The sequence below is a fragment of the Poromitra crassiceps genome, assembly GCF_964638095.1.
Source record: "Poromitra crassiceps genome assembly, chromosome: 12".
NCBI lineage: Eukaryota > Metazoa > Chordata > Actinopteri > Beryciformes > Melamphaidae > Poromitra > Poromitra crassiceps.
In genome coordinates, this window is record NC_139632.1 from 44072148 (window position 1) to 44199758 (window position 127611).

Sequence of the window (127611 nt, forward strand, 5' to 3'; positions counted from 1 at the left end):
AAAATGGGTGTAGTGTTCCTTTAAAAAAAATCTGGTACCACCACCAATCATGTATCTTTCCAAGTTCCCTCATTTTTAAACCCTAGAGTAGATTTGGCATGATAACACTTCTATCAACCATCAAGGACTTCAGTTGCCTCCTAAAACTTTACCATCATTTATTGTCATTTTGTGTGATATGCATCATGGCATTTTCTGGGAGCAGCCAGGGACCATTATTTTCAGATGGTGGCTATCTCCTGGGCCAAAATCCATATATAACTAGAGACGAGATTTGCAAGTTTCTGTATTTGTGTTGTAGGTGAAATCTGCTGGCACGTGAAAATGAACTGTGAGGAGATCCTGTAAGGCTTCTGCAGGTGATGGATTATTAGGCTGACCTGTGGCAGTCACCAGTCGGTCCCTCCGCTCACCTTTGCCCTCTGTTGCAGGACGCCACCTTTGGTCCCAGGAGAAATGCTGAGGACAGCCGAGGGGAAACGAGGTGAAGGAAAGCTCTGTTGAAATAGGTCACATGATAAAAGAAAGCTTCAAGTAACCAGGCTCAAACTGCCATTGCATTGTTCTGATAAATAAGTGGTGTGAGTAAGACAGCGGTAAAACCGGTCAGATTAAGTGTTTCTTGAAGATCTATAGTAATCCTATGATACATTTCAGAAGGATACTCTGCAAATATCACAGCAAAACCATTAGTTCCTGTAGGAATGTGTCGGCAGTTTCTCTCTCTCTGCATGATGGGCTGAGTGTTGGTTCGATTCCCGATGGAGGAGAGATGATGTTCCTCAAGCCGGTCTCCCATCTCTTTAACGTGGCTGGAAACACACTGGCTGACAGAGCGCCTCCTACAGACAGTCAGCCCACCCCTCAGTTACTTTTGAATGGTAACAGCCAGAGGAAAGAGTGAAAACCACTGAGAAAACCAGTCTTAAGAGGTGGCGCAGAGGGTTAGCTTGCTGCCCAGCAGTATTGAGGCCTCAATCTCTTTTGAGGTCGTGGTGGGTTCGAGTCTCAGTCAGTTTTGAATGGACAGCCAGAGGAAAGAGAAGAAAGTACCCACAGATTAGCTACTTAATTATTTCTAAATTCACTAAAAGCTCAAATATATCTTTTTGACCTATAGCCAGCCACTTCAAAAGTCATACAGAGAGAAATACAGCATCAGTGGCAGTGCCTTTGTGGTTCACTGTGTATGTCAACTGCCTTCAGAGGGAGAGGTTGTGAGTTTTCACCTGGGATGTGCACAGACTGAACTTTTGGTGGTGCGATGGACCCTTTGACCACATAGAGACAGGGGACATGTGTGTGGCAGGTTTCTCCCCCCCCCCCCCCCCCGACCCCAGCTGAGATATGAGCTGAGGGTTATGAGACAGAAAGCCACATATTACTTTTACTGATTGAGTTGTCTTCTTAAAGGAACACTCCGCCCATTTTCAACCAGCTTTGTATCATTAGAACATCAGTAGTATATCAGAAAACTGTAAACGGTTTTGAAGTCTGTCATTTAATTTGACAGTTATTGAGCGTTAAATTGTGGACCAGTGACATCACTGGTCCACACTAACTCAAATTAATAACTCATTAACTCAAATCAACTCTCAATCACTGTCAAACTAGATGAATGATGAATAGTTTGACAGTTATTGAGAGTTGATTTGAGTTAATGAGTTATTAATTTGAGTTAGTGTGGACCAGTGATGTCACTGGTCCACACTTTAACACTCAATAACTGTCAAATTAAATGACAGACTTCAAAACAGTTTCCAGTTTTCTGATATACTACTGATGTTCTAATGATACAAAGCTGGTTGAAAATGGGCAGAGTGTTCCTTTAAAAGAGCATCACGGGTGGTGCCTGAGGCAGGGATTGAACAATGTACAGAATAATTACATAGTTATTATATAGCAGTAATACAGTAATAATACCATGCAGCCTGTCTTTAGTCTCATATCCACTTCATGACAGGTTGCTCAGATGATGTTATGCAATACATATATAGCACTCATAGCAGCCACTGCATGTGTGAAACAGACCCAAGGTGTGTAGTGACTCCAGCTGTCCCTGCCATCGAGTCCCTGCCAGCTCCAAGAGAGTGGGGGGGAAGAACGAGGTCTCACTCTGCTGCCAGTTCTCTGTACCACAAATGTCATCCAGAAAATGGTCTCAGTGTTTTGGCGTTAAATGAACAGTTGTGATGGTGCGTTCCTTTTTCGCAAAATAACTGGGATGTGGAGGCTACGTCACATCCGTTTTGTTAGCGTTCCATTTGCAGAAAACTGGAGCTGGGAAGTTCACTGTTGCGAGACAGCTCTCGGTCAGATCCAGTCACTACCCAGGCTAGCCATTGTTAGCAATAACAGTTTATAACAAGGCATTTTGCGCATACAAACACTGCAACATGTCCACACAGATCGATTTTAGGCAGTGCTGTGTGTAGCTGATTTAATGAAACACAAACAAGACAGAAGTGCTAGTAAATAGCATTTACTACGATTATAACTGTTATTGCGCGGAGCAGCCATCTTGGATTTTTGAGGTCGGGGCTGCTGAGGCTCCTACGAGTTTGGAATGGGAAATACCAGCTCTGTTGACGTCACCGTCCCAGCTCATGACCTTTGAACCGTAAGATTACTGTAAGATTACCAGTTCCCAGTTATAAATTAAGGAATGCACGATGAGATTATGGCAGTTGATTAGAATACGTAAACGTAAACGTAAACCTGACAAGCATGTGTGTCTTTGTCACACAGCGAGTGACCACATACACACAAATGCTGAAGGTGAAATTCAGCGCGGACAAAGTGGAGGTTTTTCACCGGTCCGTTTATAGCACGGGATATAGCACAGCATGTCAGTATGCGCACGAGATCTGCATCCTAGGCCCCTCCCCCAACTCCCTGGTCAGCACAGAGACAGCTGGCATATAGACGGTTTTCACCAGCTGCAACCCCACAGCACTTCCTTTTTCTCAGCTTCTTCTTCTGTGTTTTATGGCGGTTGGCATCCTTAAATGTTGCATTACCGCCACCTGAATTGTATCAGCTTCACAGTGCTAACTATTGACAGTGTCCACTTTCTCAGCTATTCAGGGGAAAACACTGACATAGCCTACTTCTATTTCTATTTTTTATTTTTGCTATGTAAACGTTTAAATGTAAAGATAGGCCTATGCGTGCAATAACGTACTGATAGTCAGCTTACTCTGTAACATGTAGCTTTTATTTGCCTCTCAGGCTAGCTCCGGGACGCAATCTTTTTTTTCCCATGATGGCGAAGGCTAGGCGAAGGCATGACCCGCCCCTCTCTGCCTCTAATTGGCTGACTGCACTCGGCTGCTCTCGCCTGCTTCCCAGGCGAGCCAGAAGTCATCTCAAACGAGCCTAATTATAGCCTATACTTTCATTCAATGTCATGATGCTGCAGGGGGAAGATCTCACACTTGTACTGATGTCCAGCATGACTGGTGACGAGGGAAACATGAGTTTGTTTACTGCGTCGCGCCATGCACCGGGTCCACCTGGTGCGCGGGGTTCTGGAGGGGGGTCTCAGCCGGGGGTGTGGGACCCGGGCAGTGTGAGGGGCAGGGCGGGTGGTGGCAGCCTGGTGATGGGAGTGGCTGCCCTGGGTGTCTGCCCAGCAGAGGGACACTTAGCCTGGGTGGTGGCAGTCTGGAGGTTGGGGTGGTTGGGGTGGCTGGCCTGGCGGCGCTCTCCTCCTCTCCCCCTCCTCTCCTCTCCTCTCTCCTTCTCCTCTCCCCCTCTCCCCTCCTCTCTTCTTCTCCTCTCCCATCCTCTCCTCTTCTCCCCTCCTCCTCCCCTCTCCTCCTCTCCCCTCTCCCCTCCTCTTCTTCTCTCCTCCTCCCCTCCCCTCTCCTCCTCCCTCTCCTCTCCCCTCCCCTCCTCTCCCTCTCCTCTCCCCTCCCCTCCTCTTCTCTTCTCTCCCCTCCTCTCCTCTCTCCCCCTCCCCTCCCCTCCTCTCCTCCTCTCCTCTCCAGCAGCCTCTCTGGTCGCCTTTTATACACGGTCCCAAACAGCACAGGACAACGCGATTGGCTGGCTCAGATTTGAACAGAGCCAGCCAATCGCATTATCCTGTGATGACATAATGTCCTGTGCCCCATGACCGGATGGACCATATATGGACTTCCTCCCCCCAACTTCCTCCTCCCGATTGGCTCGTGCTATCATAGCTGCTGACTGCACTATCTGTCAGATCCGCGTGATTTCTATTCGCACATAGGTTACGCAACAACCACACCCTGTGCCCGCCTACGCAGCAGTCAAGCGCCGGGATTGGCCAGGCACCCATGCTCACGTGAGACTGACAAGGTGAAGGCCACAACAGACTCGTCCGCCTCGTATAAAGCTTAATAACAACTGATTCACTTGGACTTGTCTATTCATAGTATTCCCATGATGTCACATGCATTTCCGACCAATATGGCACTTTACACTACACACAGCTCATTGGCTGTGTGTAATTAGATTGTAATCACCTGTTAATTGATTACAATCAGACCAAGATGTCTGTGTGGTGATGTCACAGAATACTATCAATAAACCACTGGTCTACTTGTTGCTGTGAGTTTTGTATTGTTGTGCTAACATTCTGGTATGATAAACATGGACCTGGAACCATTCTGCCTATGTTTGAATCTGGTTTTCTATTTTGACACTTATGAGCACTCAGTGCAGACTCAGAGTAGTTAACTGTTTTTCTTTAATGATTAATACATGTCAGTTCGTGAATATATTAGTTAATCATTAGATAGTTGCTGATTAGTCGGTCAATTCCTGAATAGAGTGGTTAATGATTAGTAAATGTGAAAATAATAATATTAATAATTGAAAACAAAATATTTAAAAAAATATATATACCCCCCCCCCCCCCCCCCCCCACCAACCATATCAATTGGGTTAGGGTATGGTGGTGGTTAAGAAAACCCTAATCTTAACCACATCTATTTGACTTGCTGAATGTTCTGTGTGTTTGAGCTGGGCTGTAGTCCAGTGGTGAAAGACCATGCCTTCCAACCCAAAGGTTTGTGGTTTGAATCCCGGTACGGACACTAAATTCTTTTCAAGTCTTTCATTGGGAAAGCCATAACAAAACTGCCTAGAGATCCATTGTAAGTTACCTAGGCTGATGGTCTAGGGGTTAAGGCGGTGATCCTTAACAACCCCGGTGCAGGTTCGATTCCTGCAGGGGATTTGAAGTCGTCTCCCCACCCCTCCCTCCCCCCCCTCCCCTCCCTCCCCCCCCTCATCCCCCTCATCCACCATCTCCCGGCCTCCTTCCCCCACCCTCTCCCCCCTCATCCCATCCCCATCCCATCCCCTCTCCCCCCCCCTCCCTCCCTCTCCCCTCCCCCACCCCCCCTCCCTCCTCTGCCATCTCCCGGTCTCCTTCCTTCACCGTGTTCTCACTCATCCACTCTCACCATCTCTGCAGGGACTGTGCCTGCTCCCCTCTCTCCTCTGCGGGTCAGTCCCTGCAGAGATGGTAGTAGAGTGGGTGAGTGCGAACAGGGTGAGAGGAAGGAGGCCGGGAGATACATACATAGATGGCAGAGGAGGGAATTTTGTTGGAGGACGGGAAGGGAGACAGGAGGGAGTTAGAAGGCAGGAGGGGGGATGGGTGGACAGGTTCGAGGGGAGGTCAGACAGTTCAGACAGTGGTTGTCCTCTCTCGAGGGGAGGTCAGACAGTGGGGGGGGTGGGTCAGACAGTGGTTGTCCTCTCTCGAGGGGAGGTCAGACAGTGGTTGTCCTCTCTCCTGCCTTGTCCTCTTGTCCTCTCTACAGGAGGGGGATGGGTGGACAGGTTCGAGGGGAGGTCAGACAGTTCAGACAGTGGTTGTCCTCTCTCGAGGGGAGGTCAGACAGTGGGGGGGGGTGGGTCAGACAGTGGTTGTCCTCTCTCGAGGGGAGGTCATCTCTCGAGGGGAGGTCAGACAGTGGTTGTCCTCTCTCCTGCCTTGTCCTCTTGTCCTCTACAGGAGGGGGATGGGTGGACAGGTTCGAGGGGAGGTCAGACAGTTCAGACAGTGGTTGTCCTCTCTCGAGGGGAGGTCAGACAGTGGTTGTCCTCTCTCGAGGGGAGGTCATCTCTCGAGGGGAGGTCAGACAGTGGTTGTCCTCTCTCCTGCCTTGTCCTCTTGTCCTCTACAGGAGGGGGATGGGTGGACAGGTTCGAGGGGAGGTCAGACAGTTCAGACAGTGGTTGTCCTCTCTCGAGGGGAGGTCATCTCTCGAGGGGAGGTCAGACAGTGGTTGTCCTCTTGTCCTCTCTCTGCCCTGTCCTCTCTCTCCTCCATGTCCTCTCTCTCCTGCCTTAAAGTCCTCTCTGTCCTCTCTCTCTGTCCTCTCTCCTGCCTTGTCCTCTCTCTCCTGCCTCTCTCTCCCTGTCCTCTCTCTCTCCTGCCTTGTCCTCTCTCTCACCCCCCACAATGGATCTCTAGGCAGTTTTGTTATGGCTTTCCCCAACAAACAACTCGAAAAGGTTTTATTGTCCTTAATAAACAGATCACTATTCAAAACTTGATAAGACAAAACTGAACTAAACCAAACACATACAGTAGGCTAAGCCCCTGCAAATGGGTCCAGTTACAGTATGTAGGCAGCATACCTGGTGCCTTCTGAGCAGGGACATGAATCCCCCCCATTGAAGGATGCAGCCCCTCCTATGCAGAGACAAACATAATTAGTTTTCAATTAACCACACAATTCAACAAGAGTCCCCTTCAACACAACTATTATTACATTGACTTTCCCATACGTCATCATTTATAATGACTCCATTTATAATGACTCCAAGTACTGTAATCAATTAAACCCCCCTACTGAATCACACTTGGCATGTTCCACTGCTCCCCATCTACAAGTGAGGTTGGACCATGGGTTGGACCCATCTGCCTCCGTTTCGCCTCCTCAGTCCAGACCAGGAAACTGAGAAGAGGTGAGAAAACACACGGGGGTACAAACATTTTGCACAATGTTTCCCAATAAAGTCATTAGCTAATAAAATGTCTCTGTGTTGTTATTTAACTGTTTGAAGGGATTTTACAATGTGAGAGATTGCAGGATTACGTGGACACCGCACACGGAGTGTTAACTATCGCCCAGGCAGGAAGGCTTCCCCGCAGACAACAAAGTAAGAAATCGGCAATTAAAGTTTTTTTGGTACTGCCGAGCAAAAGGTAGGCAGGAAATCTACTGCTGCACTACCCGGGTGCCCAATTTCATGTCAACCGTGTGTACCGGTGTCAAAGTCACCAGACATGCCAATGAGAGCCAGTGGAGTGATGGAGACGTGGAGGGGGGAGGGAAGGCGGGGCCTGTTGGTCACAGAAATCCACCTGTAACCCGGGGCGCCTAGCTTGTGCTTCTCTTAAGTAAAGAGTTTGAGTGGAGTCCCACCTCGTTCTTTTTGTTCTCCCCGACAAACAACGCGGCCATGTGGGCCGGCAGAACGTTCTCCAGCAGCAGGTGGTTCAGGTTCTCCCTGGTCTCGATCTCGTCCTGATCCGTGTGGTTCTTGTTCTTCAGCATTCGGAAGCACGACTCGTTCTAGCAGAGACAGACGGGTGGTGAGGATGAGGGAGGTGTTTTTTCTTCTTCTAAAAAAAAATATATATATATATATATATATATATAAAAGTATATATGAAGAGTTCATTAGCAAAAACAGGTATCTCCGTTTGGATTTTTTATCATTTTATTTTATATATAGATGTATTGATACTGTAATTAATTTATTTTTGGGAAATGTTTATTATCAATCATAACTAAAACATATTCATCTGATAATTTCCACATAAATCAACTCAATGTTTTCTATGTGCACTCCAGGGAGTATCAAACAGATGTTTGTTCATTTTAAGAATGGCGTTTACCTGTTTTTGCAAATGAACTCTTCATATATATATTATATATATACTTTTTTTAATATATATTTATATATATATATATATATATATATATATTTAGATATAGAGGTTGGAGAGGTTTGCACTCAATTTGAGAAATTATTTTGAGAAAACTCAAGGCAAAATGACAAACTCCAGCATAGCATAAGACGCAAGAAACTACTTGTTACATAGTCAAAGCCACATCACTGGCAGAAAAGCAGCTCTTACTCTAGGTAAAAAAGAGGAGGGCCATGAAGGAGGGATGTAAGAAAGGTTAGGAACCAAAGGTCACACATCTGCCATCCAGGTACTTGCGAGGCACCGTTAACTCTATAGGGATGCTATCAGTCTGTCTTTATGCCTGTGAGCAATACAAAGTTATTCATGTGTGTGTGTGTCTCTGAGAAATAAGGGATAAAAACGGGGAGGGAAATGGGGTGAGGAGCATTCTCCTTACCTGTTGTGAGATGATGAGCATAGTGACCAGGAACAGGGTGATATATGCAGCTCATCACCTGGGGGTGTTTAACCAGGCCAAGCTCATTCAGGACAGATGCATCGTTAATGCTGTAGCACAAAGGGGAATTCATGGTTGGACCTCAGTTTCATTTGAAATGTTTCACCTATTCATACATGGTCATTTTAGGGATGCAGGAATAATTAGGGCTAATAATTGTAACATTGTTTGTTCGTTTGTCTCTGTGTCTTTGACCCTGGTTGTCTAATGATGTTGGTATCAAGGTATTTAAGATGATCATCATACCATGGTGGTCACTGTAAGTGGTTCTGATAAGATCTCACCACCTCTGAAATACTTCATGAGACTGAACTAGAGGATGCATGAAATCTAAGTGACTAGAGTGAGTGACTAGTGTTCAATTATGACTCATATCCTGTAATGCACGAGCACCCCCTCCCCCCTCACAGTACAATAAGACCATGTGACAGGATACAGGGTTGACATCCAGAGTTCAGTCCCACCTGTTGCAGTTCCAGTCGTGTGGATAGAGGATGCGTCCATAGGCCATGAAGAGCTCCATCTTGCAGCCGAGGATGATGACGCAATGAGAGACAGGATGCAGCAGTAGACAGAGTACTGTGGGAGAGAGATGGGGGATGGGAGTTAGACCTGTGATAGTTAAAATATAGTTACAAGTTAGGAATAAATTGATGAAATAGTTGTAATGTATTTTCATTTTGTAAAATGCTTATAAAAATAGTTGTACTGGTTCAAACCAAATGGTACAGATATATTTAGAAACAGGAGAGATGGCATAACATCTCACTGGGACCAAAACGTAAAACAAATGCAGGTTTAAAGACAATATTTTTTCAATGTTTTTTTGTTGTTGGTCCAAGTGAAATGTTCTATGATCTCTCCCGATTATAGCGTTAGCTGAACCGTTTGGTTCGACGAACTATTTTATAAGCATTTTACGAAATGTCTATGGGAAAATAAATGGCGGATGAAATTCTCTGGTACAGTGCTGAAGCAGGAAGTAGGCGGTCACTTTGCCTCTCTATTGTTGCCCCTCTAGTGCAGGTTGATCATTGTGGCATCCTTTCGTTCCTAACACATTACCAAGTCCATGTTAGGAAAGATATCCAGCATGATTTTTCCCCCCATTGAGATCTGATGTGTTTTCAAAGTGTTCCTTTAATTTTTTTGAGCAGTGTACGAGCAAGATTTTCAATTGTTATTAAACAGTCTAAATGTAATAACGATGCCTCACATCTTACCTTTAATAGTAGATGAGACCTGTCTTGATGATTGCAGTCTGTGTGCGGGCTGGGCAGATCAGGAAGAGAAATGAAACGGTGAGAAAACACACGGGGGTACGAACGTTTTGCACAGGGTTAGGGTTACACAATGTTTCCCAATAAAGTCATTAGCTAATAAAATGTCTCTGTGTTGTTATTTAACTGTTTGAAGGGATTTTACAACGTGAGAGATTGCAGGAGGATTATGTGGACACAGCACACAGAGTGTTAACTATGGCCCAGGCAGGAAGGCTTCCCTGCACGGCTGAGACGCTGCAGTGACATGGGCGACAGACTACAGTGAAGACACACATCTCCAACCCAAACAGTGCTCCACTTAACCACCACCTCTTGTGTAGCCCCCAAGGTGTAATGTATTTACAATATTTACAAACAAATACTAATTTCATCCAGGTAATGTTACTGTTTGGCATATTACTATTATAGGGCATGGGCTTCACCATGACAGTTCCACTTTAAGTTAAACATATTTCAAGTCATTATTGCTCGTCAATACACATTTCACCAGAGATTACTAAAAAAGAATAAAGATAATTGCCTCTTTGAGGTTGGTTCAATGTTCTTCTTCGGAAAGAGTCCTGAATTCTCCGTCCTGTGTATGGAATGGAAAAGGTAACAGTCAATCTGAGGACTGATTTACAGAGGTGAATACCAAACATGACAGGACTTACTCGCAGAGCTGGAAGCAGATCGTACAGGGGTGGAGCCAGTAGATCCATGTCCTAGAAAGATGCTCATTTGCGTTTCCATCACCTGCACAGTGCACAGACATGGCCAGACAAATGTCAATGGAAAGTATTTGACAAGTTATTAAATGTTCAAATCCTATTTAATTTAAGAGTTGTGACCAGCAGCTCAGCAGGTCATTCTGTCGGTTGGCCCCTCCCCAACAATTTCACCACACTTAGGTTAAATGAGGCAAGGTAGTCGTGTCATGTGTGCGTGTGTGTTTCTGTTCATGTCAATTGACGGAAAAAGGGGGCAATGGGGGCCATATTTAATAATTGCAGGGTGGCAGAGTAGAGTGGATCCTGCATCTGCCACCATGAATGTTACAAAAGTGTGTGTGTGAGAGAGAAAGTTTGAATTCATGTACATACACATACAGATCCTTTCAAAAAAATTGAATATCATGGAAATACCATGGGCTTCAGCGGATTGTCAAGCAGACGATTAAAAAATTTGGCGGAGATTCAGAGGGAGTGGACTGAGGCTGGAGTCAGTCATAACTGAGAAGTAACTGCTGATTTTCTTCACACTATTCTAATTTCTTGAAATACTGTTCTGGGGGTTTTCTGGAGCTGTAGGCCAAAATGATGAAAAATGACACAAATAAAGGCTAGAGATATTTCACTTTGTGTGTAATGAATCTATAATCTATGAAAGTTTCACTTTTTGAAAGGAATTATGGAAAAAACTACCTTTTCCATGATATGCTAATTTTTTGGAAAGGATCTGTACATTGTAGCAGCTACTTCACATTTGTGCTTGTTACTTGAATATGTGGGATTAAATGCAACACTGGCACTAATTGTTCCAATCACGTCTCGTTCCACATATCTGATGTGAAATCATTGCAAGTTCAACGCCATAACTTCATGTCCAATCAGAACTGTTCAATGTAGCCGAATGCCATGGTAATTTTGTTGGAATTACTGCACCCACTAATTTAGGGGTGCCAAATGAACACAGTACTATAATCAAATTCAAATGAAGTACTGACCACAGACTGTAGAAAGAGATAGTCTGGGCACCTTCCACCCCGCTTTTTGTCATGGGGGCGTAAACCCCGGACCCAGAATTAACACCGGATGGCAATGCGCCTAACAACGTCTTTGTTGCCGTTAGCTTGACGCGGTGATGTTACCTAAACTAGAGTCTGATCAAAACAAAGCTAGCGTTACATAAAACAAAACGTTTATGCAATATGGCATCTCCGCCACCACCGCCTGACACACCGGTCAAAACGGTGAAAGAGGATTCTGATACTTGGGTCAAATTGTCAAGTTAACGTGAAAGTTGACGAGCTAGAAACGCTGCCATCCGGTCTAGGGCGGGCTCTAGGCGGGAACCAGTAGGGTGACAAAATCAATTGTGGGCGGGAGCCAGGCTCTTTCTCGCCGAGAAGAGCCTGGTGACGCGAGGTTAAGAAAGAGATGTAATGCAGGATAGCCAAGCGAATGTGTTTGGATGGAAGTTTGACGCTAGGCCAATCAGAGGCAGAGAGGGGCGGGTTATGTGACGCTAGGCCAATCAGAGGCAGAGAGGGGCGGGTTATGCCTTCGCATAGCCTTCCCCATCATCCGAAAAAAAATATCGCCTCCGGGACAACAACGCTTCCTACCCAGCGTGTGCACGTCTTTCCGACAGGGGTGGTTGTTATGGCAACTATCAACAACAACAACAACAACTACTACTAACTACTACAAAACATAAAGACCGAAATAGGCTACCTTGTTAATGTGTCTGTCGGAGACACGGCCTAACGTTAACATTTAATATGAGCCGAATATAAGAAATTTGATTTTTGTGGTTTTCTTTAAATACATTGCTAAATAGGTGCACTCTATGACCAGGGATGTGACCTAAAATAGTAAAAAAAACTAAATATACAAAAAAAACATTTCAGCTCGACTTTACACAGACAGGCATTTGCAGACAGAAATGTGGGCCAGTTGTTTAGGCTACTGCCGAGTGATTCCTCTTCTCACCAGACAATCTCGGGCACCGCCAGTCCCTCTCCTTGGAATGTCTGTAGTATATTTGACCGTGGTGAACCTTGCGCATAGTCAGCACTTTCCCACCCGATATAAACTGCCGCTGCCCCGCGCTCCCTCTCTTCTCTGTGCAGAAAGCAGTCCACTCAGTCCGCCAACAGACACCAAACATCTCCCCAAAACAACATGACCACCGCCGCACAGCCCATCTTCAACAAGGGAGAGGACTGCAAGCCCGGCTGGCATGACGCCAGCGCCGGCTACAACGAGGCGGACACCCACCTGGAGATCCTGGGCAAGCCCGTGATGGAGCGCTGGGAGACCCCGTACATGCACTCCCTGGCGACCGTAGCGGCCTCAAAAGGTAACAGGCCTGACATGCACCTACCCGCCAGGCATCCATTATCGGACACGACCCTCTCTGTAACGTGGTGGTCCGATAATGGACACAAGTTGATACTACAGTGGCCAAAGATAGCGGTTTTGTTTTCGGATGGAAAGGCGACAGTGCAGCAGATGCTGCATTATCTTTTTGTAATAGTTCTTACGCGTTTTTAATGACTGATTGTGCCTGTGCTTTACCCTACTTATCATTAGTGATACAATTTTCTCAGTAAAGATCTAATCATGCTACCCCCAATGCTATCTGATTGTGTGTTGTGCCAAGAAATGCATGGAGTGAATTGTGGTTTAAAATTCAGAAACTCAGAAATATATTACATACAAATATGTCTGATCATATGACTACAATAATACAACAAAAGTCTTACTGGGAAAGTTACCAGACCGTATAATAATAATAATAATAATAATAATAATAATAACAGAAACAACAATTATATATATTAGGATTTCATTTCTAAAAATATTATAGATTTGTTGAAGCTGCATTTGTTGAAGCTGCAAATGCAATGTAGTTTGCATTTATTTATGGATTTTTGAGAATTTGCTTTGTTGTGAACTGATAGTTTGACACGTTTTTTTAGATCTGAAAATATGTTTCTAAACAAGAATAATAATTATAATAATAATGATGATGATGATAATAATAATAATAATAATACCTTTGTTAGTTAGCTCTCCTGAAAACCTGTGAACTTTTTAAAGTAAAACTACTGTATTTGTTTGCAGATAAAATATGTTTTTTTTCTTTTTTGTTTCATGATTTATTAAAGTTATAATACATAAGATTTCAGTTTTGTTCTCTTGGTGACACTTATGGCGATGTGATGAGTGGTAATTGCAGGTGAGATCCAAACACTGTTGGATTAGTCAGTTTGTTCTGCCACAGACCTGTAATGCTAGAGACCGCAAAAAAGTAGCTTGTTATTCTACTTCACACAAGAGGTGTTAGTAGCCTACAGTTGTGCTCCGCCCACCCTGTGTCACCACAGACACCATAAATGCTTCAAAGGGCCATAGGCTCAATCACCATTGTGTTAACTCTATCAGATAGAAAGTGACTTAACAGATATTTATTTAGATGAAAATATTTGGAATTAAGCTTGTTGTTTGTTTATTGAACCAAAATTCACTCTGTAGAAAGTAATTCAAACCAAAGCATTTGGTCACTCTTTTCCAGCGTGTGTGTGCGTGTGTGTGTGTGTGTGTGTGTGCGTGCGTGCGCGTGTGTGTGTGTGTGTGTGTGTGTGTGTGTGTGAGCAGCACGAGAGCAGCATGGTGTTCAGCACGTGTTACTACAGCAGCTGTTAGCTGCTGTAGTAAACACATGGATACATTTTTATTCATTCACACACACTTCACAGACGTGAGAAACTGCAAAATGAATGAATGAGTGAGAGATTGGATGAATGAATACATAATAAAAATGCACATAGGCTATACTTGAGAGTATGTTAAAGGTCTTTTTTGAAAATATACAACAACAGGACATCAAATGTGTCTGTGCATGTAGTAGACATTCATTATTATATATTTCTACCCATGGTGTTGCTGCTGGCACTCACAGTAGCCTATATGTTGAGTGATTGTCACCTGCATGTAGAAATGCCATTTTTACATTAAATATTGAACTTCACATGACTCATTATCTCTCCACACATTCTGAAGTACAGTGTTGTTAATATTTGCCTGAATGTAAGAATGAGGCAGTTTAAATGCGAGTACAAGCGTGCGTTGTTGCTGCTGGTGTGACAGATGATTGTAGGCCTGCAGGTCGTTATAGGGGCAACTACAACTGGCCTTTACCCCTCCTCAGCTATTTATACGCTTCTCTGAAAGGCTGTGAAACATATAGATATACATAGAAGCTTGAGGCTTCTATCTAACCTCCAGTTACAACCAACTGCGCATACCCTTCTACATTCCAGACATCTTATTACAGCAGAGAGAGAAACCCCAAAGCACTCTCAAACAATAATAAAAAAAAACATATATTTCTATAATATCCCTATACAGTGAAAAAGTGCTCAAAGGTAAATTGATAGTGACCTCATTGGAATGTATGCATGTTTTTACATCTATGATATCACTATAGTATCCATGGGGACTTAAAGTGTGACAGTTTATCTAGAGTACCGCGGGAATGAGTCGGAAGCAGCAAATCGCCGCCATGTTGGTTCCTAAGGGGAAAAGTGAATGGGATTTTAGAATGGGGATTTTGGTTAAATGCATGAAACAATGTCTGTGGTTAACAAAAGTTTATGGGAGTGGAAATTTGTGTTCAGCAGGATAATCTTCACAAACGTGGACCACTTATATTACTTTTGAAGCATAGATGTGTTTTTTTTACACAATTTTCAGAAAACGTAAAAAAAGTCATAACCACAGACTTTATTTCATGCATTTAACTGAAATCCCCATTCTAAAATCCCATTCACTTTTCCCCATACGAACCAACATGGCGGCGATTTCTGGATAAGCCTACAAAAATACGTCATCCCTGCTGCGGTACTCTACTATATCAAACTCAATAGTTCCCCCCCCCCCTCCTATATGATCTAATATAACATGTCTACGGTGCTCAAAACTGAGTTTATAATCACTTTATTACTTGATGGTATTTTTGTTTTAATCTCCTATGGTATGAGTATACTAGTCATTTTATGTTACTATAATTGTCCCATTACCTGACAAATTAATGACAGCTAGTCTTCCTGAGGTCCTCACAAAAGCAATACAATACAATACAATACAAATAATCAATAATAAGATAAGATAATACTGAAGACTCTCTTACACAGACAGACAGACAGACACACACACACACACACACACACACACACACACACACACACACACACACACACACACACACACACACACACACACACGCACACATGCAATCTCTGATTGAGTGAGTGATTAGAAGGCGTCCTCAGGTTGATATGTTCTTGGTTCTGGCAGGTGGGCGTGTGCTGGAGATCGGGTTTGGCATGGCCATCGCCGCCACCAAGGTGGAGTCTTTCCCCATCCAGGAGCACTGGATCATCGAGTGCAACGACGGCGTGTTCGCCCGGCTCCAGGACTGGGCCAAGGCTCAGCCGCACAAGGTGACCAAGGACACAGGGCCACTGAAAAGTCACATGCTCAAGTCTTGATCTGCTTTCTCACTTCATTGGATTCGAATGGGTCAACATTAAACATCTGCATTAAAGACCCCATGAAACAACATCTTTACTTCCTTGAGCTGATTTCTGAGCTGTATTTCCTGTTGAAACAGGATGTTGGGGGCAGGACATAACACAGTAGTGATGCGCAGGTCACGGTTTTTTAATATCCGCCGTTCCGCCCCCTACCCGACCCGTTATGACCCGACCCGACCCAAGTGCGTTAATCAAGCGCCCGAGCCGCAAACCGCCAACTTAATGCATTATAGTGTCGCGCAATATTGTCAGGACTGAGTCAGCACTCTCCAAGGTGCTGAAATGCCTTCCTTCTGATTCTGATTAAAGACATGAAATCTTTCTTTCTCTCTCTCTCTCTCTCTCACACACACACACACACACACACACACACACACACACACACACACACACACACACACACACACGCTGAACTTTAACAAAATAGTAGCCTACAGTACATGTGCAGGCTTATAACTTTCTTCTTTAGCTGCTGCTTTGTCACTTTCTGACCCGCCCGCCCGAACCCGCAATATTTTCTAGTGAACTGACCCACGCATCACTGTATCACAGTGATTGTGATCCTGTTTATGAAAAGTCCACTTTGTGGCCCAGCGCCGCGTGTGAAGGAAGCTGATGAGAGTATCTGATGTGTTTCTCTGCAGGTCGTACCTCTGAAGGGTCTGTGGGAGGAGGTGGTTCCCACTCTGCCCGACAACCACTTTGATGGTAAGAACTCAGTTTGACCTTTACATATAGCCCCCCCCATCAGGCCCAATCACTGTATTATTTTAAATACCAAAACGTACCATCCCTCTGAGTTTCTTTCAAATCGGACTGGCGGTGTGTGAGATGTAAACGGCCTGACTGTCTGCTGCCTGTCTGTCTTCTGACTGTCTGTCTCTCCTCCCTCCCAGGTATCCTGTACGACACTTACCCTCTGTCAGAGGACACATGGCACACACACCAGTTTGACTTCATCAAGGTAGGAAGCTCAGATACCGCTAACACTGCCCGCCTGCTGTAAGCTGTATTCAGATACACAGGCTAACACTGCCCGCCTGCTGTAAGCTGTATTCAGATACACAGTCTAACACTGCCCGCCTGCTGTAAGCTGTATTCAGATACACAGGCTAACACTGCCCGCCTACTGTAAGCTGTATTCAGATACACAGGCTAACACTGCCCGCCTGCTGTAAGCTGTATTCAGATACACAGGCCTATAACACTGCCCGCCTACTGTAAGCTGTATTCAGATACACAGGCTAACACTGCCCGCCTGCTGCAAGCTGTATTCAGATACACAGGCTAACACTGCCCGCCTGCTGCAAGCTGTATTCAGATACACAGGCTAACACTGCCCGCCTACTGTAAGCTGTATTCAGATACACAGGCTAACACTGCCCGCCTGCTGCAAGCTGTATTCAGATACACAGGCTAACACTGCCCGCCTGCTGTAAGCTGTATTCAGATACACAGGCTAACACTGCCCGCCTGCTGTAAGCTGTATTCAGATACACAGGCTAACACTGCCCGCCTGCTGCAAGCTGTATTCAGATACACAGGCTAACACTGCCCACCTGCTGTAAGCTGTATTCAGATACACAGGCTAACACTGCCCACCTGCTGTAAGCTGTATTCAGATACACAGGCTAACACTGCCCGCCTGCTGTAAGCTGTATTCAGATACACAGGCTAACACTGCCCACCTGCTGTAAGCTGTATTCAGATACACAGGCTAACACTGCCCGCCTGCTGTAAGCTGTATTCAGATACACAGGCTAACACTGCCCGCCTGCTGTAAGCTGTATTCAGATACACAGGCTAACACTGCCCACCTGCTGTAAGCTGTATTCAGATACACAGGCTAACACTGCCCGCCTGCTGTAAGCTGTATTCAGATACACAGGCTAACACTGCCCGCCTGCTGTAAGCTGTATTCAGATACACAGGCTAACACTGCCCGCCTGCTGTAAGCTGTATTCAGATACACAGGCCAACACTGCCCGCCTGCTGTAAGCTGTATTCAGATACACAGGCTAACACTGCCCGCCTGCTGTAAGCTGTATTCAGATACACAGTCCTAGACGTGTTCAAATACTTGCTCAGCGACACTAGTTCAGCAGGACACACTCTGCTGTGTGTGGCAAGCAGAGTCAGAAATGAATTGGCGGCTTGGGGCAAAGAAAAAGCTCTTCAAAGTTCACCAAATCACCCGGAAATTAGAAATGATGTTGAGAAAAATGCCCACTGAAAAATGGGAGTCAACCTGTTCACGTGTTGTGATGAGTCGTCAGATCCCACCTCAGGTCGTGTGAGCCGACGACCGCGGCGATTCTTTCCAGTGCATTCTGGGAGTGGGAGGGAAATCAAGTGTTTGAATCAAGTACACAGCCTGAAGCAGTAGAAGAAAGTACTGACCAACACGAAGCGCTGACTCAGTACAAAATAACATCAAGATGGTACGAAGAAAGAAAAGGAAAAGAAAAAATTAATAACAGTGGAGGGACTCTGGCCTGCTGCCATTTTCCGTCAGCAGGAAACTAATATGTAATGCAAATGAAGTATTTCATAGATTTAAAAAATTTCCCATGAAAATGATCAAAAAGCCTATAAAATCAGATCAAGGAAGGGGGAGGGCAAAACAATGACCCCTGAATTATTTTTCTTCTCACACTGGATGATGAAGACTGAAATTTGACCAAAACTAGCATGAATTTGCGACCACATAAAGCCTGATTATGAGTGGTCCACTGAGTCTCCAGTGTTCAGGCTACAGTCAGTTAGTTTGAGCGGTCCACTGAGTCTCCAGTGTTCAGGCTACAGTCAGTCAGTTTGAGCGGTCCACTGAGTCTCCAGTGTTCAGGCTACAGTCAGTCAGTTTGAGCGGTCCACTGAGTCTCCAGTGTTCAGGCTACAGTCAGTTAGTTTGAGCGGTCCACTGAGTCTCCAGTGTTCAGGCTACAGTCAGTTAGTTTGAGAGGTCCACTGAGTCTCCAGTGTTCAGGCTACAGTCAGTTAGTTTGAGCGGTCCACTGAGTCTCCAGTGTTCAGGCTACAGTCAGTCAGTTTGAGTGGTCCACTGAGTCTCCAGTGTTCAGGCTACAGTCAGTTAGTTTGAGCGGTCCACTGAGTCTCCAGTGTTCAGGCTACAGTCAGTCAGTTTGAGTGGTCCACTGAGTCTCCAGTGTTCAGGCTGCAGTCAGTTAGTTTGAGCGGTCCACTGAGTCTCCAGTGTTCAGGCTACAGTCAGTTAGTTTGAGTGGTCCACTGAGTCTCCAGTGTTCAGGCTGCAGTCAGTTAGTTTGAGCGGTCCACTGAGTCTCCAGTGTTCAGGCTACAGTCAGTCAGTTTGAGTGGTCCACTGAGTCTCCAGTGTTCAGGCTACAGTCAGTCAGTTTGAGTGGTCCACTGAGTCTCCCGTGTTCAGGCTACAGTCAGTTAGTTTGAGAGGTCCACTGAGTCTCCAGTGTTCAGGCTACAGTCAGTTAGTTTGAGCGGTCCACTGAGTCTCCAGTGTTCAGGCTACAGTCAGTTAGTTTGAGCGGTCCACTGAGTCTCCAGTGTTCAGGCTACAGTCAGTTAGTTTGAGTGGTCCACTGAGTCTCCAGTGTTCAGGCTACAGTCAGTTTGAGCGGTCCACTGAGTCTCCAGTGTTCAGGCTACAGTCAGTTAGTTTGAGAGGTCCACTGAGTCTCCAGTGTTCAGGCTACAGTCAGTTTGAGCGGTCCACTGAGTCTCCAGTGTTCAGGCTACAGTCAGTTAGTTTGAGAGGTCCACTGAGTCTCCAGTGTTCAGGCTACAGTCAGTTAGTTTGAGCGGTCCACTGAGTCTCCAGTGTTCAGGCTACAGTCAGTTAGTTTTTTCACCAAGTCAAACACAGTCAGGGATTTGTCTTGGTTTGGACTCGAGTTAGACTGATATCTGAGACTGATACTATATCAGCCAGTCATGTTGTCCAGCTCTGAGATGTGTGTAGTTGCTACACCGACACACACTGACCCACACAGTACAGTGACAACACCTGAAAAATGTTTGACTGATATGTCTGTGTGTGTCTGTGTGTATATGTGTGTGTGTGTGTGTGTGTGTGTGTGTGTGTATATGTGTGTGTGTGTGTGTGTGTATATGTGTGTGTGTGTGTGTGTGTGTGTGTGTGTTGCGGTGTGCGTCTGTAGGGTCACGCTCACAGAATGCTGAAGTCCGGCGGTGTCCTGACCTACTGTAACCTGACCTCCTGGGGTGAGCTGCTGAAGACCAAGTACGACAACATCGACACCATGTTCCAGGTTTGTTCTTTAACTCTCAGTCCACACACAAACATTACTCAACTATTACATTTAAATTCAGTCATGTCTCCCTCAGTGCCTCTACCATTGAACAGGTGTGGTGGGTCTCTCTGCCTGAAAGAGCTGCTGACACAAAGACTTTCATCAGTCTGCTTTCAGTGGAGAGGTTGAGTGTCCCATGATGAGAAGAAAACTCTAGTGGTCACTGAATACTTAGTATTTCTTGGCGCGAAAAGTGGCAAATTCAAAATATTGAATACTGGCTGAAAGAAATCTGATATTGGTGACTTCACTGTACAAATAATGGCCTTCACAACCCCAGAACTGTTGAACCCTACTTTTAAGTATCTAGCGATCAACAGACAACAGTTCCCCCCAAATTGGTTAACGGAAGAAAAAAGTGCTGGTTGCGCTCAGATGGCCAGTTGTGAAAACGCATGTGCAAGAATCAAATTATTATAAACAAAAATTCTCGCTAAGAAAAAAAAACGAATTTATTTCATAAACTAATTTAAGTAGTAAATAGAATCCTACAGCCTGACGAAGACCAGAGGTTGAAACGCGTTGCGTCTCTTGTGCCCTTGTCCTGTGAAGATGTATTGTGTATTAACTATTGAGTATACCTGTACATTACTTCTTTATTAATTAAATTCTTTATAAGCATCAAGAAGCTCCCTTTTTCTATTTACTATTTATATTGGCCTGCTGAGCTATCTTGTCGCCACTTTTTGACTTTTTCATAAACTAATTTAAAACATGAAGAATATTTTTTATTTTTTTATTTGAGACGTTTTGTCTTTAAGTTTCGTTCTGAGTGAAATGTTCGATGGCCTCTTGTGATTACAAATATAGCTGAATCGCTCTCTTTTATAAGCATTTTACAAAATGTAGATGGAAAAAGAATGCTGGTGCATATCCCTAAACCGGAAGTGGGTCTGACTTTGGCTCTCTATATGGACACTCAGCCTTATTGTATATTTTTTGGGGTCCTAGCCAGTGTGTAGATGTAAGTTTTACAGAGTGAATGCCACCTGAGTAACCAGCTGTGATGAAGCCAAGGTTAATGATTTGGGGGGGGGGGGTGCAACTACAGCCAACCCTCCCCCCCCACACACACACACACACACACAAACGCCTAAGAACTGAAGGCTAATAGATTGTTCCATTGCAACATCAGTGCACAGCGAATCCCCCATTTTGGCCTGAAGGAGACTCCCATAATGATGCCAGTAAAACGTCCCGCCTACAAAGTGCTGTAAAGTGCCTCTACCGAAATGGCCTGTGTTCTTCCCGGTCATGGTGTGTCCATCTGTCTTGTTTCTGTGATGTTTCCCTCTCTTGCATTCTATACTCTTTGCTGATGCGTCCCCTCCGTTAATGCTCCTCAGGAGACCCAGATGCCCAACCTGCTGCAAGCCGGCTTCAAGAAGGAGAAGATCAGTACGTCCACCATGGATATCGTCCCACCCGCAGAGTGCAAGTACTACTCCTTCACCAAGATGATCACTCCCACCATCGTCAAAGAGTGAAGCTGTTGCTGCCCACACGTCTACCTCCTCTTGTCTTTTTTTTACTCTTGAGTGCCTTCACCCTGCTGACTGCTCAATATCCCTAACATGTCAATAAATCCACATCTGTCTCGATTTGAAGATTTTGGTGTTCAGTATCATTTTTGTCTAAACTAAATATCAATCTTTAGATTAATATTCTTCACAAACAAATAACACAATATGTGACGTTAAAGTCTTAAGAGTCTAAAATCACAGAAAATTTGTGTATATCAGACTAGTACAACAGAATTATTTTAACTTGTTTGGTGCAATTTCCAAACGTATCAACATGTGGAAATGACAAAAATGGTTATCCATACATACATGTCCTAGTCTCGCTTGTCCAGACTATCTCCACACTTCATTTAGCAGCTGTATACATTTCCAGACCAGAGTAGGATCTGTGTTAAAGCCAGTGGTGGAAAAGGCACTGACAGTGTAAAAGTCTAGCAGTATCAGCAGTACAATGGAGTGAATAATGAATAGTAAAGTGTTAAATTATTGCTGTTAGAAGTATGTTAATGTTGTCGGTCTAACACAACTGACATACTGTTGGGGATTTTAAACTCAACAATGCAACATATTTTATGAGCTTATCTTAGCCTGTGTAAAACCTTTTTCTGCAAAGGAACTAGGGTAACCCTTTACTTGAGGTTGCATATGACAACTGACATGACTGTCATAACTGACATGACTGTCATAACCATTATGATGTCATGGATGTCATGATCACGAAGGAGGCTTTATGAATGTTTATGGCTGTTGTCATTCGGTAAATTATGTCAGAGGTCTTTTCACAGCGGCCATTTGTGTCGAAAAGGCAGGGTAAACGGATGCAAGCAAAACATTTATGAGGGTTTCCAACCTCCATGATTTAGAAGTTGGAAACCCTCATTAATGTTGACAAGTGCATCATGTCATGTTACGACAGTGTCTTTTCAGTCATCATTATGCAACGTCAACTAAAGTTGTTATCGGAACGGCAAACACCAGCCAGCAGATAAATGTTAGGGGAAGAAAAGTAGCAAGTCTCACAAAGGGCCTAGTAACCTACTTCAAAACTTAAGTACAGTACTTCAGTAAAGGAACTTGAGAGGCGTCCTAAAAATACATCCAGGTGCTGAGCAGAAGAACCCCCGGAACTACAGATCGAGTTAGAGCTCCGACATACTTTCCAATGTATTAGGCTACTTTCATCATGCTGTGAAGTGGGAACGCAGAGAAATGTCTTGCAGAGTCACTCTGCAGAATATTCCATCTCCTTTAATCATTGATGAAGCTGGAGTTTTGAAAGAGGAAAGACGTTCCGCTGAGAAGAAACAAAGTGCAGCATGTGTTTTCATACAGGGGGGGAGATAAGAGAGCGGGTTATCACCACACGTGGGGATAAGTTACCATCTGGCGAGGATGCATTAATCATTAGGTGGACGCATGATGCAACATCAGGGAAAGAGCAACTTAAAGGAGACACCATCACACTGTTTCTCTCTCCTCCCCCCCCAATATTTTATTTTCAGTTTTTATAGAACAGTAAAGGAACCTAGACAAACAGGCTCAGACACAGGATAAGACCCCATCACACTGTTAAGTAGCATCAGCAGTCTGTGATGTTCAATAAACTACAGGAGTTATTTACCGATGACCTTTCCTCGTCTAATTCTACTGCAGTTACTGATTTCCCTACGTTTCACAGAATGCCTTTGCCCCGGCGTTGAGGAAGGAATGGAAAAACAACATTCCTATACGCACACTTAAAGTAGTTCACCCAAAAATGACAATTCTTCTGTCATCATCTACTCGGCCTCATGCAAAATGAAACACAGGATCACATTTGTTAGTCCATATAACACACAGGGAGGTAACGGCCTTCTCCAAAATGCTTTTCCTCCTTCCGTAGGAGGAACCCTGACAGTATTGAAGGTCTTTTTGGAACTCTGAATAACTGATTCCTACGGACTTTAGTTGTTTTGGGGAGTTGTGCTGGCAACCTCCATGAGTTATATGGACAAACATCACCTCACCTGTGTTTCAACTGGGGACTAGATGACAGAATTTTCATTTTTGGGCAAACTGTTCCTTTAAAGTGTAAATATGGGTCAGAGGTTACATAAGTGAGCATAACAAATGTTGCTTAGCCTTAGTGTAAAAGGTGCTTTTCCATTTCTCCACCAACAATCCTCTTACCTCCAACCCCAGCCTGTCTCTCAGCTGCAGTGCATGCTGGTCTCTCTCCTGCTCCTGTGGACGACGAGATCGGTCTCTCTCCTGCTCCGGTGGATGAGGAAACTGGTCTCTCTCCTCTTCTACGATGGATTTCTCCCTGTATGATTGTTGGAATGTTTCCACACCTTCTAAATCTAAAACATCAAATTCAAGGAATTTCTAGGCCCAATTCCATCAAATCCAAGGACCCAACGCTAGGGCTGTCCTCGACTCAGAATTCTGCCAGTCCAATCGAATTCGACTGTCCAATACGAATATTCTATAAAAAAAAGTAGTATAGAATATCTTCAGTAATTATTTCGACCACATTAACAGTCAATGCAACAGTGATGGGGACATATTTTGAGCATTTGAAAATCAGTGAGACTGTTATGATCATGTAAGATTTTAATTGCCGTCGTCGAGCTATTGGATAATGGATTTGTCTGAATAATGAGACAGGCAGGACACATGCATCTCTTTTTAAAATTAAGCTCTTATAGCCACATTTTTTATTTCACCTTTTAAACATTAAAACATGGAGCCTACATGAATAAACCAATGAAACAGTGTAAAATAAGACATTGCCGCTGCTTTGAAATTACATAATGGCTAGGCGAGTTCTTTAGCCTATTTCTCAAAAACTGATAGGCCTACTGTAAATAAATCTAAACAAGAATAAATTAACAAATGAAATTAACATTGGAATTTAAATGGGAAAAAAAATGCTCAACTTGAGGAATCTCTGTCGTGTCGACTCACGGGTCTCTCGACTGATGATTCGACTATTGGACTTTTAGAGGACAGACAGCCCTACCCAACACAGCATAGTTTTAACTTTTAGTTTAGATTGAGTTAACTCTAATAGCGTAATGACTCCGTGGTAAGATGCCTCTCTTCTTGTGGTGAGAGAGGAGGGCATCTGCTCGGACTAGGATAGATGCCTCTCTTCTTGTATAGTCCTCCAATATACAGTCCAGCAGCACTTAGTGAGAAGCAGACCATAAAGAAGCACTTTGACTCTGCTGATACACAGCTTACAGTTGTCCATCTATACACCAATATGAGGCTGATTATACTCTATGGATTTGCCTGTTGCCTCTGCTCATATCTGACATGCATGAAGGCATGTGTCTGTGTGGCGTCAGTCAGAGGCTGCAGGTTCAGATGTCATTTGTGTGGTTAATAATTCACAGGCGCCACCTAGTGGTCCAGATCTGACAACTGGAATTCAATAGAGTGAGGCTGAAATTATTTTTCACTTGAGTGACAGACTCAAAGTTTACCAAACAATAATTAAAAATGAATGAAAATGTCTATGGCACTGAATTAAGAATCTTTTCTTTTTTTATGATCGAAAAAATTTATGAGTTTGACTTATATTCTTTTATCAAATCAGACACATTGTGTATCCTGTTACAGAAGAACTATAATCCTTAAAGTCGAGGTGAACCGGAACGGAATGCATGAGCATGAGCGTCGGAGACTGAAAACAAATTCAGAGGCTGACCATATACGTGTCGATGATTTGACAATTCTGTCGACTGGCTTTGGCATTGTTCAATCATGGCATGTTCCACCCCCAAATCGAGTGGGATTCAGCGTGTTGTCGTGCTATGCGAGTGGGATCCGCGAAGTACCAGGCAGCCACCTGCTTCGTGCGGAGCAAGCGGACAATCCGATGCATGGGTGCTGCCCGCCCGCCTGGAATCTCCGACGGGCGACCCCTGAAAACCACGCTCTCAAGCGCGTGCCATTTACGCTATTTCTGTAAATACGATATTCCTGGAATGCGCGTTTTAACAAGCCAGTTACATTTCTTTGCATTCTTAGAGATTATAGTTTTTGTTTTTTGTTCATGTTTCATACAATTGGCCAAGTTAGTAGTTAGTTTATGGGATAGGAATTCTGCCAGATGACAGGCACTAGGCGCCATTTTCTACTTCATTTGGAAGAGAAAATTATCCTGAAATGACGATTTGCTTGACAGCTGCGTGTCGTGATAGGATTGGTTGAAATGGGGTAGAATTTTGATAGTACTGGGTGACGTCAGCAAACTGTAAATTACTGTTATCAATGAAATCTTGAAAAATGAACTTTTGATGTGAAAAAGTGTGAAAAACTAAAGAAATTAGATTTTTGTGATTTTTTTTGCATACATTATTAAATAGGTGCACTGCATACCCAGGTATTTGAACTAAAAGAAAAGAGAAGTAATTTTTGGGTTCAGCTCGACTTTAACTAAACCAAACAGAAAAAAATGTACCAGCGTTATGGCAAGTTGAAAATAAGCAGCATTGCGCTTTGTGTAAATGAGCATAGTGACTTTATTAAAGTTAGTTCTTGCTGCTCTACATGGAGGAGACGTCGTGCTCTGGAAAATCCAACCCGGAGATACATTTACAGACCACACACACACACACACACACACATGCGCACAAACACACGGACACACACACTGCACTTTCACTTCCTGTACCAGATCCTCATCTTCTTCTCGCGCTTAATTTTCTTCTGCAGCTGGAGCGTGCCGTACAGCAGGGCCTCCGCTGTGGGGGGGCAACCTGGAGAACCAAGAACATATATAATACAACTCTTTAAAGGTCCCATTCCGTGCAAAAGCTGTTTTTACTTGTAAATGCATATATACTGCTGTCATCCCTCCCTGTAATGAGTGGTCATCACAACCTCAGAACTGCCAGAGTTGGATTTGTCCCTATCCAGCTTCCCCCTGCAGTCTCCTTCAAGCCACGCCCCTTACACTCTGTTCCCCCAGACGGGTTAATGTGATGTCACTCGGGTCCTTAAACATACTGCGCGCTGTCTCTCTCACACAAGCTACCTGCACCATTTTGTCTATAGCCACAAAATTAACACTTCTAGCTGGAGCGACGCCAACTGTACGTGATCCAGCAACTGCGGAGGTGCATTCGGTAAGTGTAGGCATTTTGAGATGTCCTCTTTAGCGTAGCAACCGTTAAGTTAGCGATAGCTCGTTGCTAACGTTAGTTGTGGACACAACCTAGCGTGCTGGTCCACGGACGCTAATCTGATTGGCCGCTGGGAGCCTGGGGCGGGCTCTCCCTCAGTGGCCAATGGGAACTGTTAGTACTGAATATATTATAGAAACAGACCATTCTTGGGAAGCGACGAGATGAGGAAGTGACAACTCCGTCAGAACGAACGGGGTTGCTATATTTTCGACAAATTAATCCAGAATCATGTTTTATGGACCAGAGACACACGTTTTTAAGAGGTTACAGCTGCACGAATTGGGACCTTTAACATTTCTATCATGTTATTCGCTGGTAGTGCTTGGCCATTATGTCCTGAGATTCACATCACTATATACTGTCACACTCACACACACTGTACCTCGCTAACCATAAATGAAGTGATAATTTCTTCGGGAAAGCCCGTCCTCAGTAGGGATGCACAATATATCGGCAATCATATCGGTATCGGCCGATGTTGGGTCATTTTTTAACATATCGGTCATATCGGTATCGGTCAGATGTTGCAATGTTAATATCGGTTATCATTATCAGCCAAATTCTTCACATTGATATGAAATAATGCGGTAAATCTATGATTTATGGGCTTTTCCAAAGGCTTTGCAAATAAAGAAATGCATAACTTTTTCAAATTCAGTGTTAACATGTGTTTTTCAGTATGTAAAAAATGTGGTTTTATAGAGATCATATCGACATCGGTAAATATCGGTTATCGGCCATAACAGCAATGTTAATATCGGTTATCGGCATCGGCCAAAATTTTCATATCGGTGCATCCCTAGTCTTCAGACAAGGAAGGGCTTTGCCCGAAACGTCACACTTTGTGGTGATACCAATGAATGGTGGGAGCAGCAGTATCTAGGGTGCAAACTCTATTTTGTTGTTTACTTTTGGTAATCTACACATTCCTAATCAGTAGAGGTTTTGATCCATAGTGCCTGACTCACCCAGTCAGTGCTTACTTGGAACCAGGCAGTCACGCACCAATATCCCCAGTCTACAACAGACTTGTGGTTCTAGGTGAATGAGGCGTAGCTCACCTGGAACGTAGATGTCGACCGGTATGATGCGGTCGCAGCCTCGGACCACAGCGTAGGAGTAGTGGTAGTATCCTCCGCCATTGGCACAGCTACAGGAACACAATTAGGAACAAACTGGTTGGTTGTCATATGTATGTAACAGCATGGACTGAGTGTACTGTGAGTAGTAGCCAAGTATAAAGGTACTATAATACGTTAGGACGTTTAGTGGCCTGTCGCACAGAATTACTGTACCATAAATATCTGTGGGGGCTGAGAGGGTTGTTGATCTACAGTATATCCATGACTCAGCCATTACTTCACTTGCTGTTGAGATTTCTGGGTTTAAAACCAATTTTCTGGGCCGATACCCTATTTTTGGAACAAAAACTCTCACTGGAGGTTCAACGGGGCATAAACCATTTCCTGTGGGCGTGTCTTATGGGTATGGCCAGTTTTGACCATAGACTGTATAAAGATATGGACGTAGAGACCGTGATGTCACCCAGTGGTTTGTGGATTTTTGGGGCCCAGAAGTGACCATATTTGGATGAGAGTGTGGAGCTGATGCCTAGCAGACAGCTTGCCCCTATTCACCTTATTCTTTGCCCATACAAGGACGCTTCTGCATGACGTCATTTCGTAATCGTCTTTCCGGTTTTAAACACGGAAGTAGAGTACGCCTACCGCAGTCATTTAGACTTGCCAAAAAGCTGTTTTCAAGCTAAAAAACCCCAAACTGTTTTAAAGTTTTAATATTTGTCGGGTGAGAACGTAACATATATGTGACCAGTTTATCAGAATAACGCCTATTGGAAATCCTTAACGAGCAGCGAGGACCGGGAGCGCTGACTGTGCTGACACCGGTCGGACTAGCTATCTGTCAAACCCTACTACTGGCAGTGAGAAAACACTGTCGACGTTCTTTTGCAACTAACGTTAAATGCCGACCGGGTACAGCCATCGGCTCCTCGCAGCAGTAACGTTATGAACATGTAACTGAAGTTGGCCGCAGTGTAGCTTAATTCTGAATGTTGCCAAACTTCATTCATACTGACGTTTTATTTTGAAAATGGCCACCAACTAGCGCTGAACCGGAAGAACAAATACGTTGCTTCGAACGTGGAAGAGATAAAAAGTGGGCGTGGTGAATAAGGTGAATAGGCTTGCCACCTGTCACTCAAAGCGTCCACAGCCTTAATTACGCATAACTTTAAGCCTGTCATGAATGGGTAAATGAGCTATAGAGACCAAAACCTTTTTTTTCTTTTTTACCATGCTGTAAACAACATGTTTATTTCTGCTGTCAATCTGGACATTTTAACATGGGGGTCTATGGGGAATGACTCGCTTTTGGAGGCAGCCTCAATTGGCCATTCGAGGAACTGCAGCTTTTGGCACTTCAGCGTTGGCTTAATTTTTCTAACCTCGTGTCACCAGGCTCTCTCTCAAAGGAGAAGACCCTGGTATCTGTTACTGGTTGCTCGATCTTGCGGTCTAAGACCCACCCCACATCTGGCGGACCTCCTGCATGTTTGAGTTACAGTGTTAGCATTTCCCCATAGCAAGATGGTTTTATATACATTACATTACATTACGTCATTTGGCAGACGCTTTTATCCAAAGCGACTTACAATATATGGTGTGTAAGTTCATTTTATTTTTGTGTATTAGCTACATAGTGTAGCTAGATAACACCCATCATCACATTTATTTACTTTGACACCCTGTTTTCAGAGCAGAATTGTTTTTTGGAGCACATACCATTTCTGTAACCGCCAGATCTGCAACCACTGTTTCTGCTTTTTTAGCGGATGACCAGATGCTAAGCTTTTGGCCGCACACTATCATTTTTCATCTACGGAGGTTGCTGCTTGGTTTTGAGTGACAGGTATTTGTCCCACTAAAAAGTCACATGTCCCACATGACAAGTGAAGAGGCAGGGAAGTAAGTCCACACTTCATCGATTGTATCAGAGGAAAAAAATCAGGAATGAGAGGTGGTGAGTGATCAACCCATAGAAAGAGTTCACTCACCTGCCCATGGAGATGACGTATCTGGGCTCGGGCATCTGGTCGTACACCTGGTGGAAACGAGGAGAGGTTCAGTCCCGTAATGTAACGTCTGACTAAAGAACTAATCTGCTCTCAGCTGGAGGAAGCCTTCGAAGCACTCTGCCAATCCACACACAGGTTTATAATAATCCATAAGTAAACTAGCTTTTACAATTTTTTTACCTTTAACCAGGGAAAGTTACAGTGCAGGATTAGGACCACATATGATTTAACTCAGAACTCTAATCTTTTTTTCCACATATGGTCCTAATCTTCTTCCATAGAAAGTTGATTTGAAAGAAAGTTGCAAGTGGATTTTCAGCTCCACTGTGCTGCTGCCACAGTTCCAACATCAAATATCCAAACATAAACATCTTCACACACACAGATCTTTAGGAGCAAGTTGACTAATCTCAATTCCCCCAATTTATTTTGGACATGCCAAAAAACATGCCAATGTTTGGGCCTGGTGGCCTTCATCAGAGAACCACAGCAGGCCACTCGCTGCTGGAAACGCTGGCATGTTTGTTAACATGGCTAAAATAAATGGGTGAAATTGAGATGAGTCAACTTCGTCCTTAACTCATTGAGTGCCAGCCACTTTTGGAGAACGGACGCTCCCAGTGCCAGAGTTTTCAGAGCGTTTTCAGTGATTTCTCGAGGCCCACAGAATATTGTGTGATATTACTATGTAAACACCGAACACGCACAAAGAACGAGCTGGCTCTATTGTATCATCAGCAAAAAAAAGTTTATTGATACCATTTTCCGTTCTTTAGTTATGAGCCGGAGAAGATAGGTCGTTTTGAGCAAATACAGGCGTTTCAAATTATTAGCTGAGATATTCCGCCTTTTGTGAAATGCAGCATTTCAAGCACATTCACTGAGTCTGAAGATAATATTTTCTGATGTAGTGACGTGGTGTAGTTGTGTGATGCCCTGCGTGCCCCACCCCCCTCTCCCCCCCTCCCCCCCTCAGCTGCAAACTCCTCCCCACACTAACACACAGCCTCACGCACCCACTCTATTTTCGGAGTGCTCCGTTTTTGTGTGCCGGGCGGCTCCCAGCGCGACAGGGAAGAGCCAAACCGGACTGCTGAATGGTTTGGCGTCGGGTGCTGCTTTTCTGGCGGCTAATCGTGTGGAGAAACTATACAGACAGACAGACAGAGACAGAGGGGCTCAGTTGTGGGCGGATTGACTCCTGTTCGCAGCCAACGTCAGCTCCAGACAGAGCAATCTATATGGCTCTGGCTGCAGCATGCATCGGTTTCTCTTTGATCACGGCTTTTTCCTCCTGTTTCTCCGGACCTGTCTCTAATCTGGAGAGCACTGTCGCCACCTAATGAGTCCGTAAAATTGGTTATACACCTTCAATAGCTCCCATATTTGTACAGGAGATGCCTGAGGCTTTCATCCACGTCCCACCGTCAAAAAACGCATTTGACGTCGATCGACGTCCTTGGCACTCTACGTCACTATTTACTTTGACGTCGATCGACGTCCTTGGCACTCAATGAGTTAAGATCTGTGTGTGCTAGCTGTTTACAACGTATTTGATGTTGCAACTATATGACTTTGATTTAGTGCCACAAATTAGATCCAGTCATCGATCTGGTTACTGTGGTTTCCTCCTGTCGGCCACTGAGTAGCTGTACTGAGCAGCTGGAGGTTTGGTGCCCTGCTCAAACTGCAAACTGACGGCAGGTGCTGAGGAACGAGAGAGCATTACTCACTTGCCACACCCACATCTTCCCACTTCGTTTTGGATCATTCAAATTCAAACTCCTCCTCTTACCTTCCGCAGAGCTGGAGCCATCTTATTGGTCAGTGTTCCTGCCACGATCATGACGTCGGACTGTCGGGGGCTGGCTCTGAACACAACGCCGAAACGGTCCATGTCGTAACGAGGCGCCGCCATGTGCATCATCTCCACCGCACAACATGCCAGGCCGAACGTCATGGGCCACAGAGAGCTCTAACGACAACAAAGAACAGTCGAGTCCAACTTTTCAAACAGGGAACGTGTTGCTGCATAACATTTGTCAATATTCACGACAAGACCATGGAGTGTCATGGAGAGCGTCGTTTGCTTCTGGGTATCTACGTATGCTGGGACGCATCAGTGGGAGGAGTTTATTTGAATATTAAATGAGATAGGCAGGAAGTGGTTGTGGGGGAATATTCTCCGCCTCCATTGCCCGTCTGAGAAAAGACTTTGAGGTGAACTAAAGGAGGAAACACTGCGGTGTCGAGCCGTGCGCGGAGCTGCTTTCTTAATCCCACTCCCACTGGATTCTTCACCACAGATGCAGCCGGTCTGTGAGGGAATGCCCACTAAATGTTACTAAGGCTGCCTGGCACGCGAGACTAGATGGTGAGGTAAAAGCCCCCATAGTGTATATCTCAATGGGCTGACTCACAAAAGGAAGGTGCTGCGGCTCTACACTACAGGATTTGCCATTCAAAAGCAGGTACATAGACGTCTGGTTCAGATGTTACGTTCACTGCGGGCCGGGGGTTGAATCCATGATCCTGTCTGCCTGGGCTGGGCTAGCAGCTAAATGCTAACTCTGCTGCTTTGGAAGACCGGGAGGATTTACCCCACACTGATCCATTGAACACGCGTCTATGACGAGACACTGACTGTATCTATTACCACCCACTCCCACAATGTGTGTTATTGACCGCTCAATCCCGTCCGCAGGCCGCAGCAACGTTAAAACCACCCATTCCCACGAGATTTGCGTTGGGTCCCGGCGGACCCCGCAAATAGTCAATAGAAATGTTAATACCCGAAGCTTGAATGCGACACTGAGCTGCCATTTTTCCTCTTCCTGCTCTTATTGTGACTGTTGGACTCCACCTACAGTGGAATACGCACTGGCTAAAAATCATTCATGTGCGAGAAGATGAATCACTCGGTAGTAAAACCCAGAATGAAAGAGAATGAAATCCTGGGAGCCGCAGTTTATTTTTGGAGCGCCCGCTCTAGAGATGCAGCGGTATGAGTTTTTGACGGTATGATAACCTTGGACAAAAATACCACGGTTTCACGGTATCACGGTATCGCGGACCTTTATGTGTTATTGTGAAATCTGGCAACAAAAAAATTGCCTACATTTTTTTGTTTGTTATTGAACTATTTATTTCATCTAATTAACGTATGTAAAACTAAAACACACATGCTTATCTTTTGTCAAATCGGATTGGACACCGGACATAAATGTTTCAATGTTAATGTGTACACACACACACACACACACACACACACACACACACACACACACACACACACACACACACTTTTATTTGTATCCAAAAGTACTGTAGGGCAAATATTAGAGATCCAGATATTTTGGAAGAAAGTAGCAGTGCAGACACTGGATGCATGTGCTGTAAGCACAGGAGAAATAGTGTAGCGCATTGCTGGCTTATAATGGATCCAAGCAGACATAATGTAAACACACACACACTTCTGCCTCTCTGTGCGTCACACACACAAACACACACACACACACACACACACACACACACACACACACACACACCTCTGCCTCTTATTTAATGACTGTTGTTACTTCTCTTCAGTGCAATACGCCGGCATAAGACGTTCGCCCAGTCAAGTAACGTTATCGTTAGTTAGAGCAAAGACAGCTGAGTGCTAATTAGCCATGTTATGTTATCGATAACGTTAGCCTATGACAGTGTTTATTTTACGTTCATCCTCCTGCCGGTGGAAATGGTTTATGTCCGATACGATGTATGATGACGCAAGACGTTTAACGTACCTTGAATTTGGCAAATAAGGAAGGACGGGTGTTGTTCCTGCAGATGTGCTGATTCATGTTTGAGGTATTTCCCCCTCTAATCCTCCCTGGCCGTCCCTGCTTTTACCGAAATATTTCCACACACCGCGGAGTTTGTCTTTTTCGACGGGGCCGTGGCCCACCGCCCGCGGGAACGTTCTGGGGATTCTCCTTCAGCAGCCATTATCACGTTGAATTACAATAGGCTACGCACGGGAGTAAACGATTGACTTGATGACTTCTTGACGATCACAGCTACACTGATTGCTGAGACTGGGCAGCTGGGGGGAGGGGCCGCGTAACTGCACTCTGTCTGGGCACTTTCTCTCTCAGGGGGAAACAGGTGATACCGTGGGGAAGGTATGACGGCAAAACTTAGTGGTTTTGATACCGTGACTTTTTGAAGCCGAGGTATACCTTCAAACCGGAAACCGCTGCATCCCTAGCCCGCTCCTGCCCCGCAGCAAAGTGAAAACTGCCTGCTCCCGCAAGATTTGCGGTGGGGCCACTCCTAATGCAGTCCTCTACTGCAGAGTTCAGGTGCAGCATTCAGAACGTGATGGCTGTGAACGCAGCCTGCTCTCTGCAGTACTCACCCTGCGGGCCCAGTTGACCAGGTCGTCCAGCTTGGTGATCACATACTCCCCCTTGCTGCTGGCTGCTGCGGCTGCAGGTTTGGCAGCAGCCACCGCTGTGCTCTTCTCTCTGACTGGAACCATACTGGACAGAGGGACGGATGGCAGGAAGACAGTTTAAAGGCTCCTGTCATGGATTCTGATCATTCCTACATGGCGGTCTGGTTTAGTAAACTCACCTGGAGGCGACATTCTCCCCTTTAGCACTGCTATGCAAACTCTTCTGTTGAATGGCAAAGATTGAGATGGGCCTGTGTGGAGGAGAGCAAGTCATAGTGAGGAACACACGCTGATGGTATGTAAAGCCCTTTGACTTTGAAGACTACTAGACACTAGACAACAGGAGTCACGTAAGATGGCGGTGACAAAGCAGACCCCAATATAAGTTAAATAAAGTATGATTTGCAGAATTTGCCAATGTAGAGAATCACTTGGAATTTCGTATCATTTTTAAAAAATCATCTCAAGTTGAGAAGAGAGAGGGGGAGAAGAGGAGGGGAGGGGGGGAGAAGAGGAGGAGAGGGGAGAAGAGGAGAGGAGGGGAGAGGGGGAGAGGAGGGGGGGAGGAGACGGATAGTGCAGCAACAGTCAGCAGCTATGATAGCACAGCCAGTCGGGGGGAGGAAGTCCATATATGGTCCATCCAGTCATTGGGCACAGGACATTACGTCATCACAGGATAACAGCCAATCGGCTGGCTCAGATCTGTTCAAATCTGAGCCAGCCAATCGCGTTGTCCTGGCTGTTTGGGACGTGTACAAAGGGCAACCGCTGACCGGGGTGGGTGGGGGGAACCAGAGGAGAGGGGGAGAGAAGAGGAGGAGAGGGGAGAGGAGGAGGGGAGGGGGGGAGAGAAGAGGAGAGGAGGAGGATGGGAGAGGAGGGGAGAGGAGAAGAGAGAGGGGGAGAAGAGGAGGGGAGGGGGGGAGAAGAGGAGGGGAGAGGAGAAGAGAGAGGGGGAGAAGAGGAGGGGAGGGGGGGGAGAGAAGAGGAGAGGAGAGGGGGAGGATGGGAGAGGAGGGGAGAGGAGAAGAGAGAGGGGGAGAAGAGGAGGGGAGGGGAGGGGGGGAGAAGAGGAGGGGAGGGGGAGAAGAGGAGGAGAGGGGGGGAGAAGAGAGGAGGAGAGAAGAGGAAAGGAGGGGAGAGGGGGAGGAGATGGATAGTGCAGTAACAGTCAGCAGCTATGATAGCACAGCCAGTCGGGGGGAGGAAGTCCATATATGGTCCATCCGGTCATGGGGCACAGGACATTACGTCATCACAGGATAACAGCCAATCGGCTGGCTCAGATCTGTTCAAATCTGAGCCAGCCAATCGCGTTGTCCTGGCTGTTTGGGACGTGTATAAAAGGCAACCGCTGACCGGGGTGGGTGGGGGGAACCAGAGGAGTGGAGAGGGGAGAGGAGGAGGGGAGGGGGGGAGAGAAGAGGAGAGGAGAGGGGGAGGATGGGAGAGGAGGGGGAGAGGAGGGGGGAGGGCAGGAGGAGACGGATAGTGCAGTAACAGTCAGCAGCTATGATAGCACAGCCAGTCGGGGGGAGGAAGTCCATATATGGTCCATCCGGTCATGGGGCACAGGACATTACGTCATCACAGGATAACAGCCAATCGGCTGGCTCAGATCTGTTCAAATCTGAGCCAGCCAATCGCGTTGTCCTGGCTGTTTGGGACGTGTATAAAAGGCAACCGCTGACCGGGGTGGGTGGGGGGAACCAGAGGAGTGGAGAGGGGAGAGGAGGAGGGGAGGGGGGAGAGGAGGAGGGGAGAGGGGGAGAGAAGAGGAGTGGAGAGGGGAGAGGAGGAGGGGAGGGGGAGAGAAGAGGAGAGGAGAGGGGGAGGATGGGAGAGGAGGGGGGGAGAAGAGGAGGGGAGGGGGGGAGAAGAGAGGAGGGGAGAAGAGGAGAGGAGGGGAGAGGGGGAGAGGAGGGGGGGAGGAGACGGATAGTGCAGCAACAGTCAGCAGCTATGATAGCACAGCCAGTCGGGGGGAGGAAGTCCATATATGGTCCATCCGGTCATGGGGCACAGGACATTACGTCATCACAGGATAACAGCCAATCGGCTGGCTCAGATCTGTTCAAATCTGAGCCAGCCAATCGCGTTGTCCTGGCTGTTTGGGACGTGTATAAAAGGCAACCGCTGACTGGGGTGGGTGGGGGGAACCAGAGGAGAGGGGGAGAGAAGTGGAGTGGAGAGGGGAGAGGAGGAGGGGAGGGGGGAGAGAAGAGGAGAGGAGAGGGGGAGGATGGGAGAGGAGGGGGGAGGGGGGGAGGAGACTGATAGTGCAGTAAAAGTCAGCAGCTATGATAGCACAGCCAGTCGGGGGGAGGAAGTCCATATATGGTCCATCCGGTCATGGGGCACAGGACATTACGTCATCACAGGATAACAGCCAATCGGCTGGCTCAGATCTGTTCAAATCTGAGCCAGCCAATCGCGTTGTCCTGGCTGTTTGGGACGTGTATAAAAGGCAACCGCTGACCGGGGTGGGTGGGGGGAGCCAGAGGAGAGGGGGAGAGAAGAGGAGGAGAGGGGAGAGGAGGGGAGGAGACGGATAGTGCAGCAACAGTCAGCAGCTATGATAGCACAGCCAGTCGGGGGGAGGAAGTCCATATATGGTCCATCCGGTCATGGGGCACCGGACATTACGTCATCACAGGATAACAGCCAATCGGCTGGCTCAGATCTGTTCAAATCTGAGCCAGCCAATCACGTTGTCCTGGCTGTTTGGGACGTGTATAAAAGGCAACCGCTGACCGGGGTGGGTGGGGGGAACCAGAGGAGAGGGGGAGAGAAGAGGAGGAGAGGGGAGAGGAGGAGGGGAGGGGGGAGAAGAGGAGAGGAGGGGAGGAGAGGGGGGGAGGAGACGGATAGTGCAGCAACAGTCAGCAGCTATGATAGCACAGCCAGTCGGGGGGAGGAAGTCCATATATGGTCCATCCGGTCATGGGGCACAGGACATTACGTCATCACAGGATAACAGCCAATCGGCTGGCTCAGATCTGTTCAAATCTGAGCCAGCCAATCGCATTGTCCTGGCTGTTTGGGACGTGTATAAAAGGCAACCGCTGACCGGGGTGGGTGGGGGGAACCAGAGGAGTGGAGAGGGGAGAGGAGGAGGGGAGGGGGGGGGGAGAAGAGGAGAGGAGAGGGGGAGGATGGGAGAGGAGGGGGGGAGGAGACGGATAGTGCAGTAACAGTCAGCAGCTATGATAGCACAGCCAGTCGGGGGGAGGAAGTCCATATATGGTCCGACCGGGGTGGGTGGGGGGAACCAGAGGAGAGGGGGAGAGAAGTGGAGTGGAGAGGGGAGAGGAGGAGGGGAGGGGGAAGAGGAGAGGAGAGGAGGAGCGGAGAGGGGGAGGATGGGAGAGGAGGGGGGGAGAAGAGGAGGGGAGGGGGGGAGAAGAGAGGAGGGGAGAAGAGGAGAGGGGGAGAGGAGGGGGGAGGAGACGGATAGTGCAGTAACAGTCAGCAGCTATGATAGCACAGCCAGTCGGGGGGAGGAAGTCCATATATGGTCCATCCGGTCATGGGGCACAGGACATTACGTCATCACAGGATAACAGCCAATCGGCTGGCTCAGATCTGTTCAAATCTGAGCCAGCCAATCGCGTTGTACTGGCTGTTTGGGACGTGTATAAAAGGCAACCGCTGACCGGGGCGGGTGGGGGAAACCAGAGGAGAGGGGGAGAGAAGGGGAGGAGGAGAGGGGAGAGGAGGAGGGGAGGGGGGGAGAGAAGAGGAGAGGGGGAGGATGGGAGAGGAGAAGAGAGAGGGGGAGAAGAGGAGGGGAGGGGGGAGAAGAGGAGGAGAGAAGAGGAGGAGGAGAGGGGAGAGGAGGAGAAGAGGAGAGGAGAGGGGGAGGATGGGAGAGAGAAAAATCATCTCAAGTTAAATAAGCACATTACTAACAAAAACTCACTATTTTCTGTCACTGAATCAATAATAATAGTATTATTATTATTATTATTAATAATAATAAGTTCTCAAATTCCAATCAGTAGGGTTGCAAAACTTCGGAAATATTCAAACTTCATAGTTGGAAATTTTCCATGGGAATTAATGGGAATATATGGAAATCAATGGCAATTAACTGGACATTTTGGGGTAATTAATACTAACTGTATTTAGGGCTGGTATTGGCAAGGACCTCACGATACGATACGCATTGCGATAGATGGGTCACAATAGAATTGTATCACGAATCACGATACATTGTGATATCGCAATATATTGGAATACTCGACATAATTTACTGAAATGAAGGGGGCGCAATAGGGCTGAGTGAAACTTCGCCGTTCGTATGCACAGTTGCATTGACTGATATGTTCGAGAAATATTATTGATGTGCGATTGAATCGCTTAGTGCTGTTAGGGTTAGGGCCATCAGATAGTTGGGTAACTTGGGTAGACTGAAGTTTTATGCTGTATGTATGGGCAGTGGTGCTGTTTTGCAGCTTTAGGCAAGCCAGCAGCTGCAGGACAGAGTTGGATTAAATTCAAAATAAGGAACAGGATTAGGTGGTTCTTACCTGGTTGAAAAACAGCCAAACCTGGCCAGGCAAGGGGCTGTAAGAGAAAAGCATGAAATAAGCTGAAACCATTTATAACCATAGACTAGAGGAGACAAAAAAACAAGGTGCGTAATTGCCCCACTATCACATTATTGTTAATTTACATCACTGATTTCGAGTGATGTTGACGTTTATACAGGAACACTGAACCAGCTTGCAGGTGCCAGTGTGTTTTAGAGATGGAAATGGAAAATAAAATTAAAGAAACACTCCGCCCATTTTCAACCAGCTTTGTATCATTAGAACATCAGTAGTATATCAGAAAACTGTAAACGGTTTTGAAGTCTGTCATTTAATTTGACAGTTATTGAGTGTTAAAGTGGTGACATCACTGGTCCACACTAACTCAAATTAATAACTCATTAACTCAAATCAACTCTCAATAACTGTCAAACTATTCATCATTCATCTAGGTTGACAGTTATGGGCAGAGTGTTCCTTTAATTGAATGGAAATAAAATTATGAAAATTTTGGGGGTAATTATTGCCCCTTCTATTACAGTGTAATAATTACACTAATGAAGAGCCATCCATTGGCCTAGCCAAAATTATTTTGGAAATCTGTATCCGGCACAGATGTGACAGAAGAGTCTGTAACCTTATTTCTGCACTTTGAAGTCACAGGTACGTCGCATGGGGCAACCTTATTATATCGGAAGCCTAGTTGCTCCAAAAAGTGAGTGGATATTATTTTAAGTTTGACGAGAATCGGCTAGTTGTCTGGGACCAGAGTCCAGACGCATGCATGCCATACTGGCATCCTTTGGTGATTCCGCTGGGGGAATAATTTTAGGTTCTGGGCTAGTGCATGTTAAAACGTTTCCACCGATTGTACCCTTTTGGGTCTTTTTTCGAAATGTTGTTTGCAATTAACGCTAGAGCAATGCGTCACATCTGCCATCTTTCTGACTATCTTTGCTGTAGTCACGCTTTCGGGGGCTGTGCATTGGGCTGTGGCTAAAATGCATCGTAAAATGTCTGTAGAAGACGAAATGATGGCATTGTTACAGCTGACAGCTACTACTAGCCACATTAACGTTACAGCTGCATTCCAGCTAACCTTGTTAGCGGCTATATGCTAAGTTGCTAACACAGACAGTGCAAGGTCAGTGTGCGCAGACAGTAAATGTTTCGAATCACATCACCGAGACAGACAAAAGGCTGAGGAATGCACCGTTATGTGTTGTATTTGTTTTATATGATTAGTAAAATAATTCACGACGCTCTATTGCTGTAGTAAAAGCATTACATTTTGGTCAAAACATTACTCACCAAACAACGCCGCCATCTTTTATCGTTACGTCGTGAAAACTAGTTAACTTCCGGTGCCTGTCTGAGCTCGGCAGTTAGGGGGCGCTGCCGGTTTATGGAAAAGTCGCGTGGAAAGGCACGCGATGGGACCACTGACGTGACGAGACTAAAAAAGGGAGAGAGAGAGAAAGAGGGAGCGTTGGCTGAAACTGGACAACATACTGTAATTTACGTACGACAATGTAGCTAATTTCCTTTATGTACAATTAGATGCAGACGCCCCCTCACAAAAAAAGTGCGTGCGGTGAGCAGTGATTTGACTTCCGGTTTAGTGTTTTGCCTTCAGAATAAAAGCATGATAAAGTTCGATTTTTACAATAAAAATTTAAGTAGAAATTTAGCTATGACACCCAACATAATGAACATAAGAACACTAAGATGAAGCTCTAGTTTAATGTTTGAATCAAAATAGACCAGCAGAACAAATATAAAGGAGACTGTGTACAGAAAACTCCTGCTGACCACTTCACACTGGTCAATAGCTGACTCACCTGATTTGCCTCTCGGAAGACATCAATAGGAGAGATTATCAAGTATGGGTGCCCCATTAATATCCACAATGGATGATGTGGTTATGTGAAAAGTAGCCACTTCTGCTCATGGGCTTGTGAAATGTCTGCCCATATCAATGACTGGTCGGACTCTGCGGCCGTAGGCTGTAAAATGTGTTTTTTCAAATGTCAACAAGAGTTCATTTTACACCTGTTTGGGTTAGCCACTAGTTAGGCATGATAGAAGGACTACTGATGTACATGACTGCAGTGAATTTTCCCCAACGCACCAACATTTGGATTTTTGACCAATATTTCAAAATGGTCTCATTTTACTGGCCAGACTCTGTGCGGCCGTAGGCTGTAAAATGTGTTTTTTAAAATGCCAACAAGAGTGAATTTTACACCTGTTTGGGTTAGCCACTATTTAGGCATGATAGAAGGACTACTGATGTACATGACTGCAGTGAATTTTCCCCAACGCACCAACATTTGAATTTTCGACCAATATTTAAAAATGGGCTTATTTTACTGGTCGGACTCTGTGCGGCCGTAGGCTGTAAAATGTGTTTTTTTTTAAATGTCAACAAGAGTGAATTTTACATATATTTGATTTAGAGTGTAGTTTGCATGGGTATTTATTGAATTTGTGTGACATAACTTCAATTTGTGTATTTTATCGATTTTTAATGACAGCTTTTGTTCTGAAAAATCCTGACCGGAAGTCAGAAATTCCTGCTCAGGGAAATTCCTCGGCACGCTGGCACAAAAACGACGGTATCACATCCGGGTCAAAAGTCGTAAGTCTTGTGTCTTCTCGTCTTGTTTTATCAGTTATCCATGGTTGATTTGTCCGGGTCGACGCGGCATTTTTCCACCAAAGGGAAGAGGTTTAAAGTCCCCGGGCAGAACCTGTAAGATATAACGTTAATAAATGTGTTTCTGTTTTAATTTGATGCTGGTTTGGTTTTAGTTTGGGTAGCTAGCTAACGTTAGTCATCAGTTCCTGTTTTAACTTGGGCGGCTAACCTGCTAGCTCGCTTCTCCGAGACACACAGACGCAAACACTTTGATGATTATAGAACGGGGTAACGTTATGTCAAAGTTCATGGACAGGGAGCAGCTGGCTCTTAAGCTGTCTGTAACGTTAAATCAGCTGTTGTGGCAAAAATAACACGCGATCAATAGAGAAAAAGCTCGCTGTCTCCAACAGGAAATGTGATTGATAGATTCAAGTCAAACATCAGTAAACCAAGTTACGCTGCTGAGACAACCAGTTCATCAAGCTTTCTCGACAGACTCGGGTTCAGAGAAAAGACATAAAAAGAAGACCGTCTGCAGGTCATAGATATTAAGATGAATGCAGCAGCACATTTCACTGAGTGAGCCGTTGTAGTTGTCGGTTTGCTCTTCATGGGACATTATTGGAGATCACTGATTATGTTTAGTTAGTATAGTACAGTATAGTAGTAATACATAGCATTTTAATCCCATGTATTGTTCTAGTGTTATGCATTTTTTATGGCATCAAGTACTGGAGTCGCAACCTAATTTTGTTGTACTGACTGGTATAATGACAATAAAGGTATTCAATTCAAGTAGTATAGTAGGGATGTGGACAATATCTCACGATACCATTCATCATTCAATACATTCGACCACGACACACGTAATGAACCAAAGTTCAGTACAAGTCTGACTGCAGAATTATGTTTATTACTGAGACAAATCTTGCAAGCATAGCATTGACTGCTAGAATGTAAACAATTTAAAAATCTCAATACAAAGTGACAATGAATATATTTTGGATGGAGAGCTTGTGCTATGTTGGCCAAGCATCTCATTTGTGATTTTACTACAGCAGAATGAAATATAGCAAATATCACTAGTTATTCATCTTGATATTATTTATTGTCATATTTTCATACTGCAATATACTGAATTTTGATATAAGACATAAGACACTTTTTGGTCATTGTGCTAGGATAGATACAGTATATCGTCCCATCCCAAGTCCCAGCCTGTAAGTGCTTTCTTCATGTTGACCCCAACAGATTTTCCACCATGTAGATGGTTGAAGGAAGTCATGAAAGGGCTAGTTGAATGTACTCGAAAACTCTCATCAATTTTGAATGGCGTTCATGTGAAATTAGGAAAGTAGGAAATGTGTTTTTCGGATGTATCTGTGACCTCATTTAGGCCGCAGCCATCCCAGCACACCCCCTTCACAGCCTGTAAAATGTGGACCGACGGCGTGACATTCGGCATACTCGTGACGGTGGCGTTGAACCATCCAGTGCGTAGAGTCGAGTCGCACGCTGTCAGGCTCCAGATCAGGAACGCTCGGCTCAGTTGCCTGGCTGGGAGAGCAACGGCGACTCGATGAAGCAGACCGGCGGTCCTGAAGACGCCCGTCACCGCGGTAGCAGCCGCGCCGCCGTTTCTCTGGTTTGATAGCGAGGGAGTTTGCTAGGACACAATTTGATTTAACTGAGTTTTGTTGCGTTTCATGTAGGGCCGGGCGCGATAATTCGGTATTATTGTTTATCGTTTTTCAGCGGAATCATATAGTTATGATCTGGTGATTTGGGGAAATCATGGCACAATTTGGCTGTCTAAACTGATAATCAAATTTGATAGAAAAACCATGACAAAATGAGGTATGACAAGATTTTAAGGAATATTATTTGAAGATTTCAGCTTTGACATCACACCCAACATTTCCATGGGATGAACATTAGATTATGTAACATGATTTTACATAATGTGAGCCATATATATCTATGGAAAAATCCTTATGATTATCGTGATATTGATTTCAGCCATATCACCCAGCCCCTGTTTCATGTGAGCTTACTCCACGCTGAATTTGGTTGTAAGATCAGGTTACGGTCATGTCTGACTCGTACTTCCAGTGTAAAATATCTGGAATTTCTGCCATGTTGGGTCCAACTTTTCACCTGTCAAATTTTTGTTTTTCTTCACTTATTCGGTTCTCATCATGTCAGCATCCAATATATTCTACAGGTTGCCAAGTCTGGTTCAGGGTCATTGAGCAGTTAATGCACAGAGTCAAGAGACTGAAGCTTGAAGACAAAACAGAAGACCGGCAGAAAAGGTACGGAGGAAGAGACACATTTTTCATTGCTATCAGCCTGGATAGGATTTTTTCCCGTTCTGCAGGCCTACGTTTGTAAGAGATGGGACTAATCTTGAGAAAATATTGGGTAATTGCTGTTCAGAGCCTTCAGCATGAGAACTTCACAAAATTTCTTCTTAGGTACCTTCTTAAGATAAATCTTAAAGCTCATCTTATAAATCACTAATCAAGCCCCACTGTATAATGTCTCAGAAGTTTTTACATTAGAGCTTGTGTTTCTACTACCTACTATTATCATTTGTTAGCAACGCTAACACTACCTACTATGGGGACACCTCGGCATTCCGAAATGTCGGCACTCCGAAATACCGGCATTCCGACAAAATTGTCGGAATGGAGATCTGTCTCGCCATTGTGAAATAACCCCTAACCCTAACCCGGGGGACCGGCTGGAGCTAACCTCTCCCAGCCCCGATGCCTAAACCTAACCTCCTGCAGACCCTAACCCTAAACCTAACCTCTCCCACCCCCCACGCCTAAACCTAACCTCCCCCAGAACCTAACCTCCCCCACCCCTGTAGGCTAAATAACTCAAGATGCTATGTCGGAAAGGCGGACCTAATATCTTTGGAGATAAAAAGGGCCGCCTCTCCGAAAGCATAGAAGTCAATGATCGGAATGCCGACACTTCGGAATGGCGAGATGACCCCACCTACTATTGTCATTTGTTAGCAGTGCTAGCACTACCTACTAATATAATTTGTTAGCAGCGCTACCACAAGTCAATGGGGTATGAAACCATAAATAAACCATCTTAAAATCACTGACTTGCAAGCCATTCCATATACAGTACTTCCATAGTTTTAGTCATATAAATGATGTAATAACTTGCTAGCAGGAGGCTGGTGCTGATGTAAATTTTTTAGACTGCGATAATGCAGTAGGTGATGATAAATAGGACAGGCCTCTAAAACCACTGAACCTTCCCTTTAAGAGCACTTTAGTCAATCTGGCCCTGATCTTGAGAATATTACACTGGGTGTTTTGTTTTCACTGCTTTTGCTAGCCAACTAGATTTTTAGAATGTCTTCCATAGTCGCTTCCCTGCCAAACTGAACATTGGAAAAGACAAATTCACCATCTTCAGTGTAAGATGCTGCAGCATTTGGCCAGCAGCTGGTGTTAGTCTCTCCCTCTGATGGTGTCGTATGTTGTAACTTCCTGGTGTTAGTCTCTTCCTCTCTGATGATGGTGTCGTATGTTGTTCCTGGTGTTAGTCTCTCCCTCTGATGGTACTGTGTGTTGTTCCTGGTGTTAGTCTCTCCCTCTCTGATGGTACTGTGTGTTGTTCCTGGTGTTAGTCTCCCTCTCTGATGGTACTGTGTGTTGTTCCTGGTGTTAGTCTCTCCCTCTGATGGTACTGTGTGTTGTTCCTGGTGTTAGTCTCTCTCCCTCTGATGGTACTGTGTGTTGTTCCTGGTGTTAGTCTCTCCCTCTGATGGTACTGTGTGTTGTTCCTGGTGTTAGTCTCTCCCTCTGATGGTACTGTGTGTTGTTCCTGGTGTTAGTCTCTCCCTCTGATGGTACTGTGTGTTGTTCCTGGTGTTAGTCTCTCCCTCTCTGATGGTACTGTGTGTTGTTCCTGGTGTTAGTCTCTCCCTCTGATGGTACTGTGTGTTGTTCCTGGTGTTAGTCTCTCTCCCTCTGATGGTACTGTGTGTTGTTCCTGGTGTTAGTCTCTCCCTCTGATGGTACTGTGTGTTGTTCCTGGTGTTGGTCTCTCCCTCTGATGGTACTGTGTGTTGTTCCTGGTGTTAGTCTCTCCCTCTGGTGGTACTGTGTGTTGTTCCTGGTGTTAGTCTCTCCCTCTGATGGTACTGTGTGTTGTTCCTGGTGTTAGTCTCTCCCTCTGATGGTACTGTGTGTTGTTCCTGGTGTTAGTCTCTCCCTCTGATGGTACTGTGTGTTGTTCCTGGTGTTAGTCTCTCCCTCTGATGGTACTGTGTGTTGTTCCTGGTGTTAGTCTCTCTCTCTGATGGTACTGTGTGTTGTTCCTGGTGTTGGTCTCTCCCTCTGATGGTACTGTGTGTTGTTCCTGGTGTTAGTCTCTCCCTCTGATGGTACTGTGTGTTGTTCCTGGTGTTAGTCTCTCCCTCTGATGGTACTGTGTGTTGTTCCTGGTGTTAGTCTCTCCCTCTCTGATGGTGTCGTATGTTGTTCCTGGTGTTAGTCTCTCCCTCTCTGATGGTACTGTGTGTTGTTCCTGGTGTTAGTCTCTCCCTCTGATGGTACTGTGTGTTGTTCCTGGTGTTAGTCTCTCCCTCTGATGGTACTGTGTGTTGTTCCTGGTGTTAGTCTCTCCCTCTGATGGTACTGTGTGTTGTTCCTGGTGTTAGTCTCTCCCTCTCTGATGGTACTGTGTGTTGTTCCTGGTGTTAGTCTCTCCCTCTGATGGTGCTGTGTGTTGTTCCTGGTGTTAGTCTCTCCCTCTGATGGTACTGTGTGTTGTTCCTGGTGTTAGTCTCTCCCTCTCTGATGGTGTCGTATGTTGTTCCTGGTGTTAGTCTCTCCCTCTCTGATGGTACTGTGTGTTGTTCCTGGTGTTAGTCTCTCCCTCTCTGATGGTGTCGTATGTTGTTCCTGGTGTTAGTCTCTCCCTCTCTGATGGTACTGTGTGTTGTTCCTGGTGTTAGTCTCTCCCTCTCTGATGGTACTGTGTGTTGTTCCTGGTGTTAGTCTCCCTCTCTGATGGTACTGTGTGTTGTTCCTGGTGTTGGTCTCTCCCTCTGATGGTACTGTGTGTTGTTCCTGGTGTTAGTCTCTCCCTCTGATGGTACTGTGTGTTGTTCCTGGTGTTGGTCTCTCCCTCTGATGGTACTGTGTGTTGTTCCTGGTGTTAGTCTCTCCCTCTGATGGTACTGTGTGTTGTTCCTGGTGTTAGTCTCTCCCTCTGATGGTACTGTGTGTTGTTCCTGGTGTTAGTCTCTCCCTCTGATGGTACTGTGTGTTGTTCCTGGTGTTAGTCTCTCCCTCTGATGGTACTGTGTGTTGTTCCTGGTGTTGGTCTCTCCCTCTCTGATGGTACTGTGTGTTGTTCCTGGTGTTGGTCTCTCTCTCTCTGATGGTACTGTGTGTTGTTCCTGGTGTTGGTCTCTCCCTCTGATGGTACTGTGTGTTGTTCCTGGTGTTGGTCTCTCCCTCTCTGATGGTACTGTGTGTTGTTCCTGGTGTTGGTCTCTCCCTCTCTGATGGTACTGTGTGTTGTTCCTGGTGTTAGTCTCTCCCCCTCTGATGGTACTGTGTGTTGTTCCTGGTGTTAGTCTCTCCCTCTGATGGTACTGTGTGTTGTTCCTGGTGTTGGTCTCTCCCTCTGATGGTACTGTGTGTTGTTCCTGGTGTTGGTCTCTCCCTCTGATGGCACTGTGTGTTGTTCCTGGTGTTGGTCTCTCCCTCTCTGATGGTACTGTGTGTTGTTCCTGGTGTTGGTCTCTCCCTCTCTGATGGTACTGTGTGTTGTTCCTGGTGTTAGTCTCCCCCTCTGATGGTACTGTGTGTTGTTCCTGGTGTTAGTCTCTCCCTCTGATGGTACTGTGTGTTGTTCCTGGTGTTAGTCTCCCTCTCTGATGGTACTGTGTGTTGTTCCTGGTGTTAGTCTCTCCCTCTGATGGTACTGTGTGTTGTTCCTGGTGTTAGTCTCTCCCTCTGATGGTACTGTGTGTTGTTCCTGGTGTTAGTCTCTCCCTCTGATGGTACTGTGTGTTCCTCCTGGTGTTAGTCTCTCCCTCTGATGGTACTGTGTGTTGTTCCTGGTGTTGGTCTCTCCCTCTCTGATCTGATGGTGGCGTATGTTTCTCCGTCGACAGTTACTCTGTGGCGACGGCAGTTGGCATGGCGGCGGCGGTGGAAGAGCTGTCTGACAGCACGGAGGTGGTGGAGATGGAGGACGCGACCAGCCAGTTCTTGGTGGAGAAGCACACCTGGGACGGCCTGCGGAGGATCATCCACAGCAGCCGCAAGAACACGGGCGTGGTCATCAGCAAGGCACCGCATGACTTCCACTTTGTCCCGAAACTAGACGAGGCCAGTACGCACACTCACCGCCTCTACTACCTCGGTGAGCTGGAGAAGCGAACGCTGGCCTGGGGGGGGGGGGGGGGGGGGCACGTCACACTGGCTGAATTTCTGAGCCGATAACACATTTACAAAATTGCCTGGATGAGTGTGAGAATAGACCCTTCTCACGGGGGCCATTTTGTGTCGAAAAGGCAGGGTAAACAGAGGTGCATGCAAAACACTAATGAGGGTTTCAAACTTCCATGATTGGAATTTGGAAACCCTCATTAGTGTTTTGCTCGCACCTGTGTTTATTCTGCCTTTTCGACACAAAATGGCCCCCGTGAAAAGGGTCTATTGTTCAGCCCTAGGCTGATATGGCAGCTATGCATCATTTTGAACATGGATTAAAAGGTCTGGAAGTCTGGAAAACACACGTCGGACACAAACACTCATTCAAAACCTCACTGGAAAGTTTGTCGAAGTTGCGTGTGACATTTTTCTGTCGGGTTATTACTTGCATGGTGACACGAATCAATTTTATTTCCTCTTGTTTAATTAACATCTCAGTGACAGAGGGAACATTGCATTGTTAAGAAACTAAGAACCAGTTCTTAAAAATACTTGACCAAAGCACTGTCTGTCTCCCAACTGACTGCTAGTAGTTTTATCATGTGCCACTCCACACAGGTTGTAGTATTATAGCTATCTATAGTATAGCTATAACTTAAGCTGCTAAACTAAGGTGAGCATATATAGAAACCAGGCATGGGTCTTAGGTTAATTTAGACCTTCAACACCTCCAGAAGGATCAGTAGAGGCTTTCACAAATCTGCTGTCAATGTTGGAGGAAGATTGGAGAATTGTCTGTTAGTTAATAAAGTGTAAATATGTACCAAACAACTAGAAACAGAGAGCAGCTGTTGTAACTTGTTGTGGTGTGGCTGTAGATCTATTCAGTAGCGTTCTCAGGGAAAGTGAATAGTCTGTTATGGCCTTTAGTATCAGCTGATGTCACACTCTATGGAGTACAGGTCGTGACCTCACCTGGCCCCAAGCATCAGCCAATAGCAGATGGCCATTTTAGTACCCTACTGTACATTTGATAGGTGTCGGGTTTGGGCGGGGTTTAGTTGAGTTACTTTTGAAGTGTGGTTGAAAATAAGCGGACTTTTCCATTAAGGAGTCTGTCTCTGCTCTCTGTCCCCGGCAGGAATGCCTTACAACAGCAGGGAAAACTCTTTACTCTACTCCGACATTCCCAAGAAGATCCGCAAAGACGCTCTGCTGGTTCTGTCATGGAAACCCATGCTAGATCATTTTCAGGTGAGGAGACCAGTCTGTCCTTTTCCTCCGCTCTCCGACAGCCAGACAGAAATATTAAGACGTTTCGCTCCATTTATATCGGGGGGGAAAAAGTTGCACTTGGTCTTAGAAAACACTGATAGAACAAGATTATAACATATTGTAGTACGGTACTTTTTATTGGTAGCCAGGAGTGAGAAGATTTTAACACTTTTGCCGACTGGGTGCTCTAGATTTTACCGATGTTGAAAGTTGAACTTTATGTCATTTCTTTGCCTCCAAGTGGATTGGACATTGACTCTTCATTTTCCCTTCTGGGAACACAGTCACTCAGACAGGATATCTATCTCTCAGCAGAGCACATGTCAAAGTATAGTGTGTGGTGACTTGTTAGAGCACACATGGGTCAACACAAAGTATAGTGTGTGGTGACTTGTTAGAGCACACATGGGTCAACACAAAGTCACTAAGGCTGCTGTGTGTGGTGACTTGTTAGAGCACACATGGGTCAACACAAAGTATAGTGTGTGGTGACTTGTTAGAGCACACATGGGTCAACACAAAGTAAAGTATAGTGTGTGGTGACTTGTTAGGGCACACATGGGTCAACACAAAGTCACTAAGGCTGCTGTGTGTGGTGACTTGTTAGAGCACACATGGGTCAACACAAAGTCACTAAGGCTGCTGTGTGTGGTGACTTGTTAGAGCACACATGGGTCAACACAAAGTCACTAAGGCTGCTGTGTGTGGTGACTTGTTAGAGCACACATGTGTTAAAGTATAGTGTGTGGTGACTTGTTAGAGCACACATGTGTTAAAGTAAAGTATAGTGTGTGGTGACTTGTTAGAGCACACATGTGTTAAAGTATAGTGTGTGGTGACTTGGTAGAGCACACATGGGTCAACACAAAGTCACTAAGGCTGCTGTGATACTCAGATTATTCACATTCAAACTCTATTGTCTATCGCAAGCATGACAGAAAACAATTCTTTCATATGGCTCATAAAAAAGACATACCACATAAAAACAAATGAACAGACAGATAAGTGTTTACATACTGTACATACGATTAGAGGTAAAATTGCAATGTGGCAATCCACGAAGAGAAGACTTGAGACTTGACTTGTACTTTGATGACTTTAAAATGTTTCTAAAGTCTTGACTTGAGATCTTGTGTTTGTCTAAATTACTTAGATTGAAAGTGATGAGATTTGTTCCAGCAGACGACTGAGTTTAAATTCTGTTTCACGAATTTGTCTGGAATGAGTGAATTTATTGAAGTTGAAACTGATTCTAGAAATCAAACTCGTGATGCTCTTACCAAGTTTTTATCGTATTCAAAACAATATTGCATTGAAAAGGCCTAGATATTTGTCTTCAAGATATGACATTGATACTGTAGAGTTGATTTGTTCTGACTTGACTTGCTGTCCTACATTTAGACTTGAGACTTGACATTAATGACATGGACTTGACTCGTTAAGTTGACTTGGTCACACCTTTGCTAATCAGAAAGTGTGGCTGCAACAGAAGAGAGCGCGCTAACTGAGACATTCACCTTAACAGTTTACTGATGCAACATTACAGGATTTCCGGCTATTGGAGTGCGAACATTTTTTTCACACGGTTACTTCTTGTTGCCATTTGGAGGCGCAAGTGTGCAAAGTTGCCTCGTCTGTTTTGCAGGACTGGGTGGAAGCCCAGTTGTTTATATGACGATTGTGTCTTTAACTTAGCATCGTAATGTTTTGTTCACCGTTTGTTTGCCTTCCATGCCCCCCGAGCAAACTCTCAAACTTCCCTCGGCCTCGGTCGGGCAGCTTTGTCACGCTGTGTGTGTCTCCCCTGTCGCCCCCTGACCCTAGGCCGGCCCGCCGCACGGCGCCTTCTCCCGAGAGGAGGAGCTGCTGCGTGAGAGGAAGCGGCTGGGCGTCACGGGCATCACCGCCTACGACCACCACCGCCCCAGTGGACTCTTCCTCTTCCAGGCCAACAGCAGCCTGTTCTACTGCCGCGACGAAGGAAACAACAAGAGCTTCATCGTGAGTTAACAGGGGAAATAAGGACGGTTTTTCACGACTGCATAAAACAAAATGATAGGGATGCACTGTGATATTGGCTTTCAAATGAAATATCTGCCCAAAACAAATATTTCTGTTGATATGACTATATGGCTGATCAAATGATGCTTTAATTATTCCGAAATGCTCGATGCTTGACTAAATACTTAACTAAATACTTAGTTTTGTTTGAAAGAAAATGTTGCATAAATGAAAAAAATCTGACATGTTTTACATGTTGAAGTAGTTTTTATTTTATTTTATTCTTCTGTCGGCTACATTTTGAAAAGCATTGTATTTATGTCTGCATCTGCCAGTGGGCCGTCACAATAAGAGTAGAGTAGAGTAGAGTTGGCATAATAACGTGTTCATTCCACTACAGGAGAGACTTGATGTTCTCTGAACTTAGGTGGGGCGAAATGTGCGCATAATATATTGTATCTGCATCAGCAAGCGGCCAAAAGAGTTGGAAAATATCAGATATCGGCCCAAAATCCAATATTGTGCATCTCGGCCACTACCATTACTTGGCTGGGTTCTGAGTTTTCTTGCTTTCAAAACTCATTTTTTGGCCCGCACTCTATTTTGGAACAAAAACTCCTCATATGAATTTCAAGACAGACAATGCTGCGTTCTAAAGCCAAAAAAGCAAATGACAGAGCAGTTGTATTATTCCAGTATCGTGCATGGTGATGCATCACCTCTTCATCATGTTGATGACCTCATCATGGTGATGACCTCATCATGGTGATGCATCACCTCTTCATCATGTTGATGACCTCATCATGGTGATGACCTCATCATGGTGATGACCTCATCATGGTGATGCATCACCTCTTCACTAGACATTTCTGTTGGATTTCTGCTCTAATTAGCCAGATTATCCTCTCTGTTGTGAAAATGTGACTTTATCGATGATGTCATTCCCAGGCCATCAAGGGAACGGCAGGTGTTGTGTTATCTCTGCTATTTTGACTTTATTGTGATTATGTATTCTTTTTTCTTGCGCACCGTTGTTTGCCTTGCCGCAAGCCAATTTTCCTAGGTGACAATGGGCTACATGCACAACTTTTTTACTTCCTGAAATTAGTACAGCTTCTTTATTTCCTGTCCTACACTATTGGATGAACTGATTAATGTCAGGTGTGCTGCAGTCACAACAATGGTCAGGCACACCTGATTAATCAGTTCATCCAATAGTGTAGGACAGGAAATAAAGAAGCTGTACTAATTTCAGGAAGTAAAAAAGTTGTGCATGTAGCCTATAGAGTCTTGGTTTCTTTCTTTGCAGACTTCTCCCGTGAAGCCAGTAGAGATTAAGAGCCAGAGTTCAGGCACACGCATGGACGCCAAGATCTGCCCCGGGGACCCTGACTTCATCGCCTTCATCAGCAACAACGACATCTGGGTGACGAGCGTTGAGACGGGCGAGGAGAGGAGGCTCACATACTGCCACAAAGGTCAACCATGTGTCCCACAAGGCACAGCAGCTGCATTCTCATAGAGATAGATGGGACAATAACCAGTATTAGTTTAAATCTCAGTTATAAAACAAAGGTTATGACAACGCCCCTAATTTGTATTACTGTGAACTCCAACTCTCAGTGAGACTGAGCTGTTGTCTTCTCTGCTGTTGTCACACCACAGTATTTGTCTCTTTGTATTTCAGGCCTGGATAACCTGAAGGACGACCCCAGATCTGCAGGTGTGGCCACCTTTGTCATCCAGGAAGAGTTTGATCGCTTCACAGGGTACTGGTGGTCTCCTGCTGCTGCTGAAGGTGAAGGAGGAGGGAGTAATACGCCTTTTTATTTTATTTTTATAAAGTCATGGAAATTCATTGGTCAAAATGTGTATGAACCCTGCATCAAAATCCCATTGTGTAAATATCCCTACAATATTGCAATATCAATACCAAGGTATTTGGTCAAAAATATTTTATTTTTTTCCCCGATGTCGCCCACCCCTAATTACTAAATACTAAGAAGAAGAACGATCGAAGTTGCAAAAACGCTTAAATTGCTCAATGTAATCTTATTAGAAGTAAGAAGAAGAAGAAGAAAAATGATTAAAAAAAAATTGGTAGCATAGTTTTCTAAAACAAAATTGACAAAGACTGGTTCTGCTGGTCTCTGTCTCAGACCCGGAGGGCGGCAAGACCCTGCAGATTCTGTACGAGGAAGTGGACGAGTCGGAGGTCGAGTTGATCCACGTCCCGTCTCCAGCTCTGGAGGAACGCAAGACCGACGTCTACAGATACCCACGCACAGGTACACACACACAGACACACGCACACACACACACACACACACGCACACACACACACACACACACACACACACACAAGAACACTTGTTCTGACACTGCCAAGGTTAGAGGGTTCTCGCTGGAGATGCTTTAGATAAATGTGTTCACTAATTAAATGTCAGATATTCTATAAATGTGACTTTATTATTGTGTAGTTTGCTTCACTGGCGGTTGCCCTGCTGCTTCTTAGTTTGCTCATCTGGAGTCCTGTTGGCATTGATGTATGTTTGGTTTTGGCTCATCGCTGCATTTCATTCTAGGCAGCAAGAATCCTGAAATTACTCTCAAACTATCAGAAATCAGAACGGACCCTCTGGGCAAAGTGAGTACACATTCAGTGCTATGAAACCTGTCCCGATATATTGTTGATCTGTTAATCCAGCTACAGTGAACAGGAAGTGTGATATATTGTTATGTTAATCCAGCTACAGTGAAAAGGAAGTGTGATATATTGTTATGTTAATCCAGCTACAGTGAAAAGGAAGTGTGATATATTGTTATGTTAATCCAGCTACAGTGAAAAGGAAGTGTGATATATTGTTATGTTAATCCAGCTACAGTGAACAGGAAGTGTGATATATTGTTATGTTAATCCAGCTACAGTGAAAAGGAAGTGTGATATATTGTTATGTTAATCCAGCTACAGTGAAAAGGAAGTGTGATATATTGTTATGTTAATCCAGCTACAGTGAACAGAAGTGTGATATATTGTTATGTTAATCCAGCTACAGTGAACAGGAAGTGTGATATATTGTTATGTTAATCCAGCTACAGTGAAAAGGAAGTGTGATATATTGTTATGTTAATCCAGCTACAGTGAAAAGGAAGTGTGATATATTATGTTAATCCAGCTACAGTGAAAAGGAAGTGTGATATATTGTTATGTTAATCCAGCTACAGTGAACAGGAAGTGTGATATATTGTTGATCTGTTAATCCAGCTACAGTGAAAAGGAAGTGTGATATATTGTTATGTTAATCCAGCTACAGTGAACAGAAGTGTGATATATTGTTATGTTAATCCAGCTACAGTGAACAGGAAGTGTGATATATTGTTATGTTAATCCAGCTACAGTGAACAGGAAGTGTGATATATTGTTATGTTAATCCAGCTACAGTGAAAAGGAAGTGTGATATATTGTTATGTTAATCCAGCTACAGTGAACAGGAAGTGTGATATATTGTTATGTTAATCCAGCTACAGTGAAAAGGAAGTGTGATATATTGTTGATCTGTTAATCCAGCTACAGTGAAAAGGAAGTGTGATATATTGTTATGTTAATCCAGCTACAGTGAACAGAAGTGTGATATATTGTTATGTTAATCCAGCTACAGTGAACAGGAAGTGTGATATATTGTTATGTTAATCCAGCTACAGTGAACAGGAAGTGTGATATATTGTTATGTTAATCCAGCTACAGTGAAAAGGAAGTGTGATATATTGTTATGTTAATCCAGCTACAGTGAACAGAAGTGTGATATATTGTTATGTTAATCCAGCTACAGTGAACAGGAAGTGTGATATATTGTTATGTTAATCCAGCTACAGTGAAAAGGAAGTGTGATATATTGTTATGTTAATCCAGCTACAGTGAAAAGGAAGTGTGATATATTGTTATGTTAATCCAGCTACAGTGAACAGGAAGTGTGATATATTGTTATGTTAATCCAGCTACAGTGAACAGAAGTGTGATATATTGTTATGTTAATCCAGCTACAGTGAACAGAAGTGTGATATATTGTTATGTTAATCCAGCTACAGTGAACAGGAAGTGTGATATATTGTTATGTTAATCCAGCTACAGTGAAAAGGAAGTGTGATATATTGTTATGTTAATCCAGCTACAGTGAACAGAAGTGTGATATATTGTTATGTTAATCCAGCTACAGTGAAAAGGAAGTGTGATATATTGTTGATCTGTTAATCCAGCTACAGTGAAAAGGAAGTGTGATATATTGTTATGTTAATCCAGCTACAGTGAACAGAAGTGTGATATATTGTTATGTTAATCCAGCTACAGTGAACAGGAAGTGTGATATATTGTTATGTTAATCCAGCTACAGTGAAAAGGAAGTGTGATATATTGTTATGTTAATCCAGCTACAGTGAAAAGGAAGTGTGATATATTGTTATGTTAATCCAGCTACAGTGAACAGGAAGTGTGATATATTGTTATGTTAATCCAGCTACAGTGAAAAGGAAGTGTGATATATTGTTGATCTGTTAATCCAGCTACAGTGAAAAGGAAGTGTGATATATTGTTATGTTAATCCAGCTACAGTGAACAGAAGTGTGATATATTGTTATGTTAATCCAGCTACAGTGAACAGGAAGTGTGATATATTGTTATGTTAATCCAGCTACAGTGAACAGGAAGTGTGATATATTGTTATGTTAATCCAGCTACAGTGAAAAGGAAGTGTGATATATTGTTATGTTAATCCAGCTACAGTGAACAGAAGTGTGATATATTGTTATGTTAATCCAGCTACAGTGAACAGGAAGTGTGATATATTGTTATGTTAATCCAGCTACAGTGAAAAGGAAGTGTGATATATTGTTATGTTAATCCAGCTACAGTGAAAAGGAAGTGTGATATATTGTTATGTTAATCCAGCTACAGTGAACAGGAAGTGTGATATATTGTTGATCTGTTAATCCAGCTACAGTGAAAAGGAAGTGTGATATATTGTTATGTTAATCCAGCTACAGTGAACAGAAGTGTGATATATTGTTATGTTAATCCAGCTACAGTGAACAGGAAGTGTGATATATTGTTATGTTAATCCAGCTACAGTGAACAGGAAGTGTGATATATTGTTATGTTAATCCAGCTACAGTGAAAAGGAAGTGTGATATATTGTTATGTTAATCCAGCTACAGTGAACAGGAAGTGTGATATATTGTTGATCTGTTAATCCAGCTACAGTGAAAAGGAAGTGTGATATATTGTTATGTTAATCCAGCTACAGTGAAAAGGAAGTGTGATATATTGTTATGTTAATCCAGCTACAGTGAACAGAAGTGTGATATATTGTTATGTTAATCCAGCTACAGTGAACAGGAAGTGTGATATATTGTTATGTTAATCCAGCTACAGTGAACAGGAAGTGTGATATATTGTTATGTTAATCCAGCTACAGTGAAAAGGAAGTGTGATATATTGTTATGTTAATCCAGCTACAGTGAACAGGAAGTGTGATATATTGTTATGTTAATCCAGCTACAGTGAAAAGGAAGTGTGATATATTGTTATGTTAATCCAGCTACAGTGAACAGGAAGTGTGATATATTGTTATGTTAATCCAGCTACAGTGAACAGGAAGTGTGATATATTGTTATGTTAATCCAGCTACAGTGAAAAGGAAGTGTGATATATTGTTATGTTAATCCAGCTACAGTGAACAGGAAGTGTGATATATTGTTATGTTAATCCAGCTACAGTGAACAGAAGTGTGATATATTGTTATGTTAATCCAGCTACAGTGAACAGGAAGTGTGATATATTGTTATGTTAATCCAGCTACAGTGAACAGGAAGTGTGATATATTGTTATGTTAATCCAGCTACAGTGAACAGGAAGTGTGATATATTGTTGATCTGTTAATCCAGCTACAGTGAACAGGAAGTGTGATATATTGTTGATCTGTTAATCCAGCTACAGTGAACAGGAAGTGTGATATATTGTTATGTTAATCCAGCTACAGTGAACAGGAAGTGTGATATATTGTTATGTTAATCCAGCTACAGTGAACAGGAAGTGTGATATATTGTTATGTTAATCCAGCTACAGTGAACAGGAAGTGTGATATATTGTTATGTTAATCCAGCTACAGTGAAAAGGAAGTGTGATATATTGTTGATCTGTTAATCCAGCTACAGTGAAAAGGAAGTGTGATATATTGTTATGTTAATCCAGCTACAGTGAACAGAAGTGTGATATATTGTTATGTTAATCCAGCTACAGTGAACAGGAAGTGTGATATATTGTTATGTTAATCCAGCTACAGTGAAAAGGAAGTGTGATATATTGTTATGTTAATCCAGCTACAGTGAACAGGAAGTGTGATATATTGTTATGTTAATCCAGCTACAGTGAACAGAAGTGTGATATATTGTTGATCTGTTAATCCAGCTACAGTGAACAGGAAGTGTGATATATTGTTATGTTAATCCAGCTACAGTGAACAGGAAGTGTGATATATTGTTATGTTAATCCAGCTACAGTGAACAGGAAGTGTGATATATTGTTATGTTAATCCAGCTACAGTGAACAGGAAGTGTGATATATTGTTATGTTAATCCAGCTACAGTGAACAGGAAGTGTGATATATTGTTGATCTGTTAATCCAGCTACAGTGAACAGGAAGTGTGATATATTGTTATGTTAATCCAGCTACAGTGAACAGGAAGTGTGATATATTGTTATGTTAATCCAGCTACAGTGAACAGGAAGTGTGATATATTGTTATGTTAATCCAGCTACAGTGAACAGGAAGTGTGATATATTGTTATGTTAATCCAGCTACAGTGAACAGGAAGTGTGATATATTGTTATGTTAATCCAGCTACAGTGAACAGGAAGTGTGATATATTGTTATGTTAATCCAGCTACAGTGAACAGGAAGTGTGATATATTGTTATGTTAATCCAGCTACAGTGAACAGGAAGTGTGATATATTGTTATGTTAATCCAGCTACAGTGAACAGAAGTGTGATATATTGTTATGTTAATCCAGCTACAGTGAACAGGAAGTGTGATATATTGTTATGTTAATCCAGCTACAGTGAACAGGAAGTGTGATATATTGTTATGTTAATCCAGCTACAGTGAACAGGAAGTGTGATATATTGTTATGTTAATCCAGCTACAGTGAACAGGAAGTGTGATATATTGTTATGTTAATCCAGCTACAGTGAACAGGAAGTGTGATATATTGTTATGTTAATCCAGCTACAGTGAACAGGAAGTGTGATATATTGTTATGTTAATCCAGCTACAGTGAACAGGAAGTGTGATATATTGTTATGTTAATCCAGCTACAGTGAACAGGAAGTGTGCTATATTGTTATGTTAATCCAGCTACAGTGAACAGGAAGTGTGATATATTGTTATGTTAATCCAGCTAAAGTGAAAAGGAAGTGTGATATATTGTTATGTTAATCCAGCTACAGTGAACAGGAAGTGTGATATATTGTTATGTTAATCCAGCTAAAGTGAAAAGGAAGTGTGATATATTGTTATGTTAATCCAGCTACAGTGAACAGGAAGTGTGATATATTGTTATGTTAATCCAGCTACAGTGAAAAGGAAGTGTGATATATTGTTATGTTAATCCAGCTACAGTGAAAAGGAAGTGTGATATATTGTTATGTTAATCCAGCTACAGTGAACAGAAGTGTGATATATTGTTATGTTAATCCAGCTACAGTGAAAAGGAAGTGTGATATATTGTTATGTTAATCCAGCTACAGTGAAAAGGAAGTGTGATATATTGTTATGTTAATCCAGCTAAAGTGAAAAGGAAGTGTGATATATTGTTATGTTAATCCAGCTACAGTGAACAGGAAGTGTGATATATTGTTATGTTAATCCAGCTAAAGTGAAAAGGAAGTGTGATATATTGTTATGTTAATCCAGCTACAGTGAACAGGAAGTGTGATATATTGTTATGTTAATCCAGCTAAAGTGAAAAGGAAGTGTGATATATTGTTATGTTAATCCAGCTACAGTGAAAAGGAAGTGTGATATATTGTTATGTTAATCCAGCTACAGTGAAAAGGAAGTGTGATACATGTATACTGTTGATCTGTTGATCCAGCTACAGTGAATAGGAACTATCGTATATTGTTGATCTGTTAATCCAGCTACAGTGAATAGGAACTATCGTATATTATTGAGCTGTTAATCCAGCTAAAGTGAACAGGAAGTGTGATCTGAACTCAGGGCAGCCTGCTCTTTCTCCCTCAGATTGTCAGCACTCAGGAAAAGGAGCTGGTGATTCCCTTCCGCAGCCTGTTCCCCGGCGTGGAGTACATCTCCAGAGCCGGGTGGACTAAAGACGGACGATAGTGAGTTTCTTCTCCAGGAGACAATAACAAAAATAAAACCCCAGACAGACGACCTATGTGTTTTTTTCAAATGCACGACATAGCGCTCATAGCGTGTAATCTGAAAGTGCTGTTGAACTCTGGTAGTACCTTGGGTTTGTCGCTTCCTAGCCACGATATAACTTTAAAATCAGCAATTCTCTGTTATCATAGCAATAGTCGAATTAAGACCATTTCAATCGCATTATTAAAGTGCATTGTAGACCATGTATACACCTGAATAGCACTATATGATGTCCTATCAGAATTGTCACAGCATTTTGTGACGCGTAGGGTGACGACACATTCTCTAGCTTCCAGCGAGTGTGGTGCAACTTGTTGACAGAAGAAAAGATGACCAGTATAAAGAAGTCCCAACATCTTGTCCCTAACACAGCAGCAACATGACAGAAGGAGCTTCAGGTTCAACTCAGGAGGGAACGTCCCACGCAGGACGTAGGGACGTCATGTAGGCGTCTCTTCTGTCAATCAGACTCTGCTCTGTATCATGTAAACGGGAATATGAATGGAATATTCTCTATTAAGGAACTCATGTAAACACCTTATTTGAAATATTGTCATATTTAGAATAAGGTAGTTGGATTATTGCAGTAGTCCGTGAAGTTTTGTTTGGCCTCTAACTGTGTGTGTACTGTGTGTGTGTGTGTGTGTCTCTCTCTCAGTGCATGGGCGGCCATGTTGGACCGGCGGCAGCAGCGTCTCCAGCTGATCCTGCTGCCTCCGGCTCTGTTCGTCCCTGTGCAGCAGGACCCGGCCAGCCGGCTGCAGAGCCTGGAGGCCCTGGGAGACGTCCAGCCCTTCATCATCTACCAGGAGACCAGCGACATCTGGATCAATGTGAGGCAAACACCACACACACACTGCAGCTCAAAGACTCACACTTCACTCTTCTTTCTCTCCCATGTGACTCACATCTCGCTCCCAGTGCCACACAACCCTATTTTTTTTTTTTATTTTTTTTTTTTTTTATTAGGACTTAAAAGAGCCACAACTACCCATAAAGGAGGCGCATGTGTCACTGAATCAGTGTCAACAACAGCAAACAGCTGCATGGAGTCGCAGTTTCTCCGATTATGATTCGGATGAAGTATGGCTGAAAAAATCTAATTGAGATTATTAGACAGAATATTGCAATTATCATTACAAGTTGTTTTGTCGTACATGTTTTGGCTGGACGGCATGGCGGCCAGCGCTAGAAGTGCAAATGTCGCTGAGTGATTGAGTGAGTGTCTGTGATGACGTTACACCATTGGTCGGCCGGGGCACACCCATACACGGTGTGAATTTGTGCATGCGTGGTCTCCTGACCAGACAAGACTGCTCAGTCCGCTAACCAGCCTCAGACGGTGCCTGTCCTGTAGCCTACAGCTAGCTGGCTTGCTAGCTGGCTTGCTAACAAGGTATGCCAAGAGTCACATAAACAAATGGGATTAGACAATGGTTTTGTACACGGGGGAGACAAAGCTACATTCAACAACAGCAGACAAGTTCTGGCTAGCGTTAGCAGCACTGCAGCTAGCACTAGCTGCTAACTCTTAGCTACAGATTGTTAGCTGACAGGAGTCTCGAGACAACCAGACACACACACACTTTTAACAAACGTTACACCGCACTATGAAACACAGCGTTTAGGACATGTGACAGCAAAATGACATGGGGACTGAGTAGCTTTTACTGCTGCTGGCTGTAGCAGCTTTGGCTCTGTGCTGTCTGGCTGGAGAATTTCCATCGTGCCTTCGTGGTTAGGTGCATCAAGCTAGCTACAGTTAGCAAGGACGAGACAGGAAGTCTGGCAGAGGAGGCACTAGTGCAGCGGCCAGGACACATACCCCTAATCCGGCTTCCCACCCGCAGACATGGCTTGTATGGATGCCAGACCAACACGGGGGTTCGAACCTGCGACCCTCGTGTTGGTAAGCACGGAATCTACCACTGCACCACCCAGTTATAAATATTCACGAAATATCTGTGCTTTAGCTTTAGGCTGATCAGACGGATGGATTTTAGTGACACAGAGCATCTCCATGTCCTGCAGGTCCACGACATCTTCCATCCCTTCATCCAAACCAGTGATGAGGAGATCACCTTCATCACGGTGAATGAGTCCAAAACATGCTTCTGCCACCTGTATAAGATCACAGCTGTGCTACAGCAGGGACACTATGACTGGAGCAGCTACACGCACTCTGAAGGTAACACACACACACACACACACACACACACACACATCAAAATGTCCAAAAATTTGATGAATTTAGTATAAAGAATAAATAAAAACCACCTTGTGGTGCTATCTCCAATAGATGGATAGAGAGAACAGAACTTATCACCGACGAACAAAGTATCACAAAAATCTAGAAGCAGGCTTTTGACCAGAAGGTTGCTGGTTCCTGGACCAACTGATACTGTGAAATCTAGACATGGAAAGTTAATAAGAAATGCTGTTTGGGCAGTCATGTGTGGAACTGTGTTACAGCAGACTTGGTGATTCAGGGAAACATTTATATATGTAAAAAAAAGAAAAGCCTTTCTTTCATTCATCTGTTTATGTGACTTCATCCCTCCTTTCTCACCAGATGATTTCAAGTGTCCAATCAAGGAGGAGCTAACGCTAACCAGCGGGGAGTGGGAGGTGCTGGCCAATCACGGAGCGAAGGTAAAAAAAACCTGCCCACACATCAGTTAAAATGGAACTGTCGATTTGCCATGTCACCATATAACCAGGACTGGGCCTTTTTAGGCTTTTTTAAATTACTAGTAGTAATCTCGCATGCTATGCACGCTCGATTCCTAGGCGGTTGTGAGCCCGCACTGCAGCTCGCCCACTGTACGTCCCATATGCAGCATCACTGATGACATAATCACATCATTAGGTAATTAGGGCAATCACCTAATTAAAAAATCTGTCTCCGTCAGGTCACCCGCACGGGTGCTCTTTACACCCCCTGAAAGTTTCAGCCCGATCGCACGTAAAACGGCATAGCTGTGGCCGGCCAAAATTCTTGAAACGGAGAACAGACAGAGATTGCCCACATTGCCAAATAGATAGATAGATAGATACTAATAAACCAATGGTTACCATGTGCTTTAGAGAAATTTTAAAAAGCACCATACAAAATGATAGACAGTAAATAAATCAGAGATGAACTCAAATCAGACAGGATTGAAATGGGCACACGTAGAAATGGAAGGGAAATGAGATGGATAAAAAAAAAAGCCAGCAATCTTAAAACATGAAGATTTTTTTTTTGTAACGACACAAAGTCACATCATCTGTTCTGTGCTGTTTGTACCGTGCAGCGCTCGTCCTCTCCTCAGATCTGGGTGGACGAGGCGGCGAGCCTGGTTTACTTCCAGGGCACCAGAGACTCTCCTCTGGAGCACCACCTGTACACCGTCAGCTACGACAGCCCGGGGGAAATCATCCGACTCACCAAGCCCGGCTTCTCCCACAGCTGCTCCGTCAGCCAGGTACGCGTTGCACACACACACACACACACACACACACACACGCACACGCACACGCCTATGTTCATTCCCTAACCCGAACTGCACATTCACACTAGGGTTGGAACCCGGTACCACTACGGCACCAGTTCCTTTACGACCGGTACCTACCGGACCAAATTGCATTGCAGATTTCGGTGAATAATTTCGGAAATATTTGGCAGACAAATGAAGCCCTGGCAAATGACAAATAACTACAACAGTAAACCCATCATGTGTTCCACTTTATATATATATTTCACCGTCATTTTGTACATGAAGGGTTGAATATTTAAAAGAAATCTCATTTTGAAGCTAAACTAATGTGATCTGGGGGGTTGTGTATTGAATGTAGTTGAGTGTGTGCAGCCGGTACAGCCCAGCAGTATATAGGTCAGGGAGAGAGCCTGTCTGTGTTCAAGCCTGGGGGAAACATTATGGATGCAGGCTGCTCATACTCCCTCTACACTCTACACCTGCATAACTGCTTCTGTTGCATTATGAAAATCCATGCAGCCCTCCTGTAACGTCTCAAGTGGAACCCAAAGTAGTTTCACACTGGAACTTTCCTCAACTTTTCTAACTGTGAGAAAGCAGCTGCTGAGCTACTTTTATTTTGTATGATTAAAACAAAAAAACTCGTTTGTCGGCATAGAAAATTTGGCTACAGCAGATATGTCCACCGATCATGTATTAGCTTTATATTTGGCTATATGATATAGTGGTATATTTCTTTCCTGTCGCAACAATATCGATGCTAAAGATAGCAGTCATCTAGCTAAAATTAGTCGTTGAAATGAGTGTTGGACAGATATATTAGTCTGCCAGTACTATAGAGGGATTTTTGTATGTAATTTATATCTTTCAGTAGAAACAAGGATGGATAGTGAGGCTCTGTTTGACCCCACCCTCTCTCTCTCTCTCCTCTCTCTCTCTACTCAGACCTTTGACATGTTTGTCAGCCATTACAGCAGCGTGAGCCATCCGCCCTGCGTTCACCTGTACAGGCTGAACAGCTCCGACAGCGACGACCTGCCCAAAGAGTTTGAGTTCTGTGCCAGCATGATGGAGTCCTCCGGTAAGAAATCACTACTGAATGAAGACTACCACAGTTCACTTAGGACATGAAATGATGTCTAAGTTGCAACGGTTAGGCAAGCATGATATTGACACAAGAAAAAATAATAATGTTGTAATTCTTTTGTAAAAGATTGCAAAGCACTGCGATGCCTGCAAACATTTTACGTTATGGAGCTTACGTTTCTCAGTTTGAATAAAAGGAACTATTTTTGTCCAGCATGCAATGTAGTTTGCAGGCCAACAATTCTGCACGGTGCAAGAACACCTCATTAGGAAATTCTCCTTCATTAAAGTAGCAGTTGTCAATATTTTTCTGATCAGCTGTACAGCCCTCTTTCTGTTCAATATGACAAGCTTACACTTTACATTTAGCTTTTAGGTAGCCCTTCTCAGGACGCATATTCAGATCATACCACCTGAATCCAGCGTCCTTTATAAGACAAGCACCCGGGGTTCCAAATTAAGTCTCAAGCTACAAAGATGTCATCCGTGCTGGACTTTACAAGACGTCGCATCGAAATTTCAAACTCACCACAAGTTGCCGGACAGTCTTGCAGTCTTCCGTGCAGTTTCGATAAACATTTTTTATTATTTTTTTAAAACGGGTCGACCGCTGTTTCTTGTTAAAACCCGCCCTACTCTGCCTCTGATTGGCCTACCCTGGTATTCTCAACCAATCGTCACTCCTCATGCCTAAACCCAACCCATCGGTGCCATGCGAACCCCGGGTGCTTGTCTCATAAAGGATGCTGGATTCAGGTCGTATGATCTGAATATACCAGCGTCCTGAAGAAAGGCTAGGTTTTAGGCATTTCAACTAAATATATTTTTTACTTGTATAGAGTGCCTTAAAATGAGCCAAGATAGAGTTGATAATGAGTTAATTGAGGTTAAGCGTGCCTTCTGTATGGATGTTGCTGCCGTTTGTCCTCAGGCTGCCCGATGGACTACACTCCTCCAGAGATCTTTAACTTCACGGGGAAGTCGGGCTTCCAGCTGTACGGCATGCTGTACAAACCGCAGCAGCTGCAGCCTGGCAAGAAGCATCCCACCGTCGTCTTCGTGTACGGTGGCCCGCAGGTTAGTCCTCTCACACGTCACGTTAATGTCCAGCAGGCTCAGAGACTATACAGAAAGTGTCAACTTTATTTATTTTGATTTTATTTATTGGTGCTTCAACAGAAAAGAGCATCGCATTCCCCTAATTGAGACTTTATTACTAAACGTTTTAGCCCCCGTTCACACAGGACACCGAAGCAACGCTCAACCTAAGCTCTACCTACGCTGAACCCACAAGTTTCATTTAGGCGTCCTTGTTAACAGGCGAGGCCGTTCACACCACCCGCGCGCGCGTCACGCTGAAGCCTCGCCGAAGCCACGCTCACACCTTGCTCAAGCGATCGTTCAGGATTCAGTCCTATTTTCTAAGCGTGACGCGTGAAGCTTGAAGCTGCCAGGCATGAAGTCAATGGGAAGTTGTGGGCGGGTTCGAGGCGCGCCAAGGAGGCGCTGAGAGGAAAAGAGAAGGCTTCCTGTGTGAACGGTTAGGCGTCAGTTCAGCTTGTGCTGCTTCAAGCTTCAGTTCTACTTACGTTCAGCGTCCTGCGTGAACAAGGGCTTAGTCACTGAGATCAAATATGAATATAAATCTCCAGATTATACAGACTAGGGGTGTCCCAGACAGACTAGGGGTGTCCCAGACAGACTAGGGGTGTCCCAGACAGACTAGGGGTGTCCCAGAGTCCCAGACTAAGTATGGAATCTGATTGGTCTGGTTTTTTTCCTCCTTTTTTGCTCATCGATCCGCATTCTCATTTGCGACATTGGCTTCCATTTTTTCCTCCACCAGACAAAAGAGCTGAAAGATCCAATTAAACAATTTCTCATCTTCGCTTGGCAAGTGAGCCACAGCAGGGAAAAGCTGAATGTGTACTGAACAGACCTCCCATCATTCAAACTCCTCTGCAATGGACAATTCTGAACCCATTTCAAATTCCCCTGTAATCATAGGTGTAGTGCCGGTAGAACGTGGGGGAACGGCATTCCCATGCTTCTCCAAGGGGTGTTTTGTGTGTGTCAGTGTGTGTGTGCATGTCGAGCCAATAAAACGAGTGAAAATTGGCAACGTTGTCATTCGTCTTATATTTAAGGTGGGCTGAATTATTCACACAGCATCAACTTGCGGCTTGAAGAAAGAAGGAAACATTCCACCTTAACTATATTTAAGGTGGGCTGAATGATTCACACAGCATCAACTCGTGGCTTGAAGGAAAATGAAACATTCCACCTTAACTAGCTACAGCGTGGGGGAAACCTCGGTTTAATAAAAGCTATACTGAAACAGCTAGGCTACTGGATTTTTCAGCATCAAAATATATTTTTTTCCCCCAGTACCTCACTTTAACAAGTAAAGATGAAAAAGGCAGCCAAACATCCTTTCATTTTTCGGACCAGCTGCTTAAAAGGTACGTTTACAAGCATGAAGAAACAATGTTAAAAGCGTGTTTCTTTTCAACGCGGTTGAATCAAAAGTTAGCGTTAATCACGCCATTGCAATTTGCATCACCAGAATTCGCCACAAAATTCTAAAAATGCCGGCCGCCGTGCCAAATGATGATCAATGCCTTGTGCAGCTTGTGTGATCGCTGGTTGAGAGATTGTTTAGCTGTTTGTGTTGATAACTGACTGCTGAAGTCGCGTGTCAGTGACAGTGGTTTGCAGCACTTGAGGAATCCGTGAGTTTGCTCGTTTAATTCGTTGATATAAGCGATTGCCCGAACGATTAATTAATGAATAGGCTACATGAGCGTTAGCGTGTGTGCGTGTGCGGGGGGGGGGGGCTTTGTTGGGACCTGTGCGTGTGCAGGTGTTCCCCATATAGGTGCGTTCCCCCACTTCTCTAGATAGCACTACACCTCTGCCTGTAATCCACAAAGCCCTGCCATCAATCCCCTGTGCCAACCACACTTCTATCACTAGTCAATCTAAGGCCATGACCCGTGTGGGCCGGGCCCACAGTGCTGCGCACACTCTCCCTCTCTCTCCATGGGCCCACAGTGCTGCGCACACTCTCCCTCTCTCTCCATGGGCCCACAGTGCTGCGCACACTCTCCCTCTCTCTCCATGGGCCCACAGTGCTGCGCACACTCTCCCTCTCTCTGCATGGGCCCACAGTGCTGCGCACACTCCCTCTCTCTCCATGGGCCCACAGTGCTGCGCACACTCTCCCTCTCTCTGCATGGGCCCACAGTGCTGCGCACACTCCCTCTCTCTCCATGGGCCCACAGTGCTGCGCACACTCTCCCTCTCTCTGCATGGGCCCACAGTGCTGCGCACACTCTCCCTCTCTCTCCATGGGCCCACAGTGCTGCGCACACTCTCCCTCTCTCTCCATGGGCCCACAGTGCTGCGCACACTCCCTCTCTCTCCATGGGCCCACAGTGCTGCGCACACTCTCCCTCTCTCTCCATGGGCCCACAGTGCTGCGCACACTCTCCCTCTCTCTCCATGGGCCCACAGTGCTGCGCACACTCTCCCTCTCTCTCCATGGGCCCACAGTGCTGCGCACACTCCCTCTCTCTCCATGGGCCCACAGTGCTGCGCACACTCTCCCTCTCTCTCCATGGGCCCACAGTGCTGCGCACACTCTCCCTCTCTCTCTGCATGCATAATTATGAACAGGAGAGAGTGAGAGACAAGAGACAGAGCCCCTTTTCAAAATACCTGTAGTCTACCTTAAAAAGGATGAAAGCCGAAAATGGCAACCGTCTTCTAATTGAGACTGGCATTTATTTGTCAAAATGTGTAGCCACACACCCCGGTAAACAGCATTTAATTGGGACTTGGCATTTAATTGAAATTTTACTGTATTAATAGGCTGAAACTTTGACCAAATAGGCCGTATTAGCATGATTTATTGGGGGAAACGAGCATTTTTTCCCCTCACGTTTTCTCCCCAATTGCACTTGGCCAAATTCCCCCTGCGGTCCCGGTCGTTGCTCCACCCCCTCTGCCGATCTGGGGAGAGCCATAGAGTGATCTGGGGAGAGCTGTAGAGTGATCTGGGGAGAGCCATAGAGTGATCTGGGGAGAGCTGTAGAGTGATCTGGGGAGAGCCGTACGATGATCTGGGGAGAGACATAGAGTGATCTGGGGAGAGCCATAGAGTGATCTGGGGAGAGCCATAGAGTGATCTGGGGAGAGCCATAGAGTGATCTGGGGAGAGCCATAGAGTGATCTGGGGAGAGCCGTACGGTGATCTGGGGAGAGCCATAGAGTGATCTGGGGAGAGCTGTAGAGTGATCTGGGGAGAGCCATAGAGTGATCTGGGGAGAGCTGTAGAGTGATCTGGGGAGAGCCGTACGGTGATCTGGGGAGAGCCGTACGGTGATCTGGGGAGAGACATAGAGTGATCTGGGGAGAGCTGTAGAGTGATCTGGGGAGAGCTGTAGAGTGATCTGGGGAGAGCTGTAGAGTGATCTGGGGAGAGCTGTAGAGTGATCTGGGGAGAGACATAGAGTGATCTGGGGAGAGACATAGAGTGATCTGGGGAGAGCCGTAGAGTGATCTGGGGAGAGCCATAGAGTGATCTGGGGAGAGACATAGAGTGATCTGGGGAGAGACATAGAGTGATCTGGGGAGAGCCGTAGAGTGATCTGGGGAGAGACATAGAGTGATCTGGGGAGAGCTGTAGAGTGATCTGGGGAGAGCCGTAGAGTGATCTGGGGAGAGCCGTAGAGTGATCTGGGGAGAGACATAGAGTGATCTGGGGAGAGCTGTAGAGTGATCTGGGGAGAGCCGTAGAGTGATCTGGGGGGAGTTGTAGAGTGATCTGGGGAGAGCCGTAGAGGCATAATGCTTCCTCCGATACATGCAGTCGCCCAGAGGCTTCTTTTCACCTGACAGCGAGGGGTATCACCGGCAGGACGTAGCGCGTGGGAGGATCACACTATTCCCCCCAGTTCCCCTCCCCCCCCAATCAGAGGAGGCACTTGTGCAGCTGCCAGGACTCATAACCCACCGGCTTCCCACCCGCAGACACGGCCAACTGTCTCTGTAGGGACGTCTGACCAAGCCGGAAGTACCGCTGCCGGGAATTGAACCGGGTCTCCGCGATGGTCGGCGAGTGCTTTTACCTCTACACTACCCAGACGCCCCGAAACAAGCGATTCTATGTCAAATCTGGACATTCAGCACCCCCATATAGCCGCCTAGCCGGAATGGAATGATCCATGTTTCATAACCACATTTTGAGACGATTCGACTGTGAGATTGGCTGTCCAATCAGGCTCCATAGATTGAATAGTGGAATATCCGGGGTCACTCTTAATACAGACATATACATATACAGTACATATACATGTACAGTATACATATAATACAATACGTACCTGCATTGCCCATGGGAGGCACTCACATTATTTCCTGCATTCGATAACGCATTGCTGTAAATACTTGTCTCTTCCAGGTCCAGTTGGTGAATAACTCGTACAAAGGAGTGAAGTATCTGCGGCTGAACACGCTGGCCTCTCTGGGCTATGCTGTGGTGGTCCTGGACGGGAGGGGCTCCTGCCAGCGCGGGCTCATGTTTGAAGGAGCTGTGAAAAACCAAATGGTATCTATCCCATGATGTTCACTGGTATCTAGCCCATGATGCTGTTCACTGGAATACATCTCACTGCCTTAGAAGCTGAGAGAGAGAGAGAGAGAGAGAGAGAGAGAGAGAGAGAGAGAGAGAGAGAGAGAGAGAGAGAGAGAGAGAGAGAGAGAGAGAGAGAGAGAGAGAGAGAGAGAGAGAGAGAGAGAGAGAGAGAGAGAGAGAGAGAGAGAGAGAGAGAGAGAGATGAATAGGGAGACAGATGTAAAGGTAGATGGATAAAGATAGACATGAAGTGAAAAAAACAAACTAATGCTTAAAGTTAATGTACGTGATGGTTTACGTTTGACTTTAGTCATTAAAATTGTAGTCATGAAATTGAGGGGAAAATGGGTCATGGAGAAGTTTGTGAGTGTCATCAGTGAAGGAGTGGGGAGCCCTCCATATGTGAACGGTCAGTGAAGGTGCTGTCCCCTCTGCTCCACCCAGGGCCTGGTGGAGATCGAGGACCAGGTGGAGGGTTTTACACTACGTGGCTGACAAGTACAAGTTTGTGGACCTGAGTCGCGTCGCCATCCACGGCTGGTCGTACGGTGGCTTCCTGTCCCTCATGGGCCTCATCCACAAACCGAGCATCTTCAAGGTCCGCACCGCATTCCAACATTCACTTTACCAAATGTAGATGACCAAGTCAAGTCCATGTCATTAATGTCACGTCCCAAGTCTAAATGTAGAACAGTAAATTAAGTCAGAACAAATCAAGAGTCCACTATCGCTTATCAATCTTACAGAAAACTAAATATCTACTTTTCAATGCAATATGGTTTTTAATAGGATAACAACTTGGTAAGAGCATCATGAGTTTGATTTCGAAATAATCCGTTTCAACTTCAATAAATGAAATCATTCCATACAAATTCAGAAAACAGAATTTAAATTCAGTTGTCTGCTGGAGCCAATCTCATTTCACCTTCTATACAGTCAGTCAATACAGGTTTAGTTACCCTTTCAGAAGGAGACGCTCCAGCCTCTCTCTCTGTCTTCCTGTTTCCTGTTTGTGTCCAGGTGGCCATAGCGGGAGCTCCGGTGACGCTATGGACGGCCTACGACACGGGCTACACAGAGCGCTACATGGACACGCCCGAGAACAACCAGCAGGCCTACGAGGACGGCTCCGTCGCCCTACAGGTCGACAAGCTGCCCAGCGAGTAAGAAAAACAGAACTTGGTGCCAAAATAGACCGACCCTCTTGTCTCTCACCTGATATCCGCACAGATGCATGTATACCTGCGTGTTGTACATGTAGACTGTGTATTTACCAGTCAAGTTTGAACACACCAACATTTTTATTTCTCACACTTCAGAATGATGGCAAAGACATCAAAACTATGAACGAACACAAATAGAATGATGCAGCGACCAAAAGAAACGAATCAAAACTATCTCATATTTTAGACTCTTGATACAAAAGCTTTGGAAAGAAATGCATACATAAGATAGACTTCACTATTCATATTTATATTGATCTAAGAAACAAATTCCGTGCATTTATCAGAAGTCTTTGAGATCAAAATGGTTTTAAGAGAGGTCAGGTGGGCCCAGACTTTTGACTGGTGCTGTATATAATTTGACTCTGGTTCTGCTCTCCTGTTGACAGCAGGACTGCTTCGGCTCTAGGTGTTAATATGAATAAATAAATGAAAGAAATTCACACGTGATATTTCCTGGTCCTTGCAGGCCCAACAGATTGCTGATCCTCCACGGATTTCTAGATGAGAACGTGCATTTCTTCCACACAAACTTCCTGGTGTCCCAGCTGATCCGGGCGGGGAAGCCGTACCAGCTGCAGGTAGGAGAGAGAGGATTGACTCACATGCTGACTTGTGTTCAGGCTGTGCTAGACATGTGGATCGTACTGTGATTGCACAGAGGCTGGGTGGGTTTTATACCTAAACCAGCACAGCAGCACAGTGTTCCTCGCATGGTGTCCTGGGGTTAGACAGGACACCCTGTAGTTTGGTTCTTAATAACCGACTGGAATGATAGACGCAGACGGTAATCTAAAAAAATTAATCCAGCAGCAGTAATGAGCATAATTATCTCAGCAATACATCCTTACCCGAATTTGAGTAAAGGGATATCTTATCTTATCTTGATCTGGGTCTGCTGTGTAAAGGTGCAGTTCAAGCATCCAGAGACTTGCGCACATCCACTGGTTGGTGCTGAGCTCAACTGTACTAAACAGGAAAATAAACGAAAAAAGGGCTCGCAACACAATTTTTTAGATAGCTCCCGTGGCGGACATTTGTTCAGACATAAAGACAAACAGTTTCGGCCTGGTTCGGGCCTTCGTCAGTGTCAAGTGAAAAATACATTTACAAGGAAGTGCTTAAATAGCATTTTCATGGGTCTTTGTCTCCGCCTAGTGGTGTGGAGGCAGACCCAGGTACAATCTTCAGAGCAGGTGCAGTTAAAGGTGCAGTTCACCCATTTTCCCCCAGAGTGCAGCTTCTGCAGTTTCCCCCCCCAAGCGTTTCAATTCAGTACAGGTTTAGTAAAAAAACAAAATGAATTCCCCGCTCTTCAAAAAAGGTTGTGAAGAAAAACACACACACACACACACACACACACATACACACACACATACACACACACACACACACACACGACATCTTACTCAGATAATGAGAATATTGCTTGTGAAGAATAATCTGAAAAACGTATTGTAGCTTTGAGATGTAAAATGTGCAGGAAGCAGTTTGTCCATTCTGATCACACACATCTTTTTTGGGGGTTCCCGTTTTTTCAGATTTATCCTAACGAGCGCCACAGCATCCGCTGCCCCGAGTCTGGAGAACATTATGAGATCACACTGCTGCACTTCCTGCAGCAGAACCTCTGATCATCATTATGAGATCACACTGCTGCACCTCCTGCAGCAGAACCTCTGATCAGTCCTCCTCCACTCCTCCCTCCCCTCACATCCTCCCTTCATATAGTACCTTTTAGGGCTGGGCCATATGGACTAAAAACCATATGTCGCTATTTTACACGATATACAGTATATCTCTGTGTTTTCTACAAAGTGGGCTAAATGTTCAGTTGTTAAGTCAAAGCCACATGTGAGATGTCACAAACACTTTTATTCAAACAAGACTGTGACCAAAATGAAATGCAGACATGGTTTCCTTCCCTGTTTGAAATATACAGCTGCTAGGGCTGGGCGATATGGACAAAATCAAAATATCGTTTTTGACCAAATACCTCAATATCGCTATTGCGACAATATTGTAGGGATGACTATTGGTGCTTTCACAAAATATTCACACGAGATCTTTGATAGCTAATCATCAGTAATGTGGATATAATCACTAAGTGCGTAAAGTCAAATAATAGAACAGCTAGAGCAGAGTGTGGTAAAGTTCAAAAAGTGACATCACTTTACAGTAATGCAGCCTTTAAAACCAGGAAAAGACAGCAATTAGGTATGTCATATCACAATATTAGAATATACATAAGACTATATCTAGTCTCATATCATATTGCAGATTTATATATTGCTCAGCCCTACTTCCTACCCTCACATCCTCTCAGATCCTCTTTTTCTCCCTTCCTAACCTCCTACCCTCAGACCCTCCCTTCGTCCATCCCTACTCTCCTCCTTTCGCCTTGTCTCCTCTCATCCTAATCTACTGTATACCCTCCCTCCCTTTGACCTTCCTCTCCTCATATCGTCTCCTTCAGCCTTCCCCTCTTCTCTCCTCCTCCTCCTGTCATGCCTTTTTAAATCTGCCTAATGGAAACTATGCCAAAACTCGTCAGTCAGCGATCCGCCTCGTTCAGCCTTCGGGAATCGGGAAGCAACTTCTGAGCGATTCTCCTTCTCACTTTTTGATTTTTTTTTATTATTATTTTTTTGTGTGTGTGCCATTCCTTCACTTTTCCCCTGGGATCCAGCTGGCAAAGTTTTATTTTTCTCTGTCTCTGTCAGTGGAGAAACACTGGACTGGAAATAGTCAAAATCAATCTCTGGCAACATTTAAATACACAACTACTTCCTCCCCTTTCTCCCTGATCCCTATTGTCTTGTTTCTGGTAGTTTGTTTTTGGACTGTGCTGTGATGACTGGATGTTTCTTCTTCATGTAGTGTGTGCCACAAGTTGGCGGATCAACAAGCGAAAAGGCCACATGCGCCATCTGCTGTTTAAGTGTGTATTATTAAAAAGAAAAGTTTTTTTATGGATTCTTATGCATTTATAAAGGGTGGGGAACCTGTTTTGACTGCAGTCTTTTTCCTTTTTCCTTTTCTTCTGCTGCTGCTGAGGACTTTGTTGTGTCGCACGCTTTTCTTTTGCACAGGATGCATTTTGCATTGGCACGCAGGAAGCCAAACTGAGCTTTAAGACAATGTTGAGCAGCACTGCTGGCAGTCTAAGGTGCCTTGTGAGGGTGTGGGACTAGTATAATATCAGGGAAACTGTTTGAGGACCTATGACCATGAAATGACTCCATACTTAGAAAGTGTCTGACGGCCATTTGTAAGAAGAGCTGCTTCCATCTGCCCATGGAAAGTAATGCACTCAAGTGATGGAGAAAAATAAACAGAAATGAATCAAAATTCTCAAAGTGTTGTCTTCCCCCCCCCCAATGCAATTTGAATTTGATAAACAATGCGTTTCACTGGTGTTTTTGTGGAATAATAAACCAGACAGACGGTTTTAGTCTTTTTATTTCCAGTGATAAAACATAGAAGAGAAGTGATGCAACCAAAACAGACATTGCAATAAAATGTACTTATATAAAACAGATTTCAGTGAAAATCCTCAAGGGACTTATAAACATATTAACTCTCAAAGGAGAAGGGGAACAAAAATCACTATTCAATTCCTGGTTTATTGTCCGGTCAGTCTAGATTGCTGGTAATGTGTCATTGCCTATTCATATTATAAAGAAGTGTAGATTGTCAACATCAGGGACAACTGAACCTACAGCTTCTTCTGTCATTATAGAGTACCGTCCGCAGGGATGACATTTTTGTAGGCCAACCCAGAAGTCATGCACTTCCTGGTTCCCTCGTCGGAAGTCAATGGGAGTCTTGTATCGGGATTTTGGTTAAATGCCTGAAATAAGGTTTGTGGTTAACAAAGGTTTATGAACAAACTTTATGACCTTTGTGTTAAGCAAGATAATCTTGACAAATGAGGACCACTTTTATGATTTTTCACAAATCGAAATCAAAAAGTGGTCCTCATTGACTTGTGTTAAGCACAGATCTTATTTCAGGCATTTAACCAAAATCCCCAAACAAAAATCTCATTGACTTCCCGACGAGGGAACAGGAAATGTTAGGTCTCATTCCTGCCGTACTCGTATTTCATGCCCTCCAGTTTCACTATTATTTATTTGCTCTGGACTCAAAAGGGAACAAGCAACAGAACAAGTAAGGATGTGTGAGTCACTGGAAAGACCAAGTCTCGTGTTGTTTTAAACCTTCCTGTGATTTTGGAGCTGTAACACTAACAACAATTAGACATACCGATTCACTCTTACCAGTTTATTTACCAGAGTGACAAAGTGTTTCATCTTGTGATTATTGAGATTAGATTGGTACATTTCAGAGAGGGAGATTGTTTGTAACTTGTCATCTCGAAATTAAGTTATAGTTGGTATAATAATCCTACTCCTGTTCAATCAGAACGAAGCATCCATGTTTTATCTTTTCCCCAGCAGGGGGCAGTGCTGCATAAAACCTGCACATACAGATATATTGGACTGGACATATACATGAGTCATTTATAACATTTATTTCAAGATGATTTGAATCATCAGGGGCTCTCCCAGTCTCCGTTTTCAAATGCTTGATTTGTTGCATGTTGCAATTTTGTTAAATGTCATGTCAGTAAGTTCCATACAGTAGCTGAATCTAACCATGTGAATGCCCATGCAATCTTTCAATTCAAATAAAACAAACAAAAATGGGCATTATTTGTTTTGCACTCAACAGCAGTTATGGATGGGAGCTTTAAACTGCTAAAAAATGTTTCAGAAACCTGCTAAAACTGTGTTGTCGCCAATACAATTTGATTTCAAACTTTATTGTCCTGCAAGGGAAATTGGGCGTGTACAGTAGATAGCGTTTGTAATAATAATTTGCTTATAGTGATCAATACTCCGCTTACAGTGATCATTTTGGGCCTTGTCCCACCTGAGAACAATGGAGGGGGGGGGGATAAAACTACAGTAATTAAAAAAAAAAAATTACTCACAAACTGCCAAAAATGATCTAACGAGATACAGCAGTGATACTCGGTGTATGTCTGTATATGGAGAGATTGCGGCACCTCTGTCTGAGGAGAGACGTCTACACGAGACCACTGTATGAATTGTCAGTGACAGACAGTCTGTGAGGCCGAGTGGCTTAACTAATGTCCCCACGGAGACAATAAAGTATCTACTACTACTTAGACTGAAGAAGTGTCTTTGAGCAAGACACCAAGCTCTTTATCTGCTACCTTATTGTACGTCACTTCACATAAATGTGGTTAAATGCCTAAAATGTAAAATGCATTTTTCTTTTTATATGGCTTTATATCTATAGATAGGGCTCCACTAGGGGGTGCTCTTTTTGCAGGGTGAACATAGTGAGGCCTGCAAGCAGTATTAGAGCCAGACTGTACATTTTTCAAAACTTTATTTTCATCCATTTGATTCATGAAAATATGTTTTTTGAAGTTTTTAAATGACAAAAATATAAAACATTGCACATAGTTAAAGAATTACAGTATAAAGATTTATAAACCAGATTCAGAAGTATAGCCCTTATAAAGGGAATAACATAGTAGTCATTATGACTGAACATATCCACTGAGACAGTGAGTTAACATATGGCATAGCATATACATAGCAGACTATCCAGTGCATTTTCAGGACAGAACGGTAATGTGCATATTGCAATAAGCAATATGATGCTTGAGTTCATGGTAGTTCAACGTCGTCTTGTTTTGTGTAAGCATCACTGGAAATAAGTTGAAATACTCATGTTGGTCTATCTCTGCATTTAACAATGTCTTTGGTCCACTGGTTTCAAGGCAGACTGATCTACCTATTGCTTGACTGTGGCTGGTGCAATCTTCAAAACGGTGGTCTTCAGAGAACTGTTGCGTCCTTTAGCGCCCGTCCAAAACATCCCTCGTCTTCTAGACTGACGGCTCGGCCTTCTGGGATACTTGCCGTTCAGGTTCGACTCACCACAGCTGTTGAACCACCAACCTCCTGCAAAAAGAATTGTGTCCTTGTTAAAAATTGTGCCCTAAAATGTAATTTTTTTTGTGGTGCAGGGGTGGACTAAGGGTTATAGTAACCATCTGACACTGAAAGGTCACAGGTTCTATTCGCATGCTCATAGTGAGTCTGGAGGTGTTCTTGACTGAGCAAGACTTTTGGAACTTCTACCCACTCGCTCATTGCTCTGAAGGGTAAATGCATTTTAAGGATGCTCATAGATGTTCCTCGCAATGCAGGTTGATGAAACATAAGCTTTATTTTATTTGTATTATATTTTGATCAAACCCACCTGAGAGAAGCTTGGCACAGTTGGTGTCTGCACTGAGGTCGTTGTCTCTGTCGGAGGTGGAGAAGGGAAGACCAGCAGCTCCAGTTGTCATGGTGTTCTCCTGAACCCTAGAAGAGGAGTCCTGGTCCAAGTGTAGGGCATACCCCTTCTCTTCTCCATCTAATCGGAACTGGTAACGAGTCGACTGCTCCTGTCCCAACCAATCAGAGAGCTCCACCTGCAGCGTGTACTGGCCTTGTTTGGAGAGTGAGTGGATGTTCTCCAATCCCAACCAAAACTCACCTGGCAAGGAAGGAAAATGATTACGATTAGTGTGTGGCCCAAGTGAAGGAAGATCTGCTACCGTTTGATTATGAGAATCTTGTAATCATTTGTGGAAGATTTGGACTCACCATTCAGGCTGCCGAAGCCTTTCTGATAGCTTTCCCACAACTGGTTGAAGTTCTGGGATCCATCATGGCGTCTTTGGATGACAGTCCATCCAGCTTCTGTGTCGGGAGAGGAGAGGGGAGAAGAGGTTAGGCCAGGATAATAACACTTTTCACAAAACAACTTTGTCCCAGAGTGGTTTACACAAACACAAAACATATCGTTTTAGGATTTGGTTTGAGGCCTGTGTAGATATTAGGGGTAGGACTTCAACAGAGTTTGAAATCAAAACATGACGTCAGTAATGCACATTCTTCTGACCTAACTTTTCTCTTATTAGTAGCTGGTAGGGGTGTAGTAACCTGACATTGCCAGATGGGGGCGGTAGGGGTGGAGATAAATCTTTTGGCAGCAAGTTATTAAGTTCAGCTTTTTGTGGACGGAGCACTTGATCATTGCTGATTCAGAGTTCATTTGGGCAGATCAAATCTAAGCTTGCTTTGTGCAGCTTTAAAGCTTTGTAGCAGCTTTGTCACATTAACCGAGGTATCAGTTCATCATCAGAAGACCATTGGCATTTCTGTTGGACTCACCTGACGTCATTTCGCAGAGGACGCTGAACGTTGGGGAGTCCTGCGGCTGGATGGCGTACACTCCGCTGGTTCGCTGCCCTCGCACAAACAAATCGTGGCAATCTCTGGCCAGACCTTAGAAACCAGAGAACACAGAGAACTGCTGTCAGATGATTCCACAAACTGGACCTCTGAGGTCATTCTTCCCATCAGGAAAGAGCGTGCAAATTTTCTTTCTAAATTTGAGGATTCACCAGATACTTTGGCAATGATAGTGGTATGTTGGCCTGTTTAATGTTCAAGGCCTGCTAATCGCTAACGGTGTCCTAGCACTGAGTGTACTGCAGGTGAGTTGAAAAAGCTACTGTCCTCATTTTGCTTGACCTTTGGACTGGCTGAGCTTCACTGCCAGCGAGGTAGTTCTTGTAAACTCAGGGACAAAGGTTCACTTTTACCCTTTCTGTGACACAGTTGCCATGTCAAACACGAGTGTTTAACATGGCACTCTTAAACGTTCTTAAAGAGGATGTCATTGTCGAAAAAAAGAAATGCCAAAGTCCTGTTCTCCCCACCCGTGTGTTAATCAAAAAGCATAACAGTAGATGGGTTTGACTGTTTTAATGCCCAGATAAAGAAGTTCAGAACCAGGTTTTGAGCAAAATGAGGGGGGAAAGGTCGCTTGCTGCTGAGGGACGGGTTATGAACATTTAATTTTTTCTAGAGCAGCTAATATTTTCAGCTTTCAAAAGGATCTCAATCGGTCTGACTTTTAAGAGTGATCTACCACTGTTGGTGAAAGTCTTCTGCATCAACAATCTTTTCATAAACATGACTCAATTTCCCCCCGTGCTCGACAGGACTACCATAAAACACTTTGAGCATTTGAGAAGGTGTCAAACATCAGAAGCCGGTTGTCTCACCTGTTGGGGCATTGCTCTGTTCCAGCACCGTCTCCTCATCTCTGCGTATGTGTGACTTGACTCTCTTCTGTGCAACCTGAAGGAAAGGACCAGGTTAGAGAAGGGCATCTGTAACATCTGTCCCTAACCAAGAATATTGTAACACAATACTTCAAACAATCATTCATATTTGTTCAAGGTGCGCCCTATTGAGACTCCATGTCCCCTCTCTCTGCTCGGTCATTGTCAGTACTTCTGGATGAGCACGTGGGCTAAAATGCATCACAAAAGGTGGTGGGAAACAGTGTTGCGGTGTAACACACCTTGCTCTGGAGCGCCTGCAGGTGAAGAGTCTGCTTCTCCAGTTTGTCTTGCTGCTGCTGGATCTTGTCCACCAGGCCGTCGATGCGTCTGTTCTGAGCCTCCATCATCCTCTACAAAACAGCAGGCAGAAAAACATCTTGTCAGCTTGTGATTGATTTTGATTGATTGATTTGATTTACGTGACATCTACGTGTTGATTGGAAAAGTTGTTAAGTCTACTCATAAAGCTGAATTGACTCTTGGGCAGCTGTGTTCAATTAACTGAACTGATATAAACGCTGGCATAGTAATGATATCTATTAGTCATGATTTTGCTGTTGACTTTAATATTTCTCTCATCATGGATGCCCATATCTTTTTGAAGCATATTAGTATTATTAAGGATTTCCCCCCCCCAACAAACAAACAAAAATTGAAGTGATATTCTGCTCTCACCTGGATGAAAGGGAGTCTGCGGTGATCGCTGTCGTTGCTCTCCGCCTCTGGCTCTCTCACCACCCTCTCCTCCAGCCTGTCCATCCTGGAGTGGATGTTCTTGCTGTCTGCCTGCACCTCCTCCACCTTGGCCTTCACCTCCTCAGCCAGCTGCTCCACCAGCCTGGTCCTCTCCTCTGCCTCCTGGCTTCTGACCGGCAGATTGTGCTCTCGCTCCTGCTGCCTCCTGCCCAGCTCGGTGGTGGTGCTGTTGAAGGTCTTCAGCTTGGCGTTGATGTCTCTCATCTGGACTTTGGTCTTGTCCACATGCTCCTTGAGGCCCTGGCCCAGCTGCAGGAGGCCATGTGCCACCACGTTGACGTCGTCCCAGGAGGCGTATTTGGCCTGCGACCCTCTCCTCTCCATGGGGAAACTGGTTCCCACCTGCACCAGAATGATCAAGACTAGAAGAAGTAGTAGTGGGGTCTGCATCTCTGCTGTGGCTGGTGTCTTGTCAAGGTTTCAGTACGAACGCTCAGATGTCTCTCTCTGTTTGCTGCTGCTGAATGGCACTGTGAGCTTTATATGACCTGCTTGCACAGTGCAGATGGAGGGAGGCTGCTCTTATTGGCTGTCAGTGCTGATGGGAGGAGTTTCTCTCATAGTGGAGTTGGACCATGATGCAATGAACGGTCTGAATTACTGGTTAAACACTCAGTGTTACAGATACATTTTCAAAGAAGTCATGATTTTCTTTGAATAAAATATCCTATGGTTTTTTCATAAGTTACAAGTAATAGAAGCTTAGGAAAGAACCAAAATTGGTGGAAATCTACAAAATATGCATAATAAGGTTATCAAAAGGGAATCCCAGAAAATATAGTCCAAGCACTGTCTCTTTCCCAAAGTTAGAAAGCCTTTATTGGTTACATGACAAGGAATATTAACAACATTGAACTAATAGGGGAACAGATTTTAGTCTGCATCTCCTCTTATAATATGTCTGTTGTTTTTCATAGGTAAATGTAAGAAAAATTAAAATAAGCTTATTTTATTTTTATTAATTATTTTCTTACATTTTATCATCAGTCTCTTAGCAGTTGTGCTCCCACTGCGCTCGTGTTTGCCATTCAAATGTATCTATTTCCATAACTACAGCCTATAATACAATAGGCTAATTTAGCATGCAGGTTTCCTAATATATCACCAGTACATCCCCCCAACAAACGGCAGGAAAACAGGATGCTATTATAATAGATTATGACTGTGGGTTATTATGGTGACTAAAGCAGGCCAGTGGCTGTCAGTCTTCAGCAGAAATCTCCAGAAAGACCTTCTCTGTGAGGAATGCTGTAAAAAGCTCTGTGAGACGGACGGAGCCACTGTGAGAAGTAGGGGAAAGTTCAACGCTCAGAGCGTTTTACACACTCATTCCTCACACAAGATCTGACAAGCACACGTGCACACACACTTTACACGCACAGACAAGCACACACACAGACACTTTACACGCACACACACACTTTACACGCACAGACAAGGCACGTGTTCTGATGAGGTACACATGGCATGTTGAACCCTGGCAAAGATGTCTGGAATATTGCGGCTTTGTGACCTTCTATCAATCAAAAGTATTTACGTGCATTTCTCTTTCGAGATGCTGCCATGTTCCATATCCAAATCTTAAGAGTTTATTTTGACGTATAACGAATGGTGTAAAACAAAAAGTATTAAAAAAGAGAAATGACAGATTGTGTAGATGAGAGAAAAAAAAGGGGAGGGGGGCTTGTAAAATGATCTCACCTCAAACAAAACAAAGATCAATATGAAATGTATGTTCACATCTGAAAAGGACAAAAGCAACTAAATCACAGTCAAACTCAAAGTTCAGCTTGTTATTGTTTGCCTATAGTGACATAATATCCAACATTTTGTCCATCCTTCCCCACTCGACCATTTCTGCAACTATAGTGTAAAGAAATATAAGAATGGCTAATTTTCAGAAACTACTAATGCTGCAGAAACAAGGCCAGATTAGACACTGATTTATTATAAAGCTGTGATCTTCCAAACTCAACACCTGGGTTGACAGGCCTTTTGTAGCAGCCGAGCTACATTTTGTTAAAGTTTGTAATTGACAGAAAAAGGAAGTAGACAGCCAAAGCATGATCAAATATGAAGAACGGCTATATTTGTATAGCACTTACCCAAGTCATAAAGTACTAGTGCAATACCCGTGGGGTATAAGGCTGTAATAGCCTTATAGCCTTAGACTGATGACATCACAATTGGCACTTGTGCACAGACATACTGACATACAGACACTCCTGGAATTATAGGTAGACTATTGCAGTGCCCGCCCCCCCCCCCCCACAAACTGCACTCAGTCAGGTCCCCCTAAGCACACTCCCCAAGTTAGAAGTTGATCCGACAAACGGTTCTCGAGATACGCGAAGGACATACAGAAGTCGATCGGACAGACAGTCCTGGAGATATGTGAAAGCTGTGATCTTATTGGTTTAATTGCACAAAGTTTACCACTGCAATTTCTCAGGTTCCCAGGAAACGCACCCGCCAAGTTTGAAGTCGATCGGACGAATGGTTCTCGAGATAAACCGCTTTTTGTGTTTGCCAGTAGGTGGCACTATGACTCTGCATAAGTCCAAATTGCATGAAATGCAGCACCGCACTCCATCGGGGTCCGAGCAGCGCACTCCCCAAGTTTGAAGTAAATCGGACAAATATTTCTCGTGTGTTGCCAGTAGGTGGCGCTATGTCAAATTGCAAGAAATTCAGCACTGCACTACATCGAGTTCCCAGCAGCACACTCCCAAAGTTTGAAGTCAATCGGTTGTGCAGACATACTGACATACAGACACTCCTGGAAATATAGATAGACTATAATAGCCTTATAGCCTTAGACTGATGACATCACAATTGGCACTTGTGCGCAGACATGCTGACAGACACTCCTGGAATTATTAGATAGATAGTACGATAAATGGAACAAAACAAACATTGAGGCGTCTAAAATAAAGAACTGGAATCCTGATTTAATTTGTGTTTGTCCTCCAAAGTTCAGTTCAGTTCAGTTGTAGCACATTCATGCAGATCTTTTTCTTATCTATGATAATGAGATCATGGGAGGCAGTATGGATCTCTCCTGTCCGTCCGTCACGCACCAAATCTCAGACGCCACTGATCGAGATTTAGGGAATGACACGTTTCATTGCGACATTCTGGCATTGTCAAAATTGCACTGATTGACCAAAGGGGGACGCTACAATGTTGTCTTGTTTGAATTTCCCAAGATTATTTTGTGTATTTTTGCCTTGATTGGACTGAGAACAGTAGAGAGAAGCAGGAGAGATTGGGAGATGACTTGCAACATGTATGTTAGGGTTAATACTCCTGTCAGTGCCCCTGACCAAGGCACTGACAAAATAACTGGAGTTGGTCCCTGGGCGCTGCACTGCGGCTGCCCACTGCTCCTAGTTCTAGGAAGGTTCCTAGTAGAGGATGGGTCAAATGCAGAGGATGAATTTCCCCATGGGGATAAATAAAGGATAACTTAACTTAACTTAACAAAGGTCCCAGGGTACATTAGAAGAATACCGGACTTCACAGTTTCATATAAGCCTTAACTGCAGAGCCACCAGGACACCCAGGTTTTCACCAACTTAAGAGACTGATGCTTGTCATTGCTGTGTTTGGACATTTTCGAAACCATAATTTTTCATTGGTTAAACAGGGACAGCATTTAGTCTGTACGTCATTAGCAATATCTTGGAGGCTACTGATTATATTTTGTACATTTTGATTAACTTTTGAAACTTAGTGGAATGATGTGTCTCACTGCTGTGTTCTGCCATGTTGAAAATGGCTCTGATTGGCTAAAGGGGGGAGCTACAGCATGTCATTGTCTGTACATCGCGCACAATATCTTGGACGCCAGTGAATGGCTCCTCCTCTTCCTCTTTACCTGCTGCAGACAATCAAGAAACATGAGCATGTTTTCTACTTATTGCTCCACTACAACTTTGCATCATCCACATCCAGGACGCTATGTTTACGGTTTATATTGTCTTATATGTTGCTGCTGAGGCGATCCTCTCCCCAAGCTTATTTTTACATAGAAGAAAGGGGGACTTTTATTTTGTAGTACTGGGAGTGTGTGTGTGTGTGTGTGTGTGTGTGTGTGTGTGTGTGTGAGAGAGTGTGACAGTGTGTGTGTGTGTGACAGTGTGTGTGTGTGTGTGTGTGTGTGTGTGTGTGTGTGTGTGTCTCTCTGTGTGTGTCTCTGTGTGTGTGTGTGTGTGTGTGTGTGTGTGTGTGTGTGTGTGTGTGTGTGTGTGTGACAGTGTCTGTGTGTGACAGTGTGTGTTTGTCTGAGCATGAGAGAATGCACACATGTAAGTTTGTGCGTGCATGTTAGAGTTGAGGGTTAGACTGATACGGTATATCAGGTTGATATTGATCTTCAAATATCAGATATTGTTGTCCACCTCTGATATGCAGGTTCCTCCCGATAAATGTTGTTCATTAAATTGTTTATTTTCAGGCACTCCTGTCCCTCACAGTGTCTGTGCCATTGAACAGGTGTGGTGATCTCTCTGCTTTAAGGAGCTGCTGACCTACTTTCAATGGAGAGTGTTCGTGTCTCATGATGGACTGAACACTGCTTCAGAGGAGCAGAAAACTCTCTGAATACCTGAAATGTTTCATGTGTGAAAACGGGTGTGAAACGGGTTGGGGCCCGCACGATTGGCCAACCTGCGGGAACGCTGCCAGAGGTCAGATGTTTTCTTCTGAGCCGGCAGAAGGATCAGTTGCTTTCAGGCGGCGAGACAGATCAGATGAAACGACACGGCTCAGACTGATATGGAGCCGATATAATGAATGAAATATCAGACATCAGTCAGTCAGTGTGTCCACCTCTGAGATGATGCAGGTTCCTCCTGAACACAGATACAGAGAAGCAGAATGGAAAACCTGACATGGCTTTTTCTTTGAGTGTCACTACTACATGGCCCATTTTGTGTGACATCATGTTGTGAACTTGAAGACTTGGAGAGCGATACAACGTCGAGCGACTGCACGACGATTAACGTCTTTGCACGCCCTCGCGGGGGGCGACCAGTCTCTCTTCCTTCTCCACAGTTCCTTGGTAAACATCGCAGTGCTACAATGCTACATGATGAACCAGGTTCTTCTTCCCGTGGGTGTCTTCCGGTCTGATCACCGGCTACGTGATTGGCCACCGCAGCGTGACGTTGGGTTGCGCTTCTCAAAAAGTTGTTTCTGTTTCAACTTTTTGCTGCTGCAGGACCGCTGCATTTTTCCCCCAGCATCCCCTGGCGCGCCCACCCCCGCGGCCTAAACACACTGCCCCCATTAAAAGGAATGGGAGGACTGGCGTTTTCGCTGCAGTGCCTGATCCTGTGTGAAAGCGCCCTTAGTGTCTCACGATGGACTGAATGCTGTTTTAGAAGATTTTCACCCTGACAAGAAGAAAACTGCGGGAAATTCTGAATACTTGGAATTTTTGGCATGAATATGGTCCAATTTAAAGATCTTGAAATCTATCAACAGCCTAAATGCCAACGTTTGTTTTCAAAACCTTGTATCGTGTGAACTCTACCTCAAGATACAGTTAAACCAGAATGTCTTTCAAACACTCTGGTTGTGGGAACTTGTTTCATAACTTCCCGATTCCTTAACACATATTCAGTCCAAGACAAGCTTGTGTGATGCATTAACCACAGATTTAAACAATGGTAATTTTCCTACAATCATCTGAAACCCTCCAACGCCCTTAGTTTGTGGTTTGGCGAACTGTAACCTCTGCATCATAATCACACATTTATTCCAATATTACAGGAACCGGCTATTATTCTAACCGGGTCAGGCAACGGAGATGCGCCAGTCCATCCAAACACAACTCCATTAGCAAGTCGAACATTTTGTTCTGATGTGTTCTGGTTGAGTCAGGCAGAACTGGATGTCAGCCGGGTGCAGCAGTTTGAGGGATACGTGCAGGACAGCAGCACACAGCGAGGAGGATACGTGCTCACCTGATAAGAGACCTGCTCACCGCAAAGAGCAGCGCAGACATACAGTACCTCATCATCAGAGAGTGCTCAGCAGACATACAGTACGTCATCATCAGAGAGTGCTCAGCAGACATACAGTACGTCATCATCAGAGAGTGCTCAGCAGTTGGTTGCACTGATGAAAGGTCAGCAGTAATAGGTCAAAGTTGAAATAATTTGGAGTTTGAGTCCAGCGCTCGGTGGTCAATTCGAGCAGTCTGCGACACCAAGGGTAGCATAGCGGTCGCGTACAATCTCTTGAATTGAAAGTGAATCAAGGGAAACGAAGAAGAGTTATCTGGAAGTCAAAAAAGAAAGAGACAACGAAAAAGGAAAGCAAGACAGTGGATCAGATACTTATTACAGATGCTTATGTTATTTAGTCAAGCCTTAATGAGGGAGGTACTTTAATAACTTCAGCTAGCAATGGTGTCATGTTTTCTGCTAGTTAACCTAGTAGCTAGCTAAGCTTATAGTTGAGCTATGAATGTAAGCTATGAGTAGGCTAGTGAAAGCTATGTCCTGGGAGAACATTTAAAAGTTGAACTTGAGGAATTACCGGTATAATTCTAATTTCACGTTACCGCTCGTCGCTTCAGGAGCCACGGTTACTGTTTTGACAGCGGCGGCCCTGATTGGCCCGGTTACATTATAATGTCACCAAATCGATGTAGGCGGCTAGAAGTACAGATCTAGAATTACAGATCTGGAAGTACAGATCTAGAAGTACAGATCTAGAAGTACAGATCTAGAAGTACAGATCTGGAAGTACAGATCTGGAAGTACAGATCTAGAAGTACAGATCTAGAAGTACAGATCTAGAAGTACAGATCTAGAAGTACAGATCTAGAAGTACAGATCTGGAAGTACAGATCTAGAAGTACAGATCTGGAAGTACAGATCTAGAAGTACAGATCTAGAAGTACAGATCTAGAAGTACAGATCTAGAAGTACAGATCTAGAAGTACAGATCGAGCCATGGAGCCAAACACAATGTGAGGTCGCGTGATCAGGATGGTTTTAACCAGGCTCAAAGCTGTTATGACAGTTCTATGGAAGTCAGCTGGGTTTTTGTCATCTGAAACGCAAAATCATTCTTTTTTTGCACCGCCAGCCTGCGGTAACTGTTCAGATTACAGCAACATTATCTCGAACAGACAGGCTGTTCTGTCACACTGCTGCACGTGTACAGTACATCAGCTTCCACGAGCCAGGGAAGGGAGGGGGGGGGGTGTTTTTAGGCTATAGCGGGTTAGTGTGTGAAAGGTGAGGACTGGATCACGTGCGGGGTACTTTGCATGAGCCTGGCGGGGGCACCAAATACCCCCAGCATCTGTTTGTGATCAGACACGCACAGCTGGAGAGGAGAACCAAACACCCCCGTCCTCCACCAATAATATCCTCCACCGCCGAAGCTGAGGGGACCTTTCACTTACTCTACTTGGCAACCGTTGTTGTTCATGGAAAAACAATGACTAACAACAAGCAACAAACCCGATCGACTCCTAGAAAGAAAGAGAGATTATAAAAATAAAAAAAACATAGAACACAGAATCAAAAATTAGCACTAGGCTAAAGGTCAAGTCAACTTTAGTGATGCTGCAGCAAGCCTGAAAACACCCCCAGTGATGGAAAGAGTACTAGACTGTCAAATACCCAAGTAGGAGTACTACTGTTTGCTGATATTTTACTGAAGTAGAAGTAAAAGTACTGGTGTTTTACAGAAGTAAAAGTAAAAATGTTGTAAGTAAGTAAGAACGTTGTTAGCTGTGATCTTTTCCATATTGAGCACAGAGTTCACACTAGATTCTTTTCAATTGAAACATTAGAAACGAAATGAAGTCAAGACTCCTCTTCTCACTGTGAATGGACCCACAGTCTGTCAGTTTACGTTGATCCAGTTTCTGTTGCTGATGGAGAGACCCAAGTTCAAGATGTAGGAAGATACAACATAAAAGAAGTGACTCACCCAAATATATAGCCTAATATTTATCACAACATTTAAATATACAGTATATTATTGATAACCTGACCAACATATCAACCTGATACGTCGTCATCAACTAAACCGTCTGTGCCATCTTATCAATACACTTGACATTAGTGAGATTAGATTAAACGTCCAAGGGAGATGTCTCAGCAGAGGCTTTCATCTGCAATGTTTTTTTCATACCTTTATAGTTTTTCTATACTCCGTTTAGTGCTGCCAGATCTACTCGAAACTGTCTTGCTTTTTACACAGAACATGTGTGTTTTCAATCTGAGGGAATGCTCAGTAATCTCTGTAAACAATTTTCCAATTAAGATTTTCCAAGAATCAGACTCATGTGTAGCTGCAGTGCATTTCTGGCTTCACAAAGAGCTTTGTCTCTCAACCTCTATGTATTTTCATTTGACGATTCCTTGTATCATTTTTCATGGATGCTGGTTCCTAAAAGACATACTGTAATTCAGCTTTGTTATAGGAAGCTGGGGTTGAGATAGTTTTTAACTTATCAATGCTGAATAATCTGACTTTATAGATACACACACAATATTGTTTTTAGAACTTGCTTTGGCCATGTCAATCCTTGTATCAACATTTTTGACAACACATTTCAGCAGAAAAACGTTTTCAGTCTAATGAATTACTAACAAAGCCAATACCTGTCCTGGATTTGAAGATTTCATTTTCAAAAAAATATACGTTTGGAAAAAAATGTTAACCTGAAGTTCATTATTTCCCCCCCTGAAATGATAGAGAATCTAGTCTGTAAAACTGCTATATTTTTTGTCACCCATGGATGTGAATTATCTACAATCCTTAATACTGTAATTTGACTCAATTTTGTGCTTTTAGTCTTCTAAGTCTTAGTCTAGTCTTCTAAGACCAGGTGTCATTTTTCTTTGAAATTGTAGGTCACACAGATTTAAAAATGTGGACTGGCTCCTTGTGTTTACGTCCGGAGGGTCTGATAAGGGCATTTGGCAGGGCAGCTCACTAAGTGAAGGGTGACTGGCGTTCATGTGTTGATGTCATGAGGGATTCGTTTTGTCCTGCAGCCAAAAGCAGCTGTTTAGCCTATTTACTATTCAAAGGTTGAAACTCCATTCATTTCCTTCAGGTTGAACCTTCACCCAGATTCCAGACTCACAGGATTTGCATCCTCCTGTCCTGTGACTGTCCCCACTCGCATTCAGGGCTTTCTGCCTCTTCTGAGCCGTCTGCCTGCTTTGCACTTTCACCTAGAAAGCAGCGTCTTTCCTCTGAGCGTAAAAAAATGGTGTTAAACCTCGGCACACAAGGTTTATACTCGAATCAGTGTTTCCCACAGGATTTTGAGTATTTGTGGTGGGGGACCACAGACCCCCTAGGGGGGTGCGGGGCATGCCCCCCCGTGCGATTTTTTAAAACATTTAGAAGTAAAATGCATGAATTTGGTGTACTTTGAGAAAGCTTAAGAGCTAAATTAAAAGGCTAGATCTATGAATAACATGTCATCATTACTGTGCTGTGGGTTTACAATGACAAACTAAATTTCTCCCTATAGGTCAGGGATACTCAACTTGCTTTGCCACTTTCGTGAAATGATAGAAGGCGAGGGGCCAGTTAATAAACAAACAATATACATTTTTCTGTAGCGGATTGTAGGTTTTTGGGGTGTCAGCCGGAGTTTAGGCTGACAGTGTTGTGCACACCGGATAGTTAGTTAGGTTAAGTTAGTTAGGTTAAGTACATACATAAGTGCCTGGGTAGCGAGCAGATGGCGGTATTTGACAATTTAGCAGCTAAATCATAGATTATTGAAAGATATTCCATATTCCAGACTGAAATGCTATAACAGAAGTATTGGCCAGAATGACATGAACATTTATTGGACACTTATTCAGCGGATATCTTGCATGTTGCGTTCAGGTGCACTGTAAAAAAAAAAAAAAAAAAAAACTTTTTGTGGCGGCCCGCCACAAATTCCTTTATGTATGGGAAACACTGCAAATAAAATATATCTAATCTAATAAATATAAGCCAGTGGTTGGCTTTACGAGTTAATGCACTCATTTTGAAATACATTTCTTAAAGACAATTCAGGTTATACTCGTTATACTTTTGCGACCGATCTGTTTTTGCTGTCGGTGTGCAGCTCGGACACCGGATGGGAGTCTGGACTTTGTGGAGTCTTTCTGATACACATTATGAGATTGATGTTAAAGGAACTGCTCTAAGTTCTCAACCTGAAAATGCTCTTGGATGAAGAAAATCACCTGAGCCTGTCACAGTAACTGCTCTCTGTATTCAAACTAGATAGCCTCTGTCAAACTAGATAGAGTTCCAGGGGTGTCTGGGTAGTGTAGAGGTACAAGCACTGTCCCCACCTGTTCGCGGGGAGGGGAAGTGGGGGGGAATAGCGTGATCCTCCCACACACTGCCGGTGAAACTCCTCACTGTCAGGTGAAAAGAAGTGGCTGGCACTTCACATGTATCGGAGGAAACATGCTAGTCTACAGCTCTCCCAAGATCGGCAGAGCAAATTGAACATGGTGGCCCAGTTCGGTATTGCAAGTCACTGTGCATGGGGAAAGAAGCAGCTATAAAACTCTAATAATGGTTGGTTCGAGAAGAAGGGTAGCGCTGCTGCACCTACTGCAGTAGGGGCATGTGGGAAAAGTGGCTGCCAACTGAAGGGACCCTGGTCAATACTGCACCAATTTCAAAGATGTCTGTTCACATTACTTAGTTATACATAAAACAAAATAGGAAAATAAGGTCCAGGTTGAAAAATACAGAAATTCTCCTTTAAATCGGTCAAGATCTAATGTTAATTAATGTTCTGTGTTCTTCTACACATCCGAAAGTTCACACACAAAGCAGCCGTCCAGATGATAAAATCTATTTCAGAAACTAAAAGTTGAATTCTGTTTCCCCAGGACTGGAGAGTTTCCCCTGTCCTGTTAACTTACAGCTTTTAGTTATCACTGCTTAAATATCCCACGATCTTTGCTGCAGTGACATTACCTCACGCATGAAAACGTCACTGGAAGCAGCCTGAGGATTGCAGCACGACTCAAGGAGGAAGTCAAGGATGGAACGCATTCGGACGGAACGCTCTCACCAGTGTGCTTATTTGCTTTTTTATCCCCATTTTTCTGGGCTGCTGTGGAATACACATTTCTATTTCCCAACAGACCGATAAATCTATACAAGTTAACAAACTCCATTCGATCTGCAGAGTCTTCTCAATCTTGAAGAAAATTCTAAAGCCCCAGCTCTTTAGTGTCGACCTTCTGACAACGGCAAGAACTGTGAGTGAAAATGATTGATTGTTTATTGATTGATTTTTGTGAATCCACACAACTCTTGCCTCTAAATTGTACTAAATTGTAGGTGTGACCGGCCCTATCCAGATCTACATGACTAAGAGCCCTTTACTTACAAAGCAGTGGCATTTTGTGGAATGAAAATGTCTGTTTTTATGTGTTGAACAATGAACTTCAGGTAACATATTTTTTTACCCCCAAATCCATCTTTTTTTTAAATATAAATAGCCTGCTGAACTCTGTGCTATTTCAAAAGGTAAACGCCCTGTGTTGACCTTTTCATGGAGGTATTAACCTCTGTTTCAGCGATCCAGACGTCTGTTTACTCGTGTCACGTGCGCTCCTGGTTCATTCCGTCCCATTGCTTAGCACCCTGCGTGGCCCCGGCCGTGACTCCTGCTGTGTGAAGGGCCATTCACTCTTTTCCATGTTTCACCTTTTACCTAGAAACCAGAAGGAAAGCCCCAGGACTGTGTAACTAAAGAAAATACATTCACACGTTCGTCTCAGTTAGGTTGTATTTGTTGCAATATAGACAGACGGAGACAGATTTACAAGAGAACAATGTTTGATTTTCCTACCGACTAAAATTCACTCCGTATTTGGGCTGGGCTATGTTGAGTAAATATATTCTTGCCTTGTCTGTTGACAGTGTTGACCAAAGGTGCACGATGGAGTCAAAGAGAATAATATAATATAATGGGAATAATAATAATAATAATAGTATAAAGTAGTAACTTCACCCCCACCTAAATCTGTGGTGAAGGCTGAGGCAGCTAATGGTGAAAAGTCGGGTACTGAACTGACGACCTGCTATTGGCTGGTCTGTGTCCTGTGATGTCACTTTCAGCCCCGTGACTAGTCAGTCTAGTAGTAGCCGCCAAGTAGCCGGGTACAACGACGCTGGGCTCCGAGTCACAGGGCTGTAAAAAAAAATAACGTCATGTGACCTGAGTCACATGATCTTAGATGGGTCAAAGTCATATTGCCGGTGTATCTTGTCCATTCTATGGCCAGATGAGTTGTAATATATTGTCATGTCACGGTGTTTTGGGGTCATTAATAAACGAGACGAGTGTTATTTTTCTGTATTTTTTTGGGGGGTAGTGCTATTTTACATCGAAGTCGACGGGGAGAGGCTTGTGTTTAGGCGAGGCCTAATTGCCGATCTGATGTATACTGAATGGGCCTTCTCTTATTGGCTGGTCTTTGTGCCAGGTGATGTCACCACCTGTTGTACTCTATAGAGGGTGACATCACAAGACACAGACCAGCCAATAGCAGAAGGTCAGTTCAGTACCAGACCTTTCACCACTAGGTGTCAGGCTCACTAGTTTAAAGTGACGTATGATTGGGGGGGGGGGTGTTAGGTGGAGGGGTTCTGATCTGTTGTTGGAGCTGGCTGTGCTCTGGGGATATTGGGGGGGGGGGGGGGTGGTAGGGTGCTTAGTAGTGGGGGCTTTTGAGCTTTGATGAGGTCTTCAAGCTGTTCTGGCAACAAGAGTTTTTGGTCTTGACAGCCTCAGTCTTTTGCCGAGGGGGAACGTTTAAAAGAGTTTGTGTCCAGGGTGGGAGGGGTCTAACCTGACTCCGCCAGATTGTGAAACAAATGTGAAGCAACCTACATCCATCTGGCAGCGTCAAGGTTAGGAGGGGTCAGCCATGATTTTACGAGCCCGCTTCCTGGCAAGAGGACAAGATGATCCTCACAAGCTCCCCCGACCCCCGGTGGGCAAAAGAGGAGAGCGCTTCAGTAAAGTGCTGCAGTGCTCATTAGAAAGTGCACCGTCTAATAACTGGACATTAAAGTTAAAGCTAGGCGGTATCGGCTGCGTTTCTGTCAAATGTTTAAGCTAGCTGTCTCACCTTGCTCTCGATCAAGTTTACCAGCGGCCGCCGCCTCCTCTCCTGTGATATTAGCCTACTTGTTTCAGCTTCATCTTCTTGATCTTCCTCCTTGATCTTTTGTTACAGTGTTGTTTCAGGTTGGTTTCACACTGGGGCCCAGGGACCGTTTGCGAGCACACTTGTCCCCAAACTTGACCCCAGGTCCGGTTCGTTTGATCAGTGATACAGCGTACCGTGCCCGGGGTCCACTTGAAAAGGTGGTCTGGGGAACGCTTCATGCGTTGATGGACTGGTGTACAGGGAGAAGAAGTATGGAGAGAGAGGACGCCGCCCTGGGCAGCACCGGTGCTGATGGTCCAGGAGTCAGTGACGTGCTTCCCTCAGTCTTACTTGCTGCTTCCTGTCAGTCAGGAAGTCTGTGGACCATCTGCAGATGGAGTCTGGCACGCCCGGCTGGGGGAGCTTCTCCTGGAGCAGGGTTGGGATGATCGTGTCGAAGGCCGAGCTAAAGCCCACAAACAGGATCGTGGCGTACGATCCTGCAGTATCCCCAGGTGCACGAGTATGGAGTGGAGGGCCTATTGTGATACAGTACCATCGTCTACAGAAAATGTATAAAGAGAATGAAATATCATTGAATAACCTGTTTCTTTAGCCGTGTTCAGGGAGGAACCTCCATCATGTCAGACCAGGTGGCTGGTCGATATTTCATAAATCACCAATATCAGCTCAATATCAATCTAACCCTACTTCTTCTTAACATAATTTTAATACTTATGAGTGTGCACCAAAACGAAACTTTAAAACAGTAATAAGGGCAAATAGCCTTGTATCCTGAGGCATCATGTTTCCCTTCTCCAAGGCCTTGAAACCAGTGCGGGTGTTTCCTTGAGGCCGGCGCTAACATGAAAACATGTTTTGCTGTTGGCGTCTCTGGACTTTGCCGTGTCCTCACACAAGCTGACGGACAGCCAGGTATCTCTATCCTGTCAGTACCATGTGTTGCCACTCGCCACTCCATGGGGAAATTAGTTTATGGCTCATTGTTCTTCTGATAAAGAGCTTCGCTTTCCCAGAACTCTTATCTGGCCTCCAGCTTTCTCTTTCCTCTCTGGTCACTATGCACAAGGTTGACCATGAAATGAGTGATGATGATGACAGCCCACAAGATCGTTTCCCTTCCCTCACAGCGATCGTGTTTACGCTTCTCCAGACCACCTTCATTTGAATCAGAGGTGTGGCTACGCAAAAGAAGTTCACTGAAGCCCAGTGCAGGAGGCAAAAGGTAAGAGAGGAGGAAGCTCATGTTATGAACAGTGTTGGGCAAGTTACTTTCAAAATGTAATATATTACATATTACTAGTTACTTTCATTTGAAAGTAATACGTTACTTTACAATATTACTTTCTGTGTAGAGTAACTCGTTACTTATTACACTACTTTTGCATTACTTTTACCAAAACAACAGCAGCAGCAGAATGACATCGCCACTCCGCCAATCCTGAAAAATAATTTCAACCACCTTGAAGTCAGTGTAAACAATCCAAAATTCTAAATGTTATAATTTTCCTTTGTTATTGTCATCTGTAGTGGTTATTTGCATAAAAACACACAGTTTGATTAGGAAATGATTGTATCTTTTTTAAATATGTGCTTTGATTTGCAGGCCATTTACCATTTGATTTAATAAAATGTAACTCAATTTGTAACTTGAGTTACTTGACAAAGTACTTACTTATGCCTGACACCCTTACCAGGGTATAGGCCGTCGACAAGGGACCTCCAGAGTTCTCGGTCACTGGCGTTCTTTTCTATCTGCGACCAGGTGCATCCCATTCTCTTGGTGTCTGCCTGGAGATCCCGTCGCCAGGTGTTTTTAGGCCATGTTGTTCCAGAATAGCTGTTTCTTATTACTTGACAAAGTAACTGGTATAATATTACTGAAATCCTATAAGTAATATGTTATATTACTGAGTTACTGCTGAAAGTAATATATTACATGTAATACGTTACTTTTGTAATGAGTTACCCCCAACACTGCTGAATATCCAAAAATCACACAGACATGACAGAGTTACTATGGAGAAACCAGTGAAATGTTTATTGGGCCTTGTGCCACTTTCAGTATTTCACTGTTGAATCAAAGTGTCTTTCTTATGGAAATCATGAGTCGGACTGAAAGCAACAGAGCCAAGTCTTCACCGTGGCACCCGCCCACGTTCTTCACCGTGGCACCCGTCCACGTTCTCTGGCAAAACAACGTGCAAGTTCAGCTGCTGTGATACAAGGATGTGTCAGTGAACGCCTTTTAGACGATGATGGATGGACAGTTTAGATTATACAAAGGGTTTCTTATCAAAATGTCCTCATATGACATTACAGTAGTTTAGCCTACTTAAAGGGGCAGAAACTACACTTTTTTACTCCCCCATAGCAACTCTGTTTTTGAACAAAAACAACCCGTCTGCTGCGGTTTCAAAACACTCCCAGCTAAAAGCTTGTTCAAGCAAAAAATAAAAGAAAAAAACAAATGCCAAAGCAGTTTTATTATTCCAGTATTATGGAGCTAATATCGCGTTGTATAACTGAAGAGCGAATCATTTGGTGTAATTTCATAATCAGGTTTGTAGGTGCGACTTGCGTCCTAGGTCCTGTGGTTACCAATACGCACAGACAAATAGGCTATGTAGCTACGTAATATAGTCATCAACTATTGTTGCCGATGCTATATTTTATTGGTTGGCATGTGTTTTTTTTATCAGCATCCAAAATCCACAGTAATTGAAACGGGTGCAGAAAATAATACAAATGCAACCAAAATACGGAAGATTCAGTTTTTTTGTGTGGATAGGCTCATAGAGATATATGTTGTTGTTTTTTACACTCCTTTACACTTGTACAACAGAGTTTTAGCAGATTTGAAGGGTGATGAAATCCACTCAAGACCTAAATGACCTGCAATCAATTCCAGGAAGATGTAAAACAGCACAGTGAGTCTTGTGCCTCCAGGGGGCCATCAGTCCACCATGACCATCTGAACTGGAGGTCAGGCTGATCTGGAGGAAAGACAAGCCAAAATGTGTCGCTGGCTGCTGCCAAACAGCTCCAGCTTCCTCCATCTGGACACTCCCACAGAAAGATACTCCTTTTCAGTCAGAACGACACTCCTCATGTCCTCTATGGTGTTTAGAGCTTTCATCAACAGCTAAATAGATAGAGATATGTCCAATATCAGATTTTGAGTCGTCTCATAACAACAGCCCACAAGAAGCCCACATTACAGCTGCAGTGATTAATCGATTAGATGTCAACTAGTCAATTTTAATCTCCAACTCCCCCCCCCTCCCCCATGTATCTTTGTTAGGTTATCAATATCATATGCGTTCCTCTGAAAGTATGTCCCGGTTTTACATTGTTGGACAAGCACAAAAACAAGGCATACCCAAAAAAGAAAGAAATATGTGTGTTGCACATAGGCCTGCACGACCAATCGCGCACTAAATCACGGAAGACAACGGCCTTTTATCATTGAGTTATAACCATCCAGTCTCAAGAATAGGAAGGACATTTAAGTCTTTCAGCCAAGAATTAGGAGATGAAGGTTTGTGATGGAGGCTCCTTGGACAGGAGAAACATGTGTGATTGGCTGGAGATACAGAGCATCTATCACATACATCACTTGTGGTAATATAAACAGTTTGTTAAAGGAACACTCCGCCCATTTTCAACCAGCTTTGTATCATTAGAACATCAGTAGTATATCAGAAAACTGTTTTGAAGTCTGTCATTTAATTTGACAGTTATTGAGTGTTAAAGTGTGGACCAGTGACATCACTGGTCCACACTAACTCAAATTAATAACTCATTAACTCAAATCAACTCTCAATAACTGTCAAACTATTCATCATTCATCTAGTTTGACAGTTATTGAGAGTTGATTTGAGTTAATGAGTCATTAATTTGAGTTAGTGTGGACCAGTGATGTCACTGGTCCACACTTTAACACTCAATAACTGTCAAATTAAATGACAGACTTCAAAACAGTTTACAGTTTTCTGATATACTACTGATGTTCTAATGATACAAAGCTGGTTGAAAATGGGCGGAGTGTTCCTTTAAGTATAACTGCTGTCAGGTGTGTCCTCCTACTGTATGTAGGACCTTAAACTAGACCCGCTGAACTGTATTGGAGAGCAGCAGAAGCATCTTGGCAAAAACTACGGAAATATGACCCAGGTTGAAAATAAGCTGAATTATGCTTGAAATAGCTGCAGGCTCCTCCCTCTGCAGTCCCATGTTGGCCGGAGGGGAGATGACCCCGGACTGACCTGGCTGCTTGAGTGCAGGGTTGACTGATCCTGACCGCAGATTAACAACAGTTTTCGCCTTTGGCCCAACAGTTATGGCAGGGACTTTATTTTGACGGATGTTTTCTAGGTTTCTGCGTCAAAAGCCAACAATTATAGAAGGTGACAGATTGGTTTGAGTCTTAAGGACCAGTTTATGCAGAAATGGCAAAGTGAGCTCAAAAGCATGACATCATGTGACTTGTACGTAGAATTAACAAAAGAACTTAAACTGGAAAATTATCTGCTGTATGTAAACCAGAGGCATAGACATGCAATCTGTAACTTCAGGGTTAATAACACCAGAATCCCCAAGGTTGTTGGCAGATATAAAGGACTGCATAGAAGTATGAGGATCTGTAACCTCTGTAGTGACAACTGTGTGGGAGACGAGTATCATGTTTTGTTTGAATGCAAGAATGTAATTATTTTGAATTTCAGACAGTTATATTTACCCAGATATTATTTAACTCGTCCATCTATGTTTAAACTGATTTTGCTACTACAATCAGACAGACAAAAAGTCATGTGTAAATTAAGTGCTTTTTTGAAGAATGTCCTGCCTCTGTTTAAATGACATAATGCACTAGCCATGCCGTGTGCCATTGTATATTGTTTTTGTATGTTTTGTTTGTGCTCCATACCATGTGATCATGGTCAATGAGTCACATTAAATAAATAAATGAAATGAAAAAATGAGACGAGAAACAGCGCTCTTATTTTGAAACACGGGCCTTGACATCATATTACTCAATTGATCCATATACATTTTTGATATGAGAATATGAACCTGTAAACTGTTGTACTCTTGCAGTGTGAAAATAAAGGCATCTACATTCTAGTTTTGATATCGGCAATATGACAAATGGCCTAACCTCGTAAAATGTTGGCATATCCCTTTAAATAATACTTTGGCAAATAACTTTTCTCTATAATTCATGATGCTTACATACTTCCATTCAAACTGAATATATTCCATATTTGCTTTCAGATGAAAACCACCTTGTAACTTTTCAAATAATAGTTGAGTCTCTACTCTCTGCTATTCTGTATTGGTTGTTTTTCAGTGACTAGGCATAAAACTTGAAATAGTTTCTCAAAACAAAGTCTTAACCAAAAGTGTTTTGAAAATGATTAATAGCTAAAGAGCAGCTGTATTGATACGTATCTTTTTCCCAGTGTGGGAGGTTTGACCGCAGTGAGGTTAAAACTTTTGTTCCCATCATTCCCTCTGTCCTGCGACTGTGTGTGTGTGTGTGTGTGTGTGTGTGTGTGTGTGTGTGTGTGTGTGTGTGTGTGTGTGTGTGTGTGTGTGTGTGTGTGTGTGTGTGTGTGTGTGTGTGTGTGTGTGTGTGTGTGTGTGTGTGTGTGTTTTGCCGATGTCATTTGGCGACCTGCCAAACCCTCCATTGTTAGTTTTTCATGCAGAAAAACACTTGATGTGAGAGCCAGTCCTCACCACTGCAGTTAAGTTCATACAAATAACATTTTCCCTCTCAAAGAAGCCTGAAAAATACTGTAAAGTGCCCGGGTTTCATTTTCGGTAAAGTTTTTTCTTTTTATTTGTCTCCATCTTGTGGCGACTCGAGTCACATGACCTGCCTGGACTCGAATCAGACTTGAGTCACTGTTTTAATGGCCTCAGCAACATGTTGTCCTCATATCGAAACAACAGAATAAGTCGATTCCCAATTACTTCCGAAATGACATACCTGTATACCTGTGTTAGGCCTATGGCTATATCTGGTCTTCTCCTGCTCCTGTGGATGAAGAAACTGGTCTCTCTCCTCTTCTACGAGGGATTTCTCCCTGTGTGTTTGTGGAACGTCTCTTGATGCAAAATGGCGGCTCTAGAAACAAGCACTTGTTGCTCTTTGACTTTTTGATGCTGCCACTAAAACGTTTCCCGCTGATGTTTTACATCCTGAAACATCTTCTCATATCAAACTCCACTGGAGCTGCTGGAGACATCTGGAGGTGACGCCACCTTGTCTACAATTGGCCAGTTATCCACCAAGAAGAAAAACACACAACAAACTACTGAATGCCAGGAATGCAAAGAACGTCACCAACAGCTGTTTTTTTTAACTGTTCCTTTAAAAGTTCCATACCGTTTTAATGATTTTGTTTTCACATACACTATGACTTAGGGATTCATTATTTTATGACTATGAGGAACCAATCAAGACCAAGTCCAGTGATGATGTGGTGTGAAACTGCATGGAAACAATATAGATTTAAAAAACATGCAATAAACTTTCAAACATTCTAACAAAATGAAGTTGAACACTTATATTAAGCATTTCAATTATAAATAGAGGATGTGAATTCTGTGTGATGTGAATATGACGGCACGGTTGCTCAGTGGTTAGCACTGTTGCCTCACAGCAAGAAGGTCCCGCGTTCGAATCCCGGTCCGTCCCAGGTCCTTTCTGTGTGTGGAGTTTGGATGTTCTCCCCGTGTTCGTGTGGCTTTCCTCCGGGTGCTCCGGTTTCCTCCCACCACCAAAGACATGTATGTTAGTGTTAAGACTCCTGTCAGTGCCCCTGACCAAGGTACTGGCAAAAAAACTGGAGTTGGTCCCCGGACGCTGCACTACAGCCATCGCTCCTAATTCTATGAAGGTTCCTAGTAGAGGATGAATTTCCCCATGGGGATAAATAAAGGATAACTTAACTAACTTAAGTTAAATTTAGTTGTTTCTTAACTTAGCTAACGTATAATTTCCTTGCTAATTCTAGATTTTGTTAATTTTATTGTTTAGTCTATAAACCGTACTATTATGTAATATTTTTTCTGTTCTTTCTTTCATTTTTTCTTTCTTTTTATTTTGTTTTTCTTTTTAAAATATATCTGTTGAACTTGATATGGGGGAGGTACCTTTATAAGCCATTTTTGGCTTCCAACCTCTCCTGCACAATGAGCATTTTTTTTAAATGATTACTGTATGTTATGTATCTATGTGCAAATAAACATAAACAATTAACTTAAGTTAACTTAATTTCTGTAACAGTGTAACACTGTAACCTCTCTAACAGAACTACAGTACTGTAAATGTGGTTGAGCTCGCTGTCCATCTTCCTCCAGTGAGATGAAACTGTTTGAGAGGAATCTGCCATCTGAAAGACAACAGCGCCCCCAGCTGCTGGGAGGTGGAGCTACAGTTCACCAGACATTTTGGCTTTTCTAGTTGATTCAGTTTTGACTGTAGCTTTACTAATGAATAATAACATGATATTTTATTGCACTCTGTAGGGAAATCCTCTTGTCCCCTTACAGCTCAGTAAGAGTGTGTGTGTGTGTGTGTGTGTGTGTGTGTGTGTGTGTGTGTGTGTGTGTGTGTGTGTGTGTGTGTGTGTGTGTGTGTGTGTGTGGGGGGGGGGTGCATTGTTGTTGCTTTACAGCAGAAGTGTCACCTGAAGTGTGAAGTCTTGTTTCTCCGTCATGTTGAGTGCCAGAATAAAATGTTGGCATTTAAACATAAAATTGATTGATTGGTTGATTACGTGGATACGTTGAATCTCAATGGTTGCGAAGCAAAAATATGTTGCATATCAACATTTCAACAAGACCTCCAATCACAGGAGCGTTTCCAACGTACATTTTAAAATGTTACCCAAATAAGACGACTTGGGTTATGGCCTTATGGGTTAGGCAACTTGGTTAGGGTGTGGGTTCGGTTTAGACAACTATTTAACATTAAATGTGACTTTGGAAACGCTGGGAATCGGTCTCCGGTGTTTAAGGCAAATGTTTACCCACCACACTCTTACTTCCCACAGTGCTATTTCAATAGCAGACTGTTGTTATTTACATGACCATTAGAGGTCTAGGCAAGGGCTTCATTCATTCAATTGAAAAACATCTGGAGTTCCAAAGAAATCAGCCAGCGGACAAAGCTCAGACTCTTCAGCTCCAACATCAAGCCTGTACTACTCTACGGATCAGAGGACAACAACCAAGACCACAACGCTGAAAGTGCAAACATTCATTAACAGCTGCCTGAGACAGATCTTGAACAGCCACTGGCCAGATACCTTCAGCAACAACGATCTCTGGCAGAGAACAGGCCAACAACCTATAGAGGAGGAAATTAAGGGAAGATGATGGGGATGGATGGGCCACACTCAGAAAACCCAATGCCAGCATCACCAGGCAGACCCTTATGGAACCCCCAAGGAAGGCACAAGAAAGAGAGGCCGGCCCAGAACACCTGGCGCAGGGACCTGGAGACTGACATCAGGCACAGCCCAGAACACCTGGTGCAGGGACCTGGAGACTGACATCAGGCACAGCCCAGAACAAGCACAGCGGGCTGACATGGAAACAGACTGACATTAGGCACAGCGGGCTGACATGGAAACAGACTGACATCAGGCACAGCGGGCTGACATGGTAACAGACTGACATCAGGCACAGCGGGCTGACATGGAAACAGACTGACATCAGGCACAGCGGGGTGACATGGAAACAGACTGACATCAGGCACAGCGGGGTGACATGGAAACAGACTGACATCAGGCACAGCGGGGTGACATGGAAACAGACTGACATCAGGCACAGCGGGGTGACATGGAAACAGACTGACATCAGGCACAGCGGGTTGACATGGAAACAGACTGACATCAGGCACAGCGGGCTGACATGGAAACAGACTGACATCAGGCACAGCGGGTTGACATGGAAACAGACTGACATCAGGCACAGCGGGCTGACATGGAAACAGACTGACATCAGGCACAGCGGGCTGACATGGAAACAGACTGACATCAGGCACAGCGGGCTGACATGAAAACAGACTGACATCAGGCACAGCGGGGTGACATGGAAACAGACTGACATCAGGCACAGCGGGGTGACATGAAAACAGACTGACATCAGGCACAGCGAGGTGACATGAAAACAGACTGACATCAGGCACAGCGGGCTGACATGGAAACAAACTGACATCAGGCACAGCGGGGTGACATGGAAACAGACTGACATCAAGCACAGCGGGCTGACATGGAAACAGACTGACATCAGGCACAGCGGGCTGACATGGAAACAGACTGACATCAGGCACAGTGGGCTGACATGGAAACAGACTGACATCAGGCACAGCGGGCTGACATGGAAACAGACTGACATCAGGCACAGCGGGCTGACATGGAAACAGACTGACATCAGGCACAGCGGGCTGACATGGAAACAGACTGACATCAGGCACAGCGGGCTGACATGGAAACAGACTGACATCAGGCACAGCGGGTTGACATGGAAACAGACTGACATCAGGCACAGCGGGCTGACATGGAAACAGACTGACATCAGGCACAGCGGGCTGACATGAAAACAGACTGATATCAGGCACAGCGGGCTGACATGAAAACAGACTGACATCAGGCACAGCGGGCTGACATGGAAACAGACTGATATCAGGCACAGCGGGCTGACATGGAAACAGACTGACATTAGGCACAGCGGGCTGACATGGAAACAGACTGACATCAGGCACAGCGGGTTGACATGGAAACAGACTGACATCAGGCACAGCGGGTTGACATGGAAACAGACTGACATCAGGCACAGCGGGGTGACATGAAAACAGACTGACATCAGGCACAGCGGGGTGACATGAAAACAGACTGACATCAGGCACAGCGGGTTGACATGGAAACAGACTGACATCAGGCACAGCGGGTTGACATGGAAACAGACTGACATCAGGCACAGCGGGCTGACATGGAAACAGACTGACATCAGGCACAGCGGGTTGACATGGAAACAGACTGACATCAGGCACAGCGGGGTGACATGGAAACAGACTGACATCAGGCACAGCGGGTTGACATGGAAACAGACTGACATCAGGCACAGCGGGTTGACATGGAAACAGACTGACATCAGGCACAGCGGGTTGACATGGAAACAGACTGACATCAGGCACAGCGGGCTGACATGGAAACAGACTGACATCAGGCACAGCGGGTTGACATGGAAACAGACTGACATCAGGCACAGCGGGGTGACATGGAAACAGACTGACATCAGGCACAGCGGGCTGACATGAAAACAGACTGACATCAGGCACAGCGGGGTGACATGAAAACAGACTGACATCAGGCACAGCGGGTTGACATGGAAACAGACTGACATCAGGCACAGCGGGTTGACATGGAAACAGACTGACATCAGGCACAGCGGGCTGACATGGAAACAGACTGACATCAGGCACAGCGGGTTGACATGGAAACAGACTGACATCAGGCACAGCGGGGTGACATGGAAACAGACTGACATCAGGCACAGCGGGTTGACATGGAAACAGACTGACATCAGGCACAGCGGGTTGACATGGAAACAGACTGACATCAGGCACAGCGGGTTGACATGGAAACAGACTGACATCAGGCACAGCGGGCTGACATGGAAACAGACTGACATCAGGCACAGCGGGTTGACATGGAAACAGACTGACATCAGGCACAGCGGGGTGACATGGAAACAGACTGACATCAGGCACAGCGGGCTGACATGAAAACAGCTGGAAAGGAAAGCCCAGGACAGATGACTGGCGTACTGTTGTCATGATGTCATGATGTCAGATGACTGTTGTCAATGGCTTATGCTCCATGAAAAAGGAGCGATAGGCATAAGTAAGTAAGTAATTCGAGGTCTAGGCTATAACGCTACACATATTTAGACATGTTAATATGAAACATATTTTCTGCTCACAAACGTTGAAATTAGAGGTAGACTCTTTAATCGGCTGGCCGATTGATCGGCCGATTATTGACCTTTTGCAGCTATTTTGAGATATCGGCATCGGCCAATCATGCCTGGCCAATTAAAAAATATCGGAATGTCTGCTCTCAACTGGCACTGGGACTAAAAACAAAGAGATGCTGCTTCTGTGTGCACTATAATAACATTATTTTTTAAATGTATGTACTTACAAATGTTCGTGCACTAAAACAATTTATTTTTCAATCACAAGTTGTTTTTTACGGTTTAGTTTTTGATTACCTTTGGACATTGTTGACATTTCTTTTTAAATAACAGGTAAGTGCAGTGCAGCTCTATACTTAAGCAAGCAGAGATAATGCAGACCATAACATTAGTGTTAAATTCATTCAGTTCATTTAAGTTCAGCAATTTTGTCTCCTTTGTTATTATTAAATTGATGTCATTTATTTTATCAGATGCAAAAACAACAACAACATGATTATCGCCGATATCATATCGGCATTATATATCGGCCATCGGCCCCCCTGCTCTCTAATATTATCGCATCGGCCATTGAAAAACCCATATCGGTCGACCCCTAGTTGAGATTCAAGATATGTGTGGTTTGCATAAGTGTATAGCATGCCAACATTTTCTTCTGGTGGCTGGGATGAGCGGATGCAGCCTATGAAGTGGAGTACTGGGAGCGATTAACAAAGTGTTGGTCAGCGTTTAGCAGAGAGGAACCAGCAGCTCTTGAAGGAAGCTCGTAAAGAAAACCAAGTTAAGTTGTTGTTTATTTTAACACGTCTGGACGGCTGAAGGAAAACACACTGGTATACAGAGAGGGGAAAGATGAAAACACACTGGTATACAGAGAGGGGAAAGATGAAAACACACTGGTATACAGAGAGGGGAAAGATGAAAACACACTGGTATACAGAGAGAGGAAAGATGAAAACACACTGGTATACAGAGAGGGGAAAGATGAAAACACACTGGTATACAGAGAGAGGGGAAAGATGAAAACACACTGGTATACAGAGAGGGGAAAGATGAAAACACACTGGTATACAGAGAGGGGAAAGATGAAAACACACTGGTATACAGAGAGGGGAAAGATGAAAACACACTGGTATACAGAGAGGGGAAAGATGAAAACACACTGGTATACAGAGAGGGGAAAGATGAAAACACACTGGTATACAGAGAGGGGAAAGATGAAAACACACTGGTATACAGAGAGGGGAAAGATGAAAACACACTGGTATACAGAGAGGGGAAAGATGAAAACACACTGGTATACAGAGAGAGGGGAAAGATGAAAACACACTGGTATACAGAGAGGGGAAAGATGAAAACACACTGGTATACAGAGAGGGGAAAGATGAAAACACACTGGTATACAGAGAGGGGAAAGATGAAAACACACTGGTATACAGAGAGGGGAAAGATGAAAACACACTGGTATACAGAGAGGGGAAAGATGAAAACACACTGGTATACAGAGAGGGGAAAGATGAAAACACACTGGTATACAGAGAGAGGGGAAAGATGAAAACACACTGGTATACAGAGAGGGGAAAGATGAAAACACACTGGTATACAGAGAGGGGAAAGATGCAAACACACTGGTATACAGAGAGAGGGGAAAGATGAAAACACACTGGTATACAGAGAGGGGAAAGATGAAAACACACTGGTATACAGAGAGGGGAAAGATGAAAACACACTGGTATACAGAGAGGGGAAAGATGAAAACACACTGGTATACAGAGAGAGGGGAAAGATGAAAACACACTGGTATACAGAGAGGGGAAAGATGAAAACACACTGGTATACAGAGAGGGGAAAGATAAAAACACACTGGTATACAGAGAGAGGAAAGATGAAAACACACTGGTATACAGAGAGGGGAAAGATGAAAACACACTGGTATACAGAGAGAGGAAAGATGAAAACACACTGGTATACAGAGAGAGGAAAGATGAAAACACACTGGTATACAGAGAGAGGAAAGATGAAAACACACTGGTATACAGAGAGGGGAAAGATGAAAACACACTGGTATACAGAGAGGGGAAAGATGAAAACACACTGGTATACAGAGAGGGGAAAGATGAAAACACACTGGTATACAGAGAGGGGAAAGATGAAATGGGATTTTAGTAAGACCTGCCAGTTTCATACAAGTGTGTGTGCGCTCAGTTTTAATGTCCTAACCAGTAGCCTACACAATACACACTTTTCTCCCTCTATCTCTTTCACACACAAAAGCACATGGCAAGATTTATATAGGCCTACAAAAAAGGCCATCTCATCAGCTTAAAGGAACTATTCACCACTTTTTAACATGATCTCTATAACAAATTGGGATATGAAGTATTATAGTTCATATGTAGTTACATGGTACTGGACCTGTAAAATGGAGTGACATACACACACACACACACACACACACACACACACACACACACACACACACACACACACAGACTTTATGCAGGGGCGTAAAGCAGTGGTTCTCAAACTTTTTGCCCACACATTCGTTTTATTGAATTATTTAAACCTAAAATTGAAGCAACCAGCTGCAAATTATTTTATTTTATTTTATTTTATTTTATTTTATTTTATTTTATTTTATTTTATTTTATTTTATTTTATTTTATTTTATCATATATTTTACATGATAAAGTGTAATTTAGTTACGTTGTAGCTCCTGTTGTTGCCATTTTGGCGCCATCTGTCCAAATCTGTCGTCACCAGCCAGTGGCCCTGGATCTCCCTGCTCATTGGAAGGTTCGGCTGTCTGTCATTGACTCATTACAACGGTGAAGAGTGGCAAGGACAAGAATGCTGCGTCAAGTTAAAAATAATTAGCCAGGGTGAGACAGGAAAAGAGGCGATTCTGCCTTCAAAGTAAAAGCGTAACCGAGACGCCCCCATGTCCAGGGCGAATTTGATTATTCTGGTGTTAAATTACATGTTTTTAACTATGGAAGATTCAAAGTAATATTAAAAATATGCATAAACATTATTTTAGCAAAACATTCATTAGATATTATGTAGGCTACAGAAAATTGACATTATTTGCACGAAGAGATCCTTTGGTTACTATTGAATACACACATAAGTTATGACTAAATAAATACATGATGCTTCTCAAACAGCTCTGCTAAAGTAAGATACTGGAGCAATTGTGATGTCATCATGACGTCACCAATGATCTCATCCAAGCAATTGTGATTTCATCAGAGTGAGTGATGCCATCGTTATAATGTTATGATGTCAATGGCAAGATGGCATGTTAGGATGTCATAATCATGTCATAATTTTATGATGTTATAATGTCGACACACTTCAGTCCCTTCATAAAGTTTCAGACGCAGCACACACACGTAGCCTGTCTGACAGAACTGACGGACCTGAAGGAATGGTTGATCGAGCAGAGCATGACAGCAGCAGGCTCCACAATGCTGCCTACGCAGGAGACCTGGACAAACTGAGGACCCTGCTTCAGAAGGCAGATCAATGAGAGGTTTTATTTTGAAAGTTCCAACCGGACGTTCTGCGTCACATTTCAGTGAACTTGATGCTGGAGTTGCAGGCAGAGGGGTAGGAGTGTTTTTCCGTCCTCCTCCCAAACTTTATTACCTTCTGTCTGAATGCCATGACAAGTTGCAGCCGTCTGAGAGCACAGAGGCAAACCACACGCCAAGGTAAGACACACACATGCATCCGCATCGATTAACCTGCATTGACAAACGGCTCCCTTCCTTACCGACTGACTTGACACATGGCAAACTAGTCAGGAGCTCAAGTAAGTTTGTGTGTTTAATCAGGGGTTGTTTCAAAGTTTTATGTGGTGGAAAATCTATTAAAACAAAACAAAAAATTGCCTAACGGTATTCAACAACGTCTATAGAAACGATTGGGAAAACTGTTCATACACATACTGTTATAATCAGCATTAGTTAAACTGTGTATACATGAAGTAGCCTATTACAAAGTTGGTGTCCAGAGCAAACCAGAGCCCAACCCGAATGAATACCGTTAATCACAGTAATATTCCTATACCGGGATTAATCCTACAATATTCCTTTATGGATTCCCATAAAGTGTGTCTGAGATATTTATTGTAATTTGTTTTGGGTTTTTTTTTTTTATCTCCGACTATGGTATATTTTCCTATAATATTTCTGGGACAGAGGTGGGTAAGATATTGTTTCCCCACATTCATACACAGATTCATACAGTTGATCTGAAAATAGGTGAGAAACTCTCTACTATGCCCCTGGTCTATTACTATGGTGAGTTGTAGTACCCCTTTTATAGGCTACTTGTTTTCTCATGGTATCTTTGTAATATCCCTATAATAATCCTATAGTGATTAGTACAGTGTGTCTGGTGTTCAATAATGAGTTTTATGGCTTTATGGTGTTTTTAAACTCCTATGGTGTCACTATAATCATCATCTCAGGATATAAAAGGGAGCTCTGTTTCTCTGTCTGTCCCACTGATGACATCATCAGTGATGTCATAAATTCACACACACACACACACACACACACACACACACACACACACAAGGCTATAGTTCAGTGATGATGTCACTGATGATGTCACATACATAGGCATTGTGACATCCCTGATGATGTCATCAGTGTGACGCACACAAGAGCGACTGAGGGAGAGGCAGAAAGACTGAGGGAGAGAGAGAGGGGGAGAGAGACTGAGGGAGACAAGAGCAACTGAGGGGGAGAGAGACTGAGGGAGGGGGAGAGAGACTGAGGGAGAGGGAGAGAGAGACATTACGCGTGTGCCAATAGAGCAGGCGAGGCCACGCAACAGCCAAGCTGCGGGCGAGGCCGTGCAGCGGCCGAGCTGCGTATGCGAGCTGCAGGGCGGGCGAGCCTGTCCTATTTATATCTATCATCTATCTACACACTGTAGATACTGTAGATTCTACAGTATCTGTAGGCAGGTGATTCTGAACCCTTTTCATATCAAGGACCCCACATGTAGTTCACCTTCGCCCTTCGGGTCACAGACCCCCATTTCATGACATTTCTTCTCTAACCCAAGTCTGACATTATTTTTTATTGTTGTAAATTATTCCATGACTATCTGTATTGTAGGCAGACACAACAGTGAAACTGTAACCAAAAACATTCATACTGTAATTATGTTACTGTTAACTTCTTGTAAATGAAATGATGTGAACTTTAAAATAATTACTTTTACTGAGGACCCCCTCTAACTCCCTCAGGGACCCCGGTGGTCTGCAGACCCCACATTGAGAACCACTGCTGTAGGCTATAATATCCTTCTACATTTTTCTTATAGGCTTACTTTAGTTATTTTGACAACCACACCCATTTTCATAACTTTGTGAGTAATGATTGTATTGTTGTGGCGCATTGAATACATTTTTCCACGGGGTTTGCGTCTTCCATTCACAACAAAGCTTTAAAACAAACGCACATTAATTGTCAGGATTATAAGGCTATTTTGTCTTTAATCTCATCATCTCACATGGCTTCCAAAGGTTTCCAAACAGGATTGACCAGAAACCATAAATGTGCCATAAACGAAGCAGTTAATGTCTTAACAGGGTGTTGTGTTGCTTTGAGCAGAAATCTGTGTTGTAAAAACAGTTTCCTATAAAACAATGGGGGTTGATGCTGCAGTGCAACACGGTGCGGAAATCCCCCCTATTATTGTCAGAAGTGAGTTATTTCCACTGGCCTGCCTTTCATGATGCCGTGCAGCATCGACCACCTCACTTTTCTCCAGCAGACCTGATCATCTGTGGTTGGATGTCCAGCGAGCCACGGATCACATCGGCTGTTTGATCTCTATCTATCATGTGAGTCCAGTTCTCTGCCGCTGGCTGGGCAGAACGTCTGAGGTAGATGTAGGAGGAGGAACACTCCCCTGGAACACTTGAACTCTGTTAGAAACAAACACAGCTACTACTGGTGAAGTACAGTACACGCTGCATTCCTGGCTGTGTTTGCTGCGTTTGTTTATTGTATAAAGTTCCAGCAGCTACAGTGGAGTTTGATATCGGGTCTAAAACAGCTGTAAACACATCAGGTTTTTGGTGTCAGTCCCTCAGAATCAATCACAAGGTAGAGCTCCGACGATTAAGTCGATTAATCAACTAACCGAAAATTAATCGGCAACCGTTAAAAAAAAAAAATCGATTACTCCTTTAGACAAATTGAAATGAATAAATAAATAAATCCAGTTCCAGCCAGTTTCTTAAATGTGAATATTTTCTGGTTTCTTTAGTCTTCTATGACAGTAAAACTGATTATCTTTGATGACGTCATCTTGTAACCTGACGCTGCCAGATGGTTTGTTTTCACATAGCCTTCTGGGAACGAGTCGCTCGGGAAACCGTTTGAAATGGCAGCCAGGCAGTGTCAAAAATCCCTGGCATTTGATTGGATGAACCATCTGACTATCGGCATCTATCACAAGCTCGCTCTCGCTGGCGTCACACCAGGGGCGTTTCTAGGGTCTGAAGACATTGGGGGCTTAAGCCCAGGGAGGTCCGAGGACCACCAGCGGTCCTTGAGAGGGTTCCAGGCAGGCCCCATAGCAAATTCATGAATTGTTCAACTTCAGCATTAGCCTTGATTGATCAACAGACAAGGAACCTGTAAAGAAGGAAAAGACATCACATCACATCACAGCGTTCACATTTTGCAATCTGTGGAAGCCTTTTTCAATCAAAGGTGAAACAACACAGATACTCTATGATGGTTTATAGTGGGACTTTCCATGCCTGCCCCATTCACTTCAATACAACTGTCCCCAAAGTCTAGCCCCAATGCAACATTTAAACGCTGTGATGAGAGTGATGTATCTTCCTTCTATATACTGTAGCTAACTTGAACACAGAGAGGAAGCAAATTGTTGCATTTCTGATCAACTATATCATATACTGTATCATATTATTTTTGAGGGCTTTAAAGCATGAATAACAGATGAATAGATCTGGTGGCCGGGGCTATTTAAAAAAAAGAAGAAAGATCCAGAGCTATTCATAAAACATTCGGGGATATGCCCAGGCCTAACGACGCCCATGCGTCACACCACTGGTGTGAACCACTTAAGTGATTCAGATTCAAACAAATAGATTGGGGGCGTGGCAACATGGATTTGTCATGTGATCGTGATGTCCACGAATCCAGTTGCCTCATTTTGGGCTTTGGGGAAAATGTGATTGATATTTTTCACCATTTTGTGACATTTTATAGACCAAACGACTAATCAATTATTTGATAAAACAATCAACAGATGAATTGATAATGAAAATAATAATAGTTGCAGCCCTAGAGCGAGGGCTTGCTTTCTAGAGCTGCCATTGATTTTGCAGTGCACCATACAGGGAGAAATCCATCGTAGAAGAGGAGAGAGACCAGTTGATCCCACAGGAGCAGGCGAGAGACCAGAAACACTGCAGCAGAGGGACACGGTGAGGGTTTGAGAGTCACGATTCGATGGTGTCATGATACATTGCGATACGATACATATTGCCATAATATTGCAATACTCTACATAATTTACTGAAAATGTATAGAGCTGAAAATACAACTTGCTGTGTACCACACACAGTGTAATAATATGTGCATCACATTATATTGATAACTCAGTGCACAAATTGAGTCAAAACTATTTTATTCAAAATTTTCATTCCAATTGGATTTATATTAGAACGGTACTGCATTTGCACAGTTGCACACTGTTACTGAACACACTGGGGGGGGGGGGGGGGGGGTGCAGTATTCTTATTGTGTCGCTGAACACATGGCTGTGCAAAAAATCGATACAGTGATGTATGGCGATATTTTTCTGAAATATCGATACAGTATTGTGGAAAATTATATCGCAATATGTCGCCGTATCAATTGTATTGCACAGCCCTAGGAAACACAGCAAATCACTAACAGCAGTAGAGGCAGACGAGGCAGGTTGAGGGAAAGCAGGTTCACCAAAGAAAAGAACTCCTGTAATGAATTTGAACATCACAGAGTGATGAGAGCCGGCAGTGAGGGGACCAACAGGCCAACACCACTGTCTGCTGCCTCCTCCAGCGCTCAACATGACTTGCTACTTCATATCGCACAAGAGTTGAACTTATCTCTGCTACGTTAAGTTTCCCCTTCCTTGATTCCATAATTCAATATTATGGGTTATGGTCTTTCAATGGAATTATATGGTCATTTTGGGATACCAGGACAGACACACAGTTCTGCTGTTTAAACAGATAACAAGCTAACTTTATTTACAAACTTGACATCACTCCCTAACATTACTTTCGGTTCACTGAACATTCATCTGATCATTTAACCTGTGATTTTAGATATGAGCCATTATTGTCATATATATCTATTAGACCTAGGCAATATATTGATATCCTATCGATATCATGATATGAGACTAGATATCAACTTTGATTTTGGATATGGTGATATGGCATATGCGTTACAGTAAGGTGATGTCATTTTCTGAACTTACCAGACTGTTCTGTTGTTTCCCTTCACCCACTTAAGTCATTATATTATCCACATTACTGATGATTATTTACCAAAAATCTCATTGTGTAAATATTTTGTGAAAGCACCAATCCCTAATATTGTTGCAATATTGATATCGAGTTATTTGGTTAATTTTTTTTTGATTTTGTCCATATTGCCCATGCAGCCCTAATATTGATATTGGAGAAAAATCCTTATGATTATCATGATATTGATTTCATCTGTATTACCCAGCTCTACTTTGATTAGTGCGGCAGAGGCCGTGCCAGACGAGATCCGCCTTGGCTCATTAAGAAAGCATGAAAACATAACTAAGAAAGCATGAAAACATAACTAAGAAAGCATGAAAACATAACGAAAGGGAGAGGAGGAAAAGTATATTTCCGCCTCCAGAGCTGAACAGCTAATTGGTTGATTGGCAACTCTGTCTCGTCTCTCCAGCCAATATACTGTTAATTGGTGTCATGTTGTTGCACATCATGCAGGAAGGAGGCTGTCAGGAGCAAATCAGACAGTTCAGAAGTGTTAAGCTGCTCAACACACCGATGAGGTCACATGGGGGGAAACACCGTCTTCCTGCAACAGAACCCCTGGGTGTGACTTACTGCTAAAATAGACCCACTGTAAATTGAGTGAAGGGTGTCGAGGGGGAAGGGAGATCGTCTGCATAACTAAGCTCAGTGGCTTTAGGGGTTTCCTTCATATTTACTTGGGGGTGTCCAAAAATTGATTCATGTAAGAATCGCGATTCTTATCTTCAACGATTCAGAATCGATACACAACTCCAAAGAATCTATTCTTTTTTCATTTTTATTTTTATGCCTCCACTGGCAATATTGTGTTTTCGGGTTGTTCGTGCGTCCGTCCGTACATCAAATTTGGCTCAAACGTCCACTTGGACTCAAGGATGAACTGATTCGATTTTGGTGGTCAAAGGTCAAAGTTCAAGGTCACTGTGACCTCACGTCCGTTCATTCCATCAAGGAAAGGGGGGGGGGGGGGGCTAGGTAAAAGGGGGCATAGCTAGGGATAGGAGAGTCGGGATTCGAGGGGTGGGTAGGGGGAGTGACTATATGAGAATGTTTCACAAGGGTCCTCCATTATGAACTTATATGTAGAACACCTGTCGTCTCTTTGTCTTTTGGTAGGAAGCATCACAGACAGTTTACTGAAGTCATGTTCCAGGATTTCTCAATCTAAAATGTTTCAAACCGTTACCTCTGGCTGCCATTTTTGGTCCCCCACTCCCCCCATCAGACAACCTTGCCGAGTGCAGCTTATAGCAATTTGGAGCCATTTGTTTGTTATTGTGCAGAGGGATCTTGAAGACACACAGCTTTAACAAATCCAGAATCTTTTTGTTACTGCAGCACTGAGCTGATTGCAATCATAACAATAATTCTAGGAGAGGCTTTTCCTAAACACACTTATTCTCCGCTCTATGAAAATCGCTGCGGTTCGTTTATCTTTTAAAGTTCAAGCAATTCTTTTCCACAGGGCAGCAATTAGTGCTAAGTGTCGGGCAGACATGGAACCTGATAGCACGGGGCTTTCACCATAATTAGCAGCATTCAGGCTTTTGGAAATGCAAATTGCCACTTTCTGCTTCATGCCAGAGTCTCTCTGCTTCATGCCACAGTCTCTCTGCTTCATGCCACAGTCTCTCTGCTTCATGCCACAGTCTCTCTGCTTCATGCCACAGTCTCTCTGCTTCATGCCACAGTCTCTCTGCTTCATGCCACAGTCTCTCTGCTTCATGCCACAGTCTCTCTGCTTCATGCCAGAGTCTCTCTGCTTCATGCCACAGTCTCTCTGCTTCATGCCACAGTCTCTCTGCTTCATGCCAGAGTCTCTCTGCTTCATGCCACAGTCTCTCTGCTTCATGCCACAGTCTCTCTGCTTCATGCCACAGTCTCTCTGCTTCATGCCACAGTCTCTCTGCTTCATGCCACAGTCTCTCTGCTTCATGCCACAGTCTCTCTGCTTCATGCCACAGTCTCTCTGCTTCATGCCACAGTCTCTCTGCTTCATGCCACAGTCTCTCTGCTTCATGCCAGAGTCTCTCTGCTTCATGCCACAGTCTCTCTGCTTCATGCCACAGTCTCTCTGCTTCATGCCACAGTCTCTCTGCTTCATGCCACAGTCTCTCTGCTTCATGCCACAGTCTCTCTGCTTCATGCCACAGTCTCTCTGCTTCATGCCAGAGTCTCTCTGCTTCATGCCACAGTCTCTCTGCTTCATGCCACAGTCTCTCTGCTTCATGCCAGAGTCTCTCTGCTTCATGCCACAGTCTCTCTGCTTCATGCCAGAGTCTCTCTGCTTCATGCCACAGTCTCTCTGCTTCATGCCACAGTCTCTCTGCTTCATGCCACAGTCTCTCTGCTTCATGCCACAGTCTCTCTGCTTCATGCCACAGTCTCTCTGCTTCATGCCAGAGTCTCTCTGCTTCATGCCACAGTCTCTCTGCTTCATGCCACAGTCTCTCTGCTTCATGCCACAGTCTCTCTGCTTCATGCCACAGTCTCTCTGCTTCATGCCACAGTCTCTCTGCTTCATGCCACAGTCTCTCTGCTTCATGCCACAGTCTCTCTGCTTCATGCCAGAGTCTCTCTGCTTCATGCCACAGTCTCTCTGCTTCATGCCAGAGTCTCTCTGCTTCATGCCACAGTCTCTCTGCTTCATGCCACAGTCTCTCTGCTTCATGCCACAGTCTCTCTGCTTCATGCCACAGTCTCTCTGCTTCATGCCACAGTCTCTCTGCTTCATGCCACAGTCTCTCTGCTTCATGCCACAGTCTCTCTGCTTCATGCCACAGTCTCTCTGCTTCATGCCACAGTCTCTCTGCTTCATGCCACAGTCTCTCTGCTTCATGCCACAGTCTCTCTGCTTCATGCCACAGTCTCTCTGCTTCATGCCAGAGTCTCTCTGCTTCATGCCACAGTCTCTCTGCTTCATGCCACAGTCTCTCTGCTTCATGCCACAGTCTCTCTGCTTCATGCCACAGTCTCTCTGCTTCATGCCAGAGTCTCTCTGCTTCATGCCACAGTCTCTCTGCTTCATGCCACAGTCTCTCTGCTTCATGCCACAGTCTCTCTGCTTCATGCCAGAGTCTCTCTGCTTCATGCCACAGTCTCTCTGCTTCATGCCACAGTCTCTCTGCTTCATGCCAGAGTCTCTCTGCTTCATGCCACAGTCTCTCTGCTTCATGCCACAGTCTCTCTGCTTCATGCCACAGTCTCTCTGCTTCATGCCACAGTCTCTCTGCTTCATGCCAGAGTCTCTCTGCTTCATGCCACAGTCTCTCTGCTTCATGCCACAGTCTCTCTGCTTCATGCCACAGTCTCTCTGCTTCATGCCACAGTCTCTCTGCTTCATGCCACAGTCTCTCTGCTTCATGCCAGAGTCTCTCTGCTTCATGCCACAGTCTCTCTGCTTCATGCCACAGTCTCTCTGCTTCATGCCACAGTCTCTCTGCTTCATGCCACAGTCTCTCTGCTTCATGCCACAGTCTCTCTGCTTCATGCCAGAGTCTCTCTGCTTCATGCCACAGTCTCTCTGATTGGAGTGGCTTCTCCAAACTTCCCCTGAACGCAGGAGAAGCTCTTCAGAAGTTCAGCTCAGTGTTTTGGGGCTCCAGCAGCTGCACCACAGATCCAACACGCTGCTGCTGCTGCCGACGACGCCATTTGATTTCATGTGATCTGTCTCACTGCAACGGACATCTGTCTCTGTGTACTGAGTGGACATGTGTCTCTGTGTACTGAGTGGACATGTGTCTCTGTGTACTGAGTGGACATGTGTCTCTGTGTACTGAGTGGACATGTGTCTCTGTGTACTGAGTGGACATGTGTCTCTGTGTACTGAGTGGACATGTGTCTCTGTGTACTGAGTGGACATGTGTCTCTGTGTACTGAGTGGACATGTGTCTCTGTGTACTGAGTGGACATGTGCCTCTGTGTACTGAGTGGACATGTGTCTCTGTGTACTGAGTGGACATGTGTCTCTGTGTACTGAGTGGACATGTGTCTCTGTGTACTGAGTGGACATGTGTCTCTGTGTACTGAGTGGACATGTGCCTCTGTGTACTGAGTAGACATGTGTCTCTGTGTACTGAGTGGACATGTGTCTCTGTGTACTGAGTGGACATGTGTCTCTGTGTACTGAGTGGACATGTGTCTCTGTGTACTGAGTAGACATGTGTCTCTGTGTACTGAGTGGACATGTGTCTCTGTGTACTGAGTAGACATGTGTCTCTGTGTACTGAGTGGACATGTGTCTCTGTGTACTGAGTGGACATGTGTCTCTGTGTACTGAGTGGACATGTGTCTCTGTGTACTGAGTGGACATGTGTCTCTGTGTACTGAGTGGACATGTGTCTCTGTGTACTGAGTAGACATGTGTCTCTGTGTACTGAGTGGACATGTGTCTCTGTGTACTGAGTGGACATGTGTCTCTGTGTACTGAGTAGACATGTGTCTCTGTGTACTGAGTGGACATGTGTCTCTGTGTACTGAGTGGACATGTGTCTCTGTGTACTGAGTGGACATCTGTCTCTGTGTACTGAGTGTACATCTGTCTCTGTGTACTGAGTGGACATCTGTCTCTGTGTACTGAGTGGACATCTTGTCTCTGTACTGAGTGGACATGTGTCTCTGTGTACTGAGTGGACATCTTGTCTCTGTGTACTGAGTGGACATGTGTCTCTGTGTACTGAGTGGACATCTTGTCTCTGTGTACTGAGTGGACATCTTGTCTCTGTGTACTGAGTGGACATCTGTCTCTGTGTACTGAGTGGACATCTGTCTCTGTGTACTGAGTGGACATCTGTCTCTGTGTACTGAGTGGACATCTGTCTCTGTGTACTGAGTGGACATCTTGTCTCTGTGTACTGAGTGGGTGTACTGAGTGGACATGTGTCTCTGTGTACTGAGTGGACATGTGTCTCTGTGTACTGAGTGGACATGTGCCTCTGTGTACTGAGTGGACATCTGTCTCTGTGTACTGAGTGGACATCTGTCTCTGTGTACTGAGTGGACATCTGTCTCTGTGTACTGAGTGGACATGTGTCTCTGTGTACTGAGTGGACATGTGTCTCTGTGTACTGAGTGGACATGTGTCTCTGTGTACTGAGTGGACATCTGTCTCTGTGTACTGAGTGGACATCTGTCTCTGTGTACTGAGTGGACATGTGTCTCAGTAGTGGACATCTGTCTCTGCGTACTGACTGAGTGGACATGTGTCTCTGTGTACTGAGTGGACATCTGTCTGTGTACTGAGTGTACATGTGTCTCAGTAGTGGACATCTGTCTCTGCGTACTGACTGAGTGGACATGTGTCTCTGTGTACTGAGTGGACATGTGTCTCTGTGTACTGAGTGGACATGTGTCTCTGTGTACTGAGTGGACATGTGTCTCTGTGTACTGAGTGGACATCTGTCTGTGTACTGAGTGTACATCTGTCTCTGTGTACTGACTGAGTGGACATCTGTCTCTGCGTACTGACTGAGTGGACATGTGTCTCTGCATACTGAGTGTGAATACAAGACGTTTTTATTGGATTGAAAGTGACACTGTGGCTCAATCACAGTTTCCTCCCTCAGCTATCTCCAGCGCATGAGAAACGCCGAATGAAAAATAGCCAGCTAAAAATATCCAAGTCAAGTAGTGAGAGGGCTTGGGAACAAGCCACTAATCAAACTGTACAACATCATGGTGGGAAGTAGGGTTGTGCAATATATCAGTAGTATTATATAGATATTGTAATATGAGACTACATATCCTCTTAGATATATCAGTAGTATTATATAGATATTTTGATATGAGACTAGATATCCTCTTAGATTTCGGATATAGATTTTGGGCGGCATGGTGGCTCAGTGGTTACCAGCACTGTCGCCTCACAGCAAGAAGGTCGTGGTTTGAATCTCCACCCTGGTCCTTTCTGTGTGGAGTTTGCATGTTCTCCCCGTGTTTGTGTTTCCTCCAACAGTCTAAAGATATGCAGTCTTTGTGTAGTATTGCAATGTATATAATCTAGTCAAAGGTGTATTATGTCTATGATGTATGTAAGCTATGTTGTGTGTAGATATGATGTAGCATATGACTGTGATGATGATATCCCTTTGAGACATGCATGATAAGGAGCTATAAACATAACTGAACTGATATGGTAATATGATGATATGATGATATGACCTAAGTGTTGTCTTCTCCTGGTTTTAAAGGCTGTATTACAGTTAAGTGATGTCATTTTCTGAACTTACCAGACGGTTCTAGCTGTTCTATTTCCCTTTACAGACTTGGGCATTATATTTGCATTTACTGATGATTATTTATCAAAAAATCTCCTTGTGTAAATATTTTGTGAACGCACCAATAGTCAGGGAAGGAAACCCTGTTTTATTTTGGTCACAGTCTTGTTTGAATAAAAGTGTTTGTGACATCTCACATGTGGCTTTGACTTAACAACTGAACATTTAGCCCACTTTGTAGAAAACACAGAGATATATATTGTTGTGTATTCAGCCTAAAAATACAGAGATGATTTTTGTGCCATATCGCCCATACTGGGAAGTCACCACCAACCAAATCGTGGTAGATTTTGGCTCTACAGGTTGACCCTTCATTCAGAGCTCATCATCTATTCTACAGTATTCTAAAAGGCTTTTTGGCTGGTGAAAGTGTGACAGGCTGGTGGTGAGCTACAGCAGCCACTGTGGCCTGGAGATAAAGCAGCAGATTAGATTCCTGTCCAGCCTGAGATTCCTCGCTTGGAAGCATGACCGACGGCTTCTCACAGGAAGGACCAAACCAAAACTGCTTCTCACAGGAAGGACCAAACCAAAACTGCTTCTCGCAGGAAGGACCAAACCAAAACTGCTTCTCACAGGAAGGACCAAACCAAAACTGTTTCTCACAGGAAGGACCAAACCAAAACTGCTTCTCGCAGGAAGGACCAAACCAAAACTGCTTCTCACAGGAAGGACCAAACCAAAACTGCTTCTCGCAGGAAGGACCAAACCAAAACTGTTTCTCGCAGGAAGGACCAAACCAAAACTGTTTCTCACAGGAAGGACCAAACCAAAACTGCTTCTCACAGGAAGGACCAAACCAAAACTGCTTCTCACAGGAAGGACCAAACCAAAACTGCTTCTCACAGGAAGGACCAAACCAAAACTGCTTCTCACAGGAAGGACCAAACCAAAACTGCTTCTCACAGGAAGGACCAAACCAAAACTGCTTCTCACAGGAAGGACCAAACCAAAACTGCTTCTCACAGGAAGGACCAAACCAAAACTGCTTCTCACAGGAAGGACCAAAGCAAAACTGCTTCTCACAGGAAGGACCAAACCAAAACTGCTTCTCACAGGAAGGACCAAACCAAAACTGTTTCTCACAGGAAGGACCAAACCAAAACTGCTTCTCACGGGAAGGCCCAAACCAAAACTGCTTCTCACAGGAAGGACCAAACCAAAACTGTTTCTCACAGGAAGGACCAAACCAAAACTGTTTCTCACAGGAAGGACCAAACCAAAACTGTTTCTCACAGGAAGGCTCAAACCAAAACTGTTTCTCACAGGAAGGACCAAACCAAAACTGTTTCTCACAGGAAGGACCAAACCAAAACTGTTTCTCACAGGAAGGACCAAACCAAAACTGCTTCTCACAGGAAGGACCAAACCAAAACTGTTTCTCACAGGAAGGACCAAACCAAAACTGCTTCTCACAGGAAGGACCAAACCAAAACTGTTTCTCACAGGAAGGACCAAACCAAAACTGCTTCTCACAGGAAGGACCAAACCAAAACTGTTTCTCACAGGAAGGACCAAACCAAAACTGCTTCTCACAGGAAGGACCAAACCAAAACTGCTTCTCACAGGAAGGACCAAACCAAAACTGCTTCTCACAGGAAGGACCAAACCAAAACTGCTTCTCACAGGAAGGACCAAACCAAAACTGCTTCTCACAGGAAGGACCAAACCAAAACTGCTTCTCACAGGAAGGACCAAAGCAAAACTGCTTCTCACAGGAAGGACCAAACCAAAACTGCTTCTCACAGGAAGGACCAAACCAAAACTGTTTCTCACAGGAAGGACCAAACCAAAACTGCTTCTCACGGGAAGGCCCAAACCAAAACTGCTTCTCACAGGAAGGACCAAACCAAAACTGTTTCTCACAGGAAGGACCAAACCAAAACTGTTTCTCACAGGAAGGACCAAACCAAAACTGTTTCTCACAGGAAGGCTCAAACCAAAACTGTTTCTCACAGGAAGGACCAAACCAAAACTGTTTCTCACAGGAAGGACCAAACCAAAACTGTTTCTCACAGGAAGGACCAAACCAAAACTGCTTCTCACAGGAAGGACCAAACCAAAACTGTTTCTCACAGGAAGGACCAAACCAAAACTGCTTCTCACAGGAAGGACCAAACCAAAACTGTTTCTCACAGGAAGGACCAAACCAAAACTGCTTCTCACGGGAAGGACCAAACCAAAACTGCTTCTCACGGGAAGGACCAAACCAAAACTGTTTCTCACAGGAAGGACCAAACCAAATCTGCTTCTCACAGGAAGGACCAAACCAAAACTGCTTCTCACGGGAAGGACCAAACCAAAACTGCTTCTCACAGGAAGGACCAAAGCAAAACTGCTTCTCACAGGAAGGACCAAACCAAAACTGCTTCTCACAGGAAGGACCAAACCAAAACTGCTTCTCACAGGAAGGACCAAACCAAAACTGCTTCTCACAGGAAGGACCAAACCAAAACTGTTTCTCACAGGAAGGACCAAACCAAAACTGTTTCTGACAGGAAGGACCAAAGCAAAACTGCTTCTCACAGGAAGGACCAAACCAAAACTGCTTCTCACAGGAAGGCCCAAACTAAAACTGCTTCTCACAGGAAGGCCCAAACTAAAACTGTTTCTCACAGGAAGGACCAAACCAAAACTGCTTCTCACAGGAAGGCCCAAACTAAAACTGTTTCTCACAGGAAGCACCAAACCAAAACTGTTTCTCACAGGAAGGACCAAACCAAAACTGTTTCTCACAGGAAGGACCAAACCAAAACTGTTTCTCACAGGAAGGCTCAAACCAAAACTGTTTCTCACAGGAAGGACCAAACCAAAACTGCTTCTCACAGGAAGGACCAAACCAAAACTGCTTCTCACAGGAAGGACCAAAGCAAAACTGCTTCTCACAGGAAGGACCAAACCAAAACTGCTTCTCACAGGAAGGCCCAAACCAAAACTGTTTCTCACAGGAAGGACCAAACCAAAACTGTTTCTCACAGGAAGGACCAAACCAAAACTGTTTCTCACAGGAAGGCCCAAACCAAAACTGTTTCTCACAGGAAGGCCCAAACCAAAACTGCTTCTCACAGGAAGGACCAAACCAAAACTGTTTCTCACAGGAAGGACCAAACCAAAACTGTTTCTCACAGGAAGGACCAAACCAAAACTGCTTCTCACAGGAAGGACCAAACCAAAACTGCTTCTCACAGGAAGGACCAAACCAAAACTGTTTCTCACAGGAAGGACCAAACCAAAACTGTTTCTCACAGGAAGGCCCAAACCAAAACTGCTTCTCACAGGAAGGACCAAACCAAAACTGTTTCTCACAGGAAGGACCAAAGCAAAACTGTTTCTCACAGGAAGGACCAAACCAAAACTGTTTCTCACAGGAAGGACCAAACCAAAACTGCTTCTCACAGGAAGGACCAAACCAAAACTGTTTCTCACAGGAAGGACCAAAGCAAAACTGTTTCTCACAGGAAGGACCAAACCAAAACTGTTTCTCACAGGAAGGCCCAAACCAAAACTGCTTCTCACAGGAAGGACCAAACCAAAACTGTTTCTCACAGGAAGGACCAAACCAAAACTGTTTCTCACAGGAAGGACCAAAGCAAAACTGTTTCTCACAGGAAGGACCAAACCAAAACTGCTTCTCACAGGAAGGACCAAACCAAAACTGTTTCTCACAGGAAGGCCCAAACCAAAACTGCTTCTCACAGGAAGGACCAAACCAAAACTGTTTCTCACAGGAAGGACCAAACCAAAACTGTTTCTCACAGGAAGGACCAAAGCAAAACTGTTTCTCACAGGAAGGACCAAACCAAAACTGCTTCTCACAGGAAGGACCAAACCAAAACTGTTTCTCACAGGAAGGCCCAAACCAAAACTGCTTCTCACAGGAAGGACCAAACCAAAACTGTTTCTCACAGGAAGGACCAAACCAAAACTGCTTCTCACAGGAAGGACCAAAGCAAAACTGTTTCTCACAGGAAGGACCAAACCAAAACTGTTTCTCACAGGAAGGACCAAACCAAAACTGTTTCTCACAGGAAGGACCAAACCAAAACTGTTTCTCACAGGAAGGCCCAAACCAAAACTGCTGTTGGAAACGCTCTCTGCGTGTCACGGTGACGCCGCCGCACCGCAGCGCTTACAGCCTCCTTTCATTTTCAGAGAGAAAGTTTTGTTTGACGCTGAGGGTTTCTCTTGTGTTCAAGCTTTCTCTTAAACTAACTCTGATCCCTGAGAAATGTCTTTGTGGGCAAAGCAAGGTCTTGAACTTGAGGTTCACACTCTAAATCTGGGCCTGCTTTCCCAAAACCTTTGTTCATTGGCTTATAATTAGGTTTTGCACTAAGATGCTTTGGGAAACACATCCTCGCCCGTGATGCCGTATAAGACGACACAACTCAAAGCAGAGAACAACTCTTCTTGACACTTCTTCTTGGGCTTTTACCAAATACCTCAATATCGATGTTGGAACAATATTGTAGGGAATGGACGACTATTGGTGTTTTCACAAAATCTTTACACAATGAGATTTTTGATGAATAATTGTTACAACCCAGTCTAGGGGTTTGGATCAGAACATAAAAGTGACACTGGACAACTTGTATTTCACACAGTAAAAAGGTGGGCAAACTACTACTGAGTCTGGACTTGCTACGCTAATAACAACAAGCTAACAGTCTGTGGATATACTGACTAATTTGGTCAAGGGAAATAATAGAACAGTCTACTAAGTTCAGAAAATGACATCACTTTACTGTAATACAGCCTTTAAAACCAGGAAAAGACAACACTTATGCCATATCACCATATTAGGATATCCTAAATCTAGTCTAATCTAGCCTAGAGACACTGCGGAGCGCGTCATCATTCAGAAACCACGCCCAAAACGGGGGGAAACACAAACTCCCGTCCAATCCTGGCGTTCTCCTATGTCTCTATGTTTTCTTCTCGCCAATTCTCAATGGCTTCCTTGTTTTCCTCGGGAGTACAAACAAACTTTAACTGGCGATTATTTACATTTGTTGTGTGCGCAGCCCCACCACACAACAGCTTTTAGCTATGTTTCATGCAAGGAAAATGACGCTGGTGTGTGGAAGTGAACGGAGCTTTTCCCCCGTGATGGGCGTGGCCTATTTCACGCAGTGTCTCAATCATCATATCGATATAATATCGATATATTTACATAGCTCTAACTTCTTCACTTTTTAAATTAGGCATTTTTTAAGACACTGAACTTGCTAACAGACGTTGTTCTTCATGGTGTCTCAAAGCCTTATTACATCATACCCCATCAGACAGCGAGGTGTATCTCTCCATGCTGCAGAGCATCCTGAGGTCAGCAGCTGCACTAAGGAGCAGACATCATGTGCTTAACACAATCGGCACATTATATGGATAAACTGCATTAGTCGTCCAGGCAGCTCACATATCCCGCTGCAGTCAGGTGTTGTGGCTGTCAGCAGCTCGTGGTGTCGGAGGAGGCTGTTCTGGGGTTTTGCGGCGCCTCAGAAGATGTTTTCAAAGACCTGGCTCCTCTGCCTTGTCATTAACCGGCCCTTTTCAAGCAAAAGAGATGCTGCAGAATTGGTATAATTTTCCAGCATAGTGAAGGAAATAACACGCTGATAAACACACATTTGAGTGGTTTCTGAGCAGACGGCAGCACCGGCCTGACATCTGGTCTTGTTCTGGAGTTATGAGAATCAAACATCTGGAGGCTTCAACTGCTACTACTGCTGTGAAGACAAGTGGGTCACACCGTCTGTAGGCCAAATATCTAGGCCAGCTTCGTCGGGGGGTTGACTCTTTTATGAAGCTAGTTGAGTTGTTTGTGCAGTGATAAAACAGACGTGATGAATGAAAAGAAAAGAAAAGAAAGGGAGAGAGAAAAATACTGTTCAAATCGGTTCAGTTGTTCAGCTGGAAAATCCCACGGAGAGAAAGAGCTGCCGATGGCATTTGAGCCAAACGCTTTTTCGACTTGCAGTTCCTACAAAGGTTCAGTTTGTCATGGTGGAGAAACAGGCCTGGATATTGTGTCTCCACACAGATGAAAACAAGGAGTGTTTGGTCCCTGACTGTCCCCGGCTGTGCGGCAGCAGAGCTGGAGCTGGAAACAGACGCTAATTGGGGGGGGGGGGGGGACTGCATGTGTGAGCGCTGCTTTGTTTCAGGGAGGAGCGCTTGATTCATCGTCAGGCAGGGAGTTCCTCAGCAAACTGGGGCCTGCTGCTGCTGCTGCTGCTTCGCTGTGACAGCTGGGAGGGGTTTCTAACTCGCAGACCCGTGCCAAGATCATCGTTTGTGGGAAGTGACATGTTATGTTGTTGTTACTTCAAGAATTCATTCGTGTCCAGTCAGGTCTTTCTTGAGTTCTGCAGTTATCCATGTTTTGAAATTGCAGTGTGTAAACTTTTGGGCCAAGTCCTCCTCCTCACTGAGGCTGGAGGCTGTTATTGGACCTTGGCATCCATCGCCCTTTGGCCTGCCTTCATCTGTAAAGGAAAAATCCACCCGAAAACAATTTAAACTGATGCTCTTAATTCTTGGCTCCATTCAGTAGCCTAATGTGTTGTGTTTCTCCTCTTGGTGGATAAACCGGCCGATTGTAGACGAGTGGAGGTGACGTCACCTCCAGATGTCTCCAGAAGCTCCAGTGGAGTTTGATATGAGAAGATGTTTCAGGATGTAAAACATCTTTGGTAAATGTCAGGTTTTGGTGTCAGTCCCTCAGAATCAAAGAGCGAGGGCTTCTTTCTACCAAGAGACGGCACAGTGGCTCAGTGGTTACTCAGCACTGTTGCCTCACACAGCAAGAAGGTCCCGGGTTCGAACCCGAGTCCGTCCCAGGTCCTTTCTGGGTGGAGTTTGCATGTTCTCCCCCCGTGTTCGTTTGGGTTTCCAGTTTCCTCCCACCATCGAAGACATGTATGTTAGGGTTAATACTCCTGTCAGTGCCCCTGAAAAAAGGCAATGGCAAAAGAACTGGAGTTGGTCCCCGGGCGCTGCACTGCGGCCGCCCACTGCTCCTAGTTCTAGGAAGGTTCCTAGTAGAGGATGGGTCAAATGCAGAGGATGAATTTCCCCATGGGGATAAATAAAGGATAGCTCAGCTCAACTAACTCAGACAGAGAGAAATTCATCGTAGAGAAAAGGAGAGAGACCAATTCCTCCACCCACAGGAGCAGGAGAGAGACCAGCATGCAGGAGAGAGACCAGCATGCATGAGAGAGACGTGGTCAGGAACTAGTTGGCTCGCTTTGCTGTATTTACATACGCACAGCCTTGATTGAACGCAAGAAGTTCACGCCCGTTCTCTGGGGGTTGGTGAAAGGCATTCTGGGAAACGTAGGAGATTACTAACTGAAGTAGAAGCAGACGAGGCAGGTTGAGGGAAAGTGGATTCACCAAAGAAGTCAAACGACAACAGTGCATCAGCAGAAAGCTGATGAACATCACAGAGTGATGAGATGTGACGGTGGAACAGGATCTGATTTCTCCTCGAAGGTTTTATTTGCATCTGGGCCTCTGCCGTGTGAGTCAGAGCAGCTTGTTCAGGACAGTTTGAGTCTGCGTGTGTGTGTGTGTGTGTGTGTGTGTGTGTGTGTGTGTGGGAGTCATGCTCACATTCGTATGCAAATACAATAGAATCCCTAGTTTCACTCTGGGTCGGTCCTCCAGGTCAAGATGGCCGCCCGGCCGGATGGGGCCGCCCGGGCCAGCGTTCTGTTCCTCTTCCTCCAGTGGACCCCCCTTCCAGGCTTTTATTCAATTTGACTTTGTGACATTTTGAACCTGGACACAGTGGGGGAAACAAGGAGGCCTCACAAAACTTAGCGAAAACAGCATCGCCACCAAAGAGGCATAATAGCTCATTGTGGAAGCTGAATGTGCTGGACTGTCTGCTGGAGAGCTGGACAGCAGGAGGGGGGCGGGGCAATATGATGCATGGGACGTTTGAAGTGAACCTGGGGCCGGATTCACAAAGCCTTCTTAACACATTCAGTGCCAGCGACGCCATATGGCGTCATTAGAAATTTACCGTACAGTGCCAGCGACGCCAAATGGCGTCATAACTCGATTTTTTTTTTTTGACGGGGGGGTGTCGATCTATGCCTCTTACATCGCCTCTTACAATATTCAGAGGTATTGAATGTGTCTAACCTATTTTACAGAACCCTTAGGTGGCGACAGCGCTCTCCAGATGAGAGAACGTGGAGTGAAACACACAGAAGAAGTCATTGGGGGGAAGGAAATCGCATCGCATCCGTCCGTATG

At 44.3% G+C, this 127611-nt stretch overlaps 3 protein-coding genes and 1 pseudogene across 4 annotated transcripts; 2 read left to right on the forward strand and 2 right to left on the reverse strand.

Annotated features, from left to right (window-relative positions):
* Positions 1–12591: 12591 nt before the first annotated feature.
* Positions 12592–21807, forward strand: LOC310786588 (guanidinoacetate N-methyltransferase; the record flags this gene model as incomplete). The annotated part of the gene is made up of 6 exons (XM_083647818.1): positions 12592–12769; positions 15772–15917; positions 16655–16718; positions 16907–16974; positions 20168–20278; positions 21667–21807. 6 exons carry the CDS (start codon positions 12592–12594, stop codon positions 21805–21807), a joined length of 708 nt encoding a protein of 235 aa, XP_083503944.1.
* Positions 21808–24558: 2751 nt separating this feature from the next.
* Positions 24559–40458, reverse strand: LOC310786589 (NADH-quinone oxidoreductase subunit B-like). Its single transcript, XM_083647819.1, has 8 exons — positions 40411–40458; positions 39097–39133; positions 34741–34812; positions 34523–34646; positions 31916–32095; positions 30100–30146; positions 28085–28173; positions 24559–26594 (listed from the first exon to the last, which is right to left on the reverse strand). The coding sequence occupies exons 1-8, from the start codon at positions 40424–40426 to the stop codon at positions 26497–26499; spliced, it is 663 nt and encodes a 220-aa protein (XP_083503945.1). The 5' UTR covers positions 40427–40458; the 3' UTR covers positions 24559–26496.
* Positions 40459–41743: 1285 nt separating this feature from the next.
* On the forward strand, positions 41744–74315 carry LOC310786585 (dipeptidyl peptidase 9-like; annotated as a pseudogene). Its single transcript, XR_014554084.1, has 21 exons — positions 41744–41854; positions 43968–44058; positions 47904–48154; positions 49307–49419; positions 51265–51441; positions 52751–52919; positions 53129–53239; positions 53601–53729; positions 54027–54088; positions 59738–59838; positions 60540–60714; positions 61913–62069; positions 62454–62533; positions 63178–63348; positions 64306–64441; positions 65378–65523; positions 69911–70057; positions 70529–70682; positions 71105–71247; positions 71777–71888; positions 72849–74315. The product of XR_014554084.1 is annotated as a dipeptidyl peptidase 9-like (transcript).
* Positions 74316–76844: 2529 nt separating this feature from the next.
* On the reverse strand, positions 76845–80626 carry LOC310786587 (angiopoietin-related protein 4-like). The gene is made up of 7 exons (XM_083647817.1): positions 80213–80626; positions 79777–79887; positions 79475–79550; positions 78576–78689; positions 78006–78101; positions 77614–77895; positions 76845–77312 (listed from the first exon to the last, which is right to left on the reverse strand). Exons 1-7 carry the CDS (start codon positions 80615–80617, stop codon positions 77143–77145), a joined length of 1254 nt encoding a protein of 417 aa, XP_083503943.1. The 5' UTR covers positions 80618–80626; the 3' UTR covers positions 76845–77142.
* Positions 80627–127611: the final 46985 nt, after the last annotated feature.

Excerpts from the sequence above, each read along its gene's own strand:
- LOC310786589 (XM_083647819.1), bottom strand. Across the intron at positions 32,096-34,522 it reads TGGTCAACTGGGCCCGCAGG|AGCTCTCTGTGGCCCATGAC; the intron begins GTGAGTACTGCA and ends TGTTGTCGTTAG. Across the intron at positions 30,147-31,915 it reads TGGCTCCAGCTCTGCGGAAG|GTGTACGACCAGATGCCCGA; the intron begins GTAAGAGGAGGA and ends CGTTTCCACCAG.
- LOC310786587 (XM_083647817.1), bottom strand. The coding sequence starts at position 80,617 with ATGGAGAGGAGAGGGTCGCAGGCCAAATACGCCTCCTGGGACGACGTC. Across the intron at positions 79,888-80,212 it reads GCAGACTCCCTTTCATCCAG|AGGATGATGGAGGCTCAGAA; the intron begins GTGAGAGCAGAA and ends GCTGTTTTGTAG. Across the intron at positions 77,313-77,613 it reads CTGTGCCAAGCTTCTCTCAG|GAGGTTGGTGGTTCAACAGC; the intron begins GTGGGTTTGATC and ends TTCTTTTTGCAG.